This window comes from Drosophila gunungcola, unplaced genomic scaffold (assembly GCF_025200985.1).
Source record: "Drosophila gunungcola strain Sukarami unplaced genomic scaffold, Dgunungcola_SK_2 000173F, whole genome shotgun sequence".
NCBI classification, from domain to species: domain Eukaryota; kingdom Metazoa; phylum Arthropoda; class Insecta; order Diptera; family Drosophilidae; genus Drosophila; species Drosophila gunungcola.
In genome coordinates this window covers 1-127,935 of record NW_026453334.1, presented here as the reverse complement: position 1 = coordinate 127,935, position 127,935 = coordinate 1, and the positions used below count along the sequence as shown (strand labels likewise).

General features: G+C 38.5%; 10 protein-coding genes across 23 annotated transcripts; 4 read left to right on the top strand and 6 right to left on the bottom strand.

The window, feature by feature from the left end:
- The first annotated feature begins 19,774 nt into the window (after nucleotides 1-19,774).
- On the top strand, nucleotides 19,775-20,572 carry LOC128265900 (uncharacterized). The gene is made up of 2 exons (XM_053002126.1): nucleotides 19,775-19,874; nucleotides 20,001-20,572. Exon 2 carries the CDS (start codon nucleotides 20,035-20,037, stop codon nucleotides 20,335-20,337), a length of 303 nt encoding a protein of 100 aa, XP_052858086.1. The 5' UTR covers nucleotides 19,775-19,874; nucleotides 20,001-20,034; the 3' UTR covers nucleotides 20,338-20,572.
- An 18,326-nt stretch (nucleotides 20,573-38,898) lies between these two features.
- LOC128265897 (metaxin-2) lies at nucleotides 38,899-40,146 on the bottom strand. Its single transcript, XM_053002123.1, has one exon. It carries the CDS (start codon nucleotides 40,063-40,065, stop codon nucleotides 39,220-39,222), a length of 846 nt encoding a protein of 281 aa, XP_052858083.1. The 5' UTR covers nucleotides 40,066-40,146; the 3' UTR covers nucleotides 38,899-39,219.
- Nucleotides 40,147-64,011: 23,865 nt separating this feature from the next.
- LOC128265901 (PHD finger protein rhinoceros) lies at nucleotides 64,012-81,761 on the bottom strand. 4 transcript variants are annotated; one of them, XM_053002131.1, is made up of 7 exons: nucleotides 81,464-81,761; nucleotides 81,034-81,232; nucleotides 75,066-78,949; nucleotides 74,907-74,994; nucleotides 70,208-70,292; nucleotides 68,892-69,224; nucleotides 64,012-67,679 (listed from the first exon to the last, which is right to left on the bottom strand). In XM_053002131.1, exons 3-7 carry the CDS (start codon nucleotides 78,220-78,222, stop codon nucleotides 66,210-66,212), a joined length of 5,133 nt encoding a protein of 1,710 aa, XP_052858091.1. In that variant the 5' UTR covers nucleotides 78,223-78,949; nucleotides 81,034-81,232; nucleotides 81,464-81,761; the 3' UTR covers nucleotides 64,012-66,209. The 4 variants fall into 4 exon arrangements, with proteins under 4 accessions (XP_052858091.1, XP_052858088.1, XP_052858087.1 ...); XM_053002128.1 differs by lacking the exon at nucleotides 68,892-69,224 and having other exon boundaries at nucleotides 81,034-81,257; nucleotides 81,464-81,758; XM_053002127.1 differs by lacking the exon at nucleotides 68,892-69,224 and having other exon boundaries at nucleotides 81,464-81,758.
- A 548-nt stretch (nucleotides 81,762-82,309) lies between these two features.
- LOC128265892 (LIM domain-containing protein jub) lies at nucleotides 82,310-87,365 on the top strand. 4 transcript variants are annotated; one of them, XM_053002109.1, is made up of 7 exons: nucleotides 82,310-83,997; nucleotides 84,725-84,754; nucleotides 85,448-85,588; nucleotides 85,656-85,825; nucleotides 86,333-86,395; nucleotides 86,476-86,641; nucleotides 86,710-87,365. In XM_053002109.1, the coding sequence occupies exons 1-7, from the start codon at nucleotides 82,617-82,619 to the stop codon at nucleotides 86,955-86,957; spliced, it is 2,199 nt and encodes a 732-aa protein (XP_052858069.1). In that variant the 5' UTR covers nucleotides 82,310-82,616; the 3' UTR covers nucleotides 86,958-87,365. The 4 variants fall into 4 exon arrangements, with proteins under 4 accessions (XP_052858069.1, XP_052858068.1, XP_052858071.1 ...); XM_053002108.1 differs by having other exon boundaries at nucleotides 86,318-86,395; XM_053002111.1 differs by lacking the exon at nucleotides 84,725-84,754.
- Nucleotides 87,124-91,180, bottom strand: LOC128265891 (nuclear pore complex protein Nup93-1). Its single transcript, XM_053002106.1, has 5 exons — nucleotides 90,929-91,180; nucleotides 90,688-90,868; nucleotides 89,805-90,614; nucleotides 89,108-89,736; nucleotides 87,124-88,502 (listed from the first exon to the last, which is right to left on the bottom strand). The coding sequence occupies exons 1-5, from the start codon at nucleotides 91,087-91,089 to the stop codon at nucleotides 87,806-87,808; spliced, it is 2,478 nt and encodes an 825-aa protein (XP_052858066.1). The 5' UTR covers nucleotides 91,090-91,180; the 3' UTR covers nucleotides 87,124-87,805.
- A 335-nt stretch (nucleotides 91,181-91,515) lies between these two features.
- On the top strand, nucleotides 91,516-103,093 carry LOC128265899 (chloride intracellular channel exc-4). Its single transcript, XM_053002125.1, has 4 exons — nucleotides 91,516-91,875; nucleotides 101,182-101,691; nucleotides 102,102-102,212; nucleotides 102,271-103,093. The coding sequence occupies exons 1-4, from the start codon at nucleotides 91,789-91,791 to the stop codon at nucleotides 102,346-102,348; spliced, it is 786 nt and encodes a 261-aa protein (XP_052858085.1). The 5' UTR covers nucleotides 91,516-91,788; the 3' UTR covers nucleotides 102,349-103,093.
- Nucleotides 103,094-103,302: 209 nt separating this feature from the next.
- Nucleotides 103,303-105,297, bottom strand: LOC128265898 (mitochondrial coenzyme A diphosphatase NUDT8). The gene is made up of 2 exons (XM_053002124.1): nucleotides 104,929-105,297; nucleotides 103,303-104,072 (listed from the first exon to the last, which is right to left on the bottom strand). Exons 1-2 carry the CDS (start codon nucleotides 105,213-105,215, stop codon nucleotides 103,508-103,510), a joined length of 852 nt encoding a protein of 283 aa, XP_052858084.1. The 5' UTR covers nucleotides 105,216-105,297; the 3' UTR covers nucleotides 103,303-103,507.
- A 743-nt stretch (nucleotides 105,298-106,040) lies between these two features.
- On the bottom strand, nucleotides 106,041-107,213 carry LOC128265896 (uncharacterized). The gene is made up of 2 exons (XM_053002121.1): nucleotides 107,012-107,213; nucleotides 106,041-106,945 (listed from the first exon to the last, which is right to left on the bottom strand). The coding sequence occupies exon 2, from the start codon at nucleotides 106,701-106,703 to the stop codon at nucleotides 106,041-106,043; it is 663 nt and encodes a 220-aa protein (XP_052858081.1). The 5' UTR covers nucleotides 106,704-106,945; nucleotides 107,012-107,213.
- A 3,096-nt stretch (nucleotides 107,214-110,309) lies between these two features.
- On the bottom strand, nucleotides 110,310-122,687 carry LOC128265893 (diacylglycerol lipase-alpha). 8 transcript variants are annotated; one of them, XM_053002118.1, is made up of 15 exons: nucleotides 122,548-122,687; nucleotides 122,210-122,304; nucleotides 122,020-122,126; nucleotides 121,861-121,965; nucleotides 121,702-121,803; nucleotides 120,936-121,113; nucleotides 120,050-120,469; nucleotides 118,801-119,325; nucleotides 118,592-118,733; nucleotides 118,063-118,167; nucleotides 117,878-118,005; nucleotides 116,646-116,669; nucleotides 115,234-115,366; nucleotides 113,450-113,565; nucleotides 112,447-112,579 (listed from the first exon to the last, which is right to left on the bottom strand). In XM_053002118.1, the coding sequence occupies exons 2-15, from the start codon at nucleotides 122,302-122,304 to the stop codon at nucleotides 112,573-112,575; spliced, it is 2,187 nt and encodes a 728-aa protein (XP_052858078.1). In that variant the 5' UTR covers nucleotides 122,548-122,687; the 3' UTR covers nucleotides 112,447-112,572. The 8 variants fall into 8 exon arrangements, with proteins under 8 accessions (XP_052858079.1, XP_052858072.1, XP_052858073.1 ...); XM_053002116.1 differs by lacking the exon at nucleotides 112,447-112,579 and adding an exon at nucleotides 112,634-113,153; XM_053002112.1 differs by lacking the exon at nucleotides 113,450-113,565 and having other exon boundaries at nucleotides 110,311-112,579.
- Nucleotides 122,688-126,334: 3,647 nt separating this feature from the next.
- On the top strand, nucleotides 126,335-127,700 carry LOC128265895 (galactose mutarotase). Its single transcript, XM_053002120.1, is given in 2 exon segments — nucleotides 126,335-127,430; nucleotides 127,433-127,700. Coding segments are annotated over 2 exon segments (1,158 nt in total). The 5' UTR covers nucleotides 126,335-126,406; the 3' UTR covers nucleotides 127,567-127,700.
- Nucleotides 127,701-127,935: the final 235 nt, after the last annotated feature.

The window sequence follows — 127,935 nt, the reverse complement described above, 5'->3', positions numbered from 1 at the left end:
AACCGATTGTGGATGGGTAGTATAGGTTGCCAGCTATAAAAAACAGTAATTTTTTTGGCTTTACGTCCAGTTTTGGCCAAGTTACATAAAAAGAACTTTATGGGATTTTTTGGTTTTTTACAAATCTTCAAAGGACCAAAAAAAACCATCATAAAAATCAGTTTTTCTATCAAAACCTTAGAAGTAATGCTCAAAAGATGTAATGTCATACATCGCTGAATTCGTCGTTAAATTGCCAATCGAATGGCATTCACAGATACATTTTTTTTATATTTTCAAATTTTCGAAAAAATGATGACCCCCACCCTTATAAAAAATGCAAAAATTGGACAAAAAATGTATTTTTCAAAAAATCGATATTTGAAAATCGCTCTTTGCATCAAAACAAAATTTAATTTATAAACCGATTGTGGATGGGTAGTATAGGTTGCCAGCTATACAAACAGTAATTTTTGGCTTTACGTCCAGTTTTGGCCAAGTTACATAAAAAGAACTTTATTGGATTTTTTGGTTTTTTACAAATCTTCAAAGACCCAAAAAAACCATCATAAAATCAGTTTTTCTATCAAAACACTTAGAAGTAATGCTCAAAAGATGTAATGTCATACATCGCTGAATTCGTCGTTAAATTGCCAATCGAATGGCATTCACAGATACAATTTTTTTTATATTTTCAAATTTTCGAAAAAATGATGACCCCCACCCTTATAAAAATGCAAAAATTGGACAAAAAATGTATTTTTCAAAAATCGATATTTGAAAATCGCTCTTTGCATCAAAACAAAATTTATATTTATAAACCGATTGTGGATGGGTAGTATAGGTTGCCAGCTATACAAAACAGTAATTTTTTGGCTTTACGTCCAGTTTTGGCCAAGTTACATAAAAAGAACTTTATTGGATTTTTTGGTTTTTACAAATCTTCAAAGACCAAAAAAAACCATCATAAAAATCAGTTTTTCTATCAAAACACTTAGAAGTAATGCTCAAAAGATGTAATGTCATACATCCGATGAATTCGTCGTTAAATTGCCAATCGAATGGCATTCACAGATACAATTTTTTTTATATTTTCAAATTTCGAAAAAATGATGACCCCCACCCTTATAAAAAATGCAAAAATTGGACAAAAAATGTATTTTCAAAAAATCGATATTTGAAATCGCTCTTTGCAACAAAACAAAATTATATTTATAAACCGATTGTGGATGGGTAGTATAGGTTGCCAGCTTTACAAAACAGTAATTTTTTTGGCTTACGTCCAGTTTTGGCCAAGTTACATAAAAAGAACTTTATTGGATTTGTTGGTTTTTTACACAATCTTCAAAGACCCAAAAAAACCATCATAAAAATCAGTTTTTCTATCAAAACACTTAGAAGGAATGCCAAAGATGTAATGTCATACATCGCTGATTCGTCGTTAAATTGCCAATCGAATTGGCATTCACAGATACAATTTTTTTTATATTTTCAAATTTTCGAAAAAATGATGACCCCCACCCTATAAAAAATGCAAAAATTGGACAAAAAGGTATTTTTCAAAAAATCGATATTTGAAAATCGCTCTTTGCATCAAAACAAAATTTATATTTATAAACCGATTGTGGATGGGTAGTATAGGTTGCCAGCTTACAAAACAGTATTTTTTTGGCTTTACGTCCAGTTTTGGGCCAAGTTACATAAAAATAAGCTTTATTGGATTTTTTTGGTTTTTTACAAATCTTCAAAGACCCAAAAAAACATCATAAAAATCAGTTTTTCTATCAAAACACTTAGAAGTAATGCTCAAAAGATGTAATGTCATACTCGCTGAATTCGTCGTTAAATTCCCAATCGAATGGCATTCACAGATACAATTTTTTTTATATTTTCAAATTTTCGAAAAAATGATGACCCCCACCCTTATAAAAAATGCAAAAATTGGACAAAAAATGTATTTTTCAAGAAAATCGATTTTTGAAAATCGCTCTTGCATCAAAACAAAATTGAATATTTATAAACCGATTGTGGATGGTAGTATAGGTTGCCAGCTATACAAAACAGTATTTTTTTTGGCTTGTACGTCCAGTTTTGGCCAAGTTACATAAAAATAAGCTTTATTGGATTTTTGGTTTTTTACAAATCTTCAAAGACCCAAAAAACCATCATAAAAATCAGTTTTTCTATCAAAACACTTTAGAAGTAATGCTCAAAAGATGTAATGTCATACATCGCTGAATTCGTCGTTAAATTACCAATCGAATGGCATTCACAGATACAATTTTTTTTATATTTTCAAATTTTCGAAAAAATGATGACCCCCACCCTTATAAAAAAATGCAAAAATTGGACAAAAAATGTATTTTTCAAAGAAAATCGATTTTGAAAATCGCTCTTTTGCATCAAAACAAAATTTATATTTATAAACCGATTGTGGATGGGTAGTATAGGTTGCCAGCTATACAAAACAGTATTTTTTTGGCTTTACGTCCAGTTTTGGCCAAGTTACATAAAAAGAACGTTTATTGGATTTTTTGGTTTTTTACAAATCTCAAAGACCCAAAAAAACCATCATAAAAATCAGTTTTTCTATCAAAACACTTAGAAGTAATGCTCAAAAGATGTATGTCATACATCGCTGAATTCGTCGTTAAATTACCAATCGAATGGCATTCACAGATACAATTTTTTTTATATTTTCAAATTTTCGAAAAAATGAATGACCCCCACCCTTATAAAAAATGCAAAATTGGACAAAAATGTATTTTTCAAAAAAATCGATATTTGAAAATCGCTCTTTGCATCAAAACAAAATTTATATTATAACCGAGTGTGGATGGTAGTATAGGTTGCCAGCTATACAAAACAGTAATTTTTTTGGCTTTAACGTCCAGTTTTGGCCAAGTTACATAAAAAGAACTTTATTGGATTTTTGGTGTTTTTACAAATCTTCAAAGACCCAAAAAAACCATCATAAAAATCAGTTTTTTCTATCAAAACACTTAGAAGTAATGTCAAAAAGATGTAATGTCATACATCGCTGAATTCGTCGTTAAATTGGCCAATCGAAATGGCATTCACAGATACAATTTTTTTTATATTTTCAATTTTCGAAAAAATGATGACCCCCACCCTTATAAAAAATGCAAAAATTGGACAAAAAATGTATTTTTCAAAAAATCGATATTTGAAAATCGCTCTTTGCATCAAAACAAAATTTATATTATAAACCGATTGTGGATGGGTAGTATAGGTTGCCAGCTATACAAAACAGTATTTTTTTGGCTTTACGTCCAGTTTTGGCCAAGTTACATAAAATAAGCTTTATTGGATTTTTTGGTTTTTTACAAATCTTCAAAGACCCAAAAAAAACCATCATAAAAATCAGTTTTTCTATCAAAACACTTAGAAGTAATGCTCAAAAAGATGTAATGTCATACATCGCTGAATTCGTCGTTAAATTGCCAATCGAATGGCATTCACAGATACAATTTTTTTTATATTTTCAAATTTTCGAAAAAATGATGACCCCCACCCTTATAAAAAATGCAAAAATTGGACAAAAAATGTATTTTTCAAAGAAATCGATATTTTGAAAATCGCTCTTTGCATCAAAACAAAATTTATATTATAAACCGATTGTGGATGGGTAGTATAGGTTGCCAGCTATACAAAACAGTAATTTTTTTGGCTTTACGTCCAGTTTTGGCCAGTTACATAAAAATAAGTTTATGGATTTTTTGGTTTTTACAAATCTTCAAAGACCCAAAAAAACCAGCATAAAAATCAGTTTTTCTATCAAAACACTTAGAAGTAATGCTCAAAGATGTAATGTCATACATCGCTTGAATTCGTCGTTAAATTACCAATCGAATGGCATTCACAGATACAATTTTTTTTATATTTTCAAAGTTTTCGAAAAAATGAATGACCCCCACCCTTATAAAAAATGCAAAAATTGGACAAAAATGTATTTTTCAAAGAAATCGATATTTGAAAATCGCTCTTGCATCAAAACAAAATTTATATTTATAAACCGATTGTGGTATGGGTAGTATAGGTTGCCAGCTATACAAAACAGGAATTTTTTTTGGCTTTACGTCCAGTTTTGGCCAAGTTACATAAAAAAGAACTTTATTGGATTTTTTGGTTTTTTACAAATCTTCAAAGACCCAAAAAAAACCATCATAAAAATCAGTTTTTCTATCAAAACACTTAGAAGTAATGCTCAAAAGATGTAATGTCATACATCGCTGAATTCGTCGTTAAATTGCCAATCGAATGGCATTCACAGATACAATTTTTTTATATTTTCAAATTTTCGAAAAAATGATGACCCCCACCCTTATAAAAAATGCAAAAATTGGACAAAAAATGTATTTTTCAAAAAATCGATATTTGAAAATCGCTCTTTGCATCAAAACAAAATTTATATTTATAAACCGATTGTGGATGGGTAGTATAGGTTGCCAGCTATACAAAACAGTATTTTTTTGGCTTTACGTCCAGTTTTGGCCAAGTTACATAAAAAGACTTTATTGGATTTTTTGGTTTTTTACAAATCTTCAAAGACCCAAAAAAACCATCATAAAAATCAGTTTTTCTATCAAAACACTTAGAAGTAATGCTCAAAAGATGTAATGTCATACATCGCTGAATTCGTCGTTAAATTGCCAATCGAATGGCATTCACAGATACAATTTTTTTTATATTTTCAAAGTTTCGAAAAAATGATGACCCCACCTTATAAAAAATGCAAAAATTGGACAAAAAATGTTATTTTTCAAAAAATCGATATTTGAAATCGCTCTTTGCATCAAAACAAAATTTATATTTATAAACCGATTGTGGATGGGTAAGTATAGGTTGCCAGCTTATACAAAACAGTAATTTTTTTGGCTTTACGTCCAGTTTGGCCAAGTTACATAAAAAGAACTTTATTGGATTTTTTGGTTTTTTACAAATCTTCAAAGACCCAAAAAAACCATCATAAAAATCAGTTTTTCTATCAAAACACTAGAAGTAATGCTCAAAAGATGTAATGGTCATACATCGCTGAATTCGTCGTTAAATTGCCCAATCGAATGGCATTCAAGATACAATTTTTTTTATATTTTCAAATTTTCGAAAAAATGATGACCCCCACCCTTATAAAAAATGCAAAAAATTGGACAAAAAATGTATTTTTCAAAAAAATCGATATTTGAAAATCGCTCTTTGCATCAAAACAAAATTTATATTTATAAACCGATTGTGGATGGGTAGTATAGGTTGCCAGCTATACAAAACAGTATTTTTTTGGCTTACGTCCAGTTTGGCCAAGTTACATAAAAAGAACTTTATTGGATTTTTTGGTTTTTTACAAATCTTCAAAGACCCAAAAAAAACATCATAAAAATCAGTTTTTCTATCAAAACACTTAGAAGTAATGCTCAAAAGATGTAATGTCATACATCGCTGAATTCGTCGTTAAATTGCCAATCGAATGGCATTCACAGATACAATTTTTTTTATATTTTCAAATTTTCGAAAAAATGATGACCCCCACCCTTATAAAAAATGCAAAAATTGGACAAAAATGTATTTTTCAAAGAAATCGATATTTGAAAATCGCTCTTTGCATCAAAACAAAATTTATATTTATAAACCGATTGTGGATGGGTAGTATAGGTTGCCAGCTATACAAAACAGTAATTTTTTTGGCTTTACGTCCAGTTTTGGCCAAGTTACATAAAAAGAACTTTATTGGATTTTTTGGTTTTTTACAAATCTTCAAAGACCCAAAAAAACCATCATAAAAATCAGTTTTTCTATCAAAACCTTAGAAGTAATGCTCAAAAGATGTAATGTCATACATCGCTGAATTCGTCGTTAAATTGCAATCGAATGGCATTCACAGATACAATTTTTTTATATTTTCAAATTTTCGAAAAAATGATGACCCCCACCCTTATAAAAAATGCAAAAATTGGACAAAAAATGTATTTTTCAAAAAATCGATATTTGAAAATCGCTCTTTGCATCAAAACAAAATTTATATTTATAAACCGATTGTGGATGGGTAGTATAGGTTGCCAGCTTATACAAAACAGTAATTTTTTTGGCTTTACGTCCAGTTTTGGCCAAGTTACATAAAAGAACTTTATTGGATTTTTTGGTTTTTTACAAATCTTCAAAGACCCAAAAAAACCATCATAAAAATCAGTTTTTCTATCAAAACACTTAGAAGTAATGCTCAAAAGATGTAATGTCATACATCGCTGAATTCGTCGTTAAATTGCCAATCGAATGGCATTCACAGATACAATTTTTTTTATATTTTCAAATTTTCGAAAAAATGATGACCCCCACCCTTATAAAAAATGCAAAAATTGGACAAAAATGTATTTTTCAAAAAATCGATATTTTGAAAATCGCTCTTTGCATCAAAACAAAATTTATATTTATAAACCGATTGTGGATGGGTAGTATAGGTTGCCAGCTATACAAAACAGTAATTTTTTTGGCTTTACGTCCAGTTTTGGCCAAGTTACATAAAAAGAACTTTATTGGATTTTTTGGTTTTTTTACAAATCTTCAAAGACCCAAAAAAACCATCATAAAAATCAGTTTTTCTATCAAACACTTAGAAGTAATGCTCAAAGATGTAATGTCATACATCGCTGAATTCGTCGTTAAATTGCCAATCGAATGGCATTCACAGATACAATTTTTTTTATATTTTCAATTTTCGAAAAAATGATGACCACCACCCTTATAAAAAATGCAAAAATTGGACAAAAAATGTATTTTTCAAAAAATCGATATTTGAAAATCGCTCTTTGCATCAAAACAAAATTTATATTATAAACCGATTGTGGATGGGTAGTATAGGTTGCCAGCTATACAAAACAGTAATTTTTTGGCTTTACGTCCAGTTTTGGCCAAGTTACATAAAAAGAACTTTATTGGATTTTTTGGTTTTTTACAAATCTTCAAAGACCCAAAAAAACCATCATAAAATCAGTTTTTCTATCAAAACACTTAGAAGTAATGCTCAAAGATGTAATGTCATACATCGCTGAATTCGTCGTTAAATTGCCAATCGAATGGCATTCACAGATACAATTTTTTTTATATTTTCAAATTTTCGAAAAAATGATGACCCCCACCCTTATAAAAATGCAAAAATTGGACAAAAAATGTATTTTTCAAAAAATCGATATTTGAAAATCGCTCTTTGCATCAAAACAAAATTTATATTTATAAACCGATTGTGGATGGGTAGTATAGGTTGCCAGCTATACAAAACAGTATTTTTTTTGGCTTTACGTCCAGTTTTGGCCAAGTTACATAAAAATAACTTTATTGGATTTTTTGGTTTTTTACAAATCTTCAAAGACCCAAAAAACCATCATAAAAATCAGTTTTTCTATCAAAACACTTAGAAGTAATGCTCAAAAAGATGTAATGTCATACATCGCTGAATTCGTCGTTAAATTAGCCAATCGAATGGCATTCACAGATACAATTTTTTTTATATTTTCAAATTTTCGAAAAAATGATGACCCCCACCCTTATAAAAAATGCAAAAATTGGACAAAAAATGTATTTTTCAAGAAATCGATATTTGAAAATCGCTCTTTGCATCAAAACAAAATTTATATTTATAAACCGATTGTGGATGGGTAGTATAGGTTGCCAGCTATACAAAACAGTAATTTTTTTTGGCTTTACGTCCAGTTTTGGCCAAGTTACATAAACAGAACTTTATTGGATTTTTTGGTTTTTTACAAATCTTCAAAGACCCAAAAAAACCATCATAAAAATCAGTTTTTCTATCAAAACACTTAGAAGTAATGCTCAAAAGATGTAATGTCATACATCGCTGAATTCGTCGTTAAATTGCCAATCGAATGGCATCACAGATACAATTTTTTTTATATTTTTCAAATTTTCGAAAAAATGATGACCCCCACCCTTATAAAAAATGCAAAATTGGACAAAAAATGTATTTTTCAAAAAATCGATATTTGAAAATCGCTCTTTGCATCAAAACAAAATTTATATTTATAAACCGATTGTGGATGGGTAGTATAGGTTGCCGAGCTATACAAAACAGTAATTTTTTTGGCTTTACGTCCAGTTTTGGCCAAGTTACATAAAAGAACTTTATTGGATTTTTTGGTTTTTTACAAATCTTCAAAGACCCAAAAAAACCATCATAAAATCAGTTTTTCTATCAAAACACTTAGAAGTAATGCTCAAAAGATGTAATGTCATACATCGCTGAATTCGTCGTTAAATTACCAATCGAATGGCATTCACAGATACAATTTTTTTTATATTTTCAAATTTTCGAAAAAATGATGACCCCCACCCTTATAAAAAATGCAAAAATTGGACAAAAAATGTATTTTTCAATAAATCGATATTTTGAAAATCGCTCTTTGCATCAAAACAAAATTTATATTTATAAACCGATTGTGGATGGGTAGTATAGGTTGCCAGCTATACAAAACAGTAATTTTTTTTGGCTTTACGTCCAGTTTTGGCCAAGTTACATAAAAATAAGTTTATTGGATTTTTTGGTTTTTTACAAATCTTCAAAGACCCAAAAAAACCATCATAAAAATCAGTTTTTCTATCAAAACACTTAGAAGTAATGCTCAAAAAGATGTAATGTCATACATCGCTGAATTCGTCGTTAAATTACCAATCGAATGGCATTCACAGATACAATTTTTTTTATATTTTCAAATTTTCGAAAAAATGATGACCCCCACCCTTATAAAAATGCAAAAATTGGACAAAAAATGTATTTTTCAAGAAATCGATATTTGAAAATCGCTCTTTGCATCAAAACAAAATTTATATTTATAAACCGATTGTGGATGGGTAGTATAGGTTGCCAGCTATACAAAACAGTAATTTTTTTTGGCTTTACGTCCAGTTTTGGCCAAGTTACATAAAAATAACTTTATTGGATTTTTTGGTTTTTTACAAATCTTCAAAGACCCAAAAAAACCATCATAAAAATCAGTTTTTCTATCAAACACTTAGAAGTAATGCTCAAAAGATGTAATGTCATACATCGCTGAATTCGTCGTTAAATTGCCAATCGAATGGCATTCACAGATACAATTTTTTTTATATTTTCAAATTTTCGAAAAAATGATGACCCCCACCCTTATAAAAAATGCAAAAATTGGACAAAAAATGTATTTTTCAAGAAATCGATATTTGAAAATCGCTCTTTGCATCAAAACAAAATTTATATTTATAAACCGATTGTGGATGGGTAGTATAGGTTGCCAGCTATACAAAACAGTAATTTTTTTGGCTTTACGTCCAGTTTTGGCCAAGTTACATAAAAAGAACTTTATTGGATTTTTTGGTTTTTTACAAATCTTCAAAGACCCAAAAAAACCATCATAAAAATCAGTTTTTCTATCAAAACACTTAGAAGTAATGCTCAAAAGATGTAATGTCATACATCGCTGAATTCGTCGTTAAATTGCCAATCGAATGGCATTCACAGATACAATTTTTTTTATATTTTCAAATTTTCGAAAAAATGATGACCCCCACCCTTATAAAAAATGCAAAATTGGACAAAAAATGTATTTTTCAAAAAATCGATATTTGAAAATCGCTCTTTGCATCAAAACAAAATTTATATTTATAAACCGATTGTGGATGGGTAGTATAGGTTGCCAGCTATACAAAACAGTAATTTTTTTGGCTTTACGTCCAGTTTTGGCCAAGTTACATAAAAATAAGTTTATTGGATTTTTTGGTTTTTTACAAATCTTCAAAGACCCAAAAAAACCATCATAAAAATCAGTTTTTCTATCAAAACACTTAGAAGTAATGCTCAAAAGATGTAATGTCATACATCGCTGAATTCGTCGTTAAATTACCAATCGAATGGCATTCACAGATACAATTTTTTTTATATTTTCAAATTTTCGAAAAAATGATGACCCCCACCCTTATAAAAAATGCAAAAATTGGACAAAAAATGTATTTTTCAAAAAATCGATATTTGAAAATCGCTCTTAGCATCAAAACAAAATTTATATTTATAAACCGATTGTGGATGGGTAGTATAGGTTGCCAGCTTTACAAAACAGTAATTTTTTTGGCTTTACGTCCAGTTTTGGCCAAGTTACATAAAAAGAACTTTATTGGATTTTTTGGTTTTTTACAAATCTTCAAATACCCAAAAAAACCATCATAAAAATCAGTTTTTCTATCAAAACACTTAGAAGTAATGCTCAAAAGATGTAATGTCATACATCGCTGAATTCGCCGTTAAATTGCCAATCCAATGGCATTCACAGATACAATTTTTTTATATTTTCAAATTTTCGAAAAAATGATGACCCCCACCCTTATAAAAAATGCAAAAATTGGACAAAAAATGTGATTTTTCAAAAAATCGATATTTGAAAATCGCTCTTTGCATCAAAACAAAATTTATATTTATAAACCGATTGTGGATGGGTAGTATAGGTTGCCAGCTATACAAAACAGTAATTTTTTTGGCTTTACGTCCAGTTTTGGCCAAGTTACATAAACAGAACTTTATTGGATTTTTTGGTTTTTTACAAATCTTCAAAGACCCAAAAAAACCATCATAAAAAGCAGTTTTTTTATCAAAACACTTAGAAGTAATGCTCAAAAGATGTAATGTCATACATCGCTGAATTCGTCGTTAAATTGCCAATCGAATGGCATTCACAGATACAATTTTTTTTATATTTTCAAATTTTCGAAAAAATGATGACCCCCACCCTTATAAAAAATGCAAAAATTGGACAAAAAATGTATTTTTCAAAAAATCGATATTTGAAAATCGCTCTTAGCATCAAAACAAAATTTATATTTATAAACCGATTGTGGATGGGTAGTATAGGTTGCCAGCTATACAAAACAGTAACTTTTTTGGCTTTACGTCCAGTTTTGGCCCGGTTACATAAAAAGAACTTTATTGGATTTTTTGGTTTTTTACAAATCTTCAAAGACCCAAAAAACCATCATAAAAATCAGTTTTTCTATCAAAACACTTAGAAGTAATGCTAAAAGATGTAATGTCATACATCGCTGAATTCGTCGTTAAATTGCCAATCGAATGGCATTCACAGATACAATTTTTTTTATATTTTCAAATTTTCGAAAAAATGATGACCCCCACCCTTATAAAAAATGCAAAAATTGGACAAAAAATGTATTTTTCAAAAAATCGATATTTGAAAATCGCTCTTTGCATCAAAACAAAATTTATATTTATAAACCGATTGTGGATGGGTAGTATAGGTTGCCAGCTATACAAAACAGTAATTTTTTTGGCTTTACGTCCAGTTTTGGCCAAGTAACATAAAAAGAACTTTATTGGATTTTTGGTTTTTTACAAATCTTCAAAGACCCAAAAAAACCATCATAAAAATCAGCTTTTCTATCAAAACACTTAGAAGTAATGCTCAAAAGATGTAATGTCATACATCGCTGAATTCGTCGTTAAATTGCCAATCGAATGGCATTCACAGATAAAATTTTTTATATATTTTCAAATTTTCGAAAAAATGATGACCCCCACCCTTATAAAAAATGCAAAAATTGGACAAAAAATGTGTTTTTCAAAAAATCGATATTTGAAAATCGCTCTTTGCATCAAAACAAAATTTATATTTATAAACCGATTGTGGATGGGTAGTATAGGTTGCCAGCTATACAAAACAGTAATTTTTTTGGCTTTACGTCCAGTTTTGGCCAAGTTACATAAAAAGAACTTTATTGGATTTTTTGGTTTTTTACAAATCTTCAAAGACCAAAAAAAACCATCATAAAAAGCAGTTTTTTTATCAAAACACTTAGAAGTAATGCTCAAAAGATGTAATGTCATACATCGCTGAATTCGTCGTTAAATTGCCAATCGAATGGCATTCACAGATACAATTTTTTTTATATTTTCAAATTTTCGAAAAAATGATGACCCCCACCCTTATAAAAAATGCAAAAATTGGACAAAAAATGTATTTTTCAAAAAATCGATATTTGAAAATCGCTCTTAGCATCAAAACAAAATTTATATTTATAAACCGATTGTGGATGGGTAGTATAGGTTGCCAGCTATACAAAACAGTAACTTTTTTTGGCTTTACGTCCAGTTTTGGCCCGGTTACATAAAAAGAACTTTATTGGATTTTTTGGTTTTTTACAAATCTTCAAAGACCCAAAAAAACCATCATAAAAATCAGTTTTTCTATCAAAACACTTAGAAGTAATGCTCAAAAGATGTAATGTCATACATCGCTGAATTCGTCGTTAAATTGCCAATCGAATGGCATTCACAGATACAATTTTTTTTATATTTTCAAATTTTCGAAAAAATGATGACCCCCACCCTTATAAAAAATGCAAAAATTGGACAAAAAATGTATTTTTCAAAAAATCGATATTTGAAAATCGCTCTTAGCATCAAAACAAAATTTATATTTATAAACCGATTGTGGATGGGTAGTATAGGTTGCCAGCTATACAAAACAGTAACTTTTTTTGGCTTTACGTCCAGTTTTGGCCCGGTTACATAAAAAGAACTTTATTGGATTTTTTGGTTTTTTACAAATCTTCAAAGACCCAAAAAAACCATCATAAAAATCAGTTTTTCTATCAAAACACTTAGAAGTAATGCTCAAAAGATGTAATGTCATACATCGCTGAATTCGTCGTTAAATTGCCAATCGAATGGCATTCACAGATACAATTTTTTTTATATTTTCAAATTTTCGAAAAAATGATGACCCCCACCCTTATAAAAAATGCAAAAATTGGACAAAAAATGTATTTTTCAAAAAATCGATATTTGAAAATCGCTCTTTGCATCAAAACAAAATTTATATTTATAAACCAATTGTGGATGGGTAGTATAGGTTGCCAGCTATACAAAACAGTAATTTTTTTGGCTTTACTTCCAGTTTTGGCCAAGTTACATAAAAAGAACTTTATTGGATTTTTTGGTTTTTTACAAATCTTCAAAGACCCAAAAAAAACCATCATAAAAATCAGTTTTTCTATCAAAACACTTAGAAGTAATGCTCAAAAGATGTAATGTCATACATCGCTGAATTCGTCGTTAAATTGCCAATCGAATGGCATTCACAGATACAATTTTTTTTTATATTTTCAAATTTTCGAAAAAATGATGACCCCCACCCTTATAAAAAATGCAAAAATTGGACAAAAAATGTATTTTTCAAAAAATCGATATTTGAAAATCGCTCTTTGCATCAAAACAAAATTTATATTTATAAACCAATTGTGGATGGGTAGTATAGGTTGCCAGCTATACAAAACAGTAATTTTTTAGGCTTTACGTCCAGTTTTGGCCAAGTTACATAAAAAGAACTTTATTGGATTTTTTGGTTTTTACAAATCTTCAAAGACCCAAAAAAACCACCATAAAAATCAGTTTTTCTATCAAAACACTTAGAAGTAATGCTCAAAAGATGTAATGTCATACATCGCTGAATTCGTCGTTAAATTGCCAATCGAATGGCATTCACAGATACAATTTTTTTTATATTTTTAAAATTTCGAAAAAATGATGCTCAAAAGATGTAATGTCATACATCGCTGAATTCGTCGTTAAATTGCCAATCGAATGGCATTCACAGATACAATTTTTTTTATATTTTCAAATTTTCGAAAAAATGATGACCCCCACCCTTATAAAAAATGCAAAAATTGGACAAAAATGTATTTTTCAAAAAATCGATATTTGAAAATCGCTTTTTGCATCAAAACAAAATTTATATTTATAAACCGATTGTGGATGGGTAGTATAGGTTGCCAGCTATACAAAACAGTAACTTTTTTGGCTTTACGTCCAGTTTTGGCCCGGTTACATAAAAAGAACTTTATTGGATTTTTTGGTTTTTTACAAATCTTCAAAGACCCAAAAAAACCATCATAAAAATCAGTTTTTCTATCAAAACACTTAGAAGTAATGCTCAAAAGATGTAATGTCATACATCGCTGAATTCGTCGTTAAATTGCCAATCGAATGGCATTCACAGATACAATTTTTTTTATATTTTCAAATTTTCGAAAAAATGATGACCCCCACCCTTATAAAAATGCAAAAATTGGACAAAAAATGTATTTTTCAAAAATCGATATTTGAAAATCGCTCTTAGCATCAAAACAAAATTTATATTTATAAACCGATTGTGGATGGGTAGTATAGGTTGCCAGCTATACAAAACAGTAACTTTTTTGGCTTTACGTCCAGTTTTGGCCCGGTTACATAAAAAGAACTTTATTGGATTTTTTGGTTTTTTACAAATCTTCAAAGACCCAAAAAAACCATCATAAAAATCAGTTTTTCTATCAAAACACTTAGAAGTAATGCTCAAAAGATGTAATGTCATACATCGCTGAATTCGTCGTTAAATTGCCAATCGAATGGCATTCACAGATACAATTTTTTTTATATTTTCAAATTTTCGAAAAAATGATGACCCCCACCCTTATAAAAAATGCAAAAATTGGACAAAAAATGTATTTTTCAAAAAATCGATATTTGAAAATCGCTCTTTGCATCAAAACAAAATTTATATTTATAAACCAATTGTGGATGGGTAGTATAGGTTGCCAGCTATACAAACAGTAATTTTTTTGGCTTTACTTCCAGTTTTGGCCAAGTTACATAAAAAGAACTTTATTGGATTTTTTGGTTTTTTACAAATCTTCAAAGACCCAAAAAAACCATCATAAAAATCAGTTTTTCTATCAAAACACTTAGAAGTAATGCTCAAAAGATGTAATGTCATACATCGCTGAATTCGTCGTTAAATTGCCAATCGAATGGCATTCACAGATACAATTTTTTTTTATATTTTCAAATTTTCGAAAAAATGATGACCCCCACCCTTATAAAAAATGCAAAAATTGGACAAAAAATGTATTTTTCAAAAAATCGATATTTGAAAATCGCTCTTTGCATCAAAACAAAATTTATATTTATAAACCAATTGTGGATGGGTAGTATAGGTTGCCAGCTATACAAAACAGTAATTTTTTAGGCTTTACGTCCAGTTTTGGCCAAGTTACATAAAAAGAACTTTATTGGATTTTTTGGTTTTTTACAAATCTTCAAAGACCCAAAAAAACCACCATAAAAATCAGTTTTTCTATCAAAACACTTAGAAGTAATGCTCAAAAGATGTAATGTCATACATCGCTGAATTCGTCGTTAAATTGCCAATCGAATGGCATTCACAGATACAATTTTTTTTATATTTTTAAAATTTCGAAAAAATGATGCTCAAAAGATGTAATGTCATACATCGCTGAATTCGTCGTTAAATTGCCAATCGAATGGCATTCACAGATACAATTTTTTTTATATTTTCAAATTTTCGAAAAAATGATGACCCCCACCCTTATAAAAAATGCAAAAATTGGACAAAAAATGTATTTTTCAAAAAATCGATATTTGAAAATCGCTTTTTGCATCAAAACAAAATTTATATTTATAAACCGATTGTGGATGGGTAGTATAGGTTGCCAGCTATACAAAACAGTAATTTTTTAGGCTTTACGTCCAGTTTTGGCCAAGTTACATAAAAAGAACTTTATTGGATTTTTTGGTTTTTTACAAATCTTTAAAGACCCAAAAAAACCACCATAAAAATCAGTTTTTCTATCAAAACACTTAGAGTAATGCTCAAAAGATGTAATGTCATACATCGCTGAATTCGTCGTTAAATTTCCAATCGAATGGCATTCACAGATACAATTTTTTTTATATTTTCAAATTTTCGAAAAAATGATGACCCCCACCCTTATAAAAAATGCAAAAATTGGACAAAAAATGTATTTTTCAAAAAATCGATATTTGAAAATCGCTCTTTGCATCAAAACAAAATTTATATTTATTAATCGATTGTGGATGGGTAGTATAGGTTGCCAGCTATACAAAACCGTAATTTTTTTGGCTTTACGTCCAGTTTTGGCCAAGTAACATAAAAAGAACTTTATTGGATTTTTTGGTTTTTTACAAATCTTCAAAGACCTAAAAAAAACACCATAAAAATCAGTTTTTCTATCAAAACGCTTAGAAGTAATGCTCAAAAGATGTAATGTCATCGCTGAATTCGTCGTTAAATTGTCAATCGAATGGCATTCACAGATACAATTTTTTTTATATTTTTAAATTTTCGAAAAAATGATGCTCAAAAGATGTAATGTCATACATCGCTGAATTCGTCGTTAAATTGCCAATCGAATGGCATTCACAGATACAATTTTTTTTATATTTTCAAATTTTCGAAAAAATGATGACCCCCACCCTTATAAAAAATGCAAAAATTGGACAAAAAATGTATTTTTCAAAAAATCGATATTTGAAAATCGCTCTTTGCATCAAAACAAAATTTATATTTATAAACCGATTGTGGATGGGTAGTATAGGTTGCCAGCTATACAAAACAGTAATTTTTTTGGCTTTACTTCCAGTTTTGGCCAAGTTACATAAAAAGAACTTTATTGGATTTTTTGGTTTTTTACAAATCTTCAAAGACCCAAGAAAACCATCATAAAAATCAGTTTTTCTATCAAAACACTTAGAAGTAATCAAAAGATGTAATGTCATACATCGCTGAATTCGTCGTTAAATTTCCAATCGAATGGCATTCACAGATACAATTTTTTTATATTTTCAAATTTTCGAAAAAATGATGACCCCCACCCTTATAAAAACTGCAAAAATTGGACAAAAAATGTATTTTTCAAAAAATCGATATTTGAAAATCGCTCTTTGCATCAAAACAAAATTTATATTTATAAACCGATTGTGGATGGGTAGTATAGGTTGCCAGCTATACAAAACAGTAATTTTTTGGCTTTACTTCCAGTTTTGGCCAAGTTACATAAAAAGAACTTTATTGGATTTTTTGGTTTTTTACAAATCTTCAAAGACCCAAAAAAACCATCATAAAAATCAGTTTTTCTATCAAAACACTTAGAAGTAATGCTCAAAAGATGTAATGTCATACATCGCTGAATTCGTCGTTAAATTGCCAATCGAATGGCATTCACAGATACAATTTTTTTTTATATTTTCAAATTTTCGAAAAAATGATGACCCCCACCCTTATAAAAAATGCAAAAATTGGACAAAAAATGTATTTTTCAAAAAATCGATATTTGAAAATCGCTCTTTGCATCAAAACAAAATTTATATTTATAAACCAATTGTGGATGGGTAGTATAGGTTGCCAGCTATACAAAACAGTAATTTTTTGGCTTTACTTCCAGTTTTGGCCAAGTTACATAAAAAGAACTTTATTGGATTTTTTGGTTTTTTACAAATCTTCAAAGACCCAAGAAAACCATCATAAAAATCAGTTTTTCTATCAAAACACTTAGAAGTAATCAAAAGATGTAATGTCATACATCGCTGAATTCGTCGTTAAATTTCCAATCGAATGGCATTCACAGATACAATTTTTTTATATTTTCAAATTTTCGAAAAAATGATGACCCCCACCCTTATAAAAACTGCAAAAATTGGACAAAAAATGTATTTTTCAAAAAATCGATATTTGAAAATCGCTCTTTGCATCAAAACAAAATTTATATTTATAAACCGATTGTGGATGGGTAGTATAGGTTGCCAGCTATACAAAACAGTAATTTTTTAGGCTTTACGTCCAGTTTTGGCCAAGTTACATAAAAAGAACTTTATTGGATTTTTTGGTTTTTTACAAATCTTCAAAGACCCAAAAAAACCACCATAAAAATCAGTTTTTCTATCAAAACACTTAGAAGTAATGCTCAAAAGATGTAATGTCATACATCGCTGAATTCGTCGTTAAATTGCCAATCGAATGGCATTCACAGATACAATTTTTTTATATTTTTAAATTTTCGAAAAAATGATGCTCAAAAGATGTAATGTCATACATCGCTGAATTCGTCGTTAAATTGCCAATCGAATGGCATTCACAGATACAATTTTTTTATATTTTCAAATTTTCGAAAAAATGATGACCCCCACCCTTATAAAAAATGCAAAAATTGGACAAAAAATGTATTTTTCAAAAAATCGATATTTGAAAATCGCTTTTTGCATCAAAACAAAATTTATATTTATAAACCGATTGTGGATGGGTAGTATAGGTTGCCAGCTATACAAAACAGTAATTTTTTAGGCTTTACGTCCAGTTTTGGCCAAGTTACATAAAAAGAACTTTATTGGATTTTTTGGTTTTTTACAAATCTTTAAAGACCCAAAAAAACCACCATAAAAATCAGTTTTTCTATCAAAACACTTAGAGTAATGCTCAAAAGATGTAATGTCATACATCGCTGAATTCGTCGTTAAATTTCCAATCGAATGGCATTCACAGATACAATTTTTTTTATATTTTCAAATTTTCGTAAAAATGATGACCCCCACCCTTATAAAAAATGCAAAAATTGGACAAAAAATGTATTTTTCAAAAAATCGATATTTGAAAATCGCTCTTTGCATCAAAACAAAATTTATATTTATTAATCGATTGTGGATGGATAGTATAGGTTGCCAGCTATACAAAACCGTAATTTTTTTGGCTTTACGTCCAGTTTTGGCCAAGTAACATAAAAAGAACTTTATTGGATTTTTTGGTTTTTTACAAATCTTCAAAGACCTAAAAAAAACACCATAAAAATCAGTTTTTCTATCAAAACGCTTAGAAGTAATGCTCAAAAGATGTAATGTCATCGCTGAATTCGTCGTTAAATTGTCAATCGAATGGCATTCACAGATACAATTTTTTTTATATTTTTAAATTTTCGAAAAAAATGATGCTCAAAAGATGTAATGTCATACATCGCTGAATTCGTCGTTAAATTGCCAATCGAATGGCATTCACAGATACAATTTTTTTTATATTTTCAAATTTTCGAAAAAATGATGACCCCCACCCTTATAAAAAATGCAAAAATTGGACAAAAAATGTATTTTTCAAAAAATCGATATTTGAAAATCGCTCTTTGCACCAAAACAAAATTTATATTTATAAACCGATTGTGGATGGGTAGTATAGGTTGCCAGCTATACAAAACAGTAATTTTTTAGGCTTTACGTCCAGTTTTGGCCAAGTTACATAAAAATAACTTTATTGGATTTTTTGGTTTTTTACAAACCTTCAAAGACCCAAAAAAACCACCATAAAAATCAGTTTTTCTATCAAAACACTTAGAAGTAATGCTCAAAAGATGTAATGTCATACATCGCTGAATTCGTCGTTAAATTGCCAATCGAATGGCATTCACAGATACAATTTTTTTTATATTTTCAAATTTTCGAAAAAATGATGACCCCCACCCTTATAAAAAATGCAAAAATTGGCGAAAAAATGTATTTTCAGAAAATCGATATTTGAAAATCGCTCTTTGCATCAAAACAAAATTTATATTTATTAATCGATTGTGGATGGGTAGTATAGGTTGCCAGCTATACAAAACCGTAATTTTTTTGGCTTTACGTCCAATTTTGGCCAAGTTACATAAAAAGAACTTTATTGGATTTTTTGGTTTTTTACAAATCTTCAGAGACCCAAAAAAACCACCATAAAAATGAGATTTTCTATCAAAACGCTTAGAAGTAATGCTCAAAAGATGTAATGTCATACATCACTGAATTCGTCATTAAATTGCCAATCGAATGGCATTCTCAGATAAAATATTTTCAGTCTTTCAAATTTTCGAAAAATAAAATGATGGGGTACCCCCTTATAATTTTTAAAAAATCAATTTTAAAAAAATCGTTTTTTTGCATCAAAACAAAATGTATTTTACTTAACCGATTGTGGATGGGTTGTATTGGTCGCCAGCTATTCAAAACAGCCACTCTTGTGGCGGTACGTATAATTTTAGCCAAGTTACAATAAGAGGACTCTGTATGATTTTTTTCGATATTCGTGGCACTTGAGTAGAGCGCTTTTCCCTGTTTTATTTTAAAGTTTAATATTTTTTTTCTGGCTTAGGCAAACGGAGGCCATTGTCGCGGAGTTCGACCGCATGCTGCTGCAGGCGGAGGGGCAGCTGAAGGAGGTGGTGGAGTCATCGTGCGCTGACGTGGCTGCCAGGCTGCAGAGCTGCTTGCAGGCGCACCGCCAGCGGTCCTGCAACTGCTTCCCGGCGATGGAGCAGTACCGCAACTGCGTGCTGCGGGCAACCCAGAACCGCGTGGACGACCTGGCGGAGAGAGAGCCACCGATGCTGCCGGTCGTACCGCCCCAGTCGATCCCTCGTCCCGCTGTGCCGCCACCGAACCAGCGCTCGAATCGCAGATGGTGGAAGTTCTGGACCTGGTTTCGCTAGCCAGGAGGATTCACCCATCCATCCCAATCGCCGTCCGTTCTCAGCTGAAACAGTAGTAGTTCGTGGGCGAACACCCAGCCCCATTTAATGTAACGAAATGCCTTTATTAATTAGAAACACAAGCCACTAGCCAGAATCCATTTTTGCTTATTTCCACGGTAGGAGGTGCAGCTGCAGCTAGGAACGTGGCTGCTTGGGCAATTGATATGGCTCCAATTAGTCTGAGCCCTTGGAAAACTGCACTTTTAGCTGCAGTCTGCCATGGCAATGGCAACCTTTTGTCTATCAAGCAATTTAAAGAGATATTGAAATTAATTAAGAGAATATTTTTACAAGTTTTGCTTTTAAAGTTAATGGCTCTAATTCGGTTAACCAACTTTATTTATTTTGGATAAGCCTGAACCACTCGTTTTCTTAATTTACAGGTTGTTCAATTGTTGAGTACTAAGCTCTTTGAGGTGCAAGAAAATAATAAATTAAGATCAAATGAAATTCGGTAAGGAGCACCTGATAAGGCCGATTCAAAAACCGATTATAATTCTGGCTTTAATGACTTTCCTACCCAATGTAGAGTAAAACCTCAGCGTGCGGTGAAAAACGCATTGTGTGTGGAAAACAATGAGAATCGTTGTCAGTTTCAGACATGCCTTATTTGCTTATGTGCGCTCATATATATTAAAATCTAAATTCAACCCACAGAGTTCGGCTCGAATTTCGAAAATGTAGCATTTACGTTGGTGCGTAGTGGAGCTGCACTCGTGTAATTCTATGCTTTCAATTTGTGCCGAGTCAGTGGCCGCTTTATGTCCATCATAGCCGGCTGTCACTGTGGCAGACATGCGGACTAGAGGACGCTTATGAAATGCAGACTCCCCGAGTGCTGGGCATCCCCCCTCTGCCCCATTGCCCCTTTACTCTGCATATCTGTCCGATCATTCATTTAAATGTCTATATCATGTGGCCAGAGTGAAGGCGGCAGAAGGCAGAATGCAGAATGCAGAATGCAGAGTGCAGAATTGCAATTTGCAATAAAAGTAAATCTGCTATGGCGCCGGGTTGAGCTGAGAGCTTCGGTTCCAGCTGGCTAGCTCCTTACATTGTTATATCCCCTGCCAGCCCGAAAAACCATCTGCCGCCATATGTGAACTCGTCTCGTAACTGTGTGTGCGGTTTCAGGTTGAAAGCCTTTCGGGCAAGGTAAGCAAACATTAGAATTTATTAAATCCAGCTCATGCAGAGCAGCCACGCCCTCCGCACGCCCACATTTTCCTTTTGCTTGAGCGCAGAAAAATACAAAAAAAAAAAAAAAATAGGAGAAAAATTATAGCATATAAAACTCACCTTGCCACGGCTTCAGCAGCACATTCAACTTTTGGGCCAGGCCAGAACCTCTACACACAACCAGCCATACACACACACACACACACTCCAGCGGACACCACATTCGCCTGTATTATCTTCACACACACCCGCACATATTTGCCCTTACATAATCCAACTTTGCTTTTAGCATTTGGCAAAACAAACAAAATGGCAGCACCAAAAAGGAGTTTGCCTTCGTATACACTGACCAAAAGCTGACTACTGCGCGATCTGCCGATTAAGATGGTACATACTGATCAATATGATGTATTAAACAATTTCATTTGACATTACCTACAAAAAGCTAAAAGCTATTGTTACTATTGTATCAGACACAAGCTCCATCATCCAACTTAATAATTAAAAAAAGCAGATGTACAAATAAAACATGAGACAATGAGACTGTCAAGAAAATAAATAAATGTATCAAAATATTATATCGATAACAAGCTGAAAAAAAATAATCATAATATTTGTATTGTTGACAATCTGATTTTTTTCTGTGTTCACAAAAATGCTATGATAAAATATTATTTCCTCTAAAAATCAAACTATTTACCAAAAATGGCACTGAAAAAATAATAACTTGTTCGCAATTGCTTACATATATATTCCTTGTAACATATTATTTGAAAAATATAAGTTATCTGCAGATTCTGTAATTTTTAGCGAAAGTTAAGTTATCAAAAATAAAGCATTTCAACAAACATATTGGGAGTTTGATGAATAGTTTGCTAAAAAGGCTTTTTTCACTCACGAAGAAAAATCGTAAATTTGTTGATAAATTGTCCGATTATTTGTTTAAGCAGGAAGCAAAGGAAATGCAGAAGAAATGCAAACTGTCGTATTTGAGTTATTCGTGGGATTTTCCGGGTAAGTTGTTACTTCCCGGGGAAGCAGGCGATTTATTATCGCAAACTTAATCTCACAAAAACACGTCAAACCTGAAATCCTACAGCTCGGCAGCGGACCCCGCCCCCTTTTGCCGCACGCCCATAAAAAAAGTGTACTGCAGAATGGGGGAGGGGGGAGGGGAAGGGAGAGGAGGAGTGGTGTAGTATATATTCGGTCGCTCGCCGTTAGCTTCATAAAAAACCAACTACATGGAGTGCGCATAGCAATAAAAACATGCAGGCAAATCACAGTGTACAGCGCACTTTACCCCCTTTCCTTATTTTTTTGTCGGTGCCCCCTTTGAAAACCCCACCCCTGGCAATTTCCATTTGGTTGCCCTTCTTCGGTAGTAAGGCACAGAAAAAAAATAATGTCATAGGACCAGCATAACATTTTTTTTATCCCTAAAATTACTAATATATTTTAAGGAAATAAAAGTTAACACCATGCCTATTTTTTGTTAGTTTCTAAGTTTTGTTATTTATTTCAATAATTTTATTAAAAAATATAAATAATGAACTAAGATCAACAATGTAATTTTGATACAGCTTGAAACTTTTTTCAAAAACACAACTTCTTTAATAATAAGAATCAATATTCAAAGACCATTTATTTGTAACGTCTTGCTTTTAAGTTTAAGTCTACGTTTGATTAAATTATAAAATCAGGATAATTTTAATTATAAGAGTAACATTATTCGATATCCTACTCCTAAAGCAGCTCTAAAACAATATTCTCCACGAACAAATTTTGTGGCTTTTATTTTCAGAAAAATTTGAAGGCAGCTTCAAGTTATTTAAGATTTCTGCATTTATATTTCGTCCTGTGCAATTCGTTTAGCCGTGTGTTTTCCGTTTGAATGTTTTTTCTTTTTTGGTAACAGTTTTGCCCACTGCTTTTTTCTATTTTCCTCGTTGTGCCATAAAGATTATTATGAAAGTATTTTGCTAAGCTGAGTTCTGAGTTGAGATGAGATGTGCCGGGTGGGCTGGGTTGGGTTTTCGAGTTTAGGTTAGGGTTTTTTGGATAAGGATAAGGGGGTCTGGGGCAAATGGCATCTCTGTTGCTCGCGCTATCTGGCCGAGCATCCGTCTCTGTCATGCCATTTGGCTGGCACTCTCGAGGCCTTAAGTGTGCATGCATTATGCCATGTGCAGGACCAGCACCACCACCATCACTATTGCCGGGACCCCCAACAACGCCCAATCCCCAAAACCCTAAACCCTTAACCCTTAACCCACCGCAGAGTGTAATATGCATGCATGGATAATTTATCAGGACACAGACGCAGCACAGCTTTAAATTTGATTTAAGCCCTGGCCATGTCCACTGCCATGTCCTGTCCATATCGCAGTCGTTTTAGTTCCACTCACCAACTGACAGCAGTTCAAATGCAATTAAATGCAACCACAGAGCAAATCAAACTTAAATCTGAGACGGACTTTTCACCAGAAAAACCAGAAAAAACCAGAAAAAAGCAAATGTTTAGTGACAAGTGCTGAAAATAATTCGAAATCTATACTTTGAAAATTGTAATGCAATTGTTTATTTATTGATTTCGTTTTAAAATTATTAATAGCATACAAGAATTTGGTTGCTTATTAAATTATTAATTTAAAAAAATATAATGTTGTAAAACATATGTGTAAAGTACAAGAAATATTCGAATTTTAAAGTAAGACAAATACACCGGTCTTTTTAAGCCAAATGGCATACATATTTAGTATACATACACATAAAAAGCGTTTAAGAAATTCGAAATATGTTGAAGTTTTGTATTTGCTAACAAGCAAAGTTCAATCGATTGTACTTAAGGTGGGCTCAAATCCAATCTCAAAATATGGAAAACTAGTGCAGAGCACTGAAGGCCATAAAACCGCAAAAACCCCCATCAGGCATCAGGCATACTCGCGCCCCCCTAAAAACTCTCGACGGACTTAATCCGCTGTCAGGGGAATGGCGAAACAAGTAACAAGGAATTCCTTGTAGCACAGTGTAACAGCCTGGCTTTGTGCCCATGCCCCAGACCTTACAGCAGTTTTGAAATGCTTGTAGTTTCGGTGTTTTTATGGGTTAAAAGATATGGAAATGGGTCGTCGGATGAGGATGAAGATGAAGGCGTCTTGGCGGGCATATGGAAATCGGATAAAGCCGAGTCGGCAGCCAAAGTTGTTTGTTTTTATGTTGTCTTCGGCAGCGTTGCATAAGTGCATTTGTCTGTTATCCCAGCGACCTTTTGTTTCGCCCCTCATCCTGCACTTTTCACCAAGCCATGCCATCCCCAAACCAGTGCCCATACCCATACCCATACCCATACCCATAACCTTCTCCATTTTCTCACACTAGTCCGGGCACTTGTTTTCAACGGAATCAATTTAGCGTAAGAAGTTTCAGCTCCAAGCTCGAAGTTGTTGTCATGTGCAGGACACGATGAGCGGGACGAGGATTTGGATGTGAATGGAGGGTTTCATGGGCGGAGGTCAGGGGTTACGGCGGTCAGGAGGGTGGTGTGTATGTGTATGTGTGTGTGTGTGTGTGTATGTGTGTGCGGTGCAATTATGCCAACGACAGCTGCCTGGCAGCCTCGTCGTCGCTCTATTAATCAAAAGTTATACAAAAAGCCAGCGAACTTCGCCACACGACTTGGCCAGCTTTTCCCCGGCGTTTCGTCCCGGCTTTTCCGCATTTTCCTGGCTAAGGCCCCACATCTCCCTAGCTCTATTCCCAGCTTGATTTTCCCAGCTCTCCCAGCTATCCCAGCTTTCACAGCTCCTGGCGCCGGCTTCGCCTTCTCATCCTGCTCTCCCCGTTGTTTGCAATTTAACTTTGCTCTGAGCGAAGGCTCTTCATGAGTTGGCCCAAGCTTATGTGCGCAAACACATAGACGCACTCGAAGAAAATCTTTAAGCACTATTAAAATACAATTATCATTAAAATGATGGAAAACGCTTGACTTTTACGTCTCCAATCAATATAAATTCGTTTTTTAATAATGAACTTTCATATTTTTAATCAATGTTGATCGTTGAAATGATCGAATATCCTAAGCTTTGACGTCTTCAATCAATTTATGTTAACATATCCAATCAATAAATTTCTTTAAAATGCTAGAAAATGCCAATCTATTTAAATTCTTTTTTTTTTTGTATTGAATTAACATATCCAATATCCAGCAAACTTGCCTTTCAAATCAAATTTGCTATAAAAAAGGTTTAAAATATATTCATAACTTGATTTGTCATTTATATACTTAAATTATATATATTTAAAGGATATATGCTGATTTCATAAAAATTACCAGTTTTTCATTATTTTAAATGTTTTTCACAAGTACTTTTATTGGAATTGCTTTGTTGAATTATTGACATTTATTTTTGAATGATTATGATATGTATAAGTGGAATAAATAAAAAGGCTAAAAATTTTGAAAAGTCTTTTGGTTAAAGTGTCTGTAGATACATAAAGAAGACAATTTATTTTGTAATTTCTATGGTTTTTAGCGTAAACTTAACCAAATGAAAGTACATAATTAATAAGCAGTTTTGAACATTTATTTTATATTGAAATATATACACGGAACTTTTGTTCAGTGCAGAAATCAGTGTGTCTGTGCGGCTTGGTGAGTAAAAACAAGATATAATATTTTATGAAAGCTTGGTTGCTGGCCCCTGAATGGACTGGGACGCATTGGCCATAAATAAATAAGGCAGCCAAACACAATCAAAAACCAATGAAGCACACCAGCAGCCACAAATGACAGCAGGAGCTGCGAGTCCCTGCCATGGCAGCCCCATCATCATCGTCGTCGTAGTCGTGTCAGCTTTTTGTCCTTGTCCTTGGACTCCCAAGTGCCACCAAATGCGCCCAGCCCGTGCTCCCAGTAGTTGGCCATGATTTAATGCCCTAATCTTTTCCGTTTGTCCATCTTTCCACTTCTGCAGTCCCCGATGCTTTGCCCCAAAAGCGTTCATTTATCCACGAGTCGCTTATAAATCTTTCATGTAGTTAGCTAGGATAGCCAGCTACGGCTGATCGTCCGTCCGCTGTGATATATTTTATGTGCCGCTACCTGAAGAAGATGACGCCCAGCTGCCAGTTCTACTTCATCTTGAAGTTCCAGGTCAGCAGACGTCGCTCCAAATGACCACCAATTTCACCTGCGAGGAGGTGGTTCGCTTCCAAAAAAAACAATATAAAACAATATAAATCACTTGTACAGCATGCAACAGCATATTTTGAGTCCGTAAGTCATTGCCACCACTCGATCTCCCATCGAGATTCATATGATAATTTTAATTATAAAAATATATATTAGTTGTATGCACACTAAATTATGTAAACATTAAATATAAAGTTTACTATATTGTTATACGTGTTATTGTCTTTAATTACAACCTGCTCAAACTGTCACATTGGAAGCAGTAAGCTGGTTTTTTGTGAATATATATAATTTTTTTATAAAAAAAAATAATTATTTCCCGAAGACGAGGTTTCTTTTTCATTGCATACTTTCGGACACTTTTTTTAGTAATTGATTTCCGGGGCACTCCCCATATACATTAATTTTTACTTTCTCCTTTTTTTCTTGTCTGCAGCTCGACAATTTTCTATTTTTAATTTATTGTTATTCTTATCCTAGCCCTACAATACAAGTCTTATAAATTAATGCACTAGACACTCTACTCAGTTACATTCCGAGAGAGGAAACAGTTTGCTATTTACATTTATTGTCCTAAAATAGTGTGAGCAATTGATAATAAAAATAAAAATATAGTTATTTATTATTGGTATTATATTTATTATTTATATTATTTCGTCAATTTCATCAAGTCTTTGGATCATCTCCCAAAACAGTGATCTCCAGAAATCGTTTGTGACAGTCGAACTGCGTGTTTCCATTCTTAATTCCAAGTCGCAACTTGGACACCCTCCGTTTCGGCAAAGTTTTCTGCTTAATTTGATTTTCAGCAGCATTCTAACTCGATTTCGCGCGTTTATCGTTAGGCGACAACTTTTTAATTGCCAGGCGGCGACCAGAGCACACACTTTCCACGATGTGTTCTGTTTTGTTGGCGAGTGTAAAAGTTTAATTGAGTGTAGAAGTATAATTGCTCTAAAGCAGCTGAAAATTAAGATATAACGAGAGCTTTTATGTTAGATTTGGGAAAATAAAAATATATATAAAATTTTATTTACAGTTTATGGTAATCACTTTATTCCATGAATATAGTTTCTAAAAATTCTAACAACTTAAAAACTCTTTTTCAGAAGGCCAAAGAAAAATGTCATTAAGTTTAGCTCTTAACATTTTACTAATTTCCTAATTTCCTAGGTAAGTGATGTTTAAACAGCTTAAGTTAACTACCATAGTCTGAAAAGTTGTCACTATAACCATGGATGTGCTTTAATTTCGACGCTTCGTGATGTGCTTTTCATTTGCCCTAAACGTTTGCGCCATTTGACTTAATGAAGCTTAAAGACAATAAAACGCTTAAGCACACAACTTAGCCACGCCCCTGAAGCCCCTACCGCCCCCGCACCCCCCCCCCACACACACACACACACCCACATACATGCACAACATTGTGTCAACGTCAAACGTCTTTTTCTTGCAACTTTCTGCGCTCGCGTCATAATTTCTATGAGTTTTATACACTTTGATAAGCATTCCATTGGCATGCGAGGCACGTTCGAGTAGGAAAACCCCCACCCCCTGGAACATCTGTCCCCTCCCCCTCTTTAGCATTAGGCCCCCCTTCCCCTCCTCCACGGGATGTTTGTTTTGCCAACTTTTGTCGCCGTCCATGTAAATCAGGCCAAGCGACAATTAAACGCGCCAAGCACGACAATACTTAGAGCTAATGGCCACGGACCTGAACCTCGGACAATCACCAAAAAAAAGGTGGGATATTATGGCGACCACACGAAAAAAAAAATTAATCTAAATATCAGTTTTTTTATAAACTCCAAAAAAAAATATAATTAAATACGCAAACAATACAAAAAAGTTTATGGATAGTTTCAAACTATTTAGTTGCTGTTAAATTTGACTATCAAATTTTGTTGCTGTTAAATTTCTATTTCGTATACAAAATACTTTGCTTGATTATCAGTTCCTTGCAGATATACATATGTTGATACCTTAAAAGCAGCTTCAAATTGAATTAAGAACGTTGACAATGTTTCACAATAACATAAACATTTTTGTGACAGTGCAGGCCAAGCCTTTGTCGCTTCCGCTCTCATTTCCGCTCGTTGGCCGAAAAGTGTAAACAATTAAATTTTAATTAGAATTCGCATCGCTTGACATGCGACATGGAAATGGACGAAGGCAGGAAAATGTCAGTTGCCAGTTGTCCGGATGGTGGATGGTGGGTGTTGAATGCATGGGTGGGGAAAGTGTTCGCAGCCGAGACTTAACCCACTCACCCACACGACGTAACCGCACTTCCGATCACCGCCACCGACCCACAGACATTTCATTTCCGTTCTCGTCTGCTTGTTAATTTATTGGGCACCTCCAGACCTGCGTCTCCAGACCCCCTCCGAGTACCGAATGCACCGAAAAAAAACAAGCGAAACTAGTGTCCCATTTATTTTTAACTCATTCAAATAATGTGTGCTTACCATAATACATTCAAAGTAGCCAAATTCAGCTTTTTAAAATTAAAATAAAATGTTCTTTGGCCTAAAAATGTGTTATAATTTGTACCTTTAAAATTCCTCGTCTGTGTTTGATTTTTAAGAAAATTCTTTATAAATTCCCTTGGTCGTTATATTACATGCCAGGCAAAGCGTACTAATGGGTGCCAATTTTTGTTTTGGGTGTGCAGAACACCAAATATCCCCCTTCTCGACCGCCTGCTGCGGCTGAGGTGCTCGAAAAGTGCTTGTAAATTAAACGGCTGACAGTTAATAGAAAACCGAAAGCCTCTCATTTGGCACATTTGCGGCCTGCGCTTTATATACTCCCCACTCGGTGCGGTTTGATGGATTGCCGGCTTAGTTTTAGCCAGTTAACTGCCGCACTCTACAATTTATGCCCCCAATTCCGGAAGGTGTCGACTCGAGGCCCGTAAAATGCTAGGTGGCAAATCGGACGGTTGGGCGGTGCAACTCAAATTTTAATGCCCAAATTGTGGCTAATGAAAATGTCTAAAAGTACTCGGATGATTTGTTGATTTCCTTCGGTGGCCCTGCAAAGCCATAAAGATTACGGGTCAACAAAACAGCAAATAACAAATGCGGCGAGTAAAAGTATCATAATACAAATCATCCAAATGCCATTTGTTAGTAGGGTGATTCCAAGTTCAATTGTTGTTTTGCCCTGTATATAAAAAACACATAAAATAAATAAAAAAAAAAAGTAGGAGAACAAATACTAAAACTCTGTATTTTTAAAATAAAAACAAAAACTAAATGGTATTGTATTTGTTTAAGCAATAGTCAACCATACCATTTATTACTCATTTGCAGCGTTTTGTTTTGTGTGTTAATTTTTTATAAATATTATATTCATGTAATAACTTATTAGAAATGTGATAATTTACAAACTTTTTACTTAAAATAATAATTTTATTAATTTCCTATGAATTTAAACACACTTTAACATTTTGTAAAGTGAATTTTGCATTTAAAAATATACAGCTAAGATCTAAACTCTTGAGGTGGGCAAAATAAATCTCATGTGACTTAAAATCACATAAAACGTTTCCGTGTCTGTTGGAAGCATGAAATGATTTATTTCTTGTGTTGAGAGTCGAACATTGAATACACATTTTCACAAGTGATTTCCAAACTCCAGGGAAGTTTGATTTATGTACTTTTCAGCTTTCTGTGTATTGTCATTTAAATAGTTTTCGATGCTTGTTGTGATAAGCATTTATTTATTTATTCCTTATGGGTTTACAGTGCCCTGTCAATAGCCAATAAATAGATATAAAATCATATTTAAGAATTATCTCACTACAGCTACTCAAATGCACTATCTTCCCTGCTGAGCTTTGTTGTCAATTAAATCCTGTTTATTCAGCTTTCTAGCTGACTTTGTGTTGGCTGCAATTTCAGATCGGATCGACCGGGAAACTGTTTGCTCTCCTGTCTAATTTTCCGTTGGCCGTAGATCCGGATGGCAGTGCATATTGCAGCGGCGGGTTTAAATCTAACTGTCGTCCGGAGTTGACCCAGTTCTCCGCCAGAGTTATGAAGCTAAACGGAACTTGCAGCACATTTCCTGTTGTCCGGGGACGGGGCTCAAAGCCCCCACATCCCAAGTCCCTAAGTCCAAATGCCCCACGGAGATCGCATCTGTGTTTATGGGAGGCCACTAAATTTCGATAACAATAAAATATGATTTTTTGCCTGGCGGGGAAATCAAAGAGCGGGTGCGCATACATACTTATATATAAAATGGAAAACACGAAAAGAAATTAAGGAACTTGCCGGAACCCAGAAAAAAGGACACCAAGTCACTGTGAATCGGGATGGCGTAAAACAAACAACAACAAATATGTCCGTATAACGAAAAAAAAAATAAACTCAAATTCAGGGTTTTTGGCTGTGTCCCAGAACGAATGCCAAATGCCCTGATAAAAGGGTTACAGCTGCGGTGAAAATAATAGTAGTGGGGAAATGTAAAGTGGTTGAATACATATCTTTAAGGCATAGGGCAACTTTTCTTCTAACTTAGTATAATGCTAATAAGACAATAAACAAAATCTGACGTAAAAACCCTTTTGTATTGTTTTAGTTATTTTAAGGAAATTGAAAAATGTTGAATAAACTTTTAAAAAAAAAGTAGTAAATGATTTTTTAGCCATTTTAAGGAGATAACCATAAGCCGTTTTTAATATCGAACCTGTTTTTCAAATTAAAAATTTATAAAAATAAATTTTTTCATCAATCTTTTTAAAAAAATTTTCAAAATATTATACCTATGATAATTGTAGATTTTATATTTGCCCCTTTTAGTTTACAATATTACCTTCAAGAAAATATAAAAATAATTCTCAAAATTTGCTTTTCAACTATTTTTGATGATATTTCCATAAGCTAATATGCTACAATTATTTTGACGGCAACTGTAGGTACCATATTTAAAAACTGAAAATGCCGGTTTTTCCAGGACTATGCCCCAGTGAATGTACCCGAACCGATCAAGGATGCACAGATCCAACAAAGCGCAGAGTAAATATTACAAAAATGTATTACACGAGGCTTTCGGATAGGCGCGACGGGGGTGGCGGAAAATGGGGAAAACGAAAAATGGCAGACGTGACAAAAATGCTTAAGTGAAAAGTTACGAGCGAGCGGCGGAAATCGCTTTCCCACCCCCCGCCCCCAGCATACTCTGTTTCCCTTTGCTTTTCTTCTCTTCTCTTTGCTTTCTTTTTATTTCTTTACTTTACTTTATTTTGCTTGTTTTGGCAGTCTTCCTTCGGAAAAACTTGTTTCGCGCATTTCGCTTCCTTTCTTCAGCTTTTTTCGGCTGCGTTACGTTTTTGTTTTGCTCTCGCAGCTGCTTAATATTTTCTTGTTTACGCTTTGTTCGACAGCCGGGGGAGCCGATTGCACTGAGAGAAAATATCACTCATCCTGGCACTAAACTCTTTATTAAAATTTATTTGAAACTATGTCACAAAACACAACAATTAATTTTTTTAAAAAAATGTATGTTTAACACCAGGTGTACAATTTAGTTTACAATTTATTTTTATTTTAGTGTAAGTCAGTAAATTGTCTAAAAATAATGTTCAGTTACGGCAAAGGGGACTGTTTTTGAAATTCTTGGCAAAACACACAAAAAAAAAATTTAAGAAATTATTTTTATTTTAATCTTTTAAAGCTAAACAAAAGCATATTTTAGGGAAGTCAACATATTGTTTATCATAAGGGTTTTGAAATTACTTATAAAGATGTCTAGATTAATATGTAGTGAAAAAATTCGTAGTGAAGCCATGCTTCTTCCGGATTTAAAATAAATTGAAGGGTACTACAAAGATCACAAGGGTTTTGATAAGATAATAGATAAAAACATAAATATTTTTAATTTAAAAGTAAGATAAATTCATAACGAAAGACGACGTTCCTATTTTTCATTGCATACTTTAAGACATATTTATATATTTTTTTTAAAGACCCTAGTGATTTCTGAAGCTCTCCATTGGACACCTTCAAAAGTGATTTTGAAAACATAGTGAGTTCTGTGGCACTTTCGCATATTTCTGTTATTTTTAAAAATGTTTTTTTTTTGGCGGTGTGGTCTTGGGACTTGGTGGTGCCACTGATGGCGCCCCGCTGTTCCCCATCCCGGGAGGTGGTGCTGGTGGTGGAGCTGGTGGTGCGGGTGAGCTTGGGCTGCCCTGGCTGCTGTCAAACTTTTCACGCACGCCCGCTGCCGGCGAGCGATTTCCCGGCACGGGTTGAGGACGCGCTCCAAATCGATTTCCGCTTCATTACGCCACCGCTTATGCGGCGCCCCCGAGCGGCAGCACTGGAAAGCAGGAGCGGATCGGGGGCGGTGGAGACTGCGGCCCTGGGAGCACTCCAAATCGAATCAATCATCTTTCAGAAACACTTTGCACACCCACGCACGCCACTCAAATACTCGAGGAGACAGCGAATAAGATGTGAGACCCTCACCCTTGCCAACATCCCCTCTCCAAGCCCAATCCTCCCAAGAAACATACAAGTCCCTCCCGACACGAACTCATATGTCAGAGACAAGACCCGCAAATTGTTTGTTTACTTTTGCATGCCATGCTGCCATCCATCCACTCGAATCCCCCCAACTGCCTGTTATTTCAGGCCGCTTTCATGTCATTTTTCAAGTTTACACAAAATATTTCAAGTGTTTGATGTCTTTTGCACCCGAAGCGCATCAATTGCCACCCAAGTCGTGAGTCCCTCTTCTATATTTCACATTGTTCCGGCTTTTGAGAGATCCCCAAATCGCATACAGTTACAGATATATACAGATACAGATACAGATACAGAACTAATGTTCTTTTTTGTTTTTGGGGTGGCTGCTCTGTTGCACAAACAACTCAATTAAAATGTAAGGCAACCGCAAGCGGCAGCGTAAAAAACATATAAATATGGCGCATACGCCGCGTAAATCCATAATTGCATTTGTTTGTTATCGCCGACGCCACGTGACCGGGTGGTTGAGGTGGTTGAGATGGTTGAAGTGGTGGCTGGGTAGCTGGGTGGGTGGTTTTTTGGGTGGCGGATACAATAACAACAGGGCAGTCGCCAAGCAAAGCTACATGTACCCGAGCTTTCGCCACGTACCGATAAACGATTTCCCCGGCTAAATTGACTTTACAAAAAATCAAAACAATATTAATGTAATCACATAAATAAAATATATATTTTGGAATTGAGTCCACAAATTTGTGGGGCTTTTATATCACAAAGTTTTTGTTTTCTGAATCATTTATTTGGATCATAGTAATAAGGAACATTTGTGTTTTTTTTCTGCTAAAATGTGGATTTTATTTGGATAATCAATCTTAAATTTTCAGTTTTTTTGTATACAGTTATTACAACTTATTATTTGGCTTATACAATTAAAAAAAAATGTTGTGGGCTAGAAAAGATTTTATACTTAAAATCTGTAGATTTGTAATACTTTGTAAGTTTGATAATATGGCAATAAATATTTAATAGCTATGGAAGAATAATTTTTAATCAATATTTTTTACTACTCACTATTTACATCGGATGATGATATAATGTTGGTTTAACCAAGTGTGTTAAATAATATGCATATTTTCAGGATACTTAAACATATATATATTATTTTTTTGGAGAAATCGCTTTTCAGCAGGACATTTTGGGGAGGATGTTTTTATATGCATTTCGTTGCATTTCCACTTCAATTTGAACGTGCAATGTATTTTTAAGCACTCAACAGGGCGATTCCGAGGGCAACTAAAGGGGTTTTGTTTTTTGGAGTGGGGAGGGGGCGTGGCAGCCACCATTCCGCCCCCTTTTGGAGGCAACAAATGCCAAGTGCAGCCAGCAATGATGATGATCATCAGCAGTGGCGGCAACATCATGATGATTGCCACTTGAGCGGATTTTTGCTGCAGAGTTTTCTCTGCTCGCTTCGCTTTTTTTGAACCCACTGAATTTTCCAACCACCCTCCCCCCTCTTCACCACCCACTTCCCCAGCATGTGTGGGTGGTCAATTATTTGTTGCTACTTTATAAACTGCGACCGTTTTTGTTGTAGATTTGGAGAGGTCTCGCCAACAGCTGCATAAATTGAGACCCAGTTTTTTTTGTGTTTCCCCCTTTTTCTCAGCCAAAAGCGAAGGTAAAACTTGAACTCTGCGGTTCGATACGTGTCCAATAGGCGAATATAAAAATTGGTAAATCGGGAAATCGGAAAATCCGGAAATCACACCCTTAGAAAACGCCAAGAATCGAAGAGCAAACTTTTCATATAAATTACAGGCAATAATATTTATTTAAAACTCCCCGCCAAATGGCTTGGGAAATTCACCGACATTGTTGTCGCTTTGGCAAAGAAACGGGAGCACCTGCTTGGAAGTGCCAGCCGATTCGATCCGATCCGAACATTTTCGGTAATTCGAAAGTAATTCGTTTAAAGAAATTTACGTGATTTGCTTAACAACCGAAAAAGTCGTGAGTGAGTGGGCCTAAAGTCCCGGGTTATTGAGTTGTTCCATGACACGCCATATTTCCTGAGGCGGGTTAATATGTGCACCGTTTGCGTGCCACAGAATTATTGCCTAATCACTGCTCAGGGTCCTTTTTTGCCAGGATGAGCGGAGATTGGATGGGAGTGGAGCAGATAGATAGTATATATATATATATATATATATATGTAGTATATGGATGGGAAATGGGGCTGGGGAACAGCGACATCGGTGACCGAGCAGCGGCGAAAGTAGCCGCAAGTAAAAGTTTCTTCCCTCAGCCAATTTGAAGCCAAAAGAAAATTTGTAGGCTATAGAAAGTTTTTGGCCCCTTAAACTCCCCCGCTGGTGACCAAGCTTCGGTGTAGAACTTTTCCATATATAAACGCTGGACACGGCAAAAAAAGAAATCAAATTTATTTCTCCTTCTGCTCAGTATTTTTCGATTTTTTTTTATTTAATCGAGTCTTAAACATAGGTTTATGTATTTAAAATACAGGTCGTTAAAAACCAATACAACTATGACATTTTAGTTTTATTTTTTAAAAGAACCTTCAAACGCAATTAATAATTGTGTTCAAATTCGTTTTTAAAAGGACATTAAAATATATTCTGACTAAATGTAAAATTAAGTTATTTATTTACTATGGCATTTAATTCAACTAAATATTTGTAACATTAACTATTTTGCTTATTAATGTTGTGTTCAAAGTGGTTTTAAAGTGGACATTGTTTTAAATTTGCTTATTCATTTAGGTGATTTAGACTTTGCTTAATTTTTACAGTCTCTAGAAATGTTGGTATTAATCCCTTAAAACAATCTCTAGAATTTTTCATTTTCCGTTTTCCGGATTAAAAGTACAATGTTAAGACCTTCGACAAAATGGATGCACACTTTTTCTCGCCGTGCATGTCTGTGGGTATATACATATCTTAGTATATACCCCCAGTGTTTTTTGTCCTGTTTAGTCTATCTGTTGTTTAGTGGCCCTAAGGCAGTCAGACGGGAACGTGGGCGTGGGCATGGGCGCCTGGGCGTGGCATGTGCCAAAGTTTTCGCCGAGCGTACGGCTGCCAAAATAAACAGCCAACAATGGCAAGTGGCAGCGGTTGAGCTGACAGAACGCTGAATGCGGGATGGTAGCGGGATCTGCAGGATAAGGCGCTGAAAACTGAAGGCCAGCGGCACTGGCAGTCGGGAAAGTCGTGAAAGTCGGAAAAGTCAGAAAAGTCGGGATAGTCGGGATAGTCGCTCAGTGCAAAATGAAAACAAATTGTGTTTTATATACTTTCCATTAGGGTTACTCGAGCGAGCGGATAAATGCAAGTTGAAGGTCGTTCCCAGCGACGACAACGATGATGATGACGATGTTGATGATGATGTTGATGGAGTCTTCTTGCCGGATGATGGATAATCAGGCGACTCAGCGCTGAATAAAGTAATAAAGCACAACGTGACGAACAAGTTCAGGTTCGGATGACTTGGGGCCCAAGTAGATACCGTGGTCATCTTGTGCGGTGATTTCATTGAGTTGCTCCACTACAAATTGAGTGAGTCCAGTCCAGTCCAGCGAGGCAAGCAAAGTGATAAACAGCGAGTGAGTGATGCGCAGTGATTAGGATAAAATCTCTAAGAACTTATGATTAAGGAGCCACGGACTGGACAAAGTGTGGTTTAGTAAAACAATGTAGTGCCAGAACATTGTTTGTCGTAAATAAATTATTTACTCTTAGTTTAAGTAAATAAAAGCTTTTTTCTAAATAATGAATTTTTTAACAAAACAAGGGCATTATTTAATTTAATAAAACCGTTATCATTTAAAAGCGCAATGGCCCAACAAATAGATTATTTATCCACAGCTAAAAAATAAGCCAAACATGATAAAATAATACTGGATTTTAACTTTTCGTTTGTTTAATTTAAATTTCTGGATTGTCAAACCTCTTTGAACTTAAATTATTAAATATAATGATCTTATAGTTCTTTAAGTTCTTTTATAAAACAAGGCAACTATTTTAATGGATCTTAAAACAGAAATATTAAGATCATGCAGCATAGCTTAAAGTATTTTATGTAAGTTTTTGGTGCTTTAAGAAATGGTGAATGTTATTTTGAAGTCCCCCGTGTGAACCTTTTACTCGATTTAAAAGCTTATTTAAACTGGTCAATTGAAAGTCTTTTAATTTCTGGTCTTTTAAATTGTATTGGTTACTTAAAGGTCTAGTTAAATCTTGAGTGCCCCTGGTTTGTGTACCCAGGCCAAAATTGAAATATTAAGCCAAACAAATCAGGCTGGCATTCGACACGCGCAACGTTTATCAGTTGTTTTCTTTTTTTGTTTTTTTTTTTTGTTTTGTCTTTTGAGTGTGCTTACACACACACACGTACACACACCAAACCGGAAGTCGGAGCGGAAGCGGAAACAGACGAAAAGGGCTGAAAATGGCCGGCGGCAACGATGACGATGATGATGCCGTCTGATGTAAAACGAGGACGAAGGAGGAGCTCACGCGCTCATTGACGTTGAGCAACGCTTATTGGCGTACTTAATCCTTTTGGCAAATTCCAATAAATTACCAGGACGGACCAGAGACAGGCATCAAGGCATCAAGGCATCAAGGCATCAAGGCCAACTGCCAACGGCAGCACCATCCAAACATTATCCTCTGGGAGTCGTAGAAAAGGCAAAACACACAAAGCACACAAAAAAAAAAGCACACACAAAAAGGAGCAGAGCGGAAAAAATCATCAATAGGCCATGATGAGTTTCTGATTGCAAAGCACGAAAAGGGGGCGAAACGCGTGGGGCTCTGGCGATGATGGCTCCCTGATTGTCCGAACGATGCGGCCATGTCACGCGGGTTGGCCGGAGTGGAGCACCCGGAGTGGAGCACATGGAGTAAAGCTTCAGACCCTTCTCCCCAAAAACTCCATATTGGGATTGGTGACTTTGGGCCAGTAATAAAATCGAACTGACATTTTATGTGTGCTTCGGGATGCCTACCTTGAAAGTCGCAAGGCGAACTTAAATTGAATGCCAGCCCGCACCGAAAATACTGCCTTCTACACTCGCAAATTGGTTAAAAAAAAAATGCTTACAGACAAATTCTTCATTAAATTCCACAAATAAATTACTAAAATTTTTTTGGCTTCGAAAATTAATTACTTTTTTAAGAATTTACAGTTTTCAACTGTTTTTAGGAATTTTGGTCAACGTTTTAACTTATTTATTTTATAAGCACTTGAAAAACATCACATAATAAATATGTATTTTCTTTTTAATTATGTATTTAATGCTGGAATTGCTTAGAAAAAAATATAATATATGATTAAATTGAAAATTATTTAATTTGGTATTCAACGCTATGTATGTTTGCATGAAATAAAATACGTTTTAAATAAATTTAACAGTTTACTACGTGAAAAAAATGGCTTATCATATAATTTGGTATTCAATGTCATATAATTTGGTAAGCTATAAAAACACGTTACGAATAAATTTAACAATTTATTAATAAAATAGCCAGTTAAAAAGAAACGAGAATTAAAAAACATTAAATGAATTTTAAGTTTTAGGGAGAGATATTTTTTTTACGCTTAGCATTCACAAAAGTTAAATAATTAAAAATGTATTAATTAAATGCAGTATCCAACCCTAAGCTCAGTTGGACATTTAATAATTTTGTCTTTGATTTAGGAATTTTGACAAGGGGTGTTGTGTAATTTTTCTCGCAGTGTTCGCCCTGTCTGTTGCTGTATTTTATGGCACTGTGCGCTGGCTTATCCTTATCTCTGGCCCGACCTGCTACCCATGCCGTTTTTATTGTAAATGCTTTGCATATTTTTGATTGGCTTCCCGACCGACCCCTGACCAAATAAAAAAACAATAAGAATCCTTTGTGCCGGCGACTGGGTTGGAGGGTGTCCCATCCCATCCCGTCCTGCTCTTCTTTCATTTTATTTGCTCAACTCGAGCTGCTCCACTCCGGCGAGGAGTTTTCCCCCGAAGAAGCGCTCGTCGATGCGCCGACAGTGGGCCATTAGACGGGGATAGGTGGCCAGTATCTCGGCCAGCTCCATGTTGGGCAGCTGGGTGGTCGCTATGGCCGCCATGTGGCCAAAGACCAGGGCGTCCAGTTGACAAGGCCGCTGGCCGCAGAGGAATCCCTCGGGTTGGTGCTCCTCCAGCTGGGCAACCAGTGCGTCGACACAGAGGCCCACCTCGTGCAGCACCTGGTCGTTGTCCATGTCCTGCCACTGGTAGACCTTCAGTATCCGCCTCGCCTCCCGTTGCTTGGCCAACCGGCGGATGAGACCCAATGGCCAGGGATGAGCTGCCTCAATGCGCGGTGCCGTGTACAGTTGGTAGTTGCCGGAGTCCACGAAACTCATGTGGAGTTCGGCCAGCGTGAGGACATTCTCCACGTAGGTGACCAGACAGCGGACATCCTCGCGCTGATCCTCGGACATCCAGTCGTTGACCGCCCGCATGGCCTCCACCTGGGCCACGATCGGCTCGAATTCCGCGAAAGTCGCAATCGGACCCAAGCGAAGTAGCGGAAGGTGGGTCAGTCGACCGCCCGGCGACATGAACTCCGCATTCTCGCTGATCTGCTCCGAAAAGGGCAGTCCGCTCATGAGCAAGAAGGTCTTCACCGCCAGACAGCTGGATCGCTCCGCCAGCAGCAGGTGACTCATCTCGGGCGGCTGGTGCAGGTGGGCGTCCGCCGGCCACGCCTCCTCCTCCGCCTTACGCCCCGGTGTCTGCATCAAGGCAGCGGTCAAGCTCTGCTCCACATTCATATTCGGAGTGCCGGAAATTTTGACTAAAAGCGAGTGTTTTTGGCTTTTAAGCAAGCCAAATATAGTTGACAGGGATGTCAAAGGTGGCCCAATAGGTCTACTTTATTGTTTAAATATTTTATTTAGATAATAAAATATATTTCACCTACACCCAGCCCTTAAAAGTTCAATTGTATCAAACAAAAGATTACAATAATGAAAAGTTTGGAAAGGCTTCATGTAGGTAAATACATTATAACATATTTAAAATACATTCAGTTTAATTGTACTATGCAAAAGATTACAATAAACGGAAAAGCTGCATGCATATTACACTTCACATCTACTTTTAAAGACTATTAAAATGGCGTGTGTTTTATTAAGACAATAAATATAAAAAAATTAAAAAAAATTATATACAATATACATTTAAGACCTTAATATAGTAGCAAAATGTGATATTTCTTGTAAGTGTTTTTAGCTAAAACTGCTATGGCTTACTATTAAAATGTAAATTTATTAAAAAGAATTAATAACGTACGGCTTTAATAAACTAGAACAATTTAAAGTTAAATTTTCTTTTGTTTTTTAGCCAATCAAATAATATATCTAAATTTTTTGCAGAGTATTAGCTGCTAAGTCGATATTAATTTATATTTAAGAAGGTAAGCTGTAAAAACAAGAAAGAACTCTGTAACTTCAATACATTTATTTAGGCAGTGAACATTTATTTTTCACAACAATCACCATCACTGTAATTTTAAAAGAAAATTTAATATTGCAAGTCGTTTCCCAATTTTTAACATAAGCACTAAGTTTAACAAAAAGCACTTACTTACAAGTTCTATAGCAAATGAGAGAAAGCTAAATAAAATCAAAAATACTTAACAAGAAGTTGGAAACTGAGTAGGCATTTCCCTGTTGAATTAAATTATAATCTTGCTCAATCACGCAATAATAGATTGCCAAGCTGCACAATGAGTTTTGTATTTCTTCAAATAGCACTTGTGCTTGTTTGTTTTCAGACTTTTCCTCCCATTGATTGTTCCTTGTTGCTATGGAGAAGCAAATTGATAGGTAAGAACGAACAGTGCGTATTTAGGCATTTAATTGGACTGCAATTAGAGGAATTGAAATTTGAAATGTGCAACTGGCAATAAGCAACGAAATAATGCTTAGGCAAATAAACTATATTTGCAATTAGCGAAATTATTCGAATTCAAACGGAGGACCAAAGGACTAAATTCGGACATTGAAGTTGAGGTCGATGGCTGTCAGTCGTTGTCGTTGACAGGATTCACTTTTCCACTGAAAAATCAGTTTCGCTTTGATGATAGAAATGTTTTGTGAATTTTCCGCTCAAATGGACATTCTGGCAATTAATCACTGGCCGACGTACCCACTCGTACCTTCCCCCATCGGCAGGCACTCAAAGTTTTGCCTTAATGGTTTTGGCCCACTCTCTGTGCCAATGCCAAATAGGTGGAGGTGGAGTGCCGTCCGCTGGTTCGCGGGCTGGAACCCAGAACCAAGAACTGAGATCCGAGAAGTGAGGACTGTGGACTGAGGACTGAGTACTGAGGATGATAAATTACACCGACCAGGCGGGACATTATGCACAGTTTTGTGGCTGCTCTGATCCAGGACTCAAGACTCGAGTGTTCCCGGAAATAGCCAAAACTTCTTGGCGTTCGGGAAACGTTTCATGGATCATCAGGTACGATGAGGGGGTGACAGGCTCTCCATGATTGCTAATTGAATGGCCTTGGTGATATGCTTCTGCACAGAACAAAATTCCTAAAGTAAAAGCTTTTAAGCTCTTTTAAAACCCTTTGTTTAAGAACAATTCTTGCATCTATTCCTACTTCTATGTATTTTATTTTTTGTATGTTCGTTTTTGTAACAAGTGAAAATAAATTCAAAGATTTAAATTTATTTTTCAAAATGTTGCTTAAATAAATGATAGTTCACTATTTTTAAAGACAGCAAGTAATAACACAAATTAATTTAAAATTTTATAATTTAAACCTTTTGTACCATTTTGTACGTATTAAAGTTGTTATTTTTTGAGTTGAATATTAAATATTTCGTATTATTAAAAAATAATACAAATATATCTAGATTTAATTTGTTGACCATTTTTTTTTAATATTTAGTATTTCTCTCTATTTTAATTTTTAAAATAAGCCCATAGTTTTAGTTCAAAATTCTATATTCTTGTAAATTCTTATTTATTTGGCAGTTATAATTGATTGCAATTTTTATCATTGAACAAGAATTGTTGTATATTTGTATTTTTGGATAGGATTTAAAGTATTTTTTTAATTATCAACTGAACAATTATTTCAAAAAACCTAATGTTGGGTTTAAAATAGCATTTAAGGCTTTATAATCTGATGCTAGCATTTTAAACTTATAGTTTAGGGGCTTAATTCTTTTTCGCTTAAAATGATTTAACATTTAAATTTATGTAACGCTTTGTTTGAAAATATTTTTTAATGTACCCAAGCAATGCTAATTTGTGTGTGGGCCTCATTTTCATATAGACAATCCGGGCCGCGTTGGCAGCTGTGAAAGGTTGTGAAAGTGTATGAAAGTGCGCTGTTCGATTGACGGATTATCCCATTTCGGGAGTCGCCTTCAACTGATTAGTATTCCCGCGACGTTCGAGCCCCGAGACTAATTTAACGCCAAATTACGATTTTTGGATGAGAGTTTTTGATTTACCAGCCACGTTCTAGGGAAATGAAAGAGTAAATACGAAATACGAGGGACAAGGCGTTGTCGTTGATTGATTTGGTCGAGGGCATTTGGGAATTCCTCGGTCTTCGTCCTTTGACAAAGTCCCAAATTAATTAAGCCACACAGAAGCCACTTCGATGTCGGACGATTGATATCCATCCAGTTTGCCAGGTTGGTCTACAGAATATAGAATACTGAGTACGGAATTAGAAATAGGGAATACGGAATACGAAATACGAAATACGAAATACGGAAAACGAAATACGAAATACGAAATATGGGAGCACGGTGGATGTTCGCCTGGTTGAGACATCGTTTCGGCAACAAAAGCCAACAAAAGGCAACAATTCTTACCCACTAATAAAGAATAATATGACTGCCATAAAACTCAATTTATTACCAAAATGTCGACAAGCAGCAGAGTCTTGTGCGTATGTGTGCCACTTTCTCCTTCGGTTGTGTGTGTTCGTGTGAGAGAGTTACGACCGACAAAGAAAGGAGGTGAAAGGAGAACGAATGACGTACGGAAGTGGCAAACAGCAAAAGTTTATGCTGCCATTTTTGTTTGGCAATTTTCTATTTCTATTTCAATTCCATGGCGTCGTTTTATTTGCATTTGGTGTGAGAAATGTGTGCGCGACTTGCGACCCAAGTTTGGCCTTTCACTTTATCACTGATACCCTGTAAAATGCGATTACCGGTTTTACTTGAAGTTGAGTTACTTTGTTCAACAAATAAAGACCGAAGTAGCTTTAAAGTGGCTAAAAGCGAATGACTACATATTTTAAGAACCTTTTCAACTGATACATTGTTTTCCTTTTCTGCTGCCATTTTGTTTGTATAAATTATTCTGAAAATATGTAACTAAACTAGAAGCCGCCATGAAATAGCATAACGAAAAATCTATAAATAAAATTCTGTAAAAGTTACTAATTTTTTTTTATATATTTTTTTAATGCAAAATAAATGTTTGTTTTCGGAAATATTATGAATAAAAGAGTTATCACAGCAGCTTAATCTAACCAACTGTTTAAAGTGCTATACTTTTGTTACATAAATTCAAATATATATTTATATAAGCTTTTAAACCTTATGAAAATTTTCTTGACCGATAATTAAAGTGTCTTATTAGATTACATTGAATAAAAAACAGTGTGATAATATGATCAAATGAAAAATAATTGTGATGCACAATCGAAACCTTCGTTTAACTTAGTAAACAACTTATTCAGCTAAGTCATTTTATTTTAAAAAATTCAATTCAATAGCTTGTTTGTTAGACTTGTACAGGGTACATCTGAGTTGAGGCCAAACACCTAAGCATCGTTAGTCTTAGCTCTTAACGTAATTCTTTCGCACGACTCCCTGGCTCCAACCTTTGTCTTCGGCGTCTCCTGCATTCGTTTCATTTTCATCTTTGTTGTGCAATTTTATTTGCTATTTTGGTTTTGTGCTCCTCCATTCCACGTTGCTGCTTGTCTTTATTATTATTTTGTTTCTACAAATGGCGATTTGTTGCTCTTGTTGTTCTTTGTTGCTCTTTGTTGCTCCTAGTGCTGTGTGTTGGCCTGCGTTGCCATTGTGTTGGATATTGTTTGATATTGTCGGTCATTCGTTGGATTTCGTTGGCCAGCTGTTGGGGGCACTTCACCGGCCGCTTTGTGGCCACAATTTGGCGGAATTCGCTGGAAATGGAGACAGTTGGAGGAGCGATTCCCGCTCTGGATGCCGCTAAATAACCGTTTGGCTGAGCTAATCCACGGCCATATTGTCCATTGTCTGGTGGAGATAGGCGGTCGGGCACTAGGACATAATCGGAGGCACAAGCAGATGGCGGCGGGAGTTGGACAAAAGAAGGATCCTGTTCAGGGCTGATTGCTGGACAGGTCAAGGCTGGCAGCCCACTTGTTATCAGGTACATGTCGCTTTAATGGCAAGGTAATATACAAATTATATTTAAGAAAAACAAGTGGCATAATTATTTTTCAGATATAAACATTCGTCAAGGGACCTGGGCTTGAAGAATTTAAGAATTTAACCTTAGCCAGTTTAGTCAACGTTACGTATACGAAATGTTATGATCAACACTGCGTATACGTAACAATATCATCTAGTGATCTTAAAGATCAGTACATTTCTCATTCTGTTACACAAAGCTATTTCTTTGTAGATAAAAGTAATAAAATACATTTGTATTACTACACATTGGTATTTTTAACACTGGGCCACGCTGCGTATACGTAATGCAGTGAGAAATTTTAAACATTCAAAACTGCGTATGAGTATTATACGTCATCCTTTCAACTAGCCAAAAAAGAGCTTATTAACCGATTTCTTTGCCAGACCACCTTCGTCCAATAACAATTGCAGTGCCAGTGCTATTTGCGGTTGTCTTGATGGAACCATTACTTCCCCGTAAATCCATTAACCTGGATGAAAAATGAAATGTAAAACCTTTTATGTTACATTAAATTTGACTGCGTGCCGAGCGACAGTGCGAAGTGTGATGAGTGGTGCAGGGGTAGAGTCCTGTGACTGCTTCTATAGCACCCCAGTGTTTCTGTGTCCCCGTGTCTCTGCACTTTCGAGTCCTGGCTGGCGGGCTTGTCAAAGTTGTCGCAACATTGTGGCGCTGTCAGTGTCATTGTCGCTGCGAATTATGGCGGCCTGAATGCGTAAATGATGCTTAATTAACATTTACCCGGGCTCCAGCCAGGCGAAAGCCGAGGAATGTCCACAATGTGGCAGAGCAGAGACCCCACAAATTGCAAGTTATGCGCGTTGCCAAGCCAAAAATAAGCAACACAATTGGGGCCAAGTGACGGTGCGGGTCGGGATGTTGCAAGCTGGGAAAGTGGGCCAAAAAGGTGAGGCAAAGCGCATTGCGAGCGGAAAGCGTGGAACAAAGCCACAAACTGATGATGCACGAGGAAAACAGTATACCAAATTCTTTATAAATTAAAGGCATTTAAATTCAGTCAATGCTATATTTTTTCTATATCATAGATATAGAAATGTAATCATAGAATTGTGATTTTTTAAATGTATAACGTAACATCAAACTTAATATTATATTATGTGTTTTTACCGGCAAACAATACAATAATACAAATAAGAATAGGTCGCCAAAAACTAAGTTTTCTAAGATTTCATTTCACACATATATTCAGAGTTGTCTGAAAATATAAGTCTAATTAATATTTTTTCCAAATTTATATTTTTTAAAGCATACTTTTTAGTTGATTTTAAAATCCCGATGATTTCTGTAAAAGATTATTAGTGATCACATACATAGTGTACAATTACATAAAATATAAGCAAATGGATTACATATTTTCCAGGTATTTTTTTTTTTCCTGTGTGCATGACTGCAAACGCATGCAGCGACACAAATAAGTTTTTGCCATGTTAGGGTTAATCGGAACTAATTGCAATGCCGGCACAAACCCTTTTCGCCTGACCCTAATTAAACCATAAGTCAGATAGAGTCGGCTAGCAGCCCTGGCACGCACTCATGAAAATCACTTAGCCGAATTAGCCGGGCAAAAGCGAGATGCTGGACGAGACAAGATGAGATGAGAGTAGACATTGCGTCAACGTCAACGTAGTTAACATAGTCATCTATGTGGCCAAGTCCGCCCGGGAAAATGGGCCGGGATATGGCGGCGGAATAGGGACAGAGATATAGAGCCAGCCGTAGGCGGGAAAGGACACGCTTTTAATACAATTAGAGCGCTTAAGTTAAGTGCTCCCAGATCCCAGATCCCAGACTACGCAGATGGCCAGATGCTGCTTGTGCTGCTGCTGCTGCTGCTGCTGCTGCTGCTTATGCTCCTTTTTGCCCCAACTTTCCTCCGATCTCGGGGCCAATGGCACTTTAAGTTAATGGCGTAAGCACAAACGGCAGGGGCGACGAAAAAAGAGGGGGCAAGGGGGCAGAGGGTGGGGCTGGGGCTGGGGCTGGGGCACAACAAAGGATTGAACTTTGTTGAGGACAAGTGATAAATGAAATGAACTACAGGTGGACAAGGACATGGGCTAAGTCGGGATTGGGTTAGTGGGGTTTGGGTTGGCCCAGGTTAAGTTGGGTGCCAATGAGAGCACGAACGGGGCAATAAATAAGAAATAACACGGGCTTAAAAGAAGGATGAGACAGGCAGATTTCCCTCAGTTTTAATATTACGATAACATTCATAAACAATCTTAAGAACACTTTATGATCCAAAAAGCATCCAAAACATATACTAATATATATTTATTTTGTTTGTGCCGAATGCTCAAAAATTTGTATAATTCAATATTTAAATAATCTAATATAAACTAATATCGAAGCTTAGACATTTGTAAAAAGAAAAATTTAAACAAAACATCTTAGAGATTTTAAAAGATTGTAATGCCACCTTATTGCAGCAAAGCATTATAAAGCATGTTTAATTTTTGTCTAATAACAACCAATACAAATTGAATATTTCTTGACATTTTTCCAGATGTAGCAACTATATGTATTTTTGCTGTGATATATTCTTAAAATAAATACATTTTTTTTAAACCTTAGGAATTATGGCTTTTAATGATACAAATTTGTAGTCATATTTAGGGTGTAGGAAGCAATCAAAAATCACATTTTTGTAGATACATAAATTAGGTAATGTGTTTTCTAGGAAACAAAGGAACCTTTTCCCCCAAACCATATTTCAGGGTATCAATTTGACGCGCCGTCTTTGGCAGTTTGCACTCGCACTAACACTTATGCTCCGGTTAGGAGTGTGCCATAGTCTAAAGGTGAACCAGACGGACAGGAGCACCACTTGGCCACCACCCACAATCCACAACGCACCACCATTCGCCATTCGCCATCATCGTTGTTGTCGTCGTCGTCGTCGTCTGCTCCTGGCATAGTGTTAATTGAAAATTAATGGCGCGATGGCAAAAAAACTAAACATGAACATTTTCGCTGACTCGCCACTCGGTTCGCGCAATAGCCACCAGGTGGCGTGCGAGTCCAGTGCGGGTAAATGGGTGGTTACGAGTCGCTGGCCTGAAGTGCTAAGCAAATTAACATTTCCATAATTAAATGCGGATGACGTGGGCAAAGGGTGCAAAAAGGATATACATATATATATATATACCTTATATTATATTATATATATATATACGAGTTGAGGTATACAGGGAGCAAAAAGAATCTTCAGGCCGATTTTAATTGTGATTAATTGCGAATTTCTGCGCCCTCGTCATCATCTGTGCCCTCTCCACTTTCTCCCTTTTTCATCCATTTTGTACCTACATACATATATGTATATTGCCATTGTGTGAAGGCGTTAAAGTTGCGTGGGGACGAGGCGTGGCACTCGGAGCAGATGCCAGCAGTGGCGACAACGGCTCAACACTTTGACCGTATCCCCATTTTCCACCCCCGTCCCTTAACCGAAGGTTAAATTAAAATAAGTAGGTATTCCCAAAAATAAAATGGAGAATAAGGGCGAGATAGGTCAGCGAAATAAGACGGAATGGCGGAAATTAAGGAGGCTGGCTGAATAATGAACGACCAAAGGGATACAAAGGAGCAAAGGTCTGTAAAAAACAAAAAGCAAGAGATGAAGTGCAAGTGGAACCTTCAATAGAGTAGAGTCTACTTTAAGTTTCATCTAGGCTGTAAAAAATGTAACAAAGGTCTTTGTAGTAATTTATTTGGTAAAAAATATAGTTTCGTCCACTTACATTGTTTATTTCTCACAATAACTATTAAGTGTAGAAGCTATAGTTTCTGAATAAAGAAAGATTTACACAAAAATGTCAACTAATAAAAAAAAAAAAAGCATATAAACTTTGAGAAATATTCATTAAATAGAAAATAGGGAAAATCCAAAAATTGTTATAATTATATTTAAAACTTAAATAAAAAATATAAGAAAACAATAGAAATATAGGGAATTAAGAAAAATATCCAAATTAACCATAAATAGGGAAATTTTATAAACTAAATACCGATTTTTTGCGGAAATTGGGTAATTTTCAACATTTTCAACTGTGAATGCCATTCGATTGGCAATTTTATGACGAATCAACGGTATATAACACTCCAACTTTTGGCCATTATTTCCCAGGGTTTTGACTGAAAAACGAAGTTTCTAATGTGTTTTTATGGGTTTTTGGAGATATTTCAAAATAAATTATTTCTGAAGAGTCTTTTTGTTGTAACTTTGCCAAACTAAGACCTATAGCCACAAGAGTTGCTGTTTTGAACAGCTGGCAACCTATACTATCCATCCCCGATCGATTAAAATAAATAAATTTTTGTTTGGAACAGAAACCGACGAATTCAACTATTATTCGGAGCAAATAAGCACTGTTTTAAACAAATACAAAAAAGTCAAGTAATTGATTGTAAGGAATTTACGAAATTCGAAAAGCCACCGCCCACCCAAATGGCCACCGAAAAGTCAAAGTCGGTTAGCTCGTAAAACCAAGGCTAACACACACACACACACACACACACTGATACAAGCAAGTACACACAGCTGTCTCGGCCACAGTTTTCCCAGCGTATGAGCCATTGTTTGCGGGGGAGCCCACTTAACACAATGTTTGTCTTGGCAATTACACGCGCCTCCTTCAGCGCTGTCCGAAATTTGTTGCCAAGCAAAATTTGATTGTCAAACGAGGGGCATGGAAAATGGTGGGGGAGGGGGTCGAAAAAGTCGGGGTGGGAGGGGTTAGTAAACCGGAGGGGAAGCCCTGATTTTTTCTGGTGGGCAGGCAGTCTAGTATTTGGAAGCCAAATGGAGCCTACACTTGAGCACACGAATAATTCCATTACCTAACATTTGAGTCGCAAATAAGGAAAAGTCGAAAAAGTCGGGAAAACCAAGGGCAACTTTTATATACCATCGTGTGTGTGTGTTTGTGCGTGTGAGTGTTTGGCTATAAATGTCTCCTGTGACCAGTGGCAACAATGGAAAAGCTGCTGCTTAAGTGATACAAAATGCAAATACTTTGGATACGTTGATGATGGAGCAGCATTTGTTCGTGGCTGCACAGGAAAAAACACAATTGCCCTATGCTTACAATGATTTAACATTAATAATTTCCTTTTTACATAATAAGAGAAATTTAAATGTAAAACAATAAGATTTTCATCAGAACTATTATGAAAATATATGAAATTACTTATAGAGAGCGCCCAAAAGCCAAAAGTAGATATGGCTGCTATTCCTCGCTGTAGCTTTAGTTTATAACTTTAAGCTAACAGTTTGTAAATAAATAAATAAATACTTATGAAGATCCCATGAAAAAGCTTTATAGAATTATGGATTAAGAATTATAGGAGTTATGGCTGCCTTTTAGCATATTAATACATTTTTTTTACTTGTTCATAAGAATGTATAATATATATAGTTTCAAAATAATGCTTGATATTACAATTTTAAACTATCTTAAATTTTGAAGGCATGGAAATTAATTTTAAAGTAACATATCTGAAAGGTATATTCTTTTTACAAATAAATGTACTCTCTAGACAAAAGATATGCGTTCTTACGCTGCAAAAAACGTGTTTAATCCTTTTTTTTCCATGAAAACGTCTTGCAACCAACAAACTTAGATACATTTTGCTCCGTGTGAGGTGTATAGTTGGTTTTACTTCTTCTCTTTCTATTTTTGTGCTGGCAGGAAGGCAGCAAAGTCACTTGACGAGCTTCCGGCTTAAGGTTATTTGCACACAACTCCTCTTTGCCCCGCCTTGTGCTTTTGTTATGTCAGTGCCTGTGATATCCACTCGTCGATTGTTGTGCCACAACCCCCCACCTCCTACGAGGCATGCCCTCGGGGGACAGCCACCCCCCAGCCCCTCAAAAAAAAAACACCCCACCCCTATTTGGCCGTAAAAGTGGCGTCCATGTGACAAATATATGGCGGCATCTTGTCGCAGCTTAAGACGAAATGTAAACACAAACACAGGGCAGACGAAAATTTCCTGCCAGTTGAGAGTTTTCCTTCGCTTCTCCGACCCTCGCCACGTGTTAAATTATGCGTGGGCGCAGCCACGCCCCCTATTTTGTCTGTTATTGTCGCGTCTCGTTCACTATTTTCTTGTTGGCTTTCGGCTTTCTGCTTTCGGCGTTAGTCAGTTAGTCAGTTTGCCAGTTTGTCAGTTTGTCAGCTCGTAAAAAGAATATAACGAACAACAAGGGCAACACACAATTGGAAAATCAAAAACTCATCTGCATGCTGCTGGATCGTTTAAATCAACTCGAACTCGAACTGGAACTCCAGCTCAAATTCGAACTTTTTCCCCAGCTGCCCAGTCACGTCCAGCCATCGAGAGGTTTTAGTGCCGCTTAAAGAGGAAAATAATAAAAATACGAAAATAAAATAGAAGTAGTAGTGGTAGTAGCAGTGGTGGTGTTTTAAGGGGGCATGTCATGGGGCGCTGTTTATTTTTTTTTTTTTTTGTTATTTTCGACCATAAAAGCGAACGAGGTGACGAATGATCGTGACCATAATAAATTGCCAAAAACGATTCCATTCTTTTCAATTCGATTGCCGGCGAATAGTGGTGGTGCTCGAGCTGTGATTTGTTGCCACTGCCCGATGATGCTTGATTTTGGGATCACAGCGGCCAATCGCGGCCTTAACGTCGATTTATTCGACGCCAGAATGGCGTTAATGGCATTCATAAATATGTATTTTTTATCAACTGCAAAATAAATTACAGTCTTTTTATGTTTAGTTGCAAATGTTTATTGAACATTAAAGCTTGTTAGCATTAAACTTTGAAAACTAAATAAATATTTATAACTATGTATTTAATATGCATTATTAGGTTCGTGTAGTTTTATAAAAATTACTAAAAATAACTATAATAAAAGCATAAGCTACAAATATTTTAAAATATTGAGCAATATATACGAAATAATTAAATTAAGTTTTTTGCGGTTTCAATATTTAAAAGTTTATAAATTAAATAATAGGTGTATTAAAATAAAAAAAATATAAAAAAAACCATAGACTAATATTGTTTTAGTTTTTATTATTTACTGGACAAACCAATTTTATTTAAAATTAGTAAAAAAAATATATTTTATTTATACTTTATCTAGTTCTTATATGGAAAAGTAATGTTAAATAGTTAAAGACTTCTTAAAACTCAGTGAATATGGGCGAAGGTTTTTGGCTTGTGCATCGAATTCGGTTTGCTATCGATGCCTGCATCCCCTTTGTCCTGCGGTAAGTTCCTGTGCCTTGTATCCTTTGCTCCTGACTTGCACCTCCCTCGTGCCCCATTGTGTTGCCCACTGTGCTGTCCGGGTTTTGTATTCCTTTTGTGGGTTTGCTCTTTCTTTTTTTTTTGGTTTTTCGCATTCCGTTGAGCCCCCTTCAATGCAGAGCCATCGGCCGTGGGCTTACACACTTAGCAAGTGGACATTATATCTGAGGGCTGGCCATGGCAACCCATTAGGGCCTCCCGAAAAGAGCCCATCCAGTGCTCCTTTTTGCCATTTCAGGTTTTGCAGATCCCTCGACCAGCGGCGCTTTTGACGCCTCATTCTGTGTGGGGGGCCGCTGTCTGTGTGGAACGTCAATTCAATATGTTTAAAAGTTCATTTGCTGTTTAGCTTGGTCATTATGTGCCCGGGCCCAAAACCATCTTCTGCCGATACTCTACCATCCGACCATCCAACCATCCAACCATCCCACCATCCAAACAACCCACCCACCCACTACCACCCCCTGTCCAGCGTTGAGTTGGGTGCCCAAAGTCCCAGTCCGAATCATTGGACGGGGGGCCCCATTAAATGGGCACTCAATGTGTTTGTCTAACTTGCCATTTGCGATGATAATAATGTTGTATGGCCGTTACATTGATGTTACGGCCGGACAGGAGGACTACGGCTACGGCTACGGCTACGGCTACGGCTACGACTACGACTACGGCCTTTGTTGTTCCGGCCTATTGTTGTTGCCGCTGCTGCTGCTGTCAAAGTATTTCCAAATCTTTTGGCCCGACGTTTTGATTTCGTTATCAGTTTTTATGTTTATAAGTATCGGACACATGCCGATATACCCTATCAGGGGGTATCATTAGTTCGATATGTTGCCAACTAGTTGCTCTAATTTGGGGTTATTCAATGCAGTCAATATCAGGTCTGAGCACTATTAAAAGATTTGTGGAATAGTATGTGTTAAGTTGCTTCATATTTCTGAGTAATTTATTTACTAATTAAAAAAATTGTGAAGTCCAAAATAAGTTTCTAAATAAATAAAAATAAATAAATGTTTGCTTTTTTTTATATTCTTATTAAAATTGCGTTTATTTTGAACAAAAACCAATATTTTATTTGAGTTTAGATCTGTTTTGTGCGCACCATAGAAAACTTGAAGAGCTTATAGATAAGAACATTTAAACCCCCGGAATATATCAAATGAAAACTGGATATATTATAGAATTTAAAGTCTTAAACAAATTTACCAAACATTGTTTTACCTTGTTATGAACAGTTATTTGTCATGTAATTTATTTTCCATGTAAGTTCATGGTAAAACTAGTTAATTTTGACCTTAGATTAAGGTTTTATTGTTTAGGGAAACAACCGTAGAGTACTTACCTATTCTAACATCCCCAAGCCTATTAGAATGATTTTGTTGTTTTGAACCTGGCGTTGATGTTGCTGGCTTTTATTTTTGCGTTGTTTGGTCAATTGGAAAACATTTCGTTGCAGACTTTCGGTCGCCGTCTCGTTGGCCAAACTGCCGGCGCCACCGAAAAACCGAAAGAGGTGGCTCAAAGGGGGGTGGTATTTGGGTGGCTATGGGTGATTTTTTGGGTGGTATTTTTGGGGGGAGGGGCTGCTGATGCTGCTGTTGCCGTTGTTCCCGCTGTTGCTGCTGTTGCCGTTGCCCGGCATAATGGCGTCGTTATTATTTTGGCATTAAAAAGAATTAATACGCTTCAATAGTTCTCGTTGTCGTCGCCAGGAGTCTCGAGACGCCTCTCGACGTGAATAGATCGTTAGGCAGCATGCCAGCCGTTCACCCCGAAAGGCAACCCCACTCCCCTCCGGAATTTTCCTACCCCCCTTCACTTCCTTTGCCTGTTTTCCATTCTCCCTTTGGCTTTGCACTCTGCTTTGTCACGCATTGGAGAGCAATTTTTGGCTCTCGAAGCATGCAAATGGAGGAGGCAGAGGGGCAGGAAGTGGAAAGTGGAGGGAAAGCGGTGGGAAAGCGGAGGGAAATCGGAGGGAAATCGGAGGGAAAAGGGTGCGCTGCAGGAAGAGGGCACCAATGATACACGCATTAAGCGGAATGGACGCCGTTTCATAGGCAACCGTGCATGAGTTTCCCTTTTACACAATTTCCCTAGTTTCTCCATTTTCCCCATTTTCCCCGCGTCTGTCACGTTCACATTCTTCTCTGGCTAAATACATTGCTTAATGTTTTCATTTTCCCCTTGACCATTCCATGACTTTTCTGCTTTTCTTTTCGTTGCTCTGGAAATCCTTTTGGTCATCGTTATTGATAGTGTTATTAAATATTGATGTTCCTATTCACCAACTAACCTGACTTTTATTTTTGTTCCACAAGGAAAATCATGCTCACGCATTTTATATAATTTAGAAATTTCATTGATTAAAAAGAAGGTTTCTTTAAAGCATTTGTTAATATTTATGTTAAGAGGTTAGATTAAAATAAAAACATAAATTCATTTAGGCTAAATCGAATTAATATTATTTTCGACTTAAATATACATGTATAGAAGCGGCTCTGTAAAAATGAAGAGTTTTTTACTTGATTACTTGATTGCTTTCAAATAAAAACATGTGAATCTAGTTAAAAAAAAAAAAACTTAAAAAATTGATCATTTAATATGCAAATATTGTGGATAAAAACCCAACCATTTAAGCCCACCACAAACTTTTCAAAGAGCATCCCGTTGCTGTCGGTCAAATAGCAAAGAGCCCACTAAAAACTCATCAATAAAACAGCAATATAACGTGTGTGATTACACATTGGTGAGTGCATAAGCCCCACACTGTCAAGCCATTTACGAGTTTAAAAGCGGACAACTGTCAATAATTGCACATAATTCCATAATGAAACCTTTGACAACGTCATAAAGCTGGCTGGAGTTCCGCCACTAAACAAACAATATGCGACAAGCCACTTGACACGATAAATGCGCCCAGGATTGTCCACAATCGACGTGTGGAAAACGGCAGTTAGTGCTTAGTGCGTTGATCATATTGATTAACTCGTAATCTCCACGGCCTAACACATATTTTACTTGCCTTTTCGTACTATTCTGCAGGGTGCACAAAGAAAATAAATGCTGCCTTGCATCAATAAGAAATTCACCGCACAAAAGTAAGTTAACTTTGGACTGATTAGTCCTTTAATTCTGTAATCCAGATAACAAAACGTTTTAAGTTTGAAAATCTAACAATAAAAATAAAAGAATATGTTGATATTTTTGATTATGCACATTCATGTGACACATTAATTAATTTATCATAATTTAAAAATGATTTATTTTTCTGGTACAATGGCCAACGCATGCGAAGGTCATAAATACATTGGCCATCGAACGACATTTGCGCAAATTGCAATTAGCAATGATATAGTTGCTGCTGACAATAATTATGATGATGCTGGGCTGGAGTTTTAATCAATGCAAATTCGATTTACAATCGTTCAGGGCGGGCTGGAATCAGAATGCGAATCAGAATCGGAATCGGAATCGGACACAGAAACAGAATCAAAATCAGAGGCAGGGCCAGCCAGCATTCCAATTCCAATTTAGTTGCACGCAAATATTTATTTAATTTCTATGCAAACTCAGGCACAGAGACAGATACAGATACAGATACAGATACAGATACAGATACAGATACAGATAGAGATACAAATGCAGATGCGAATGCAGATGTGACTGCGGATTGGTATGCAGATACGGCCACATATGCAGTGTGGCAGATACAAATACATATACAGATACTGATACAGATACAGATACAGATACAGATAAAGATACAGACACATAAATACAGGTGCTGTCACTGCATATCTATTAGATACACATTCCCCGTAAAACGAATATTTTCATTTTGGCATTTGGCCCCTCTCTCTTTTTATTCGTCCAAATTCCAAATTCCAAATTCCCTGCCACCGCCCGGATTTGTGTTTGCTTTCAATCCGCACAGCTCCACGAAAAGCGTATCACAATATACACATTCAGTTGAATTAGATTTGGGGGGACGGCATTCCCCGCCCCGTTCCTACCCATTTGCCACATATTTTGGACACTCGAAGAGTTCAGCAGCCTTTGCACTGGACATCTATTTGCTTATTACGAAGCAGTTCCAATTAAAGTCAAGCTCACAGGCATTGTAATTGACTGCTGAAGGATTTGGACGAAATGAAGGACATTTGTTTGCCTCTCCAAAAACCGAAGCAAGGTTACGTGCACATCAGTTCCGAGTTTGCCAACTTGAGCTACCAGCGTATGTATCAATTTCATTGTTATTTCTGGGCACTTGAATGAATCGTTTGATTGTCTTGATTGCATTTCCCCATCAATGTTTCATTTAAAACGATCACCGGACTTTGTTAATGTTTAATATTAAGTGTTTAGCAAATGCTAATTGACGTTAACGTTTTTAAAGCGTTCGTTCTAAGTTAAATTATATCAATTATATAAATATTAAAAAACATATACCATTCCTTTTCTTGATGCTTATTTTTTAATTACTTTTTATGATAGTGCCATGCAATTATTAAACTGGCACGAATAAGCATGACTTTTTAAACTTAACTTTTATTCTTTTTGTGTTAAACATATCCATGGCATATCTATAAAAACAAATGTTGTGCAACTATTCGAAAACGCTTTTTTGCCTCAATCATATTTTTCATTCCACAGTTTGCAAATAAAGTGCCATATTTATTTATTTAACAGCTATTTATTGATTAACAATCATTCGTATTTCTGTTTGCGGTGCTATGAAATCAATGATTGAAGCGCACACACAATGTGCAATATGTTTTCCAAACATTCGCCAACCACATCAACATCGTGCCTCGATAATTATACAAATGGCAAACTCCCAGTGATGCCTTTCAGCTAGAAAAGTGTTTTGGTAAAGTTCCCAAAATGATGAATAGCATCCTGCTGGGCTTGGATTCCACTTATTTTCCCCGGGGCCATTATGCACCAACAACCAAAAATTTGCTTTTTACCCATTATGGGCACTAAACCCCAGCTCGATTGAATTCAACCGACGTTGATGACTGGAAGCTCTCATTCTCGTTCTCCTTGGCTTTGTATGCTTTTTTGTCGCTTTCATTGTGAGGGAAAATCATGAATTTCCCAGGAAAAGCTGTAAGCCGGAAGACAGAAGACGAGTGAACCGCTTCTGTGCATTTTGAGTGTGGTTGTCGAAAGGGCAAAAGGACAGAAATGGAAGGGTGAAATAAAAGAAGGCGGGAGCTGCACAATTCCTGGCTAATGAACATGACACTGACATCAAATGAAAGGGTGGCGGGTAAGGGGGTAAGGGTGTAAGGGGGTAAGGGAGTAAGGGGGTTAGGGGGCAAGTCGAAAAAGGGTGTTCAACGCATTTTGCAATTATGAAATTCTCGCAGCGACAGTGGGCTTGCTGGCTGTCTCCTGCAGTCTGCCTGCTTTCCGGCAACAAATTTAGAACAAGCGTAAAATTTGCAATTAAATGCCTGGCAAAAACCAACGCCCCAACGCCCCAACGCCCCACCTCCCCAAAACCCTCAACCCTTCTCCTAATAACAACAGCCAGTACTTTATGCCATGGATATAGTATATATATATATATATGTATATGGCTAACAGTGTGTATACGTAATACGTACCATAAATGAGGTCAGTTCCTCTTGCTCCAACTCTTGGCTACCGTTTTTTTTCCTCATTTTTGGGCTTGTTGTGACATTTTTTTGGTGCATTAAAGCAACAATACTGACAAAAACACAGCGACAGCAGTAACAACAACAACATTAACAACAACAGCAAGGGTAGAATGCGAAGAATGGGGTGAAGTGCTCTGCACATTGCGTATACGCCACGCTGGTCACGATGCAATAATGCCCAGCGTTGGCATTAAAAACAAACTGAAAATGAATACAAAACACAGGGAACGTGGGGGCCAATGATGATGGCGGGATTACTGATACCCCATAGAAAAGGGTGGGGGGGGGGGGGGGGGGGGGGGGGGGGGGGGGAGAGGTGGTAAATTCGTGAAAAGAAGAATCTATGGTGGATAACCAATAGTTATTGTGTTTTGAATTAGCCCTAGCTCCATAGCTTTAGATGATTATAAACCATTACTTTCTTGATTACTGATTATTTAATAAAATATGAGAGTTTGTTCCTTATCAACGTTCCACCTATCTAATATTATTATGAATATTTAATAGATTTTGATTTTGATTGGAACCCATCGACAACTAGTCGTATACGTAACGTTTACCCTGCACCCATCAAGCAGTTATAAAAACGCAGTAAAAACAACAAAAAAACAACGAGTCGACAAAAGGAACAACAAGAGGCGAACAAACAGCGACAAGAAAATGACAGAAGGTTTCGATTATACAACAAGGGAAGGGGCTGTGTGAACAGGGTAATATAGCTTGTTGTTAGAGCGGATTGGTGGGGGGAATAGGGGGCGTATACGGGATATGCCGGATATGCGGGGTATATGGTATGGGAGTTTCACAATCGCAGGGCATGTGTGTTTTGGCTTCAATGTGCAGCTGGGGGCGTGGCCGGTGCAGTGACACTGCGCCCGTTCCGTTGACCCGCATCCACAAACAAGGACGAGGACGTGGACGTGGACGAGGAGCAAAAAGGACTCGCAGTCGCCGTGCCATGGCAAATGATAAATGACAAAGGACATACGCAACGCAACGCACTCTCCCTTATTTTTGTACTTACTTTTTTTGTGGATCGAAGAGGAGCAGCTGGTGCCTTGTGTTCCTGTCCCTCAAGTTGTTAAGTAATATGTGGAATGTACTGCTACATCAGATGTTCCTTGGATTTGAATGTTTTTGATTAATTACCTTGCAGGAATTCCTTTACATACAAGCACCTAATTAAATCGATTCATTTGCGTTTCAAGTCCCACGCCAAATGGTTTTTCAGTTTATTACAATTAGTTGAGTTACAATTATCACCTGCTCGAATTTAATTTGATTGATTTACCTTTCATTTCCATTTAATTAATTTTTTGTATACTTATTCATTCATAGTATTTAGTTAATGGGTTTGCTTTTATACATTTTCTTTAAACTTATGGTTTTAGCCCAATTGTTTTTGAATTAATTATTTATTGACTTATTAATGCATTTTTTGAATTTAATGTGTTTGATTTTGCGTAGATTTCCAACATTCGATTTAATTATTTTTTTTTAACCTCATGGTCTTAAATTATATCCTCTAAATCTAATTTTTTTAATTTACTTCTTTATAATTTGTCTGAACTTAGTTTTGTTAATTTACACAAAAATCAATTAAATTGAATGATGGAAATGTAAAGAAAGTCAATCAAATTAAATCCAAACAGGCAATTATAGTAGACACATCTCTGTTTTATTCGTTCACTTATTCCATTTGGTGGTTGGGTTTAATTTTGTACATTATATTTGCAGAAATCAAACAAAAATGTAAATAATTCGAATAATTTCCTTTTTGAGGCCTTTGCCTAATGATTTCTGAGTTTATTTATACATATAATTATAGCCGGTTTGGACTTACTTTTTTTGTTCTTGCATTTTCATCAATCAATTTGTTCAATATTTTTGTATACAATCAAGTGAAGAGCTTAACTTGTCCCTATACTAATTTGCTTTGTCTTCTTCTGGTTAAACCTTCAATTTACCACATTCTTACACCTCATTGGACAGAAGAGATAGACAATTGTCGGAGTTATGTGTATGTGCATAGAGGATGTATTCTTGGGCTTCCACTCGAACGAGCCATTTTAATTAGGCAAATCAATTCGGTGGGGGCAGTGGTGAATATAAGTGGAAATTGAGATTTCCATTTGACGGAAGTGGACACTTGGCATTGCCATCGTCCGAAGTCTTTAAGGATGATGGCACTTAAAGTCCGGCCATGGTCCCGAAATTGGCATATATATATGCATTCATATATGCTGCACTTTTAATACATACGTATACGTACTGGAATAGTCCGCATCCGGCGTGTTCAATTTGCGGCTACATGAAAAAGGCAGGGACTGGACCCTTGGCCCCTTCCATTTCCGGTTTCCACCTCCCCCCCCCCCCCCCCTGGCCACCCTCCCATTGCCGTCTTCCTACCAATTTGATTTTTGGCCGGAGGGAAACGTGGCCGACGATGAAATTAGCACCGCTCCTCCCACTTTGCATATTATCCGGGACTTTCGGTGACCGGTCCGTGAGCAATTCAATTAAATCGTTCGTCGTTTAAAACCAAATAAAAATCCAAATAAAAATCAAAATTAAATTCATGTCGGAAGTTTTGCGGAGGAGAGAGAGAGAGAGATATAGAGAAAGAGGGGGAAGGGGCGATGAAAAGGGGAAGAGGATCGGCCATTCAATTGGCATTTCAATTTGATTTGCCGGCCATGGCCAAAACGGCCGAGAGCGGAGTTTTTAATGTGCAAATCGTTTGAATTGTTTAAATCAATTAAATTTCCGGCCACGCATCGTTGACCTATTTTGATTTATTTTTGGCATACATCCTATGCCGCTCCGCCCTCTTGAGGCATTTTTTTGGTAGGCTTTCAATAAAATTTAATTTAATCAATGGCTTAACAAATCGAAGCGTATAAATTCGTGATGAGTATCGGTGAAGTTAATTCCCCGAAATCCATTAGGCAAGACTTTACACAGATTGCCAAATCGATTGGGCGTGATCGATACATATGTATACACGTATACACACATTGATTTGCTTTGCCATTTTTTCGGTTGTAACAAATTAAATTCAATTATGCTCCATGGCCATTAAGCGATGGGATGGGACAGTGGCCCATAAATTCAACACAAGTTGTTGCAGCCATCGGCCCATCAATCAATCACTCAGTCAATCAATCAGTGCAACGTGCCAAAAATCAATCTGTCGCACTAATTTCATCAATTTAAGCGTAGTCGAAATGCATTTATTTTTGGCCCAATGTCAGTAGTTGCTCTGTAGACTGTTGTATGCAAACTGCTTAATTAGTAAATTGCTTTACATTTCCGAAGAAAAAAATATGGTAAGGTATTAAATTCGTTCTGAATTTTGCAAACTGTTTTCAGTTTTACTGTAGGCAGTTTATATCAAAATTTTAAATGTCTTATATATTTAAGTTATCTAAATTAAATTTACAATTAGTTTTACAGTCAACTTTATGTTTTTCTGCTATATTTTTTTTTTTTCTAAAAATGTACTTTCCCTTGATTGACTTGATATTGTCCTTTTTTTAATAAAAAATTTACTTTCCCTTTATTTTCTTATTATTTAAATAGTTCGTTTCAATATTGTCATATTTTATTTTTTCTTTCTTTGTTCCACAGACAGCTATTTCTATTTTTCCATTATAAAAAATCTCATTTTAAATTTAAATTTAATTAAAATTTAAATTTTAAATGTCTTTGGTTTGTTTCCATTATTTCTGTTCCATGCCGATTATTCCATTTCAATCCTTTGCATGCACAAGTACTTTGCATAGGTAAATAAAAATTCGATATTCAAAATATTTGAATGCATTTTTTATCCTTTTAGCTATTTGTCAGTTGTTGTGCTGTTGTTTGATTAATGACCTGTGTCCTAGCTTAAAATGCAGTAACCTCTCTGACTTTTCCCCTCCATTTCCGCGTTACCCGCTCCCCACAATTCCGGGAGAAACTGACGTTTGGGAAAGAAGGAAAATAAATTACTTTGGTTTGGGACCGGCAAAATGTCAATTTAATTTTGGGCACGCCCTGCGGCCAGAATAAATTGTATCCAGTCTGTCGATTGCACTGATTGAAGGTTTCGATGGGAGGGGGAACAGTATGACGATGGAACGGAAACGGAAACGCAACGGGGAATGGGCAACCGAATGGGAACGAGCAAATTGCATAATGCTAACCGAAATGTGAAATTACGGCGATAGCACCACCATAATCCACCCAAACCCTTCTTCGGCCCAAAATGAACCACAAACTTTGGTGTGACCACCAGGTAGGTGCTCCCCATTTGTGTGTGGGTTAATTTGATTTTAATTATGAACGAGGCCGCGACCAGCTGCCCCGTTTGCCTGTTTGCGGTTAATCAACTGTCCATGGCATAAATATTTTGATTGCCACAAATGCGCACCAATGGCCACGAAGGCAAAAGCCAGGCCTTGTGCCTTTGACAGGCCCCAAAAATGAGACGCCATTGCCGGCGATGCCACCGAAATGACAATTAAAAATAATTTGAAATGCAGACGGGAGCTGGGATCCAGGAGACTGGAGCCTGAAGCCTGAAGCCTGAAGCCACAGAGCCTGGGGCACCCAAAAAAAAAAACCCGGAGTCGTAGACATAGACGTAGATGGAGCTGGAGCTGGAGCTGGAGACCAGAAGCAGCGCATTTCATTAAAATTTCAAGTCGACTCAACTTTCGAGCACACACAGGAGGACAGCACTTGACAACAAGAGCCACCACCAGCCCAACTAGCAGCTGTCCCACCAGAAGGCCCTCCTCCTCCTCCTCCTCCTCCTACTCCTCCTCCTCCTCCCTCCATCCACCTATCCATCCATCCATCCATCCACCACTCCAATCCACTTCACTTCACTCCACTCCACATCCTTCAGAATACCCTCGCTCAACGGAAGCGCCATTTAAAATTAGTGAAAAAGTTAAAGCCCTAACGGAACGAACAGACAACATGAGCTGCCCCGCAATTAAGTGGAAGCGAAGCCCAAAGCGGATCAAAAAGCCCTTAAGAATCGACCAGAGGATACCGTGTAATATCTCCTGAAGGCAGTGGAAAAATAAGCAATTCGCATAACCAAAATTCTTTTAACTAAAGCTTTCAAAGACGGATCTCTAAGCAGCAGACTTCTAGAATTGTATGCTCTAACATTCAAATATTACCAAATTTTTCAAAATTATCAAAAACTAAGTTTTGGTGGCAGGTGAATATGAATATTTTTCAAGGAAATGTATATTTTTTTGAAAAAATTAATAAAATTTATACTTTATTAAGTTTATTTACTTTTAAAGAGATTTAAAGGTTTCAAACATTAAAAAAAACTGTGTAAATTGAAATCAGAGAAACTTAGCTTTTTTGATTGAACTTTTATTCTTATATGGTGAAAAAAAATAATATATAAATTATCTTTTTTACTATTAAGACAACAAATACGCAAACAAAGCAAATTTTAGTTAAAATGGTATAATGTGGTATATACAAATAGTATTTTAAGTTTATACGAACTACTAATCACAATATATTGTAACGCCATTTGGATCCAACATTGATAATATAACAAAGGAAATATTTAAATATTTTTAGCTTTGGCTTTCATCCTTTGCAGTTTTTGATTGTTTTAAATATTAAAAAATAGTTTAATATGCATTGCATTTAATATTATGATTTCAAATTGAATTTAAATATTAAATATAAAATTTTGAACTTAATAGTCAGATGTTTATTTGCCATTCTTTTTGTCCATGAAGCCAATACCAACGATATGGTATAAAATCCTGGCCATGAGCCTGTCATGGACACCCTGCAATCGACGAGGCATCTGCAGGATAGCATTCCATACTCATGCCGTTTGTAGGTGATTGTAGCCGTTTGCCAGGGCTAAAATTCAAAACGTCCAGCCAAGTGCAGGCTGCAATTTTAACCCAGCCTTGGAGGCACCGACTTTCGATCCCTGCCTCCTGGATTTTACTCCATTGCTGCTGGCGTTCCCATTCGCAGCTCGTCCTTTGCACACATTGCAGTCATTGCTTTGGGTCCTCGTACCCAAATGGTTGGTGGGAAGGTGGGAAGGTGGGAAGGTGGGAAGATGGGTGGGTTATGGGTCTTTAACCGAACCGAATCGCCTGAGTGGCTCCGCTCGGTTCGATTTGATGGCAGCCCGCAAATCGATTGGAGTCTGGCGGAGTCTGAAACACACAAAATTAAAAATTCCAAAATGCCAAGTGCTCGCTCAACCCCGCCCAGGGAAAATGCATATTCGATTTACTTTGCTTTTCGTGTGTATTTCTCATTTGGTTTCGGTTGCAATCGTTCTTAATATTGAATTTAAATTTATAGCAGGGCATGCTCTCGCCTAGTTGCCAGCTATCGTTAATCGGTAATCGTTTATCGCTTGCCTTTACTTTTGAGCGTTCCATTGCCATTCGTTATCGTTTCGTTCCGTTCCGTTCTGTTCAATTCGGTTCGTTTCGTTTCGTTTGGCTTTACATTATCTTAAACGCATACACACACACACATATCAGTTTAAGTTAAGTTTTAATAATAACTTAAGGTTAAATAACAATCACATTTACTTATACTTTTTTTATGCTTTCGTTCGACCCAAAAAAAAGTTCTGCACGCTTTACCTAACTTTTATGTTTGATTTACGAGTAGTGTTTTTTTGGGTTATTCATTAATAATATTCATAATATTTTCTCATTGGCATTCTCGCTCGCCCGTCGGGACTTAATTGTCAATAAAACAATTTGAACAAACGTAAACAACAAAAGTGGTTAATCGTTAGCCAGGGATTATGTTCCACCTATAAACGACCCCTTCACCATATCCATATCCGGGGCATAGTTAATTCCTACTACTTACACTAAAACGCGCCACTTGCAGTGCACGGATCTGGGCTTTATTTATTATTCCGTCTGTGTCTGGCTTAGGTTCTAAGAATTTTCGTTAAAGAGTTAAGTTTTGTTCTATATTTTATCAATGCTGTATATATTGTGGGTAAACCATTAATGTGGGGCAAATGTCGTGGATATGTCCACGGTCTGCATTTATCTAGTTTGCCAATTTTCAATTTTCTTATGCCTATCGTTAGTTATTTAGTTCTCATTTGCTTGGAGTTGAAGTCCTCTTTTTTCGCCTAATTTTTCCATACACACACACGAAAAAAATATACATACACATATATATTTAAATATATATATATATCGACTAGGACTAGAACTATTTTGGTTTCGTTTTCGTTTAAAAGGTTATATAATTCTGCTGTAATCACCATATTGGCATTGTATAAATTGTTCGTTTCTCTTTGTAAATTGTATTGGCTTGCTACAAAAGTTCGGCACATTTGATTTTGTCAAGTGAATTGTGTAATTTGCGAAACACGAATATCGAGATATCAACGATATTTGGGTGTGTCTATGTCCGGAATTTGGGTTTTGACTTGCTAGCTGCCCTTGTATCTATCATTTTGCCCTCGAAAATTTTTAAACAAATTTGTGGGAAACAATTATGGAAATGGAAAGGCTTTAGGCTGCCAGAACATTTGGTTAAATTGATCTCGATCTCATTATTTCAATAAAATCCCTCTTAAAGGCAATTGATGCTTTTGAAACCAACTTATTTATGACCTCCTTTCCGGATTGCTGCCAATTAGAACTCTATACACTAAACCCCAATGGGGATCCGGACACAGGACACACTTTGATGTTATTTTCTGGCCATGAAGTGGCCCATCGAATACCAATTAATTTTACTACAATTATGCCATTGCTGCTACAGGTTTGACATTCATATTTTTGGCGTTTTAGTTTTCCTTTTTGTGTGTGTAAATAATTAGCCTAATTAATTATGCATCGTTACATATCGGTAGTTACTCTTTATTGGGCACCTCGCTGCTCTTTTTTGTTTGCCTATGTATCGCATTTCTTTTATGTATTATATCATGTTGTAGTTCGTATGCAGATTCTATCTTATTTGATTTTTATTTATTTTTTTTTTGTTCTGGTTTTTCGCATTGTTTGTAGTTATAGACATTGAAATACTCGATAGCCTCATCTCCCTCCAAATGGAGAGAGATTCTGGAGCGATTGGTTGGTAAATATAGTATTAAACGGTAGATGGTGGATGGTGGATGGTAGGTGGGGCGGGGGGAGAGGCTACCAGCCGCAAAAAGACAAACAATTAATTATGATTTATTTATATTAATCGCATTTAATTGTTATTATTCGTTATATTCGAAAATCAACAAACATTAAGTGGAAAAAGTTTCTCTCTATTAAGTGTATATTTCAATTTAAGTTTTGCCACACAGTTTTTGTATTTTTTTTTTTTTTTTTTTGGGTTGTTGGGGTTTACTCCTAGTAATCCTTACAAGCTAGTCGTCTCCGTGTCGGGATCTCCACGAGATGCGATGAAAAAAAAAAAAAAACCGCCGCTTCTTAACCCTTCTTACCTGACCTCTCTAGCCTGATCTCTTAACTGCCGTTCACATCCACGATGGGCAGGGCATGGTTGACATGCATGCCGTTGGTTAACCCATTGCTGCCGTTGCCGTACTGCGTCTGCGAAGTCTGCGAGGGCGGTGGCGAGGCGGGCGGCGAGGCGGGTGGTGTCAGGGTGGAGGGCTCCTCCCCGCCGACGCTCACCACCACGTTGACGACCTTGCCGATTCCATTCCCAGTGCTGACGATGGATGCGGGCATGCCCTCCATTTGCTTGCCATTTGCAGTCGCCGGAGGAGTGCAGGTGCTGGTGGCCTCCAGGAGCGGTGGTGGTGGTGGCGGTGGCAGGCTGTCCAACTGGTTGGACTCGATGAGCGTGTAGTCGCCCAGCTCCTTGATCTCCTCCGTGGATGGTGGCGCCGGCAGACTCATCAGGCTGTCGTAGTTGGCCTCGGCTTCCGGTTCTGTTTCTGTTTCTGTTTCTTTTGGTAACTCTATTTCTTTTTCAGACTCGGAATTAGTCTCGACCAGATCTGGTCTGGGCTCCATTTCAAGTTCCTCTTTTGAATCGGGCTTAACCACCTCTTTTTGGGGTTTAACTACCTCTTGAACTGGTTCGTCATTTGGTGGAGAGACTTCCACTGTCGGTGGAGCCACTTCTTCTTTTGGTGGAGCCACTTCGTCTTTTGGTGGCGCTACTTCCTCATTTGTTAGAACCACTTCCTCATTAGGTAAAGTCACCTCCTCATTTTTAAGTTCAACCGCTGTCATCTTTTCCGGAATAACTGACTTTTCTGGTGGAGCAACTACCTCCATTTGCGGTGGATTCTGTACCTCAATTTTTGCTAGAATCTCTGACTTTTCCAAAAGAACCTCAGTTTCTTTAACGGTCACTTGACTTGAGCCTAGCGCCTCTACCGAATTGCCAACTTGTGCAACTGACTTCTTCGACACTTGGCATGCATCGGTATCCGTGTGTTCCAGTTCCTGATCTTGACTTTGGTTTGGACTAATCAAAATGGGCTTGGCCGTGGGTGAACTAGTGGCATAGCCCGGCTGTTCGATGACATAGAGCTCCTGGTTGCCGTAGCAGTAGCGCTTGTTGGAGTCACTCGACGAAGTGGAGCTGAGGTCCGATTGCGAGAGGCCAGTGCGGGCCAGTTCGGAGTGGGATTCGTGTGTTGGCTGGGCCAAATCCTCGGCGACATGCTCCTCGGCCTCCTCGATGAGGTGCAGCGGGGCGGGATGGCCGGCGGCAAAGTCCTGGGGCGGTGCATGGACCTGCACCTGCTGTTCGTGGCTGCAAGGCGGCAATGTCTTGTCCAGCAAATGCCCCCCGTTGGGCGCCACTTTGTTGTCGAAGGGCAGTTCGGTGGCGTCCAAGGTCACGCCAGGATGATCGCCGGCCAGCTGCTTGGAGTCGATGCCGCGGGCCACCTCCACCACAAAGACGCCATCCTTGTCCGTGTGCATTTTCGTCTCCCGGGCATTTCGCGATATGTCCTGCGAAGAGATAGAAGTTTCATTGAAATCGATGGCAGGTGGTCATATGCAGATAGGTTTCTTACACACAACAAAAACACACATCCAGCTACAACATCAAGGGTACGACATTGAGAGGGGAGAGTGGAGGGGGGGCCGGTAGAAAGTGGCAAAGAACGGGTGGAAAAGAGGTAAGAGGGAGTTGAGTAGGGCGACAGAGCGGACAAATCGGTTGGCTGCCATGCGGAAAGTGTCGAAAATTGCATTTGCATATGCTTGTGGCACACATACACCCCAAGGATATACCATCACACACACGCAGGCACACACAGGCACACTCACTCGCACACTTAAGTTGACAAATAGAAGACACCGGGCTGTTGTTCAGACTCAAATCTGACCCTCGTTCACTGTCTCATGGCCCGCAGGTGGCCATTGATGTGCCAGGACCACCACCCAAGGACATTTAAGGCCAGGACAAATGAACAAGTGGAAAAGTGGAAAAGTGTTTCCCCAAAGTGTCAGAGGGCGAGAGTGCGGTAAACAAAGTACTTACTTAACACAAAAGGTTCAGAAAGAGAAGCAGGAAAGTGCGGAACCCAATGTATAGTATAGTAATTCAAATTACTAACAAAGCTAAAAATGTTTAAAACAATGCTATAGGTAAAAACTCAATAGCTGCCAGTTTCAAAGAATAAGACTATACGGCAAGGGGTTAATCCGTTTCTTTACATTAAAATAAAAATGTATGTGACAAAGAAAGATCTGAAAACAGTCATACGTTGTTTTTATTGATTCTTGTGAACTTAAATAAAGCCATGTTATAACTCTAAATAAAAATGATTCAATGGTGGTTAACTGAAAAAAAAAGGTATATTTTAGTTAGGTGCTCCCATGTATGTTTTTTACATTAAACTGAAATACTTAACCAAATCAATCATAAGTGCCTTCTTTGTGTTAGCTTAATTGTGCATCAAGAAAATAAATTACTTGTTGGATGCAATCGAATCGCTTCTTCAATGATTTCGAAAGTGTGCGAAAGTCAAGGCAAGATGCTTGTTTGGACGGGCACAAGGCACAGCGAACTAACTACGACAACATCCAGAAGTGTCGAGCAGAGAGGACAGAGCAGGACAGAGCAGGACAGAGCAGGACAGAGCAGGACATCCCGGCCAGAGATGGATGGCGGGTGGCCACACGAAGACGGCCTGATCGGATGACTAACGAACTTACGTGCCGCTCCTCGGTGACAACAATCAGATGATTATCTTTGAGCGTTATCTTGGTGACGGAGCCACAGGGAGCAAAGCCGCCATCGTCACCACTAGAACCACCAGCAGAGCCACCAATGGAGCCACCCACATGGCCCACACCCACGGTCCCCGCTTCGAACCGAAACTCGAGGCACTCCAGACCAGGCGACACAAAATGGCCTTGACTGACACCAGTTGGGGGCGTGGACATGGGCGGTGGGTGGTGGTCTGTTCGTGGTCGTGGGGAGGTGCTCGAGGTGGCGCTGGCGGATGCAAATGCTGTGCCAGATGATGAGAATGACGACATTTCAGACTGCAAGAGGCGAATAGAGAAAGAGAGAGAGAGAGAGAGAGAGCATTCTCTGTACTTAACTGGAATGCGAATGCGAATGCGTATGCGTATGCGTATGCGAATGCAATTCACGCACACACTTCGATGCTTTCACACACAATCTTGGCTCGCACACCATCAAAGGGCAAGAGAATTTCATTACCAGCCAAGGGAATTCATTTCCATTTCAAGTCAACTCAAGCTCCATTTAAACTTGAACCCTAACCTTTGGTTACATCTGTGCAGTCTTGAATTTTGATATTAAATTTCATGTACAAGTACTTGTCATCAATGAAGATCAGCCTTTAAAACAAGCCAAGAATTTTATGCTTAAACTTAAGCCTCAATTTCAAATAAAGTTTTTAATTCAAAAATAATAGTTGTAACATTTTGTATACTTATGGAGCAAAAAAAAAAAACTTTTTAAACCAAATGGTCTAAACTATAATCATTTGTTCTTTGTTTTGTTCTTTCAGTTTAAACCAAAATTATGTATAACTTCACTCAAATAATAAAAACGTTTGTATATCATCGGTTTTGCCAAAGCATAAATGGGTTTTCCTTTGTTTTTATAGAGCTATTAAACACCTTTATTGCTGAATTATTGAATATACTCTAGTTTAAGACCCCTTATATTCATTATCCAACCGCAGTTTCGTCTCAAGTTTTGGCCTTTCAGCTCTCAATTTCAGTGGGAACGCAATAAACGCAATAAAATTTCCACCGGAAATTTCTGGCATTGTTTAATTTTGTCGAGAGCTCGAGAGCAAGTGCATCCAGGGGGGCGTGGCATGGTGGTGGGCAGGTAAGAGTTGAAGACACTCTCTGATGGCACTTGCGTTTCAATTTCAATTTCCATCAAGAGTGGGGATGTGGTGGGGTAGGTCGAGGCGGTGGGTGGGTTGCTTGGTTTTCAGGTGGGCTGGGGGCACTGACTAATATTCAGATGTGCGCTATGAACTCACCTCATGCTTGGAATCCTGGCCCTGTTCGCTGTCGTCGCCTTGGGCGCCACCCGTGCCCGATCCTGTGTTCTTGCCCACGACATACCTGCAAATAGGGGGATGGAAAGAGACGGGGTTAGTGCGCAAGCGAGACGGAGAAGGTGTGTGGGCCAAAGGCGGCAAAGTTGTTAAGCAGTCGACGCCTGGCCGCAGCTTTTCGGCGGCGCGCAGCCCAGAGTTTCAAAATCCAATGCATTTCTAATGATGCCGCGACTCAAATTAACATTTTGTTGCCTACTTTGCGGTCGCCTGCAATTACCTAGGCAATGCCTCTGACTTCATAAAATGGCAAAAACGAGCTTAAAGGGAATGTCTTCCCTTAAAATCTGATTACGAGAATGCATACATTACACTTACTGCTTCGTTTTGCAATAAGTTTTGCCAATTTCATGAGTTTGTGGAGGTCTTAAGACGTTATCCCAATTATATTTAATTTCTTTGTACTTAAGACTTAAAGATGGTTACTGATTATACAATTAGACTAATATTCTAAGATAAATGAATTATAAATTTAATTGATTAAGAAACTAAAGCACAAGCTTAGAAAAACTTATTCCTTGATTTCATGCTTAAACATGGCCATATATATTAAGGAGACATTATTTAATATGTATGGTAGGCTTATCTTGAAGGCCATGTTATTATTCCTTAAATAAGTACAATTTTCCTAAAATTAAGGAAATTGGTTTTCATACCAAAAATTCAAACCCCAAACCCTTTTACTTAATAAAATAGTATGCACTAGATTGCCACTATAAGCACAATTTTTTTTTGGCAATGTTTTTTAAGCAAAAAGCTCATTTCTTGGCACATCCCATTTAAATCTATTTATATTACTTTTATTCCATTTGAAACAGTCCAAGTACCAAGTACCTATTCCCCATGAGAAATACAACCTACTAAATTTTAAGGTCAGAAATAATCTGGTAATGTGTGTTGCCCGAAAATTCCTCAAGTTGGCTTCGAAAGCGCCATAAATATTATTAGCACATCCATGGGAAAGTTCCGTGAGTAAGTGAGTGGGTGAGTGGGTGAATATCTGGCGCTGTTCCGAAAGTATCCCATTGTCGTTTTGGCCCCGCCAAAAAAGGGACTTTGTTGCTCTCGTAATGCTATTGGCACTCAACAAATTTCAAGTTGGGTTGTCGAAACGCCGCCGAAACGAGCCACACGCACAACTAATTTCTCGTCTCAAGAGTTTATTGTGCAATTTCCTTCCAGACACCAGCATCTCAACATCTCAGCATCTCAGCATCCTAACATCTCAGCACCAAAAACACGCACAAGGAGCCACAATGTCCTGACCCGCAGAAGGGAATAAGGCAAATAAATTGTGTGTTTCCTTTTTATTTTGACGCTGGCTGGCTTTTCACGGCACCTTTTTTTTGGGGGAGTTTGGGGTAACAAACTGGCAACGTTTGCGGTTGCCATTTGCCGCTTTATGCGTTTTTCCTGCGGCATTCGGCGAAAAGCTGGAAAAGCGGGAAAATCAGGAAAATGGGTCTTAAGCAGGGGCACAGGAATCACCTTCCGAAAGCAGCTGCCTTGTTAGCTCCTGGCATCTACATCATCTGTGAATGTGAATGCGAATGTGAATGCGAAATGTGAATGAGGATGTGTGTGCGGCGACTTCCGTTTCCGGCCTTGCCGATTCCCGATTCCGCCGCGTTGATTTGTTGCGCCTTCAGTTTTCTCAACCTGACACCACCCACAATCCCCCAATTCCCCCCCTCACTCTCCGCTTTCATTTTGTTTGGCATTTAGCACCCAGAATTATATGTGTGTACACAGGGGGAAATGCCAATTCATTTTTGACATTTTTACAATAAGCCAATTTATTGAGTGGACAAATTGACATTAAGAAAATTTTGGAGCAATTTTCTTAAGTGCCAAACGAATGCCACAAACTGCATTATACAGCTTTTACAATTGCAAAGCTAGTAACAAAAACAATGAAAGATGTAAGCTACTTACATGAATATATGCATGTTAATACATGTTTAAATGCTTGAACCAAAAATGTGCATAATACATGTCATTATGATTTTAAACACTCTGTAAAAAAAAAACAAAAACTTAATCCTCGTAGGTTGAAAATACTTTTAAATAACCTAAAAACGCTTAAAAAATATATTTATGTAATAAACTCCGCGTCTATGTATTTTAAAACATTTTCAAAAAAGTGGCCACCACATTAAAAATACTTTCAAAGAAATAAAAAAGAACAAAAATAAATAGTTTTGTATTGTTATCCATGCCACTTTGATTTGAAATCTAAAATTGTAGAGCCTTAAAAAATACTCTCAAATTAGCAACAACTTACTACCTGTAGGTGAAATAATAAAAATATTTCTGAAATAAATGCCACTAGGATTTTAAAACATTTGGAAAGTCTCAAAGAACATGGCTCTTTAGGTAGCAACAACTTCATCGTTATAGGTTGAAACTGCTAAAAATAAAGGATAATAAATCAACTGGCTATGACCCACCTTTTCTTGCTGTGTGCATATTCGTATTTATATGTATATATAAATCCACATCTAGAGAAGCAGCAGCTTCGCCAACAGCTTTCAACCCAATTCGTGGCGTGCTCAAGATTTATGTACGGGCCAGAACTGCGGGCGCTAAAGGATGTGCGTCCCTGGCATTGCTCTCAAATTGCCACCACCCACTAGCCACCCACCAACCACCCACCACCCACCTCCGACCTCCTTAAACTCCGTCACAGATTTGTCAATGTTTTGTTGCTGTTTCAGCTGCTGTCTGTCGCTGGCAATGCGAATTGCGAATGAGAAATAAAATGCCACGAATGAAGCTGATAAATGCGATTTGCCATGCCTTGCTTGCAGCGAGCGCTGCGGGAAATGGTGGGTTCTGAAGTTCTGAAGTTCCGGGGTCAGGGTTCAGGGGTCAGGGGTCAGGTGGGTTGGCCCGGCAAATTGCTTTACATTGAGTGCATTCTTCTGCCATGCGTGGGTTGCCGCTCAAAAGTAGGCAACACATTTCGTCCCACTTTAAAATGCTTAAAATATATATACACAGAAAGAAAAAAATTGCCTGTATCAATTGGATACGTAAAGGACAACACATTTTTAACATTTTAATGTAAATGTAATGTAATTTCAATTTAAAATTAATATTACAAATCGGTAATTTTTCGCTCTCTCTACATTTATGAAAGATATCAAAGTGATGCCACCAAGACCAATTTTTTCCAAAAATTTTAATCTTTGTTTTCCGTGTAGCTTTAGGGCAAACCCAGTGGCGGAAACGGATTAGGGTTGCCCGCCACTCAGGACTCAGAATCCGCACCCACATCTGCTGTCTTTCTATTTTAAGGTGGCTTCACCCCAGCTCATCCTCTGCTACCCACCCCCCCCTCCCCTCCCCTTGCTTTCTTTACCCCCCCTCTCGGTCCGGCTGTCACTGCTTTCTCGCAATTTCTTGCAATTATTTTTGATTTGTGTGGGACATTGCCGTCTAAGCTGATTAAGCGCCACACGAGGCGTAACCAATTAGCTCAGCCAAATGGCTAAGGAGCTCAGTATAAGAGACCATACTGTCTGGGTACAGTTGGCCCCAAGAATGGCAGTACCATCGCTTTGGGGGGGTGGGGGGAGGGGGGGCGTTTGAGGTTAAGCGGGCGTTGGTATCTCCATCAATTTACGAGGGTTCGATAACTATCAGATGGCTTGAATTGAGGGTGGCGCTTTTCAAATAATGTAGCTATTTATTTACTTGAAGTTGAGCAAAAGCGCTTTCTAGAATTATTTCTTATTTATAACCACATGACTTAAAATCTTGTACTCATGGAATTTGGGTTATTTAGGATTATGTATTTGACATATTTCCAACAAGAAAAGGACTTGTTTCCTACACTCGAATTAAAATTAACACTTAAATTTATAAATTCGCCATTAAACTTTATTTTTCATAAGTCCACTAACAAAGGTTTCTAGTAAAAAAAAAATTTGTTTCCAAAAACAAGGAAATATCGCGTCAATTTTCAGAAACTATTTTCCTAATGAATATAACGCTTTTATTCTAAAAAGTAACTTACTCATAAGAGAAAGACTTTTTTTAAATTGTAAGCCTATACTTAAAATTAAAATCACCCCAAAAAAAATAGTTTTCTATAATATAAAAAAATTTTGTAAAAAATAGAAATATTTTTAAATAATAATAATAAATAATAATAATAAACAATAATTTATACCCCATTAATTTTAGAAAATGTTACCCCAGAATGTATGGTGCGATGTCTTTAAAGACAAAAATAGGTCTAATTCGTTTTTTAAGCATTAATATTAATTTGAATGTTATGTTATACTGTACTGTAAGGTTACTGCCTATTTTTCCTTATTTTATACTTTTACTTTAGTATTTCCAACTTTTAATTGTGTCTTTTATAGTAGATTAAAAAATATTTTTTATTTTTTAGTATATCTTGTTGGTCGGGATTTAATATATTTATTTAAAATAGAAAATATACCTTTTGCGATGTTTTAGTTTAATAATTCTAAATATAAATTAATATTACATAACCCTGAAACATATATGTTAGTCTTCTATCGTTACACACTTTTAGGTTCCCTTAGAAGTACTAGCTTTATTCCTATGTAAAGGATTTTAATTATGGTTAGGTTTTAATGTTACTTACTTAATAGCGCAGTACATGGACACCAGCAGTGCTGAGGGCAGTATGACAATGATGAGACCCATGGAAACAGCAAAGAGATTGAAGAATCCTGCAAAACCAAAAAGTGAAGGAAGCACAGGTTTGATATATATTTATATATATATAGTTCCACCAACTCACCATCGTAGTCGGCCAAAGAATCCTCGGAGAGGGCAGTGGCATTTGCGCTCCTGCCACTTCCACTGGCCATCAAAGGCGCCATTGCCGAGGCAGATCCCGATCCCGATCCCGATCCCGAACCCGAACCCGATCCGGAACCCGATCCCGATCCTGATCCATTGTCATATCGCTGGAGTAGCGTGGCATTGACCATCTCCGCCACCGGGAGCTGTTCGCGATGTAAGTGGTTGGCGGATGGTTGGTGCGGCAGGCGGCTCAGCCCATGACCATGGCCCTGCTGGCGGTGGGCGGGACTCTCGAAGGGATAGGAGCCCTCGACGCCGTCGAAGCCACCGCCTGCTCCATCGTCAATCAAATCGCCGCCATACTGAATGGAACTCTCGATCACATCCGGTTCGCCGTCGATGCTGTTGCTCTGGATGTCGTTCTCGTAGATGCCCATGCCGTTCTGGCCCAGCTCGCCGGGCATATAGTCGATCTCCTTGAGCTCGATCTGCGGCGGAAGTTCACCAATTACGGGCACTCCAATAGCCAGATCCGGCAGCACAGCCGGTTGGATAATGATATCCTGCTGCTGTTGCTGTTGCTGCTGCAGTTGCTGCTGTTGCGGTGGTGCTGCCGTGCTGCTCCAGCTCTGTGGCTGCTGCTCCACCTCGATGACAGACTCACCCACATAGGTCACGTCCAGCGGTGGTGCACCATCGCCACTCGACGACGACGACGCTGAGCTGCGAAAGATCTTCAGTGCATCTGAGTTGTGGTGCGACAGAGGTGACAGAATGATGTCCTCCTCGGATAGCTGCTTCTGCAGCGACGACTGCTGTGGCGATTCCATCACATAGCTGGCCGGGAAGAACTGATTCTCCAGTTGAAACTTGCGCTGTTGCTGTTGCTGCTGCTGCAGCTGCTGCTGCTGCTGCTCACCCACTGGCATTATGGGCACCACCGTGGGCAGCGACTCACCCACCTTGACCTCTGTGTTCGAAATGTAGAAGATTGTGTCCGAATCGCGATCGATGCTGGGCTTCCTGGGTGGCGGCGGTGGTGGCGGTGGCGGTGGTCGCGGCATGGAAACCGAACCACCTGCACCACCGGCACCACCCTCCTTTAAGTCAGCCATGAACAGCTCATCGGCATCCTGAACCGTTTGAGGTGGACGCACTGGGGGCGGTGGTGCAGCCGCTGCATCAGAATTGCGGAAGGTGAAGATCGGATTGATGTGCTCCCCGCTGGAAGAGGATGACGATGATCCCGATTCCGCACTACTGTTATCCGCACTATTATCGATTATCTCCACCACCAGGATCTCATCGCCCGGCTTGCCCTGCTTGTCGCTCACCAACGAGGGCTGCCTGTAGGAGAACTCCAGATCCTCGCTTTCGCTGCCAAATGCCTCGGACACATTGATGTGGATCTCGATGGCCGCCGGCTCCGGCTTGCCCATTATTGCACCACCAGCACCACCAGCACCACCAGCACCACCCGACGCGGGTTGAGTGGAAGTTGAGACATCCGCCCGATCAATCACATACTGGGTGAACCGCTCCTGCGGCAATGGCAGCTCAAACTCACGCGGTGGCCTGGTGGTGCCCACTTCCACTTTCTGCTGCTGCGGTGGTGCATAGAAGCCCTCGCTGTCGCGGAAATTCGTCGATGCCACTATGGAGTCCACCGTGGAGTCGTACACTTCGATCTGGATATCAGAGATCTTGGACTCGATGCGAGGTGGTTGAGGTGGTGCAGGTGATTGAGGTGGTGCAGGTGGTGCAGCCTGCTCATTACTGCTGATGGGCAAAGTGGTCTGGAGTTCGGGCACTTGGAAAACGGTGGTGGAGAGCACTGAAGCAGAGGAGGCTGCTCCTGCCATTTGCGGTGGCTCGTGGGTGGTGCTGGTGCTGGTTACATCGGGAATTTGCTCGAGCAGAGCTGTGGGCGCCAGAATCTCCACCAATCGGCCATTGCGCAACTGGCTCTCAATGGAAGCCACATGCTGGTGGCTTGCTGGCTGCGGTTTCTTCAGCGGATGCACCACACTGAACGTTTTCTCGCCCATGAAAATGGGTCCCAGGTAGCCATTGTGCACTGGCAGCAGGGGCGTGGCCGGGGGCGGTGGTGCCTTGGCTGTTGTGGTGGTTGTGGGCACTCTCTCCATCTCCGATTCTATGGTTGTGGTGGCCATGGTGGGTGGAAAGTGCTGCTGCTGCAGCTGCTTCTTCTTGGTCAGCTTGAGGCCATCGTGGCCACTGTCCAGAGGTGGGGCCACCGTGTGCTCCAAATCCAGCAGCTGCACCACCTGGAATTCCTTTTTCTTGCTCTTGTTGTTTGCCGGTGGTGCTGATGTCATATTAACTGGTATTTCAGTGGTTCTTCTTAGTGATTCATTGGCTATGGTTGGTTTCTCAGTGGTTGTGCTACTTTCAGTGGTGCTACTTTCAGTGGTGCTACTTTCAGTGGTGCTACTTTCAGTTGTGCTTCTCTTAGAAATGCTTCTTTCAGTGGTGCTTCTTTCAGTGGTGCTTCTCTCAGTGGTGCTTCTTTTAGTGGTGCTTCTTTCAGTGGTGCTTCTTTCAGTGGTGCTTCTTTCAGTGGTGCTTCTTTCTGTTGTGCTTCTTTCAGTGGTACTTCTTTCAGGTGTGCTACTTTTAATGGTACTTCTTTTTGGGTTGCCTATGCCACTAGCACTTCTTTCAGTGGTGCTTCTATCATTAGTACTCCATTCAGTGGTGCTTCCTTCACTAGAACTCCTTTCAGTGGTTTGCCCTTCAGTGATGCTGATTGCAGATACCCCACTTTCAGCTTTTTTAACTGTTGGCACTTGTTTGGCCACCTGTATTTCATCGGTGGCTCTTGGCATCTCGGTGGTGCTGGTGGTGCTGGTGGCGCTGGTGCTGCCAGGCATTGGTGGGGCCTTGGTAGTGGCCAGTGGTGCATGCTTGCCATCCCTGGTGGTGCTGGCCTCCATCAGTGTGGGCGTGTTGCCCTGCACTCCGATTTCCAGATGGCGGTTGTGCTGATGGTGGTGCTGCTGCTGTGGCTGCGCCTGATTTTGCCCCACTGTGGGCGCCGCCCAGCCACCACCGCCCAATGTGGTGGCCAGCAGAAGCAGGAGCACCACCCACGAGAGGCCACGCCCTCTGACGCCCTGTGGAGCTGACATGTTGCTGTCGGGAATATTGCAGCTGGCTATCTTTCTTCGTCCTTTTTGATTTTTGCTTCTGGGCGATGGAGATTCTGCGGAATCTTCTGCTTTGTCTGCTTCTGTTTTGTTATGTAAATTTAGTTTGGATTCTGCTTAGTTAGCGAAAAATCTTGTTGCTGTTGCTGCTGCTGTTGCTGCTTGTTGCTGCTGCGTGTTGCTCCGATTGCCTTTGGCACTTAAATTCTCCCTTCGCTCAGCTTGTTGCTGGCACTTGGCATTGTGTTGTGGCTCTTGAAACTGCAACTCAACAACGTCGTCATCATGCGCTTGAGCGACTTCGTCTGCACCATCGTCATCATTATTATTATTATCATTATCATCGGCGTTGCCGTGCAATGTTGCTGCTGCAGCTGCTGCAGGTCTCATTCATGTTGCTGCTGTTGCTGCTGTTGCTGTTGTTATCGCCGCTGCACTTGTAAATGTTGCCGTTCTCGCTGCGGCCATTTTCTGCGGCTGCAGCGCCGCTTTACACGCTGCTCGAGCTCTTTGTTGGCTTGAAAATATGCACTGCCCGAAAAAAAGGGGCCAGAGAGAAGGTCTCTATGTTGCTGCTGCACTTGCCGCCTCAATACCCGCTTCTGTCCCAGTCGATTTTGCTGCTGCAGCTGCAATATCTTCGCTTTGCAGCCTCCTTCGATGTGTTATTTTGATTTTCCTCTCCTGTCGCCAGTCGCTCCAAGGCATCCTGAATGGAAATGAAATTTGAAATAACGAAATAACGAAATCGGCTGGAGCAACAATTTAACGTATTGTTGTTGCCGCTGCATTGCATTGCTCGATGGCAAATCCAATGAAACTAATGAAGCAACAGCAATAGGGCAAAAGGAAAAGGCGAACGGTTCGAGGAAAATGTGAAAAGTGTTGGCCAAGATGCCATGTCGGAAACAATAAGGAGGAAGCGAAATAATAGAGAGGAAAAATAAAATAAATCTATGGGGGAATAAGTCAAACTGCCTTGAGTGTTTCCTAGAAAATATTTATTGCTCGTAGTTTAGCTCTTAAGTGGGCCAAAATGTACTTATTACTCCTTTTCGGTTTATCTGCATTGTGCTGAAATTCGAAAGTCTAAATGGATTTGCATCGACAGTAATATTGCGTAGCAAAAATTAGCTTTATTCTGACTAAAAAAACATATTTAAATCGTTTAAAGCACAAAAATTTAATCAATAAAAAGTAACCATTTGAGCTATTCAAAATGTATTAAAAATTCTTATTGCTATTACATAAACCTACCTATAAAACTACCCTATTCCCAATTTTTAAAATAAAACCATAAGGGCTTGAGCTGATTTTTTTGCCATCCCCATTAATTTGTTAGGGCCAATGAAAGCCCAAAAATTTCCACACAGACTGCCACTATTATCAAGAAAATTCCAACTCAGGACGTTAGCGGCCACTTGAGTATTTTATCATCAATCAAGCTGCAATCTTTTGGTTTTCCCAGCTTCATTGTTTTTTTTTTTTTTGAAACTCCCCAGATATATTCCTCAAATACATGGCATACTTCTGACCTTAGAAAAAAAAAAAAAAAAACTGTTGCCGCTGCCTTTATTTAATTTAGTCAACTGCTGTGGAAATTTGGGCCACAGAAAGTTAAAATTTAAGGTAAGGATTTCCTTTGAACCCTTCGATGGTGGTGGTGGTGGTGGTGGTGATGGTGCGGCGACCAGACCATGCAAATTAAATATAAAGCCTACAAAATGATTCGATTTCACAGCCCTGACCCTGATCCCAAGCTGGGGAAAAAAGATTGTTGTAAGGACTGAAAGGGAAAAATGGGTATAGAAATGGGCCAAAACCGCAGGCGGGTTGGGGCACAAAAGCTTTCAATTCGCTCATCATCATGGTCATCGTAACAAGTTGCTTATCATGGCACCACCGCACAGCACCGCACCGCACCGCACCACACCACCACCCCACCAGCCTATGACCCTTCATTTCGCAACTATTGTGAAAGATCAAAGGGCGCAAAGGGAAAGTGTGCGGCTGCAGGAAAACAAATGGACGCAAAATAGGCGCAACACAAAAGCGGATGTGTAATAAAGGCGTTGATAATGGCAGCCGTAATGATATGGACGGCAATTCTATAAATACACAAAATCCACATGCACTGGTATAGCCATGTTCTTTCGGATTTGGGGCACAAAATTAGGACCGAAATATGTAATTAGATATTAATACCTTCATAAAAAACATAAGCCCCAAATCTATTCTATACCAAAATATCCAAAAATACACGAAAGTGGTATATAAAAGTGTTGAATACTTATAATATGAAATAAACTCAATGAAGCCTCATTATAACTATAAAATTTAAAAAAAAAAAAAAAATTGGCTTTAAATGTTGAATATATAAAGCAAAAAAATAATTTCTTTCTACAAATAAATAGAAACTTTTTTAAATATTCTTTTTACACATAAAGGTAGCCCCACATTCTTTCAAAATTTAATGTAAATGCTTAGTAAAATCATTATTAATTCATGATTGAATAAAATAATTAAAAAGCAAATAACTCTCAAAAGGAAAGGGATTTTTATGATAAAAGAAAACTCATTGAAATATATAGAACCTAACAACAACGAACAACAGTCAACAGCATAAACAATTAACAAACAAAGAAACTACTTCTTTCAGAAAATATAATTGAAGCACATTATACATCTAAACGATAACAACAGCACTTTATTATTATTTTAATAATGAAAATAAGACGCGGGAGGTTATATTTTGACGTCAGCCGTGTTTATTTATATATGTTTCAGACTCACCGACAGCAAAGTTATGTCTGCCGATTCCGCTCGCCCCGCAAGGTAATCCAAGGGTCCTTGCAGAGCCCAAAAAAACACCCAAATTTTACACACTCGATTCCCTTAAGTCACATAAAATAGTTTTTTGTTTGGATTTTCCATTCACAGAACTTGAGTTTATATGTTTTTTTTTTTATGAATTGTTCATACACTGTGGACACTGCAAAAAATTGAGCAAAAAAAAACTATAAACGATATTACACCGAGAGTAACCGCAACTGAGTTCGTAATTGTGATTGCAGCGGCAAACAGCATTAAAAAACGCGCAGGAAACGCGCCAAATTTAAGGATGATTTACTAGGACCTCGCACAAGGTTTTTGTGGTGGATGGGGGGTATGTTGGATAAGGGGGGGGATGGTGTTGGAGAAATAGGCGAGATTATAAACTCACAACTCCTTTCTGGAATTGAACCCGCTTAAGTTGATTCTTTGGCGGCCGCTGTTTTTACTGCTGCTGCTGCTTCTGCTGCTGCTGCTGCTGCATCCTATTGCTCCGAAAACCGCACGCAAACTGCGCAAATTTCAAAGCATCCTTTGCCTTAAAGGACACTCGACGATCCGGCAGTTCGGATGAATTTTTGACGACTTTTGCCGAGCGCCACGAAGTTCGGAGTCCAGAAGTGCTGGCTAACGCGGCAAAACACGCGTGGAGAGTTTGGAGACTTTCGCAGCCAGCTGCTTGGAGGTTTGTGTCTCGACTAAAAATAGCAGGAAATAAAACAATATGTTCACTAATTTATAATCGCCTTATAATATAATTTTAACTTAGCCCTATAATTTTAAATTTTGACCTTTTGAACTTTTTAAGTACAATAATCCTATAAAACTTAATTGTGTTAAGACTTCTTTGAAGCTTTCTTTAAATATGAACATCATTATTTTATGTCAGCACACGTTATTTCCTAGCAGTTACTTAAACATTTTTTTTTCCTAATAGGTGTGCATTAAGTTTAAGTTTAACGCATTCAAATATAAATGTTGTACTGCCGATTAACCACTATGGTACTTGTCTTGGAAATGCAGTTCACAATGGTGAATATCTTGAATAGATTGGTAGCTGTGCGTCAAATGTTGGCCAACAAAAAAACACTTAAAAAAGTCGTTCTCTTTTTGCCAATCGACTTAACACAGATTTTCCACCAACTTTTCGGCTTAGGGTGACCCATCTTCAAAATTGGCAATCGGATGTGGTATATTTATGGTATTTTTGTCTATTGGCCGGATGGTATATTATAACGGTTATGTGAGGCGGTCACACTGCCAGCCGAGTTGTTCCCACGGTCCGAATTGAATTTTAAGATTTTTCCGACAAAGAAAATGCAGAAAAGCTGAAAGTGTAAGGGAAAAGCCCACTGACTGATTGCGAACTAGCCGAGCACGCTTAGCTAAGGCGTTTTTCCCATTGTCCGTCCGGGGAAAGCGAGGAAATCGTTAATTTCGGGGCGGCGTCCCCCCCGCAGAGCGAGACAGCAAGAGAGGGTGGAACAGGAGGAGGAGGAGGAAGAGAAGGAGGAGCAGGATCTGGAGGATAAATCTCAAAAGCAATGACCACCCAGCGGACGCAGGCGAGGAATGCGGTCAATTCCGATTCCGACTATGAGACACTCATGCAGCGCCTTCACATCGGCGGCAGCAGTGGTGGTGGGGGAGGGGCAGCGGGCGTAGGCGGTGCCCCTGGAGATGGGGGCGCGGCCGCCATGAGGAGCTACCAATGCTCGCCCGGCGCCATCGAGAACTTTGTGCAGGAATGCCACCAGCAGCAACAACAGCATCATCAAATGCACCACCTGCACCACAACCAGGACTACAAGTTGTACGAACGCGGCAACATCATAGCCGCCTCCAAGTACGCCACGCCCCGTCCGGTGGAGCAGCTGCAGCTGCAGCAGCAGCACGTCCACAATGGGAGTGCCCACATCTATGCACCCACCGCCCAGATTTTGGGTCAGCGGATTGCCCCCCAGAAACACTCGCCGGTGTACGAGAATCTGGAGTTCTACGGCCAGTTCGATTCGAACCACAAGCGGGCACAGCCCCAAAGTCCCGGCAGCAGGCAGAGCGCCATGCTGAACGACTATCTGCTGATGCAGCCCATCGGGGCTGGGCGATTTGCACACACCCCAGTGCCAGAGAATCCGGGCACTGGCGCGGGAGGAGGAGGAGCAGCAGGCAGGGGCGCAGGCAGCGGTCGATCTGCGGCCCTGGGACCCACTGGCGACCTGGAGGAGCACGCTGCCCCCATCTACGAGAACATCATTCCCCATTCCGGCCAGCGGGCACAGCCGCAGGCCTCGCCGGCCACCGCCACCATGTACCAGGAGATGCAGCCCACGTCCAACTCCTCGGGCGGTTCGTCCACGGCCGGCCTGGATCTCAATGCGCTGCTGGCCTCGCCCATGCACCATCAGCGCAGCATCAGCAGCAATACGGCCAGCGCCAGCTCCCTGGGATCGCCCACGCAGCGGTATAGGAACCTATCGCTGCCCAGCCACCTGAGTCCGGTGCCCACGACCCAGTCGGTGGCTAAACTGCAACAGCACACACCGATTAAGTCGCCCAGTGGCGCCATCAATGTCTCCGTGAATCCCAATTACATAGAGGACATCAACAGCTCCGACTATGTGTGCATGACGGCGAATCTGCACAGGAATACGCCAGCGGGATTGGCCACTGGCCGGGCGGCAGCAACGGGAGCCACTGCCCAGCGGACCGTCCAGGAACCAGCCACGATATCATCATCCTCCCTGGCCATGGGCATGGCCACGCCAGCGGCGCCAGCATCCACATCCAGTGCAGCGGCGGCGCCCACAGCTGCGCAAGCTGCACAACCACCGCAGTCCACCGCCTCCTTGAGGGCCACGCCCATCGCGATGACAGCCCCTCTGGCGGTGGCCACATCACCCACACCCTCGCAGGGCAGCACAGGTAGGCACAGATCTCTTCCAGAAGCAGTACAGTCCATAAATTATGGTAAATTAACTTTATTGCCCAGGTGGAGTACCAAAACTATATGCCAGAACAAAGAAAAGTAATGGTTATCAATACCAAGTAAAGCCAATATTAAATTCTCATTTGTAAGCTCAAAGTACGTCTTACCAAAATTAAAAACAATAAATGTCTTACTACTTTAAATCTAAATATTCCACATAAATAAATATTTAATCACAGCGTTAACTAAAGCTTATGCCAATTATATTTATCATATTTCATATATAAATTTCTTTGCTATAAAAGAGATAAATTTCTATATTAAAATACTTAAACCAAATAGTAAAAACACACCTTACTATTTAAATTCTATATACTTCACTTAAAATGATTTTTCTTAATCACTATCATAACAGTTTATTGCTTCTGCAAATCATTTTCATTTTTAAATTTCTTGTTATAATTAAAGTAAAAATAATGGTATTGTTAAATATTTATTTATTAATTATATATTGAAAATAATTTTAGCTTTTAGACCATTTTCCAGTTCTTTGTTATAATTGATTAGGAATATAGAAAATGGTATTATAAAAACTTCCATATAAAAATGGTATTGAAAATGTATGCCACCTGGGTATGGATGGTATAAAGTATTTACCTAGATACCTATTAATCAAACTAATGAATCCAAATGTTTCCCCCAACCAAAAACGCTTGCACGCAGCCGTTAATGCTGCCTTGAAACCCAGGAGAGGTAGGAGGGGTCTAGGGGCCAAGATTCGTTGCCCAAAAGGGGTTGGGTCCCAGTTGGGTTCCGTTTGTGTCATCACTCATCGCTCAATCATAAACCGGTTGGCGGGGCGACAAACTTTGGTCAAACGGTTGCCGCTAACCGGTTTATTTTCAAGTCCTTATCCTGCACCGATTCACAGAAAAACGAAACCGATTCGAAATCATGAATCAGAAATAATGACATTCCAACAATTTTGCAGCAAACACACATATTATTAACTAATTCATTTTTACACGGCACAAAAAGTTTATAAATTCTGATATTTTAAAGTCATAATTTTATTATATTAGAAAAAAAAATAGAACTGTAAAATTCAAAAACAAATTTTTTAAGTCCACAATAATATTCTTTTTAAGACTCACTTTTCGAAATATAATATTATGATATTGACAAGTAAATGTCATTTATTTATATTTTAAAAACAAAAATAATTGATACATTAAATTCACATCTTTTTAATTTAGAGTGCAAAATATTATCTTAAAATAGATTATCTGGTAAATAATAATCATGTAATCATTCACTTTAGAAGTTTTGCCGACTTCACTCACCCGCGTATGTTTTTGTTTTTGTTTTTGAATTTATTTATATTTTCTGAGCGGTGACTAAGCCAAGTCGAAAGCATGACCTAATGTTTGCCCCATACTCTGACAGGTCTCACCAAGAATCTTCTGCCGTACAGCGTCACCCCGCCGCGTCCGGCTGGACCGACAGAGGCGCAGCGCAAGATCGAGGAACTCACCCGCCAGCTGGAGGAGGAGATCGAGCAGAGCGAGGAGCACGGCGAATACTTTGGTATGTCATCATTGGCACTTGGTCATTGTGAACACATTGTGTCATGTCGTTTTTGATCGATTCGTAGGCATTTGCCACACCTGCGGGGAGAAGGTGAAGGGTGCCGGTCAGGCCTGCCAGGCCATGGGCAACCTCTACCACACCAACTGCTTCATCTGCTGCTCCTGCGGACGGGCGCTGCGAGGCAAGGCCTTCTACAATGTGCACGGGCGGGTCTATTGCGAGGAGGACTATATGGTAAGCAAGTGGTCGTAGTCTGGTCGGGATCCAAAAGTAATTATTTTCATATGTGATGTATACTTTTCATTTTTGCGAAATCACTTTCTTAATTGAGGATTTTTAAAAGCTAAAGCAGTATTCCTCTAACATATAGATAAAACCAAATTATAACAAATTGTATTTGTATCAATCATCAATTTAATATGAATTTAATTTTTATTAAAAACAGATTTTCTGTATTAAAGCTTGTGATCTTTAATCTTAGCATATAATTCATAAATGCTTAAATACAATTTAATGTAATCTGTTACTCTGTAATCTTTTGATAAGCAAGCCTATATTGCAATTAAAATTATGTAAAAATCCATACAACCAAATACCTTATATGTAATAATGTTTAAAGAAATGAAATATCTCACATATATAAATATCATTATTTTTACCCACTGACATTGATAAATTTTGATTTTTTTACTTATTATTTTACTAACCCTATTTAATATTAATAAGCAATCATTGTTGCAGTATTCGGGCTTCCAGCAGACGGCGGAAAAGTGCGCCATCTGCGGCCACTTAATCATGGAAATGGTTAGTACAGCCCACTCATAGTATACATCCCGCTCTAAATGGAGTGCTCACATCGCTTTCCCACCAACTCTCCCTTGCAGATCTTGCAGGCCATGGGCAAGTCGTATCATCCTGGCTGCTTCCGGTGCTGTGTGTGCAATGAGTGCTTGGACGGGGTGCCCTTCACTGTGGACGTGGACCACAAGATCTACTGCGTCAACGACTACCATCGAATGTTTGCGCCCAAGTGCGCCAGCTGTGGCAAAGGTGGGTGCTCCCTTTGTCCCACTTTGTGTTGTCAATGCTAATGAGAATGCTTTTCCAATCCCAAACAGGCATCACCCCCGTCGAGGGCACCGACGAGACCGTGCGTGTGGTCTCGATGGACAAGGACTTCCACGTGGACTGCTACATCTGCGAGGAGTGCGGCATGCAGCTGACCGACGAGCCGGACAAGCGCTGCTACCCGCTGGACGGGCGCCTGCTCTGCCGCGGCTGCCACCTGCAGCGTCTGGCGCTGCAGTCCTCGCCGCATGCCCGCCACCAGGAGCCCGTCTGCGCCTCGTACCAGTACATGGGTTGAGCGGCCCCGCTCCGACCTCCACCCGCCACCTTTGACTGAGTGTCGCGACCGGAATCCGCAGAACAACAGAACAAAACTATCGCAATCAACTTATTCCAATTAACAATATTATCTTAAACACAAGCAGAAATGAAAACAAATGCATTTATACGAAACGATCGATAAGTAACGTGGCTTTTTTTTATTATTTTTATGGCAATGCATGAGGATCTCCCAAACGGATCTATTAGAAAATATGTAATGGATTTCTAAACGAACATCTCGGACAATTGGCAGTACTATTTTCATATACTATTTTGTGTGTTTTGTAAATGTCCTGGGGTGTTCCCGATACCTCGCGAGGTTTCTTAGCAAGAGCAACCGGTGTCTCAAACAATGCAATAAATTATTTTATTCTGATTTAACAAATGTATTGTGCAAATGTATTATTTGGTTATTGTGAGGTGCATGTCTAAAAACGATTCATTCTTCTAATTGTCAAGTGTAAAATTTCGCTTTTCAACATTTGGAAGCTGTCTTGAAAACTAATTAGCATATTTTAGGTTAATTAAGCAATTTCACTTAAAATTAACACACACTGTTTTCTTACATTGCAATTTTAAATATAAAAACGCTTCTTTGTCATAAAATGAAAAGGTTTGAGTAAAGTTTTGGAGTGCTTTAAAGTATATTTCATGCAGCCAAAGATTTCTCTTTGGCACCCCAATAGACATTTGTATTCATGAATGTGTTTTTCTAAATTCAACAACTTTGAAAATATCCCAACCAGCTTAATCGAGAAATGTTCAGTGTAATCTTAGACAAGCTCAGCTAGGTGAGGTGTTTTCAATCCGGCTAGTGTTAGTCAGTTAGTGCATAAGGATCTCCAGCTGGACGAGCCGCTGGTTGGTGGTCGATGGCATGCGGTACGGAACACTGGCTGCCATGTTGGTCAGTGCCTTGGCCCTGCCCCGCAAATGCCGCAGGCTGGCCTCCCGGTTTTCGATCTTGGTTTCGTCGCCGTAGACCGAACCCGTGCCGCTGGTGCCCCGCTGGTCCACATACTCCGCGTAGACAATGTCCATGGCCGCCAGCAGGATGTCGGGCAGCACCTTGATGATCTCCGGACCCATGCGCTTCAGGTTCGTCACACACTCGTCCACCTCGTTCGAGTTGGCCGGTATCAGCCTGTTGTTGGCCAGTATTTTCGATGCCAAACGCGATTCGCCCGCGTGAAAGAGATCGAAAAACTCCATCACCTGCGACAACACCGTATAGGTGACAATCACATGGGCCTCCACGTTCGTTTTGCGATCGGCCAGCGCCGCGTCCATTCGCTGGGTGACGGCCCCCAGCCGCTCTCGCATGCTACCCGGTCGTGATGGCTGGTGCACCACCTGCGACAGCAAGGAGCACACCAGACGCAGCGCCTTGTCCAGCTGACCGGCGATGAAGTACAGCTTGATGGCCGACTCGTAGTTGCTGCGCTTCGACAGCTCATCGCCCACCATTCCGGCCAGCGAGTACATGTCGTAGTCCATAGTGTGGAACTCGGCAAAGATGCCGCTGGAAAAGAGGGAGAGGAAACAATTAGGCGGCAATTTCACTTTCGGACATTGATGCACCATGATGAGCTCTAGTGACAACAAGCAGGGCTTGTTTCCCTTTGAGCGTAAAGTCAAGAAAATGGCCAATAAAGCCACGGACAGACTAATTCAAAATGCATTGGAAACAATCTACAAATGCTTATTTCGTGATATTTCAGATACAATTCATGCTTTTATAATTGGCAAAGAGTCGTTAGTAAAACTAACACGATTAAGTATATTGTAGTCACCACCTAATAATCTAAAGAAGTTCATGCACAGCATAGTTTGACCTACAACGATCCAAAAAAGAGGAGAAGATAGTTCCCTAGAAGGTTCATGCATATCATAGTTTGATCTACAATGGTTCAAAATTAAAGGACTATACCAAACATCGTTGGATAAAGCTAGTAAATGATTTAAAAAAAGTCGACTTGAGTAAGATGGTGAAACTGGGTTTTTTCCCCATTTAAGACCCCCAAGAGAAAATGGTAAAAGGTTCTTTTGCACAGATTCTATCCATGGTGAGCAGTACTCCAGGATTGGACGGACTGATGAAAGGACACCCCAAAAGAAATAACTCACCCCTTGAAGCGGAAGGAGTTGGATCCATCCTCCTCCCCGAAGACCAGTTGCAGCATGCGGTCATCGCAGTTCTCCACGAGCAGATCGCAGACGCAGCTGAGCATGGCATTGCTGCCGTCCTCGGCCTTGAAGTGTCGCAGCAGGTAGTAGTACTGCAGCGCCTGCTCGGTGTCCGTCTGCTCGAAGAACTTGGCATACATCACGATCAGCCGCACCAGATTGAGGCGCTTCATCGGCGGCGGATCGTCGGGCTCGGAGCTGAGGAGCGGCTGCTTCACGGAACTCGGGGCACCCAGCATGCACAGCTCGTTCAGGGCAATGGCCATGTGGACGGCGTGCGGACGATTTTGCTCCGTGCGGGCCAGGAACTCAATGGCGGCCTCAAACTGACCGGTGAGGGCCAGCACCTGGAAATAGAGCGGCGTCTTCTCGCGCGCATTGAAGTAGTTCTCGCCGTACTTGTCCAGGATCATCGATTGCAGGCCGCTGTAGGTCAGCTGCTCGATGTTATAGTCGCGCTTGTCCTGCCCGCGCAGAATGGACAGCTGCAGCCACAGGAAGTCGTCGATGCTGCGCATCAGTTCGGCGTGCGAATCCTGCGGATCACAGGCCAGCACGATGGCGTAAACCTGATGGATACACAGCAAAAACACATTTAGTTAATAAACCCTTTTACACATAGATTGCAAATACTCACCGCCTTTTTATAGGGATCTGTGCAGACATGCAGCTTGTTGTTGTTATACTCCAGCTTGAGCTGACCCTCGATCTTGCCCGTCGAGGTCTCCGTGTTGCCGTTCTTCTGCAGCGTCATCAGCTTGAGAAGATCGGGGCAGACGCCCGATTCCTTGAGGTACAGCACAGCTGCGCCCAGATCACCGCTCCGCAGGCTATAGTAGACCAGCGGCCACAGCGGCCGGCCATTGTTGACGTCGTGCAGTCCGTAGAGGGATTGAGGATTTCGGAAAGTGACGCCCACATACGAGCCCACCAGGTTGTAAACGTTGGGAATGCCACCGCGTCGGGCCAGCACTAGATTCTGCTCGATCACCTTGTTCATGTACGTCTTATATCTGCGCTCTAGATAGGTGCGCGCCTGGTGGATGAACTGCGGCGCCGTCTGGCGACTCTGGATGGGATCGATGTTGCGCGACAGCGGCGTCACAGCGGCCATGTACTCCAGCACGTTCCACATCTCGGCCACGAGCGGATCGTCGAAGGAGTCCTGGGCCAACACGGCAAAGGTCGTCACCAGATTGGGGCGCTGAGTGCCCTGAATGTGCGACTCATTGTAGGCGGTGATCTTCGCAGCGTACAGCTGCTGGATACTATTCAGGCGGGAGAACGGAGTGGGTTCGTCGGCCATCGATGTGGGCACCATGTGACGCTGCACGTCGGGAAAGTCCTGCTGGCGCGGACCCACAAGAGCGTTCAGCAGTGACTCCTTTTCCTTGCCCCACTCGGCGTAGATGCAGCGCCACTTCTGCCGCTCCACAGACTCGAAAATCTGTAGGGAAAGGGTGGTCCGTGAGTAATCGATCCGGATCCCGCAAAGATGCGCTGATGTGCTGCACACTTACACTGCGATTCGTCTCGTCTATAACAGACAGGATGGCGTTCTCGCGCTCGTTCTTCAGATAGCCCTGCACATCGGTGTCCGTGACGGGATCGAGTGGCTCGAAGGATTGGCGGGCGCTCAGCGTATCCAGCTTCTGCGTCAGCTTGGGCAGGTCCACGCCCTTGGAGCCGAGCAGTATGTGGCTGTCAATTAAAGCAAGCTTTAATTATAACTACAGGACATAGGGGGCATGTTCTACTTACGCCTGCAGATCGTTGGTTCCCGTTTGGGTGATACGCGAGTGGAGCTCCTGGGTGGCCTGCAGCACCTGCGTCATGGTCCGCTCCACGCCCGGCATCTCCGTGTCCATCTTGGTCTCGTTCGCCAGGCGCTGGGCCTGCTGCAGCAGCTCCACCAGATCCATGTTGGTAAGGAAAAGCCGGCGCCAACAAAAAAACACAATTTACAAACGCACACCGGAGCGTGTTAGTGTGGCCAGCGTGTGGCGATTTCCGGAGATTTTCGCGCCATTAATATATCGCCTAGTATTTTGGTATGGTATTTTTATTGCAAGTATTAGATTTAAATAAAACATTAGATTTATATGCTGAATTGGTGGGGATACAACTTTTGAACAATCAGAATGGAAGTACAATTTTTCAAAGGCATCACAGTTTCTAATTTGCATCGAATAATAATAAGTATAATTAACATTAAATACTGTTAACAGCACAGAGTGTCGTAAATTGGTATTAAATAGCCGGCACAAAAGTGCACTGTCCTGGCAACCCTTGACCAATGGCTTTAGGGAATTTTCCGCAGCACGCTTGGTATATTCGGCCGACAAGGCGAACGGTCACTCAATCGTTAATACGCTTTGGCAGCGCGCAAATCGAAGAACAAACGAACGGCATATTTTTTTAACACTCTGTCCCCGTGTGTGTGTGAGTGCGTCCGAGTGTTTGTTTTTGTGTGTGTGTGTATTGGCAAAGGAAATTAGCACAACAAAAGCGAAAAGGAAAAGGAAACGAACACGCACGCATCTCGTCACGCGGATAAAAACACTTCGATCCGATCAGAAATCATAAATCAGAAATCGTCTGTAATATAATCGCAATTCGCAATGTCGTCCGAAGTGGAATCGCAGCAAAGTCAGGAGACAAATGGAACCAGTAAATTCGATGTGCCCGAGATAGAACTGATCATAAAGGTGAGCGAATACAGCGAACATAGCGAAATTTGCATATGTACATATGCAAACCTGTGCAGAGTTTCCCATTTCGCTTTGCGCAAATGTCCATGCAAAGTGAAAATGCAGCAAAAAGCAGATAAAGGCAACAACAATCAGCAAAGTGGGAAAACTGCCGTTTGTTCCTCCTCTTCTTCTTCATCGTTTTATTCTTCTTCTTCTCGCTCTGGCACTTTGCAGTGTGTCACATTTGGTTAAAAATGAACAGAATACGTTTAGCACCCCTCCGGCCCCTCGCCGCACCCCGCCCCGTTCGCCGTCTTGTGGTTCCTAAGCATCGCCAAAACCGGTTTTCCTCCTTTTCTCCCTATCGCACACACACCTAAACATCTGCACAGAACGAAAATGTTGATATTAATTACATATGCTATTCCAAATCCCTTAATTATTAGATAAAATATGCAAAATCTGTAAAAAAAAAGTTTTAAAATCATTTTTAACGAAGTATAAAAGTTTTCTGTAATATATTTTACCTTCAAATGTTGTGAACTGCCAAAGAACAACGTTTTCACTGCATACTTTTAAATAAATTTGTGGGTGATTTCAAAACTGCTAAGATCTAAGTCTTAAATTCAAAGATAATTTTGCTACATTGACTTATTTTAGAAATAGACAACTCCCAAACTCGCATGAAAAAATTATTATAAGGCATCCTTTTTCTTGTTTAAAATGTATAAATTTTGCATTAATTTAAACAAGACTTTTCTAAATGAATTTCTTGGTAATCTTATATCAATTTAAAAACTATTCTTAATTGTTTAAATACTTCAAACAACACAGTCTTCAATCGATATTTACAAGTTACTCAAATTTTAAAAAAATAAATTCATATTTATGATATTTATATTACCTTATCCAAAATATGGTTTTTTTGTGCGCCCTTTATTGTGTGCAAAGTCTTCAATTTTTAGAACGTAACATTTTTCTGTGGTTTCTTATCTGTGATAAACTTTAATCACATTTCATTGCGCCAATTGCTCAACAAATGTTCCTTCTTCTTCTCCATAGTTCCCTTCCCGAAGACCCAAGTTTATTTGTATTTGTCTGTGTGAATTAGAGGTTTTTTTTATCTTTTAGTGATTTCTACATTTCTTGAGGCATACGTCATGCTCCTCCGAAGAATCGAAAAAAAAAAAAAAAAACAAAAAGCCAACTCCTACATTTGCGGTTAAATAAATAGGATTGATAAATTATATCAGTTAATAAATGTCTAAAACTTGTATTATAAAAGTATTTGTCTTTTTTAAGTTCCCAAATAAATACTGCTTTTATTTTCATGTACTACTACTTCATAATGGGGTTTATTCTTAATTGATCAATAAATTCTAGAAAACTTTTTAAAGTAGATAAATGCCGTAGATTGTATGCCTTATTTTTTTCAAGTAATCTCCGTAAATACAAAGCTTTTCTTATCAATTACATGCTGAAGAAAAACTTGTACAGCAGTTGTTTACTTCAATCATTCTTAGAAATGCTATTTTCGCCGATTACAAACCTTCTATTTATAGATCGCAGCTTGTGAGCTATCAATTTTTCCGCTATTGTAAGTCGGGCATGACTCCACTTAACTTTATATTTTGTTGGCTCCCACTGTTTGCCGAAGTAATTGTAATTGTTTTCGGAACACTTTGGAGCCCTGCTGTTGTTGATTCTATTGGCAAACTCAAACTCGACTCGACTCAACTCAACTTAGCCACTCATCCAGCCCACGCAAATGGAGGCCGCACCTCTCGAGTCGTCTGCTCATGACTAATACCTCACCTTGCAGCACCTCCCTATACAGTACAATACCGTACCAATCCAAACCATACTATACCATTCAATTCTCAAAAAAAAATCCCACTCGACGCACAACAAAATGCCAATGAGTAATCAGTGATGGGAACGCTAGTACTTTGTTTTTAAGCTAAGAACAAATGTACATTACATTACTAAGAATGATTGTTTGCATTTTACATTAATCATGCAATCAAAGGTTTGATATTTTATAATGAAAACCTTATTAACTATGTAGGTAAGAGGTAACGGAAAGTAGTACCCAGATAGCCCACCATCCCATTTCCCATTCCAAAAAGCCAATTCAAATGCGATGAGCCATGGCCAAAAATTTCTGTGCAAGACACCCGCTCCCTTTTCCTGTTTTTTTTTTCTTCTTTTGTGGGAGAAAGTGCTTTGGGGCACCTGTTAAATGTTTTGGTTTGTTTTTTTTACCTGAATTTTGGACAGTAAAAAGCAAAAGTTTGCTTTTCCAGAAGAGTGACAGAAGCATCTTTGACATAACTCCGCAACAGCGCACTCCGTACAAGGCGGCGTATGTATGTGAAAAGCCATTTCCATTTCCCAGCGAAAAAAGTGAAAGTTCAATTTGCCGCACCAGAGGAAAGCTGTAGTTGGTGTTGGACCTAAAAAGTGGGGGCTATAGATTCAGCTATATGGCCTGGGATCGGCTCGGTTCGGATCGGATCGGATCGGAACGTGGCATGCCTCTCTGTTCCGCGCGTGCAGGCAACAAACAAATACAAATGTGTTTTCTTGTTTCGTTTGTTAGGATGTCGGAATTGGGGGGGAGGGGGTTGGTAAAAACAAAACAATCATTGAACGCTAAACAGGTTTATCTCGTGCTCACGCTTTTCCGCCTCCTTGGCTTGCTTTTGGCTTTGGCTTTGGCTTTGGCTTTTCGGCATCAACTTCGTTCGGTTTTGGTTTGGAAAACATGCCTGGCCAAAGCCAAAGCCAAAGCCAAGCCAAAGCCAATGCCTTACCCTCGAGTCATCGCCCACGCGAGATTTCCAGAAATTGGCCATGCCATCGAATCGAATCAAAACAAAGCGGCAATCAAAACAAAAGGCGATTTACTGCACTTAGAAATAAAAACTTATATTATCAGTATCAAAAGAAACACCAAAATGTTATGTCAAATTTATTATAACATCATTTGCAAAGCACAAAATTGCAAAAGAAGATTTTAAAAGTCCTTAGAGGTGTGTAATTTCAGGTTTTTCTAAAAGTTGAAACCTGATCTTGGGTTATTGTCCAAATCTAATTTTTAAAAATATTATATTATAAAATATTAATATTCCGTTTGCCACAGTGCCCTTCTACGAAAACCAAATCCACTCCAAGGATAAAACCTCATGCAAACTCATGCTAATTCAGTGCCTTTTGTTGGATCTCAACAACGCCAGCGATTGTTGAGATTTAAGTTTTGCTGAGTTGAGGAAAATGCGCTTCTTTGTTGCCACTTCAACTGCAGTTAAGAGCCGAGATGAAAAGCTGCACTTAAAAATAAGCACAGTGCCTGCTCTCACATTGAAAGCCCTGCAGGGGATTTTTTTTTACACAAACAAAAATTAAAATATATACTATATATATATATATAAGTTGAAAAATCGGTGGCAGTAGTATTTAAAATATTTGAAATAAAAATGTGATAATGTTTAACTTAACTCATAAAAATATATCCCATGAAAAGTATAATGATTTAAATTCATATTTTAATAAGTTCAATAATAAATTCATTCAATTTAAAAACCAGCTACATTTTTAATACAGCAATTTTATGTTGAATGGTTGTTTATTAGGTTTTAATTGGCGTATGCCATTATATAAGTTAAATAAAAATGTTAATACCTTTAACTTAAATTATAGAAATATTTCATAATAATATAATATTATAATCATTTTAATTCATTTTTTAATAAGTTAATTAAAAGATTGGAAAAGTTAAAAACTAGCTACATTTTCCAATACAGCAATCTTACTTTGACTTTGTATTTATTAGATTTAAGTTGTTTTTGCAAATGTAATTTTGAAATTATGCTAAATTTGAGTTATGTAGTCCGGAAATTGAAATTATCGAAGAACCACTGTACGTGTCTTCCTTACCGTTTTTTTTTTGTTTTGTTTGGCTGATGTGCAAAAGTGACAGTTGAGTCGTTGGATTTGTTGTTTTATTCACGCCCCCACGTGCTTTTCTGTGGGTGTGTATTCTGTGTGTGTTGGTGTGTGACTGACATTTTAGCAAAGAAAAACACGCAAAGGTTTGCCATCCTCCCCATCCTCCCCATACGCCCCCACATTTCCACAATTGCCTAGTAAATTAGTCTTTATGGACAATCGCTTGATTTTGTTTATCTTTTCTGGTTCTATTTTCTTGCTGCGTTCTCAGTGTATTTGCGTTTCCTAACTGCCTTTCGTAACTCACTTCCTACATTATTTATTTCTGTTAATTGCCTAACGTTTTTTCTGTTCCAGAATAAATTAAGAAAACGTATTGCATTTTTTATTGCAACGCCACAATAATTCAAGTTCTTTGTAAAACATTTTCAACTTTGTTTTATTATTTTAATGTTTTGAATTTATGATAGGATTTTGTGTTAAAAAGCGGAGCGTTGAAAATCCCATTAGTCCATTAACAAAATTTGTGGGCCAAGATATGCCAGCTGACTTCACCTGCCATGCCACCACTTTGCCCTGATTATATTTCTATTATTTTGGCTATTACTTCATCAGGCCCATCATCATCGCAAACTGCGGCGATAACTTCCGCCCGACTTCTGATAAGATATGGTATATATGTACATAGTACATCCCTTTCTGGGTGTGCGAGTGCTTTTTTTTTTTTTTTTTTGGTGTATGTGGCCCAAAAAGAATCGCTTTCCGAGTGCGAAGAAAGCTCTCCTCAAGGTTGACATCTGCCTCTGCCCCCAACATCATCATGATTAAAATTAAATTATTGCGCTGCAGCTGTCAGCGAACCGGTTCCAAAAATAAAACCCATCGAAAGCCAAAAAATTATTTCCACTAATTTCATTTTCATTTTCGTTTACATTTACGAATTTCTTGCTGCTGGCGGCAAAGCATACAAAATGAAATTTAACTTGACTTTACTTAACTTTTTCGTCTCTATCTTATCGCGCTTCGAATTTACAATTAAAGGAAAAACAAATCGAAGATGTTGAGTGGCGCGTATCTATATGTACGTGGGTAGGTGAACGGCGTACAGTTGCGGACAAAATTATAGAGCTGTGTCAATGCGTTTTCCAAAACTCAATCGAATAAGATATGTAAATGCAGCTAAAAGTAAGAGCCAACGCATGACAGTTTTCGTAATTTGCAATTGCAATGGATAAGATAAGTAATTAAATAATCGTTTTGATAAAATGATAAATGCGTATTTAAAAATATTGATAAAAAAAAAAAATAATATTCATTCAACATTAAGAATTATGTTTCAAAAATATAAATAACTTAACTATTGCCCTATAGTTTTGACCTTAGTTGTGTCTAGCTTCCCACACCACAACTTATTTTTTCCACCGAAAATGTATTCAAAGACGGAACGTTTGTATTGGCTAGGTATTTATTTTGCCGGCAGTTTTTATTAGCCAGATGTGCCATATATAGTATAGTATTTTTGAAGCATACGTGTGCGAGTGCTGTGAATGGCACTTGACATTTGCTAACTGCTTTTCGGTTTGCCTTCGCTCGTCATTTCTATTTTGAAACGTCAATTGCAACCGCCGTCTCTAGTTTCTAGTCTCTAGTATTTGTATCTGTAGTTGGTATCTGTATCTGTAGTCTTTCAATAGCTTTAATTTTTATATGTATCTGTATCCCGTTGTGGACTCTCAACTCGAGATGATTGCCTGACTGACTTCGACTGACCTTTTGATGTTGCCACACGTCGTAGTCTCGGGTTTTGCAATTTCCATTTCCAATTTCTGCAACTCATATTGCACACTACTTGGCCACTAGTGATGGCAAAATGTTGCAGCACATAATTAGCTTTTTGTTCGATAATTATACCCTTGCAGAGGGTATTATAATTTCAGTCAGAAGTTTGCAACGCAGTGAAGGAGACGTTTCCGACCCTATAAAGTATATATATTCTTGATCAGCATCACTAGTAGAGTCGATCTAGCCATGTCCGTCTGTCCGTCTGTCCGTCCGTTTATATTCAAACTAGTCTCTCAGTTTTAAAGCTATCTGCATGAAACTTTCCCAAAAGTTGTCTTTCTATTGCAGGTAGTATATAAGTCGGAGCGAGCCGGATCGGACGACTATAGCATATAGCTCCCATAGGAACAATCGGAAAAATAAATGAAAAAAATTATAACTTTTCTGTTTTTTATTTTTTTGTTTAGTTCTTCGACATTTAGTAATGGTTAAATATTTCCGATTTACGGATTAAATTTCATCAAAGTCGGACGACTATATCATATAGCTCTCATAGGAACAATCGGAAAAATAAATGAAAAAAATTATAACTTTTCTGTTTTTTAATTTTTTGTTTAGTTCTTCGACATATAGCAATGGTTAAATATTTCAGAATTATGGTTTTAAATTTTATCAAAATCGGACGTCTATATCATATAGCTCCCTTAGAAATAATAAAAATATATAAAATAACTATCAAATAATTGAGCTGCAAATCATCATAGCTTCAATGTTTTTAAACATATACGAAAGTAAATCATAATTTTAATGTTTTCAAAAATGTTTAATTCTTGCAATAGCTGCAAGGGTATATGAACTTCGGCTTGCCGAAGTTTGCTTTCTTTCTTGTTTTTTACTTTAATTATATTATTTACAAATGATGATTGTAATTATTATTAAATTTATGTGTATTGTGAGCTAAGTTCAACACAGTTATCTAGACTATACCTCAAGTAGCTACTAAAATAACAATGTGATGAAAAGGAAATTTAAAGGGTCTATTCTTAATAAAAATCCTAATAAAAAAAAGCACCTAGGAAATTACTGTCCTCTACAGTTATTGAACAATCCTTGTGTAATTTTTAAATTTGCCTTATAAACCGTTTTACAAAACACTTCATAATATTTAGATGAATATTTTAACTAAACACATGTTGCTTACAAGTTTTGGCATAAACCTTGTGTGCCAACTTAATAGCTAACTTATAGAATGTATAGACTCTCCCATCGCCGAGAAATCGAGCCAAAAAGTGAGGCACACAAAAAATGCGGGCCAAGAAAATACGATACAAATACGAGCGAAAGCAATGGTAGTCTCAGAAGTAATCCGGGTCAGTTGGGAATTTATGGAATGGCTATGGATGTGGATGTGGATGTGGATGTGGATGTGGATGTTCGTAGACCAGGTAAACGAACGTGAACAGTTAATAATAATGTGTGAAAGAATACAAATAAACCGTTTAAGCACCGCAGCAAAAAATGATACGGAAAACCGCTCCCACAAAACCCAATTGTAGCATTTTTTTCTTCCCCCCACGTTCATAGTTGATTATGTTGCGGGCATGTGGGCTGGAAAATGGGTTGAGTTCAGTTCAGTTCGGTTTGGTTTTGGTTATTAAGCCATTAACACACAGGGCAATGCTAATTAACTACGCACTCGAAATAATATTTTAATTGCCTGCAATTGGTGCGTAAAATTTAATTTAAACTGGAGTTTAACGCGCTTCAAATTAACGCTGGATAATTGTTGACGCCTTGTTATCGTACTTAAAATGAATAGCTGTTAATTATATATTTAACTAATAGCTATAAATAAATATTAAATTTGAAGTTTCAAGTTTTAATGAATATATAGTATTTAATTGGACACCTCATGGCCGTTTACAAAGTTTACAAAGTTTCTTTTTGCGGATTCCAAGTGGAGTTTCGAATGCCAAACTTCTCACAACCTTGTTCTTGATCAGTCTGTCGCATTTTCAACTCCCCCTCCCCTTCACTCCCCTGCAACAATTTGTGTTTATTTTCGTATTTATATTTTTGTTCTGTACTGGCATCTGGTACTGGTGTGACAACAGCAACAGTGCAGGCTGGCTTATCTAACGAATACAAATATGCACACAGCCGTATACGCACATTGATTGCCTGGCGTTGGGGCCATTTGAAGTAAAGCCGGCTGTCGACGCCAGCAGCAACAGAAATGGAAAAAATATGAGCAAATAAAAAAGGCTGGCAACGGCAATCAACAAGTAAACTTCGCACACACACGGCTGATGACATCATCGTCATCGCATCGACATTGTCTGTTTTATATGATGTGTTTTAGCTGCTTCTCAGCTGCAGCAATGCCACTGATCTACAGTAAATATTAGCTAAAAGAGTCTGCGAAATTATAGTCTAAAAATGCCTATTGTAATTTCTAATTTCCGATATTTAGGGACAACAATTAAAAGCGTAATTGAAATACTTCAGTCATTGTTAATTAAGAAATTGTAACTCCTAATTTTCGATATGTAAGCACAACAAAAAAAGACCCGAATTTGAAATACTTCAGTCAGTATAATAATTAAATAGAAAATGTTATGTTACCCAATGCAAATTATTCACCCAATGGTGTGTTTTTAAAAATGATTTTAAATGAATAATTTGGTTTGCCTTAAATTTGTTAAAAGAGTCACGAAATCATTTGTAACAAATGTCTGACAGCAAAATTTTATTTAGTGAATAAAGCTATCAAGCTTTTCCAGTTAAACAAACAATGAAATTCATATTTTTTATCAAATATAAAGTTTAATTATTTCCGGGTTTTATTTTTTAAGCAAAACAGAAAAGGTTAAAAAAAATATAAATCACGTAGGTGAATAAGAATAATTTAATCTTTAAATCTTCAGATAATTTATTTTCTGTCTTATAGTTGATATATTAAGGGGCTTCAAAATGGCTATCTTAAACTGTATTTTTAGACCATCGACCAGTCAATACTCACTGTGGGCTGTCATTGCCTTGCGTTTGCCAACTCTTCATCCATCCATCTTTCTATCTGCGTAGTCACAAATGTATCTTTTCCTGTGCTGGCCTTGGCAGTGCAGCGATGCAGAATTCTCGTTTGGCTTGGCTTGGCTTGGCTTGGTTCCACATAGCCTCTTGGCTTTGGGTCGCTTCCGGTCCCTAAAACGCCGGCAAACAAAGCACCTCGATGGTTGGCTCATCACGCGACGGTGAAGGCAGAACGCTTATGGTGATGATGATGACGATGATGTCACATGATGGAATTTTTATGTTGTTTTATTTTGTTAAATTTTATTTGATTTATTTATCGGTAATTGCCGGCACGCGATGTGGCATTATGTCCATTAAGTGGTCAGAAGGCAATGTCCAATCGCTGGAAAAATGCCCAGTCCCCGGAATGTGACCCACATTAACACTTGATTGTTATTTGTAATTGGTAGAACTTGACAAGTAAACATTTGCTGTTGAGCAATTTCCTTAATATTGTAATTTCTTAATTTGGAATCGTTTGAATTAATCAAAAATTTCGTTGCCATTTGGCAGGCCTCTACCATCGATGGCCGGCGAAAGGGCGCCTGTTTGTTCTGCCAGGAGTACTTCATGGACCTGTACCTGCTGGCCGAGCTGAAGACGATCAGTCTGAAGGTGACGACGGTCGATATGCAGAAGCCGCCGCCCGACTTTCGCACCAACTTCGAGGCCACACACCCGCCAATCCTCATCGACAACGGACTGGCCATTCTCGAGAACGAGAAGATCGAGCGGCACATCATGAAGAACATCCCCGGTGGCTACAATCTCTTCGTGCAGGACAAGGATGTGGCCACGCTGATCGAGAACCTGTACGTCAAGTTGAAGCTGATGCTGGTGAAGAAGGACGAGGCGAAGAACAATGCCCTGCTCTCGCATCTGCGCAAGATCAACGATCATCTGGCCCCGCGCAACACGCGTTTCCTCACCGGCGACACCATGTGCTGCTTCGACTGCGAGCTGATGCCACGCCTCCAGCACATCCGTGTGGCGGGCAAGTACTTTGTGGACTTTGAGATCCCGGTAAGCATTTGGGGTGTCTCGGAGTGGATGTAATACATTTTGGGCGCTCAAAACTGCACTAGTGCATTTACCAACACAATACGGATTAGGGAAGAAAAAAAGCGTTAATGTTGTAATCTTGCCTATGTTTTGTTATCATCACAAAGAAGAAACGAAACATTAATGTAAAAGGATCTAAACAGTCGATCTGCAGTGCTAAGACTCAAAATGATAATTGCTAAAATAACAAGATTAAACCGAACTAACTATGATTTTAGCTAGCAATATTTGTAATATTATTTGAGCTGTTTTGAAAAACAGGTTAAAAAGCATTATTTGTAGGCATTCGTAGTGAACTTATAGAGCGAAACAATTAAATAAACGTATTAGCTATCTATGACTCACCGTTTTATTATCTTGACTTATTGCAGACGCACTTGACGGCGCTGTGGCGTTACATGTATCACATGTACCAGCTCGACGCCTTCACACAATCGTGCCCGGCCGACCAGGATATCATTAATCACTACAAGCTGCAACAGGTGCGAATCTTGCCACATTTTTAGTTGCCACTTTTCACCAACCTTTAACCCTTTGCAGAGTCTCAAAATGAAGAAGCACGAGGAGCTGGAGATGCCCACGTTTACCACATCCATTCCAATTGATATTTCGGAGTAGGTTTCCTAAGGAGCAGAGCCATGCAGCCACACATCAACTTATAGCATACAGCAACCACAATATTTTGGACAACTTTACAACAACAACAACAACAACAACAGCAGCAGCAACTCTGAGGACTATACATAGATGTATACTTAACGGATAAAACTAACCAAGCATATATTATAATATATATATATATATATTATATATACCTACTATATATAACGAGTACATAACAAGCATAACAAGTGTTTTTTAAGCAGCCGCGTTGCCTTTCTTCAGCTATGCTTAATTTAAACCTAAACCTATGCCTATTTAAGCACCAGCCACAACCAATCGAGCAGGCTTTGACTTCTGACTTACTTTGCCCGCCCGTATGTATTTTTGTTTAACTAATAATGATCCATTTGTATTTGAGATACAGATGTCCAGATGTCAATTAAAACTTATCGATTGCCTGAACAGCCGCTTCTCGGTCTCGGACACATTTTTTTCTTACTTTATATTTTGTATTCTGCAAGGAGCTTTTCTTTTTTTTTTTTTGTATTTAAAGACAAATCTGTATTTTTTTTTTTTGCAAAATTTTGATTTTTAATTTTTATTTGCTCCCTGGCGCAAGTTGCCATTTTGTTCGCTTTTAATTTTTATTTAAATATTTTTATCATAAAAAGAAAAAAAAAAAAAAAAAAAATAGAAGAGGAAATGAAGAGTATTTTTTGTATTTAAGTGAAAAATTACAAATAAAAACACAAAAAGACAAAGATGGCTTTTTAATTTGATGAGGGATTGAAAATAGTATTGTATTGACTTTTTTTTTATTTATTTATTGAAAAGCATTATTTTGTGAGCCAATACTAATAAGCCAAAACATTGGTGAAGTAAAAATTAACTAAAAAGTTGGTTAAGTTGTGATCAAGAGCATATTTCATTGATAAAATCTTCAAATCAAAAGAAGACTATCACAATGAGTTCAACATAATGGTCAACAGTTTTATTACATAGTTTGGCTTTGTCATTCACAATAAAAATATATACTAAGCCGATGAACACAATTAATTTTAGCCTATTGTTTGGTTGGACCAAAGCAATAACCTTCTTAGTTCATCTGGCCCAATCACCATATCACATTTGGCCCTAGCCTGAGTGGGATAATGATCCGATATATACATAATTCTCAGGAACGCATCGAGGGATCCGTGGCGTGATGTTCGCGGTGGTGCGGCAGCTTGGGTGGCATCTTGAAGGGCCGGATGAACTTGATGTTCGTCCTGAGGCAATCGGGCAGCTGAGTGGGGGGCAGCAGGCTGTGCAGGAAGAGGTGGGTCAGGTAGCCGGTGATGCCCCAGATGCGGTGGTGGTCCACCACGAACACCGGTCCGCTGTAGCCGCTGCGGAACTGGGTGTGCCTGGTGGCCTTGGGCACCATCAGCGCTTGGAGCGGCACGCTGAACGCCTCCTCCACCTCCGCGCAGTTGAGGCGCAGCTCGGAGATGCTGAAGTCCGGCACCACGCCCACCACCGGCACAATTGACGAGGTGCGCGGCAGATGCAGCTGCTTGGCCTCGCCCCACACCTGGATGCGGTGGCGCGGCAGCCCGATCTCCTCCTCCGTCTCGCGCAGAGCGCAGTCCACGTAGCTGGCGTCCTGGTCGTCCCGCCTGCCGCCCGGAAAGGATATCTGGAAGCTGTGGCTGCGCAGGTGCCGTGATCGTCGCGTGTAGAGCAGGGATATCTCGTCTCTGGAGGTACAAAAGTGGATTAAATTTATATAACAGAATTCAACTGGTTCTTGTTGGGATTAATTTAATTTGTTGGGATTTATATTAATTCAAATTTTATGTATATATTCAAAATGTACTTATAGAATATTTAAATAAAATTTAAAAAAGTTTAGCTAACTATCGATTCAAATAATAATAATAATTTCTGTATTAAATGTTATATTAAATGGCCTTTTAATAAAAGTTTGTTAATATTTTGAAAAACTTTTTAATTCAGTTAAAAAGGGATAAAAGGGTTACATCCGGGAAAACAATTGCAAAAGATTGCAAAAAAATTCTTCAAATCAAGAGGATTTCAAAGGGATAAGGATGCAGCATTTTTGATGGCGCAAATTCTTTAGAGCAAGAGGATATGACAAGGGACTAATTTTATAATTAAATAAAAAACAATCAATCGGACAGAATTCAGCACAAGAGGATTTCAAAAGGATAGAGGTGGACCATATATGGAGGATTAAGTCGTTCAATAACAAAAGGCCGCGAATTCTACAGAGCAAGATAGCAGGATAGAGCAGGATATGACTCAATCAATTTGGTTCAACTTGAAGGGTTTAATTTCATAATTAAAAAAAAAAAAAACAATCAAAAGCAAATCCTTCTCAGCAAGAGGATTTCAAAAGGATAAAGGTGGACCATATTTGGAGGCTTTAATCGTTCAATAACGTAAGCTCGCGAATTCTTTGGGACAAGAGGATATGACTTAATTGATTTGATTCAACTTGGAGAAAATGTAGCTAGGGATTAACTTAGTGAGATTGAGTTAATTCAACTTCGTAAAATGGGGATTCCAGTGGAGGATTAGTGGGCTACTCACGTGCCCCGATCCTGGCAGAGTGCGATTAGGACAGCGGAGGACTGCTTCTCGCGGCGACTGGTCGTCAGGGACTTGGGCCGCGGGAATGCAGGCAGAGCGCGCATCTTCTCCATGCACCTACGCTGCGATTCCGGTCCGAGGAGCTCCAGGGCATTCGGCTGGCGGGGATCTGGGGGCTCCGAAGAAGACGTGCCGGCGGTGGCAGCGGAGGAGGAGGAGGAGCCCAGGTGGCGGTTCAGGTGGGACAGTAGCTGAGGCGCTCTCCGATTCGCCTGCATTAATGACATCGTTTTTGCGATTGGATTGGATCCGAGGGAACCGTGATGTAAACAAACGTGAACGAAACGAACTTTGGAATGGGTAAAAATACCAAAATACCAAAACAGAGTGGTTAACAGCCGATTGTGTGCTGTTAGGCGCTTAACAGGGCTGCTGAATCAGCTGGTTTGAAAATACCAAAATTTAACATAAGCGTTAAATTCAAACTTAAAAAAAAGTATATTCATAAAAGGATTGATTTTCACAGTCTTTCAATTATTACGACTTTATGTAATAAAACAAATAGGTTTTTAAATTTAATCTTCTTCTGATTCAGTTTTTTTCCGATACGAAATATAACACTTCAAGTGCAAGTGTTTTAAGCCACGATTTATTAAGCCAATAAAAAAAAAATTAGTGATAAATTAATGTAATACGCACAAAAAATTGTAGAAAAAAATAATTTTCGAAAAAAAATGAAAATTGCAATTAATGTTGAACACATTTGAATCTTACAAGAATCATAACAAGTTATCTTATATTTCGTGTACGTGTATATATTTGACCACTATCATTATAAAAACAGAATCTCGATGAAAAACTTATTTTGCACTAAATATATGTAGGTCGAAAAATGCTATCAAATCGCAACAAATTTTGGAAAAATAAGATTTTTTTAGAAATACGAAAAAAATAGAAATTAGAAATTATAAAAAATTAGACAAACTTTTCCCATTGGTTTTAGAAAATATTTTTCTTAATTTTTTTATTAGGTTTTACATCAGGTTTTATTTTGCGAAAATTGCACAATTTAAAAATGTCGAGGTTTGGATGACAATCGATTTGCAATTTTATTACGAGTTCATTATTGTGGCCCAATAAGTAAAAGATATTCGACCTGATCTACCAATTCTGACTTGATTATTAGAACAAGCAATTTTGTACATGAATTGAAATTTATCATCCATATTAATCAGATCGGACTTTCCGGGGCCCTCAAAGAATTCACTATGTGTCATATCCGTAAAGGTTATTAGACTAATAAGACTCTTCACATACTCCTCATTGATATCCTTTTTTGGCAAGGACTTGGAGCTACTAATTTCCGTAAGGTCCACCACCTGTTCTATTTCGCTACTTTTGTTCTTGCTGGCGATTCCATGGCATTCCAACTTCTTATGCTTGCTAAGGTTTTGTGTAAAAAGCCCTTGCATTATAACGTACTTCTCCACCAGATCGAAAAGAACTCTTTCGCTTATAGAGCCCTTTATACGGGTTACGAATTCTCTGAAGGCATTCGATTCCAGTTGATAAACCTCGTCGGTTATAATCTTCGAGCTGCACCAATTTCTCAGGGCCTGTGAGGTGTGCGTGATCATATACTCATTCTCGGACTTAAGCGCACTGTCAAAGTAGATCAGTAGATCGGAGAGGACCATCTGGTTAATTCTCGGCACGGCGATCTCCTCGCAGGCCTTCCTAAGCGATGGAATCATCCACATGTGGGCACACTCCATCAGCTTTACGATCGACTCGTTGTTGCAGCCAGCGAAATTTCTTGAAAGTATCTGCCGACACGTTCTCCAGATGTAGTTCCCCAGTCTCAGTTCCCTCTAATCCGGGCATGAAACTGCGCTTGAAGAAGTCCGAGGCGACGCCCAACATCACCTTGTGGCACGGGAAGGCCTGCGACTCCACGATTACACGGCAGTCCACAAAGTCCTCCTCCTCGATGAGGCTTTTAAAGGCACTGGATAGCCTTTAGAAATTCAGTTTTCCATGGGTAAGTGAAGCTGAAAGCGTATATGTATTTTGTATATCTTACCATAACTCCATGCTAGCGGTATTAACTTGAAGTCAGTCTAGATAGAACGTCCTACTCGGTAGGTTGCTGTACACAAACTAAAATACTTTAGAAAAGTCTACAAATGCTCGAAAAAAACTGGAAGTTTAAGGCAAAGCCTTCTACTCATATATAAAAAACACACGTTCGCTAGAGAAGAAAAGCAAACAAACATAGATTTATATATTCAGTTAAGCTCGATATTACCGAATACTAGGCTTAACTAAGAAACATATATATCTTAATAAAAACATATTAAACAAGAAAGGAAGCAAACTTCGGCAAGCCGAAGTTTATATACCCTTGCAGCTATTGCAAGAATTAAATATTTTTGAAAACATTAAAATTATGATTTACTTGCGTATATGTCTAAAAACATTGAAGCAATGATGATTTGCAGCTCATTATTAGGTAGTTATTTTATATAATTTTATTATTTCTATTGGAGCTATATGATATAGTCGTCCTATTTTGATGAAATTTAAACCGTAATTCTGAAATATTTATCCATTACTATATGTCGAAGAACTTATAGAAAAATTTAAAAACACCAAAGTTATAATTTTTTGTTATTTACTTTTATGATTGTTCCTATGGGAGCTATATGCTATAGTCGTCCGATTTTGATGAAATTTAAACCGCAATTCTGAAATATTTAACCATTACTATATCTCGAAGAACTAAACAAAAAATTAAAAAACAGAAAAGTTATAATTTTTTTTTTTTTATTTTTCATTTATTTTTCCGATTGTTCCTATGGGAGCTATATGCTATAGTCGTCCGATCCGGCTCGCTCCGACTTATATACTACCTGCAATAGAAAGACAACTTTTGGGAAAGTTTCATGCAGATAGCTTTAAAACTGAGAGACTAGTTTGCATATAAACGGACGGACAGACGGACATGGCTAGATCGACTCTACTAGTGATGCTGATCAAGAATATATATACTTTATAGGGTCGGAAACGTCTCCTTCACTGCGTTGCAAACTTCTGACTGAAATTATAATACCCTCTGCAAGGGTATAAAAAGAAATGGAAACATAACTATTTCAAATAAAAATACTATTTTTCATGTTCTTTTTATACCCTTGCAGAGGGTATTATAATTTCAGTCAGAAGTTTGCAACGCAGTGAAGGAGACATCTCCGACCCTATAAAGTATATATATTCTTGATCAGCATCACTAGGCGAGTTGATCTAGCCATGTCCGTCTGTCCGTCTGTCCGTCCGTTTATATGCAAACTAGTCTCTCAGTTTTAAAGCTATCTGCATGAAACTTTCCCAAAAGTTGTCTTTCTATTGCAGGTAGTATATAAGTCGGAACGAGCCGGATCGGACGACTATAGCATATAGCTCCCATAGGAACAATCGGAAAAATAAATGAAAAAAAATTATAACTTTGCTGTTTTTTAATTTTTTTTTTAGTTCTTCGACATTTAGTAATGGTTTAATATTTCAGAATTATGGTTTAAATTTTATCAAAATCGGACGACTATAGTATATAGCTCCCATAGGAACAATCGGAAAAATAAATGAAAAAAATTATAACTTTGCTGTTTTTTAATTTTTTGTTTAGTTCTTCGGCATTTAGTAATGGTTTAATATTTCAGAATATCGGTTTAAATTTCATCAAAATCGGACGACTATATCATATAGCTCCCATAGGAACAATCGGAAAAAAATAAAAAAAACTTATAACTTTGCTGTTTTTTAATTTTTTTTTTAGTTCTTCGACATTTAGTAATGGTTTAATATTTCAGAATATCGGTTTAAATTTCATCAAAATCGGACGACTATATCATATAGCTCACATAGGAACAATCGGGAAAAAATAAAAAAACTTATAACTTTGCTGTTTTTTTTTTATACCCTTGCAGAGGGTATTATAATTTCAGTCAGAAGTTTGCAACGCAGTGAAGGAGACGTTTCCGACCCTATAAAGTATATATATTCTTGATCAGCATCACTAGTAGAGTCGATCTAGCCATGTCCGTCTGTCCGTCCGTCTGTCCGTCTGTCCGTCCGTTTATATGCAAACTAGTCTCTCAGTTTTTAAGCTATCTGCATGAAACTTTCCCAACAGTTGTCTTTCTTTTGCAGGTAGTATATAAGTCGGAGCGAGCCGGATCGGACGACTATAGCATATAGCTCCCATAGGAACAATCGGAAAAATAAATGAAAAAAAATTATAACTTTGCTGTTTTTTAATTTTTTTTTTAGTTCTTCGAGATATAGTAATGGTTAAATATTTCAGAATTACGGTTTAAATTTCATCAAAATCGGACGACTATAGCATATAGCTCCCATAGGAACAATCATAAAAATAAATGAAAGAAAATTATAGCTTTTCTGTTTTTTAATTTTTTTTTTAGTTCTTCGAGATATAGTAATGGATAAATATTTCAGAATTACGGTTTAAATTTCATCAAAATCGGACGACTATAGCATATAGCTCCCATAGGAACAATCATAAAAGTAAATAAAAAAAAATTATAACTTTGGTGTTTTTAAATTTTTCTATAAGTTCTTCGACATATAGTAATGGATAAATATTTCAGAATTACGGTTAAAATTTCATCAAAATAGGACGACTATATCATATAGCTCCAATAGAAATAATAAAATTATATAAAATAACTACCTAATAATAAGCTGCAAATCATCATTGCTTCAATGTTTTTAGACATATACGCAAGTAAATCATAATTTTAATGTTTTCAAAAATATTTAATTCTTGCAATAGCTGCAAGGGTATATAAACTTCGGCTTGCCGAAGTTTGCTTCCTTTCTTGTTTTTTTATGAGTACAATAGTGTTGTAGTTCGTAATCACTCAATTTAATCGGAAAAAGATTACATAGTAGCTGATAATACGTAACAAAATTGATAAGTTTCTTGTTACTTTGTATGTACTACCATTATTAAACATTATATTGGATCAATTTGTGTTACAGTATTTTCGAGATCTATGGCCTAATATGAAATTAGGAACTAAGATGACATAAAACTAGTTTCATTTATAAATTTAAAAGATAGGGAACTAGTTAAAAAGTACAAATAATATTTAAATAAATGATCATAATAATAATTCCGATGATTCATAATTCTGACCCCCAATATTCCTCAAAATATTTATTACAAGGACAAGAGGGGTTTTTCATTTTTTAAAACGTTTTATTAAAATTTGTCGACGCTTGGGGATCGGCTGCACAAAAAAATATATATTTATACATATATATATATATTTATATATATATATTATTTATATATATATAATATATATACATTGCATTTATTTAATGGTAAACGCCTGTGTTAACGCTAAATGTTGTTGTTCCTTAGGTAATCGGTATGCAAAATGTTTGTTTGTTTGTTTTTTCTATTCCTTGTGGATCGCAATGGCATAATTGTTGACTTTTTGGGGGATTTTCGAGGGATTTTCAAGAGATTTTCGAAATATCCGAGTGTTACCAGTGTCCATGGCTCTGTCCGGGTAAAGGTACTGCTTACAACTTACAACTATTAAACATTACTTTCGTTATTGGCGGCGGACTGCTTGGCTGCCGATCCTCCTCCAGTTGCCACCCGGGTGCGGGTAAATTTGCTAATGGACGTGGGTGATCCGGATGCAGCGGCGGTGGCGGCGGCGGCGGCAGCTGCGTCCAACCGGAGACTATTCCCGGCCGGATAGACGCAGCCCTTGCCCCGTCTGCGTCCCGCCGGAGAGCCCCTATCACCGAATTGTACTAGATGGCTGGTGGTGGCATTGGCGGTGATGCCGGCGGTGCTGCCGGCGGTGCTGCTAGCCACCAGATGATCCTGATCTACGCTTCTGGAGTAGACGAACTCCTCGGAGGAGAGGCGCTTTCGCACCCTTCCGCCCACCACATCCGGTCGCTTGCCATTGCTAAGTGGTGCGGGCGTGGGCGAGGCGGGGGCCACCAGGGCTGGGGTCTCCATCTCCATGTTGCTGCTGCTGCTGCTGCCACCGCCGAGGACTGGAAAGTGGGACTCCAGGACGCCCGGGCGCATCAGTATCTCCTCGGGCAGATGGGGTCCACCGTTTTGGCGGGCCGGCGTGCTGGCAAATTGATCCAGCGATGAGCTGGCACTGTAGAAACTGGTGTCCGTGGAGCCCACTCCCAATCCGCTAACACCGACATCGACACCAGCACCACAAGCACCACCACCACCACCACTAGTACATCTGCCATGCTCGGAGCGGGTGCAGCAGCCACGCTGGACATCCCGATCGCAGGGACAGTGGGGACACAGCCGCAGACAGTCCGCATCCGCGAGGATGTCGCTGTCGCTGAAGGTCAACTTCTTGGCCGGCTGCCTAGCGGCCTTGGCGTCCGGATCCAACCCGTCCAGCGGGTCGGCGGACTTGGAGCTCTGCACCGCATTGGAGCCGGGCGGCAGGAGCAGCTGGACGCGCTGCAGGCTGTGGGCCGAGGCGGACTCGAAGCTGTCGTCGCTGGAGTCCAGGCTGCGGCCCACCATGGTCGGCGACGACGATTGGTCGGGAAAGATGCGCGGAAAGGTGATGAACACACGTCCCAGCCGCTTGTACTGGTCCAGATTCCTGGTGTCCTCCGCACAGCCGGCCAGATTCTCGCTAAACTTGGGCGCCCGCCTCATGACCTTGGGCGTGTGCAGCTGCGACTCGAAAATGTCCTCGAGTGGGACCTTCGGAGCACCCGCACCCACACCCACGCCCATGTGCTGCAGATATCGCTCAATGCTGTTGGCCAGACTGATGGGCACACTGGTGCGCGACGAGACGCTGGAGATCTCGGAGAGCGTTTCGGGACTGGCGAGCGGGGCCAGGCCATACCAGTCGTCGTGGAGCAGGTCCACGCCCGGCACAGCCGTCCCAGCGTCCGAGGCTCGCCGCAGTGCCTGGACTTGGGCCAGCGGCAGGGAGCGCGGCTTCTTTTCGGAGTGTTGGCGCCCGAGCAGGGACCTCTCCGGCGGCAGCGACGGAGGCGGGGTCAGGGCCATGTCAAAGGCGACCGCCTTGAGGCGCGGCATGGCAATCTCGTCCAGGTCGGTGTCCGTGTGATTGCCAATCACCGTGGCCGTCGTCTCCGCACTGATCAGCGAGGGACTCTGGCGCAGGGCCACCGTGGCCAGGCTGTCGTCCAGAGCGCTTGATATGTCATACGGCGTGGTGGTCGAGCTCAAGAGCGAGGAGGCCGCCGAGGTCAGGCGCTGTGGAGCGGGCGGTACGGATCCGTTCGTGAAGGACGTCTCCAGGCAGAGCTTGTGCTGGGCCGTCGGCGTTAGGACGAGGCAGTTGCTCAGACTCGTGTAGGAACTTTGCGAGGGCCGCTTGCAATGATGCAATTGCGATTGCGATTGCGACATCATGGTCGGCATCCGATCCGTTTCCGGTTCCGCTTCTGACCTCATGGCATCCGTCGTCGTCTCACTGCGGTTGCTGCAATGCGGCGGCTCCAGATCCGTATCGTGGGCATCGTTCGAACCCGTGGAGAATGCATTGGAGGTCTGGCGCTGGGGCTTGCGTGGCCCACTCGTTGTTACAACCTAGAGTAGCGAGTAGCGAGAGAGAAACCGAGATCAGTGTTTGCTTGGGCTTGGTCATTTATGTAGCTTAGGTCTAAGTTGAAATCCTACTGAAATGTTTAATGTTTATTGATTGTTTGACTGATCAGGATGTATTTCTTTTTGCTTAGATTTATATTCTTTGAATTGAGATTAGCGAGAAAAAGCTCTTTACTTTTTTTTAAAGATTTCTTAAATACATAACATATGTTTATATGTTATGTTAACTTAGTTCTTTTCTTTTTTGACAGTTTCACCGATCAAGCAACCAATCAATCCTGATTTGTACAGCTCGTAGTTACATAGAAATGCAGAGGGAGACGAGAAGATGTTGCGAGCGAGAGACAGAACGAGCGAGAGTTGGATGCAGATGCATGTATGTACAGTTTCACAGATGAGCAGGAGTGGAAAGAGACAGATGCAGATGCAAGTAGCGAGTGGCATGACTAAGTACAGTTGCGTCAAAGTTGTAAGCGAGTAGGGTGTATAGGGTACAGTAGTTGCTCATGGTTCGATAGTTCGCTGTGATGAAATGCTGTTTGTGGGTGGGTGGGAGCTTACGAGTGCGAGACACAATATCGAGATTGATTTTCGTTGTACATACACAGCGAGTACGATTACAATTAGATAGTTTAGTTTACAAAATTGATAGGTTGTTGGTTTTTGTTTGAGGTTAGGTTGAGAGCGGGAGAGAGAAATATACATAGAGAGAGATAGAGAGAGAGACTTGTATAATTTGATTGACATATTTAAGAATTTTGTTGGTTTTTAACGAGAGCAAAATGGAAAGTTGCTTTTTAGTCTTTTGTTTAATGATAACAATTTTATAAAGAAGTTGGCGGGCGGCTGTACCTGGTATCTGTATTTTGTGTTGTCGTAGTTGTTGTTGTAGTTGTAGTTATTGTCGTGTTATCATTACGTCTACGAGTGGTACATGCCTTTACGGTTCGATCTCTACAAGACACAACCTGTGCACATCATCGGATGATCGGGTCACATACAAATCGATAACAACGGAATTCGTTTATCGGATAACGATAATCGTTAAGTTTCATAAAAGAAGCAAAATAAAAGCATAATTAAGTACATTAATGGTTACTCAAAAGTTCGTCGCAAATATTAGCCATGATCTTGATCGGATCATCAAGGGGTTGGAAGGGTTGCGAATCGATTCAAGGTGATATCCTAAAGCCTGATCTACTACTACTCTCTCATTGCAACTAGCACACGGCTAGGACGGAGGTCTCCTCCCAGCTCAGCAAAAGCGAATATGTTTTGTCTACCATAGTTGCTTTTTTTTTTTGCCGTTCCATAAGCTTTACAACAACTTTTAACAACCATTCCCATGCAGCAGATGTTTTTGAGGGAGCTGTGTACTTGTTTTATGGCGGAGTTGTATTTGTGTGTTATGTAGTTAAAGTATAAAGAAAAGTCCAACTGAATAAACTTACCAAATCAAATCCACATAAAGGAACTTAAATCAAATCATCATGAAACGTGAGGGCTACTTGCTATAAAATTAAAACCGGCACAACACCTCTCTTCATTAAGCGGAGATATTTCTTGAACATCTTTAATCCATCGAAATTGGACATAACTCGACATTCTGGTGGAGTAGACAGGGAGTGCAAATACTTTATTTCTCCCCATAACTGATTTCAAAGGCAATCTTAAGCAATAAATAAATTAAACATATTTAAGTACATAAAGTGAGTGTATATTCATCATACAAAAAAAAAAAAGACAAACAGTTTAAACTTCAAAGTGAAAAAATATAAAAGATATTTGGAGAGCGTGATAGAACCACGGAGATTTAGACAACAAAATGCAAATTACATATGTTCAACTTATACGATAAATGGACAAAGGTTACTTAAGCAATACAAACTAAATACAAGTATATAAATATCAATATAAATATAACTTAGGAATAATTGTAAACATTCAAAGTCCATTGTCAATGCCTCACACAGCGATAAATACAATAGGGTAACTGGATTTTGGGTATGCATGTGTGGTGCTGGCTAAGTATCGGTTCTTTACTCTGGACATATGTATAATATATCAAAGCAAAATTTCTCAGATATCGAACAAAGGCAATAAATAAATACAAACAAATCAATGTCGAACAATTTAGCATTATTGAAATTATAAGCGATAGTTGGCCTTAGACTAGATAACGTTAAACGTAATTGAGTTTACATATAGATAAATAGGCATCGGTGTAAATATGCTTGTCATGACTGTGGGGTGGTGTTGCGTGTTTACTGTTCGAGTGGCTCTTGTGGTTGGTGAGTTGTGTGGGTGGTTTGTGGTCGTTGAGTGGCGGATCTGCGACCTCCAACCTTAAGGCTAGACTAGGGGCAAGGTACAGTACAGTACGGTACAGTAGACGAACCAACTAACTAGATCGGTGCTGCGTACTCTAGATATGCTAAGGGCTATAGTTAGACTATATACGGTTCTAGGACAACGACGAAGACGACGGGTTGTAGGGTATATAGAGTGTCAACGATCATTCATTCCATTCAACTCGAGTTCAATTCCATTGCCGTCCATTCGACTGGCCCTGCTCAACTGGCTGTGGAATAGCTGTGCACCGAGGAGCCGCGCTCGTCGTCGAACTCGGCAATTACCTTCTTCAGGGCGGCGAGGACCTTGTCGGGCATGTGATCCTGCAGCATCACCGGCGAGATGAGCACCTCATCGAAGTCCGTGGAATCGGCCCAGATGGCCTGGTATACGGGCTCCCGATTCTTCAGCACATTTCTGCAAAATACACAAGAGCTTCGATTTAATACTCTCCTTTCTGTGGGTATTGTATTAAACTATATATCTACTTTCTAAAGTGTTACGGGAAGTCCTAACAACTAAATTGCAAATGGGGGACGATTTATGCGTTCACGGAAATCTCTTTCACTGAGTCAACGTTTTTCTTGTTATAACAAAAACTATATTTGTTTACTGTATATCAAAGTGTTATCAATTATCTATTTGATTAATTAGAGTATGATATACTATCTACAATAAGAAAGACATTTATCACAACTACATATGTAACTTTGTATAAGTAAACAACATGACTCATATTATTTTGTATTTCTACATTTATTTTAGTTAGGGTTAAAAACACTAATTAGAATAGCACTAATTTTTTATCTCTATATATAAATTTACAAACATAGGTATTAATATGGTTCAATTATTGTAATATTTATGTTATTGTATTTTGAAGTTTGGATTCAATTGTTATCTATAATTTAATATAAATGCAGTAACCTTAAAAGGATTTCCGTGACGTTGCGCATAGTAGAAGAGTTATTAGTCTAAACTTTCGGGGCTAATATCATGCTGGGTCTACAAATTCGAACACAACTCATAAGGATCACAACTGATAATACCCCGACTCATTTACGAGAGCGAGAGAGGGCGACAACGATAGAAAGAGAGGGGGAGAGAGAGAGAGAGAGAGTCCAAAGGCCTCTTTACAGGAGATGAGTTAACATCTGAGGGTTTGCTATTTATACTTAATGGCTTAAAAAGATATCTTAAGAATTTAGATCCTGTAAAAAAGCCTTGAGAAAGGAATGGGGCGATGCATGCATCGGTGATTGTCTCATGCAACAAAGATTAACCAAAACGGAATGGAACACTTCTAATTGAATAAATAGAACTAGGGAATAATTCTCGGACTGCCACTAGTCAACACACAAACCAAACAAGCTATGACACAGAGAAAGTAGTGTGCGAAAGAGAGAGATATTGAGATTGAGATTGAGAGAAAGTGAGAGAGAGAAAGAGAGAGGGCGAGCACAAACACGGGCAGAGTGGGATAGACATAGACAAAAAGAAAGAGATAGGAGAGATAGAGACAGAGACAGAGAGATCGAGTTGAGTTACTGCAGCGCTGCTCAAGCTCTTCTTCTTCATCTTCTTCTTCTTTCAATCTTTTGGATGCGTGTTCTCGTATCTGTATCTGTGTGCGATGCGGTCTGTGGGTGTGTGGGTGCGTGTGTGTTTGCGCGTGTGTCGTTGTGTGTGTGCCTACCTCCAACCACTGTCGTATTTTTGCCTGAAAAACATTTTGGTTACATTAATATCTTTTCTCATTTACGGTTTTTTTGGGGACGTGGGGCGCAACAAACAAAAATCGACCAAACACGTTCAGCAACACAAATCATAACGAAACAAGAGGACAAAACCAAACTCATATAAACGATAACTACTAAAAATAGTCGCTCGAGAACTCCGTGAACTTTGGGCTACCACAATGGTCTGCATTTAAATCTTTCTGATAACGAATACAATACAAGGCAATCTGATTGATTAAAAATCAATTCACAATATTATCATTTTTTCAATTATCGTGATTACGTGCTGTCTAACGTCTCAAAAATATAAATATAAAATATAATAGTTGACTCATAGATAGCTTCAAGCAGCAGTTCATAATCAAAGTGACGTTAATATGTTATATTATTTCTGATTATTTTTAACTAAAAAATGATTTAATTAAATCTTTAAACAGTTAAACTTTCTATATTCATTCTGCCCCTAATAAAGGTTCAATTTTATTGATCTTAAAAATGTCACGCATTGTTGTTAATCAAATTTCTCTCTTTCGCTGACTATTGAAATTTAAATTTTTGATACTCTTTTATTTAAGACTGTCTCAAGAAACCGTATAGCTGGGAATTCAATATGGCCCCACATTCTTTATGTAATCGAGTTGCAGCAAACGAAATGGGGCACTTCTGAACTCAATAATTGAGGCAGCACGTTTCGGTCATAATTCACGTGGCTATGCCAGTCTGTGGCCGTCAATTAGAGGCTGCCATTGAGGCCAAAAGGGCCCAAATGCGATGGAGAGGGTTCATTGCTCCCCCCCTCTCCCCCTCACCAAGCCGATGACGGAATCATCAGCTCGGCGGACAACCAATGACGCCATTGGCAGATGAGTCAGTTGCGGATCAGCTTGACATTTCGCTCCACCACTCTCACTTCGGCGATAAGCGCCTGGCTATCGCACCTCAATTAGCACAGACCTTGGGCCAGAGGCGGATCTCGAATCGCGAATCACGTATCAAACACAAAAAACATCAACAAATAAATCAGGGCGGGGGGTCAGGAGGTCAGGTTGCGAGATCGAGGAGGAAACAATTGCGGATGCGGATTCAGATTCAGATTCGAATTTTGATTCTGATTCTGATTCGGAATCGGATTCGGCCAGCTGTCGCAATTATTTCCAGCTCGACGACCGATTTGCTTGGCTCTACTCACTCGTCGGGCTTGGGATGATGTCGCACTATATGGATGATGCGACCGGGCGGATATAAGGGCTGGTGCAGGGTTAAAGCTATCGAGCTGTCCGTGGGATGAGCGCTGGTCGAACGGGCCGTTCCGCGCTCCTAAAATTGAACATTATTAATCACTTTCGTTGAACTCATTTTGTAAAGGGCAAATACCTCCTGGTACTGATTGATGTGCGTGTCCTGGCCGGACATGTTCACCACGGAAGTGGGCTCCGGTCCACAGCCACAGCAGATGACCGAACAGGAAATTGTCTTCCACTACAACATAACATACAAAACTTAATAAAATAGTATATAATATTGTCTAATAAGCTGAATGGGATATTTCATGTCAAAATGTTAGCTTTAATTTCCAGGGTCTCGTTGAAAAACCAAAATTAGTTTTGATTTTTTTCAGACTTTGACAATAAAAATCACATTTTTAAGGTTACTTTTGTCGTCACTTGGCCAAAATAGGATGCATAGCCAAGATATAGACTGTTTTTAATTTTATAAAAAATGTTTTACTTAATTTTTGTTAAATTTTTTTAAGAGGTTGATTTAATTTCAAACTTTGGGCATAATTTTCCAGGATTTAGATAAAAAATTCTGGAACCTAATAGGATATTATTGTCAGACTTTTGTCAATAAAAAGGTGTTGTATTTTCGTCTTGTAAATTGGCGAAATTAGGACGCAACAGACCTTGGGATCCACGCTGCGCTGGATGGCATTGATGAGATCCGCTCGCAGGGCTTCCATTTGGTTGAGACCGATGCGCGGCACCACGTCCTTGCCGAGCACCACCGAGGTGATGAACGACTTGGAGTACTCCACGGCGGGCATACTGGAAAATGACCAGATGAGCATGAGATAGGAAATCAAATGGGGCAAATCTGGGGCGGGAAACCCACCTGAGCAGGCCGCCGGGCGGGGAGTAACTGAAGCACTGGAGCGTCGGATAGTCGGGCTTCAGCAGGATGGCCAGTATGGCCGCTGTGCCGGCGCCCAGGGAATGACCCACCAGCACCAGGTCGAAGGTGGGCGTCTGGCGGTCCGGATTCCGCTGCAGCGCCCTCTCGATGAGATTCTCCTCCTGCAGCTTGTTGCGTATGTAGATTGCCGCCTGCACCATGCCCTTGTGACCCAACCAATCGTCACGCGGCGGCTGCAGTGGCAGCACCTCGCCCTCCGCATTCAGATCCGTGAGTATGTCCTTCATGCTGAGTGTGCCCCGTATGCTAATCACCACCGCCCGATGGGTGTAGTCGACGGCCACGAAGAAGGGCGTCTCGCCCACGTCCACGTGGTAGGTGGCATACACGATGTCGATGTCGCCCAGCTGCAGCGTCTTCTTCAGCGCCGCGTAGTTGCACAGGCAGCAATTGTCCTGGATTACCTCCGTATCTTCATTACTGCCACAGCAGCAGCTAAAGCATCTGCGAATATAGGATTCAGAATGGGTTTAGCTATGGAAATCAACCATTTAAAAAAAAAAAAAAAAAACAAAGTCTTAAAAATATGAAAATGGTTTTATCTTGTTGTTTAACACAAGGAATAAAATCTAACGTAAAAAGATACTTCTGTATTAAAAAAAAACTGTAACCAACCATTAGTCTTTATAAATATTAATATGCCACAATTTCCTATTCAAATTAAATTTAAACATGCAACAACTTATTTTGTATATTAAATGAAATTTTTTTCTCGGCACCAAGCACAATAAGTAAAGGGATTTTTCCATTAAAAGTTTTCATGGAAGCGTCAAAATCTCCTGTCAACGCAAGAAAAAAACAGCGCTATGCAAATGCACATAAAAATGTTGTGGTGTAAAAAAGTTGCACAATGCAGTATTTCTTTTTGTGCAGTTGAGTGTTGAGCGTTCATATATGACGAACATAAATTTATTATATAAATTTATTGAGCTTTTGGAAAAAAAAGAAAAAAACTATATGAGCAATTTTGTTTAACAAATTATCATTATAAAATTAAGTTATTAATATCGTAAAATCACTTATCAGTGCAAAACTGTTTCTATTTTCTTGTTAAACCACATTTTGGTCAATTAATTATTCTTAAAAATTTATATTATATATTTATATGCTTCATTTACTTAAATGGAGGTTTCCATTAAACCACCCATCCTACATTTGCCGTACTCACTTCAGTTCCGGCACCAGGTGCCACATCTTGCTGCGATTGATGATGACGTACATGGGCCAGCCGTAGGCGCTCTGGGCAAAGTACATGTAATGGATGACCGTCTGAAAGAAGTCGTAGTTTTTGGCATCGTTGAGTGCTAGGAACTGGGTCCGCTCGGTAATTGGTACGCCGCTGAGGAACTCGTAGGTGCCATTTTTGCGCTGCCGGACGATGGCCTCGCGCTCCAGCCGCTGGAACTTGCGGAGCAGGACGAGTCCGGCGACCACGTCCGATGGCACCACGTCCAGCTCCCGGAAGAAGTCGCTCAGCAGGCGGGCGATGTCCGTGAACGAGTTCCGGTTGCGCTCCGAGGAGCCCATGCAGCAGAACAGCAGTCGGCAGCGATGGTCCCAGCTGTCCTGGTAGGCGCGCATCACTTTTCTGTTGAAGAAAAACATTTATGGGTTAGTCTTCTTTCAATGACGATTCCAATGTTTCGTTCCTCTATTCAGTCTTCTACTCATTATCTCATTATGTGTTTTGAGTTTAATGCAGTTTTAACTCTATATTTTACTGGTCCAAAACCAATATTTATTGAAATGAAACTGTTTAAAATCACTGCTTCAAATCAATGTTTAAAATCACTGTTAAAAAATCACTGTTTAAAATCACTGTACTCCAAAAACCCATAACAATCTAAGTATATCGTCTGTTTTTTTTTTTTTTTTTTTTTTGCTACAATTATTATATGCTATTTCGCGCTAGTTACGTGAATAATAATAAGTAAAAATTAACCTATTGACTGCAAAAGTATTTATAACAAATAAGCCAACTCATATTAAGATTGTAGCTTATATTAGCTTAGATCAAGGTAAACTTGTATTTTTTTTTATTAGTTTAGAATTACCTTTGCCGCCAGTTGCGATTCATGCTGTTGCTCCGCTTATAGTTGAACCGAGACTCCGTCTCGCGCATTGATCGCTGGTACTTCTTCATCTTTACCCAGGATCTTCCGGCAGCATCAAAGGTGCACCATATCGTGATGAGGGTGATCACCACCAGAGCCCAATTGCAGATGATGATGGCTGTGGATGGAAAGGGAACACATAGATTGAGGACAAGTTCAATTACAACCAATATAAACTAATAAGTAGTAAGCAAATCAAGTTGACTAAGATTATCATTTCAAACAGGTTCAATAAAAACGAGAAAATTGAAAACTTGTTCAGATATGTAATCCCTCTTAAATGGATTATACACTTGCTAAGCTTATGCACATTATTGTTAGCTACAAAGATAAAACGCCATAGTTCAATGCATAAATATTTAGTAGGTAAAAATTATACTTATTGAAATGTAAATTCTAGGGAGACGCAATAGTAAAATTCATAAATATTTAATTGGAATACAGCTGTTTTAATGTTAACTTATAAAACTTTGTTGTTAGCTACAAATATAAATCGCCGTAATTCAATTCATAAATATTTAATAAGTAAGAATTCCAGTAATTAAAATTTAAATTAAAGCGAGGCGAAATGGTTAAATGCATAAATATTTAATTATACTTCAGCTGTTTAAAAAACAAAACCATAAATTAGAGGGGGATTACTAAGCTTACATTAAGATATATGGGAAATGTAGTTCTAAATAGTAATGTCAAAGATAGAACTTACCTATATAGACCTTTTTGGGATCATCGATGGGTGCGGTGGTGTAGTAATGCCCCAGCCAAACGGAGCCCACCCCCAGCCAGGCAATATCGAACAGAATTACCACTGAAATGAACAAAATATTATATAAATATACATCGATGTTATACAGGGACAACTTACAGCTTTTGAGATATATCCAGATGTTGATCGAGGTGCGCGCCTCGGCATCCAGAATACTGCCACGCATCGAGATCACACATATACCTATTTCTACACATATTGAAACTGCAAATGGATTTTTCAAGATGGGTTCCATTGATTTCGGAATTTAATACTTACAAAATAGAATCAACAAGTAGCCTATTAGATGATAGAACAATAGTTTCACACTTAAAATTCGTGTATTATACTCAAAGATAACCAACGAGACGCTAACAATCACAAAACTGTCAAAACAATCAGTAAGAACAAGAAATATATTTGTAAACAATTAGGGAGTGACGATAAATATCAGAATGCAGATACTAACCATATAAAATGAATCGTCAGGAGAAATGCACCCGGCACCACGAGATCATCAGAGCCCACAGACCAGCGACGTCTGAAGACCACAAGTCCAGGCATCTGAAATCGAGATGATGTTTACGAAATTATTTATTTATTATTAATTATTATTATTATTAATAAATTTTATTTTAATTTTACCAATATTGTTTTATCTTTAGAAAAAAAATATAATTTAAAAATATAACAAGCCATAAAATTTGGAAATGCAACACTGCGTATGAATGATAAATCATGTTCGAGCTGTTGATTATAAAATTACAGATTTTATTTGTATTTTGAAGTATCATAGCCATTTATAACCTTCAAATTTATCTTAGCAGAAACTAAGCAACACAAGTGGGTCACAGCTTCTCCAGAATTCCGCGATATAAGCTTCCGACTTAATACCAGATATGTGTGCTCTTGGAGCTGCTGTTGCGAATTAAAATCCCCCTGGAAAATCAGCGGGCAGCCCTAGCAGTGTTCAAGTGCTAACTGGTAGTACAGTCATGACTGCATTTAAATATGCAAAGCGAACGACTTTAGACAGCTTAAGGTTCCGCCACCACCCACTGTAGACCCGCCTATCCCTCCGTTTCCAATGTCCCCCGGTGCAATGTAAAGCAAAACATAATCAGGGTTAGACATGAGCAGGGCGTGCTAAAAAGGGGGAGGGGCAGATAAATCTACACAGAAAGAAATATAACTGTATCAGTTGATATATTTTCTTCTGAGCTTGCAATTTAATTTGCACTCAACCATTTAAATAAAATTGTTTACATATAGTTTTTCATTTATTTTGATCCTTTATAAATAGCTTTTTAAAGATTTAATTATATTTCCCAAGTTTACATAGTACCATTTCATGTATTCGCTTACACACGAAAGTTGACAATGAATTCAGACTTAATGCGTACAATGTTGGGGAACAACCAATTTAAATCGCTATAGATAGGGTGGCAACGCCGGGCGTAAAAGTAAAAAATTTAAATGCAATTTTTCTCGCCCTCTAAAGGTCCTTTAATATTTTTGCCGTCCATTGTTACTTAGTTTTACTGTTACTAAGATAATAAAAGTACTATTAATCAGCTAATAGCAGAGGTGCCAGACCTGTAAATTAAGTTGGGACGTCTGGGATCTCTGCTAATAATATTTCATGAATTTGTCTGTAACAAAATTCGTAATATAAACATAGAACATAATCCACAACATCAATTAAAAAGCTCGGAAAAGTTGACTTTGATGTTATATTTTAGTAAAATTTTCTCTGCGTGTAAGAACTTGTTTGGGGGATGTGGGCCATTATGTTCGAATCTCTCACCATAATCGCTGGCTTGACATTGCACCGGGGTCAGATAAGACGGACCTAACATGGGAGTCGAACAAGGGAATGCATACTAATATTTGCATATCCGGGCTCAGATTAGCTAGACTTTTACTAATGACGCCAAGACATGAACACCCGGCTTACTTATCAGCAGGCACGGAAATGCCAGTCCAATGATTCATAGTCCTAATCGGTGTCACAATCAATACATTGAATCAATTGCGATTGCAAAGTTCACTTGTACCAAATCAACATTCGATATTATACATTTTCAAAGATTTGGCCCAGGTCTTATATATAGACTTTGGGTGGCCTCGAGGCTGCAAAATAGGTTTATGAGCTGAGCTAATATAAACATAAACAGGCGAATAATAATAAACTTGCTGAGTGTCTTGACTATAACATAATATCTAAAGATATTTACCTATACCATCCACCCGGAAATTTAGTACATGCGTAGGCATAATATCTTATAATGAGCTTCTTAGAATCTGTTTATGGTTTGTTAATCTATCTTTGAATTGATTATAACTTTTTGTTTGTATAAATAAAGTAAAATCAAGTAACAGGCTTTTGATTTGAATTTGCTTTGCTCAAAGTCATTATAGTTGCCTAAGTTTTATAAAAAAAGTCATTAAGAAATCACTGAATAAACAAAGTTAGCTTATCCATTAAAATGTAATTATCCATATTCATAACAAACTACCGAGACACATACAATCGCTGCACGATTTAATTTATTTACTTACCCAAGCCAAATAATTTTTTTTTTTTGTGAAAGAAAATTTTAACATAAACAAACTAAAAAATAAATGAGGAAAATTTAAAATTTACAAGAACTTAAAACCATTACATAAATTATTTTCAGACCAAATAAGTGATGTTTTTTGTCAAGTTCACATCATGTTTTCATTTTAAATCTGTTAAATTACTTTTTAAGCTAAAACTATTGAAAACGGAAGACCCACTACCTTTCGGTCTTAATTAAAAATATTGTTTTTTTTTTTTTCAATTACATACGAACACCGTTTTGCTGATTTAAAATGCTGACCTTTCGGGAAATATATTCGTCTCATTCGTTATTTTCGGAGAACTTTTTGATGACAGATTTCATTACTGCAACATTTATCACATTCCTGAAAGCTTTAAGTCCGCTTCGTAATTTTAAAACTGACAGTTCTTATCGGCAAACATTTACCTTTTGCCAGCGAAATCACAAAGGTGAAGTGGCAGCAACTAAAAGCTCCAAAGGCCCGACGACATTGGCATTGGCCTTCCTGAACTTTGCCCGACAACGGCCAACTGTGGCGACGACTGTGACGCTGCGGTGTCGATGTGGATGACGAGCCATGATTTTGCATTTATTTACACACCTTTTTGCTGTATGGCCAATGAGCCATGATATGGAAGCGGGGACAAGGACACGGATGCGGATCCGGACACGTATACAGACACGGACACGGACACGGACAGAAAAGAACAACGTAAAAGAAGCCGCTGGCAATTCGAAAACCCATTATACCAACTGCAGGTATGCATGGTCATTATAGCCCACTTTCTCCGCCCTTTCAACACTTAAATAAAACAACATTTGTCAGGAGATCCTAGAAAATGAGATAGCCTTAACCGGATGGCCTTTTATAGTCTTGATTTAGCAACGTTAAGGTGCTTCTATAATTTAATTAAATAAAAACATTTTTTGTTAAAAAATCAGAACTAAATAAAAAGGGTTTACCTTATTTGTCAAAATAAACATATCATTAAACATATCATTAAAGAAAAGAGATTCCATTTAAGTTTAAGCGCATTTATTTTGTATTGTATCTACATACATATGCATAATTTATTCGAGTGTAGTGTGAAAAAGCTTACAGCTGTCGAAGAAGCCCTAATGGGGCAAGGGCAGAGTAATTGATGGCAATTACTCTTTTGTTTTTTCTCCGTCATATATCGCAGCGTATTCAATTATTCAGTTATTGCCATTATAAATGATAATAATTCCTGTCACGGATATTGGCTGAATAATGATCCGTAGCTAGCTTACTTTGCACCAATTTTTGATTAGGTTCTGGTGCTATGTTCCTGGTGTCCCAATAAATCACATTCTTTTATTTTACTACAGGCCCCGCACGATAAGATAGTTCGATGCACACACCGGCATCCGAGGAACTTATCTATCTTGACAATTGGGGTACGATGTACGAACAGGTGGCATGCACTCAACAAACGACGGCACTCGAATCAACAACTTTCCCCCGACATCGTCTCAGTCAGGGAGTGGGTAATCTGTGGTAAACAGCCTTGATGGGTGCAATTAACAACTGAATTTAAGATAAGCCATTTAAACAATTTAATACAAATATTCGTGTGGGGCAAGGATTAAGTGTTTAAGCATATTTCATTTATCAAAATTCGGAGAATCTTCTTTGAATTCAAACTGTTCATAGCGAATTCATATTTGTACATAGGGATTTTTTTTCTAGGAAATTATAGATGTTGATATTTCGCTTATTAAAATTCATGGAAAACTATTTATTTCAAGCTCAAAATAGAACAAAGGGATTATGTTTTTCAAGGACATTTTACAAACATTCATTTTGCAGAATAAATGGATACATATTCTGATTTACTGAATAGAATTAATTCCCTGAAGGCAACAAGGTTGAAATTCATGTTTAAATGTCAAAAGCGCCATCCATTTTACTCTAAGAGTAACGGGTATAAAAAGACGTATAAAATCTACATAGCTCTTATTTTTTTGACAACTTTTCCACATTTTTGATCAAACTTCAACAAAGTAAGACCTGAAACTTTGAACTAAATTCAAAATTAAATAGTAGTCCACTTTTAATTATGGTTCAGGTTACCGAGGACATTTTCGGGATTGCGACCAATCCGTTTACGAAGAAGGCGCAGGTTGTTCGTCGCTATACGATGAGCAACGCCAATAACCTTTCGGTTTCCATAATCCAACTAGGCGCCACGATCCAGAGTATTAAGGTCCCAGATGCCTATCACCAGGTGTCGGATGTGGTCCTCGGATTCGAAGATGTGGCTGGTTACGTCAAGTACAGGAATTACAAGTTCGGATGCACGCTTGGAAGAGTCACGGATGTGGTGGGAAACGGAGAGTTCTTCATGGACGAACGAAGGATCATTGTGTCAAAGAATCTCGGCCAGAAACATCACATTGATGGCGGCTTTGTGGGCTTCGATCAGGTCATTTGGGACCTGTATATGACACGACCGGATGGTGTTACATTGCGGCATGTGTCGCAGAATGGACACGAGGGTTTTCCCGGCACCTTGGACGTAATGATTCACTTCACCATCGACGATGACAACCTGTTCTTCATCCGCATCGAAGCCACTACCGACCAGACTACCCCTGTCAACCTATCCAATCACATTTACTTCAATCTAGCTGGCCAATGTACCGGTAAGAAAGGTATTTTTGAACATCGCATCACCATGGATGCTGTGGAAACGATGGATACTTCTGATGATGGACTTCCCACGGGACGATTTAATAGCGATTCCGTATACGATATCCGTTTACCAGTTCTCATTGGCGATCGAGTGCGTCAGTTTGAGAAGAGATCCAGCAAGGGTTACAATGTATGCTATGCCCTCGATAAGGAGTTCGATTCCAATACAACCCGCTATGTGGCCAGATTTATGCATCCGCAATCGGGTAGATCCATGAAGATCTTGAGCAACCAACCGAGTGTGAAGTTTGCCACCGCCAACGATTTTCCCCAGGAACCGCTCGGTGAGGAACCGATTTTGGGCAAAAACTGCACTCGCTATTGGCAGCATAGTGGTTTTAGTGTCCAATTGCTAAACTATCCGGATGCAGTTAATCAGCCTGATTTTCCAAAATCTTCATCAATCCAAAGGAGCACTATTTACACGAAACTATCTATCAATTTGGTATTCAGGAATCGTGGAAATGTTGCGCCGAACCCGAAGAACTGGAGGCCCTGGGCGAAGAGCCAATGCGGGGGCTTTAAATTTGAATGCCGCTGTCTAGGAAACCTGTTTGAGAAGCGCAGAGAAGAGTCCTCCAAAAGTTCCATGAGCGGCCTATTCATTGCGATTGATAATAGAAATTTATGGGACAAGTTTCATAAAGTAGTATGTAACTCCAAGCAATTTGAACCCACTAAATGACACATTACATAGAGTTTATGGTGAAAATTTGCTGTTATTGGGCAGGGAACCAAAAGCAAAATTAAATTTGTTGATACATTTTTTGTAAAAACAGTTTTTTTGTATTTTTTGTATATGGAAAGGAAAACATATTTAAGAGCTTCAAAAACGATGAATGGATAAGTTTCTGAAACTAGCGCATGTGCTGTTAATTAAACTGTATTCATGGC

Bases quoted from the DNA above. Each gene is read 5' to 3' on its own strand.
- LOC128265900 (XM_053002126.1), top strand. From the start codon at position 20,035: ATGCTGCTGCAGGCGGAGGGGCAGCTGAAGGAGGTGGTGGAGTCATCG.
- LOC128265897 (XM_053002123.1), bottom strand. From the start codon at position 40,065: ATGAATGTGGAGCAGAGCTTGACCGCTGCCTTGATGCAGACACCGGGG.
- LOC128265901 (XM_053002131.1), bottom strand. From the start codon at position 78,222: ATGTCAGCTCCACAGGGCGTCAGAGGGCGTGGCCTCTCGTGGGTGGTG. The intron at 70,293-74,906 runs GTAAGTAACATT...CCCTATTTGCAG, and splicing joins TCCATGTACTGCGCTATTAA to GTATGTCGTGGGCAAGAACA. The intron at 67,680-68,891 runs GTAAGTTCGTTA...ATCTCTTCGCAG, and splicing joins TTGTCACCGAGGAGCGGCAC to GACATATCGCGAAATGCCCG.
- LOC128265892 (XM_053002108.1), top strand. From the start codon at position 82,617: ATGACCACCCAGCGGACGCAGGCGAGGAATGCGGTCAATTCCGATTCC. The intron at 85,826-86,317 runs GTAAGCAAGTGG...AATATTAATAAG, and splicing joins ATTGCGAGGAGGACTATATG to CAATCATTGTTGCAGTATTC. The intron at 86,396-86,475 runs GTTAGTACAGCC...TCTCCCTTGCAG, and splicing joins GCCACTTAATCATGGAAATG to ATCTTGCAGGCCATGGGCAA.
- LOC128265891 (XM_053002106.1), bottom strand. From the start codon at position 91,089: ATGGATCTGGTGGAGCTGCTGCAGCAGGCCCAGCGCCTGGCGAACGAG. The intron at 90,615-90,687 runs GTAAGTGTGCAG...CTTTCCCTACAG, and splicing joins TAGACGAGACGAATCGCAGT to ATTTTCGAGTCTGTGGAGCG. The intron at 88,503-89,107 runs GTGAGTTATTTC...CCTCTTTTCCAG, and splicing joins AACTCCTTCCGCTTCAAGGG to CGGCATCTTTGCCGAGTTCC.
- LOC128265899 (XM_053002125.1), top strand. From the start codon at position 91,789: ATGTCGTCCGAAGTGGAATCGCAGCAAAGTCAGGAGACAAATGGAACC. The intron at 91,876-101,181 runs GTGAGCGAATAC...GCCATTTGGCAG, and splicing joins AGATAGAACTGATCATAAAG to GCCTCTACCATCGATGGCCG. The intron at 101,692-102,101 runs GTAAGCATTTGG...GACTTATTGCAG, and splicing joins TTGTGGACTTTGAGATCCCG to ACGCACTTGACGGCGCTGTG.
- LOC128265898 (XM_053002124.1), bottom strand. From the start codon at position 105,215: ATGTCATTAATGCAGGCGAATCGGAGAGCGCCTCAGCTACTGTCCCAC. The intron at 104,073-104,928 runs GTGAGTAGCCCA...TTGTACCTCCAG, and splicing joins CTCTGCCAGGATCGGGGCAC to AGACGAGATATCCCTGCTCT.
- LOC128265896 (XM_053002121.1), bottom strand. From the start codon at position 106,703: ATGGAGTGTGCCCACATGTGGATGATTCCATCGCTTAGGAAGGCCTGC.
- LOC128265893 (XM_053002112.1), bottom strand. From the start codon at position 122,304: ATGCCTGGACTTGTGGTCTTCAGACGTCGCTGGTCTGTGGGCTCTGAT. The intron at 120,470-120,935 runs GTAATTCTAAAC...TTTCTTCAACAG, and splicing joins AATCGCAACTGGCGGCAAAG to AAAAGTGATGCGCGCCTACC. The intron at 112,580-115,233 runs GTAATTGCCGAG...TCGCTACTCTAG, and splicing joins TCCTCGCCGCCCTGAAGAAG to GTTGTAACAACGAGTGGGCC.